This window comes from Dermacentor andersoni, chromosome 2 (genome assembly GCF_023375885.2).
Source record: "Dermacentor andersoni chromosome 2, qqDerAnde1_hic_scaffold, whole genome shotgun sequence".
In the NCBI taxonomy this organism is placed as follows: domain Eukaryota; kingdom Metazoa; phylum Arthropoda; class Arachnida; order Ixodida; family Ixodidae; genus Dermacentor; species Dermacentor andersoni.
In genome coordinates, this window is record NC_092815.1 from 157,630,090 (window position 1) to 157,774,268 (window position 144,179).

Sequence of the window (144,179 nt, forward strand, 5' to 3'; positions counted from 1 at the left end):
GGACTTCTGGATTGGCTGACAGGCGTCGAGACGTTAGTGCTCTACATTCGACTGCGTGGGATCTCGCCAACCAGCGAGTAAATCAATACGCTGCTTTACATATTTCACCTGGACGAAATCGGCGATCAACTCGTGGGAACCTACAGGTTGGCATCGCTACGCGCTTCAATCAGCCTAGGTATTCGATCCGTCCACTAGCTTCTCGCGATGGTTTATCGACAACAGGCAACATATAGGGAACAGCAACGCATACAATTACGCAAGACTGCTTTCTTGCATTGTTCGGTTTCTTCCATTCAATACCGAACATTTATTTGCGAGGAATTGGACTTGCGGGACGGCAATGTAACTGTCCTAAATTTACGTTGGAAATAAAGCCCACCAAAGATAAAATTGGCGGAAGCACCAGCTACAATAAAGATGGCGCGACTTGCAGTCAACTAGCTGCACACGTCCCAACACGAACGATAAACCTTGAACCTAGAAAACAGCGCATGTCCTGTTATCCTCCTTCTCGTGTTACCATCATAGTTCCGCACTCATATCAAGTATGCCACAAGACGCCGACATGCAGTGGACGAATTCGCTAAACTTGTTGCTCATAAGCTTGCTACTGGTCAGCCGCTTTCGCTAATAATGTTTCAGGATTGGCTGGAATGCTCCCTTAGAAACAATTCTAGCCTGAAATCTTTTTTTTTGTATGTGAATATATACGCGCCCAACACCGCTCCTCAACTTGACTCTCCAATATTAGGCTTAGGTGGCCCCCGCTGAGCGCTGAAAAGCTCGGAAACCTCGTGTTGTGGTTTTAGCACAGAAAACCTAATGGCGGCATCGCGTCCCGTTCGTGAATTACTAGGTGTAGGTGTCATCTTCTGAGGTACTACATAAAGGCTGTAAATAATAAATTACACAACTGGCAAACCTGAACCTTTGCCGCGATTGCTTCCATTCATATGCAGGGTCCTCCACGTAAAGCTTCCACCCTGTAACAACCCGGAAGGGCCAACCAGTATTTGAAAATGAATGAATAAATAAATAAATAAATTATTTATTAATAAAATTAATGAAAGCACTATGCTAACTACGCAAATACTGCATTGACAAATACCTTGACAGAGGAGGCCACCCACTTTTGGGCCCAAGAAGCGTGGCCTAAAAATAAAGTTTATTTCTTTCTCTCTCTCTCTACCATGTTACATTCCGCCATTGTTGTATGTGTATATAGTATATATTACCTAATATGTTTATGGTTAATTTATAGATAGTTAATATACTTGTAGTATATACTAAATTGAAGACACTGGAATTATAGGGAAACTTTATATTATATTACTTCTAGAGCGTTTCCCTTCCGAGAAATTCATGAGCAATTATGGCGTTGAATGCGCGCTGATTTCACATACAAAAGCCAGAGTCCCGACATAAAGATAAACATCGCCAAAAATGTCAGAATGAAGCTTGGAACTAATAATACACCGCAAATTGTCATAATGGTAAGTACAAAGTCGTAATAATTAAGGCGTAATTAGCGAATAAATTCCGGAACGAAACACTGACGCGCTTTCTAAAGGGTGGCGTTACTAAATAATAACTGTGGGCCGATGCTAGTGTTATAAAAATGAAGAAAGTAATGTAAACGTTTAGTAAAGGCCTTTACGTAAGAGTAATATGGTAATAAATCTCGTTAAGGTGACAGAAGTGACGTCAACGTGCCTCAACAGCGGTTGACATCACAGAAAAAAGAAATATTCCGGGGTAGCCTCTCTTCCCTTTCGTATAGCCAACATGGAAAAACATGGGACAACAAAGCACATGGTCCACTAATGCGGCTCATAGATCCTTGTCTTATTTCGATGTCAACCGCGGTTGACTCGTCTGTGTTTCTTACGTTATAACGGCACCGCTGTTGAGGTCCTGCCCACTGGTCAATCGTGCAGGGCCTGCTAGAGTTTCGAATGTCTCGCGTGCAAATGCTGCGTAGCTAAATGTTCGCGAACATGGCTCGGGTGAAGAAGCGCTTCAAGCTGCACGACTTCTTCATCACGGACACGTCGCTGGAGCAGTATGATCTTCCTCAGCGTGACGCGGAAAGAGGCCAGCGAGGCAGCAGCTAAGGCGGTCAAGGGAAAGGCGCACCACAAGTCGAAGATCGCCTCTACGCTTGGAATTTGACTTCACATCTGTGTAGTAAACCGCGTACGAGTTCAATATGTGTCACCATCATTTCAGTACTAACGCCGGTGTGCTTGTTCATCAGTGTTCTTTACTGAGTTCTCCGACTCTTGCGAATTCTGCGGGACCCTTTTGATCGCTCAGCTGTATACAGTTCTCTGGCAGCAGCGTGAAGCGCGCCGGTGTCGCCACTGTTGATAAGCTGAGTTGAATTCTGGAGTTTCGCGTGCAAAAGATTACGAGGCGCGCCGTAGTGGGGGGCTCCGGGTTAATTTTGACCGCCAGGGGGTTATTAACGTGCCCCCAATGCACGGGACGTGGGCGTTATCTGCGGCCCCCATCGAAATGCGGTCGCCGAAGCCGGGATTTCATCCCGCGAACCCGTGCTTAGCAGCGCAAAACCACAGCCGCTAAGCCACCGCGACGGGTGTTGATAAAGCGACGTGAAGAAGCCACGTCAGCTTCAGCAGCTTCGGGCCCAAGCAACTTACGCAGGCGCATCGCCGCTGTGTAAGCGGCGTTGAAAAGACAGGAGCGGCAGTATTTATTTTCCATTTGCTGATGGCGCATACCCACAATGCGGGATCCACCAAGATTCGGGTGATACTAGAAAAAAATGCACTTAGTTTTGACAAAGAAAGAGCAGGAAAAATTTGCTAATGAAAGCGGCAAATCAAATGACTCGAAAGTAACAATGTAATAACAGTTCAACAAAACTGCCTTCAAATACTGAAATCCTTAGAACTGCTGAGCCCTCATCCATGCGACAGCTTGTCATTGTTTCCCAAAAGTTGCAAAGGTAGGTTGTGAGAGGGAATAGATGCTGTCCAAAGATTTAGCAAAAAAGACCTGCCCGTGTGTGTTTAGATATCACCCTCAGGCTGAAACACTCACATTGACAAAAACACGGAAAACAAAATCAAGGATAGCGACGTCTATGGCCGCCCGATACTTAGATAAACCATTTGAGACACAGAAAGGAGTGTTGCTTCATTCGACATTACAGAAGAGCACCACCTAATATAAAGCTCCTAACAACATGTAAGGACATGCGCCACGGCGACCTAAGTGCTAGCACTCGCAGCCAGCTCGGCCAAGATGAGTTTAGAACCGCATATCTGCAAACAAAAAACAAAGGACTAAGGAACACACACAAGGACGTCGCTGTTGAGAGTCCTTGTCTGTCTTCCTTAGTCCTTTGTTTTTTGAACTTCAGACGTTCAAAAGAGCTATCTACAAACCAGATTAGTGAAATGCCATTCCAGCATGGTTTCTTCGCTGCCGCACCATCACAACAGTGCCATTGCAGCCGAACACATCCAAGTGTAGCGGACTCGCCCAGTCATGAAAAAGGGCGACTTCTTTTCCACTTGCAACATGATTGGTGCACTGGAAATGGCGATGACTAGTTTCCTACTGTTAACGTACTTGGTGCAGCAAGAGTAAAAAATAAACGCACTTCCAATGCTCATGCTGGAATCAATGATAAGGGAAGCTTGTGTAAAGCACAGTTTAGTGATGACAGGCGGGTGCACAAAAAAGTACGACACGTAGCAAGCAACGTTTTAACGGTTTCTGTTTTACCTCTTGTGCCGGAGTGCCCAATGACCACATAAAAGAAAGTGAATTGACGAATTCTTGAAATATAATTAGCCATTCTCTAACCAGATCCGTGTGTTTTAGATATGCCCGTAAGCCAATATTACATGGCCAGGCTTTATGTGGGGAGCTTTTATTTTATCACGCAGAACAGAACTGGACACACACGTTAAGCATTCATTGTTTGGCATGTACAACTCTCTCTCTCTCTCTCGCTATATATATATATATATATATATATATATATATTGGCCGAGACTCCTGGCCGCTGCGACCTCTTTTCGATGTGAATGATATGCAAAAAAAAAAAAAAAAACGCTCGTGTATCGTGCATTGCACGTTATGAAGTGTTACGTCTCATCATGGCCATGGGTGTTAATTCAACGCTTACCACGAAGCAAACCCACGCATTCATCAGCGCCTATCGAGAAATCCCCGTAGCGTTGTTGACGCCGCCTGTTGACAGGTCAACAAACGATCCCTCCATCTGAACCTGACAAGCTGAACTAATTGGTGAAAAGGACCAACATCGAATGCTACCGTGGGAACAGCTTTGCCCTCGGATTCCGATGTTGCTAAATAAGCGGGGGCGAAGGTACAACATCGGAGGCGGAGCTCGGCGGAATGGTGCGATATCATGGGCGGGATATTGCTACCAATTCGACGATTGTGGTTGGCCGCGACGCAGTCATCAGATTCCCTAGTCCAGTCACCTAAGAAAGACGAAGGTATTAAAACGGAGACCTTTGGTACAGTGAGAGGTGCTGACGTGTTCTGGTGTTAACTCGGACATTTTATATGCTCCCGCATGGAGTGGGCTCCCGTATATGGAGCCAGCGTAAATGTTGTAAAATAAACCCTTTTTCCTTCATGCCTGCTGATTGACGTATTCGTCGGTGGGCTTGGTGTATTCCTCGTCCAAACGCTACCTCAAACCGCAACAATAACCCGAGGTGGCCAAAAATATGGTGGCACGTAACACCCAAGAATTTTATTTTTTTAATACTTCCGGACTGCAGCAGCAGCAGCACCTATAACGGCCAAGAAATCCTGAGAGGGCTTGAAAAGAAAGGTGCGCTTTAAGAAGAATTTATGGGTAATCACGCTTACTATTGCAAGACAGTCATGTATATTTTACGTCTTATAAATACCTCAAATATTTTTGAGTAAGGTTGCGCATACTCTTCCAATCGACAACACCGTTCAGGAGTGCACGTACACAGGTGTCACAAAGTCGTACCATACGAAGTGTCTTGTTCAGTTTGCCAATGTACTCCTTTCTCCTATTAGAGACCGACTGACAGCACGGCGCGAAATCCTGTCGCTTCACTTACGTGGACATTTAGGCCTAAAAAAAATAATAAAATTATTGGAGAAAAACGTTTCTGGCAGTATCAATGGAATCGCGTCGTCGCGAACGCGAGGCAGGCCGAGGTACAACGTAGAAAACTGGAGCGGGCTGGGACATTCAAACAGACACTGCAAGTGACCCAGCCGTCTCTACAAGTTCAAACAGTTGCGGCAACGTAACAAGACAAAGTTCTACAAAGCTAATATACAAGAAATACTCTAACTGAACGTCTAATAACGCGAACGTGTGAGAAACTGTGGCAAAATTCTGAACTCCTAGATGCCACAGAAACGATGCCGTGGTGTACAAGTGATATGTATCTCATGTGCACGCAGAAAGTTCTAGTATGTCTTTTCGGGAGTTGTTCCTATTGGTAAGTCGCTTGATGTTGCTCTGTCCTTCGTGATGGGGGTGCCCCGGTGCTTCACGGGCTCCCTTGGCATACGCACCAGTGTCTCTTGCATGGCGCGCTTCCTATCCTCGCTTGTCCCGAGTCCGGAGCTCTTGCTGGGCACTAATTGGTATTGCTGCCTAACGTCAATGTGACAGGGCACAAGTTCGGCGCCCACCACGAAAAGTGACATGAAGGCGGCAGCAATGGCAAGCTGCAACGTAGTGCGGCGGCCACCAAGCAGCGATGGACTCATCTGGGCTAAGATATCACCCAAGCGGCTGAAGGCGAGACCCACGGAGATACTAAGGCAGCGGGTCATGACCGGGTACGCGACGACGTATATGATGAGATAGAACGTAAGGCAGGCGGTTCCAGTTGCGCGCATTATAATTACGAGCAAATCACGCATCGCAGTCTGCTCCCGTAAGTCAGTGGCCAGGATGGTCAGTGTTACGGCAAAGACAAGTGCGGAGATGCTCACGGTGTTCCTGAAGCCGAAGGTAGCAATGAACGGAGCCAAGACCACGGGCACAATGAAGGACACGATTAAACTCAGCGCGGTTGTGATTTCCCCGACTGGAACACCGTCATTAACGACGAAGGCGTCGAAGGCGTAGCTTATTGCAGTCCACATAAAACACATGGTAATTGTGCAAGCTCTGAACCGTGGGCTGCAGATACCGCTGCTATTTCCAGCCTCTCGACTACGAGCCTTAATCACCGCAGCCTGAGCTGCCATGAGATCTCGGCAGTGCTCTGGGGAGACCTTGTTTATACTTGCCGCACGCAAAGCGATGCGCTCGGCTTCTTTGACGTTGCCGGTCTCCAAAAGCCAGCTGGGTGACTCATCGACGGTGTAATAAAGTAGCAGGAGAAGGCACGTTGGAACCATCAGTATCAGCTGCAGCGTCGCCCATCCTGCCTTCACGAGTTGAGCGCTAAACAGCGTGATCGGTGATAGCAACAACGCAGATGTCGCGATCAGGATTATGTAATCAGAATATTTTTCAATCGGTAACAATTCGTAAATCAGCGCGTACATAGGTGGTATCAGGGCACTCGTGGAGGCTGATAAGATGGCGCGCGCAGTCACGAAGAACTGCAAGTCATTCGGCACGGCACTAGCGGTGCCCGATATGAGGACTACGGGTACGGTTAAGTAGAGTACCGCCTTGCGACCGATGCTGTCCGCGAGCGCTCCGACAGCGGGCAGCGGAGCCATGCTTGCAGCCGCGTACACGAGCCTCGCGACGTCGATGAGCCAGCGCCTGTCGCACACTAGGTTCCAGTGGCTGACGATGTTGTTCCCGTACTGGCCGAGGTCGAACTCCCACGATGCGCAAGGCACGATGCGAGCCGCATGGCCACCGTCCGGGGGGTCGCGCATTGTACAGTGGCTGTGCTGCCCTTTCTCGTCCACCGGTATGGCCAGCTGTTTCCACTCGTCCACGCTGAGGTTCTTCATGGAATCGGGCCGCCTGCACCAGTGATCCATTACGCCAGCTGTTAGTCCGAAGCTGTCGTTGTGCAGCCCGTAGCTGTAGAATGCGATGAGTGCGCCGAATGCGTGTAGCATTTGGTAGGCGCCGTACCCATACGGCATCTGCTTCCCTAAACGCTTCGGCGGTGGCTTCGCCAGGGCTGATTCGCCGGGCAGAGATAGTGGAGTCGTGGCCCGTTGGTCGTGGTGTGCGGCCATCCTTGAAGCTTGCTTCTTCTTCGATTGTGACCGCGTGCGCGTAAGCTAATATGCACGAACAAGGGCATGTGGCACGTGGCATAGATCAGCCGAAATGAACGAGGTACCTGCAAGTTAAAAAATGATATAGCTACCGTGGGGTAAGTTGCCGCTCTTACTCCAAAAGAATTGTATATACACTGTGAAAAAGAATTACATCGCTAGGGCTTCACGGCATTTCACTCGATAATATTCTTCATCAAGTGCAAGCTTCCTTTATTTAACCTATCGGCGCGCTACTTTTCTATCAAGAACGCTATGTCGCGATAACGTGCGTGTTGCATTCTTCATCAAAAAGTACTAGGCACAATGCGTTGGCGGGCTAGTTGGTGCGAATTCATGAATAATTTGTTTAGCGCAAAACGACAGAGACAAGAAAGACGACAGGACAAGGCGCTACTCTCAACTGACATCATTTTATTGCGTCACTCCTTTATAGACCGCTCAAACCAGAGGAACATGCGCAGTGAGACCTATGCGGTGGAGCCACCAACATCCGATTCCAAGAGCGCACTCATGCGACAGAATCCAAAAAACCAAATTCAGCGCTGTACAAGGTTAAGGAATGCACTGTGACCCCAATGACTGAATGAAAAAAGCTTCCGATAACTCTCGGGCGGTGGTGTCACGGCTCTTTTTCAAAATCGTGGTATCACGAAACATGGGTTTGCACTTGCATGTTTTACAATGCTGAGCCAAATGGGAACCGGTGCCTGTTGGTATGGATCGCTCATGTTCTCTAAGGCGCTCGTTAACACAGCGGCCTGACTGCCCTACATACACTTTGCCACATGACAAGGGAATCTTATAAACCACACCGACTCTGCAATCTACAAACTTCACGTGGTTCTTTTCACAATCAGGTTTTTTACTTGTTTTAGAAATACGGCTGCACAACATTGACAGTTTCTGAGGAGCGGAAAACACTACCGGAATTTGATATCTAGTGGCGACATTCTTTAGATTGTGAGCCACTCTGTGGCAATACGGCACAACTTCAGGCCTCTTCTTTTGTATGATGCGGTTACTTTTGTGCCGCTTCCCTTTCAGTTTCTGAAGCAATACCTCCGAGACTGACGTCACCACCACACTTGGGTAACTAGGCACGCAGCGTTGAAGAAAGTAAATGCACTCACGAGATACTGCTGCTCTTAAGTGAAAAGTCTTGAAAGGTGCAAAATTTTTTGCCTCCAAAGCAGAAAGTTTCACACTCTTCAGAGCTTACCTTGTGTTTCAGTGGCAATGAACTTTACACCCTACGGGGCTTACACAATTTATGGTAAATAATACAATCTTAGACTTCATTCTTCTAGGACTGTTTTGTATTGATAGAGCAAAACATAACAGTGTTTCGAGGTACTTAATCTATCACACGCACAAAATACTTCTTGTCGGGAGCCATAACTCCATAACCGTCTAGGAGTAAATTTTCCTTTGTGCAGCAGTGAAGCCACCGAAAAAGGTTTAGCCCTCTTGGCATTGGCATGGCGGTGATGGGATAGCACGGACCAGGTAATGTCCAATACGTTTTTAATGCGCAGCCAGGTGCCAGGCAAACAAAGATATAAATGGTAGGTCCCTTTCTCGCCTTGTTTAGGGCGTCTGCAAAAGGAGAAAAAAATTTTCCGGACGGAATCGAACTGACGTTTCACAGCCGTACAGCCCGACACTCTAACAATAAGCGCAGACGATTTTTCCTTCATCTTTCCTTTACAGTATTCCTTTCCAATCTTCCTTGCAGGACTCAAATGACTCTTGCAGGCGAATATGACAAGCATATAAAAAAAGTTAGTATAAACAACCTGTACAGCAGAGCCATGTACAGAGAGCCCCAAAAGTTTGCATTCATCCTTGATACATTTTTCTCAGCCTGACGTCAAGGTTAACAAGAACATTAAGATAGCTAAAGGGACGCTGAAATGATTTTGATTATGTTATACAGACGTACATGGTCATTTGGGTACGGGTTTCTTATCATTAAGTGACACATTTAAGCACTCCGCGTAAAGCGTGTAATTTATTACAAGGTTTTGAACATATGCACCGCTGGCGATCGCAGCGGCGCCGCTCCCCTGAGTTTTCAGCCGTCCCACCCCAATCCACGCGTTCGGTCCAACTGACGTCAATTGGTCGAGCTTTCCGATTGGCTCGCCAGGTCGCGTTATCGATAATTTTTCCAACTCCATGGTGAACACGTGTTGTTCGCAATAGTTGGAATGCTGGCTAATTTGTTTCTATAAAGAAAGTAACAGAAAGAGAGTACACAACGACAATTTATCACTACGCTCAAGCACTGCCGGCACACAGCAAGTGGCGTCTGCTCGTGTTACAACGTGTGGCCTGTTGACGCGAGCTGTGCGATCAGTGTTGGTCTCGAGCTTTCTTTTCTCGAGCACCATGGTACGCCCCCCTTGCGTTGGGGGCTGCGAACGTAGCGGACGGCGATATATAAAGCTGCCACATCGTGTCCCTCTGCAAGGCTGCAGACGAGCGGAGTCGCTGCAGCACCTCGCTCTGTCGGTATGCGTTCGGCGCCATCATCTACGCGTTCGCGACCACCACTTCACGCCCGAGGATTACTACCCCAATAGAGAGTTTTAGCGTGTCCGGTATTCGGGTAAATGTTAGCTCAAGCGGACTGGGCTCTTTACCGGGTATGGTATGGTATGGTATGGTATGGTTTGGTATGGTATGGTATGGTATGGTATGGTATGAAGAACTTTATTTAGGTATTGAGGGATCAGTCTGGGACTGATGCGGGCCGTTCCCACGTCGGTACAGAGAGGCCGAGCCCCTCTGCCGTCACACGGGCCCTCTGGACAGCCCTGAGTTTGTCCGCCAGCACTTCACTGTGCAGCATGCGCTGCCACCACTGTTCACCTCGATAACCATCACCGGCCAACGCCAAGCAGCGCCAAAGCATGTGTTCTAAATCGAGCAAACCCCCACACTTACTACAATAGACTGAAACCCCGCAGTCCGGATTAATTTTATTCATGATGACCCGGTGAGCTGAGGCGCAAACGTGAACGGCCTCCTTTGTGTAGCCACCTGGTGGCACATAGCTCAACCAGACAAACACACAGCTAATATAACAGTAACCAAGTGAACGGTCCGACAGAATGTCACAACGAACACTGCTTGGATAGGTGTGGCGGGGGATCGACGGCCAGCTAGGCGGCTAGTGGAGAGGTTGACAGGCTTCGCGCGTTGGCTCCAAGACGACCGGAAGCAGCCGACACGACGTCACGTCATGACGGAGAACCAGTGAAGGCGGAGCTTAGCCCCGATCACTCGAAGAACGAGTTGAGGAGAGAAAGCATGGCTAGGAAGGAGGGTAACATGTAATCGTACGTAGCTGTTTTATTATAAGTTGTTTCGCCTAAATTGTGGCTTCAAAGTTTTACTGTAGCTGTACCCTACGCGTCCACAAAATTTGTCCATACCGTTTCAGGGACCCCTTAAGGGTAACCACCTTACTGATGTAAAATATAACTCTAATTGACCGATTCATGGGTGTTAACGTCCCAGGTCTGGGAGAGACGTGGTAGTGGAGGCCTCCTGGATAATTTTGACCGCCTGGGGGTCTTTAACTTGAACCTAAGTATAAGTACACGATCGCTTTCGCATTTCGCCTCCAGCAAATTGCGTCCATCGTGAAATCAAGCCCGCGACCTCGTGCATAGTATGAAAAAATAGCCACTGAGCGACCAAAGTAGGGAAATACTAGTTTTAGTTCGCTTCAGCAACGTGTCGGGACAGAACATGGTTATTATGCACTCAGCAATCGGAGTCACAACTTATTCTATATGTCTACGCAAACTTGTGTTTTAGTTGGTGCCTTGGTGTTTTTCACTTTCTTCGTCTGTTGTGATCATTCGACGGAGCGCTGGTCCAAAATGTTCCATAGCTGCTGGTTGAAAGCGTACTTGCGACGGTGTTCCTGTCACCTCATGCCAACGTCTTAGCTACATTCTTGATGTATAACCCCCAGGCTGAAATGCTATCTTCCCAACTCAATAAAAAAGCACGCCTTTTCTTCAAACACCGCATATACAATAAATGCGAAAATTCTCGTCCTTATTCTATAGCTTCTCTACAACAAAGATCAACCAGGAATACCGAAATATTTTGATGCGTTAGCATTCTTATAGGGGGCTTCGCGCACTTTCGGGAGGCCAACTATCGACATCTATGTAGATACGTATCTAATTCGTTTTCCTGCCTACGTGGTCCCCATGGTGGAATCTGTAGCGCATATGGTTGCTGTGTTGAGCGAACAAAGTTCAAGACCGTCTATCGGGCCAAAATGGGTCACTGAGTATGAGGCAATGTGTACAGATTTGCACTACGAACCTCTCGCCGACGTGGGTCGCTCAATGTGTGTCACTGAGTGTGCGGGAAGCGAAGGAACAATCCTCAGTGTTCGCAGTCACCGGCGCGCCATGCTTCTCGTCTCGGAGGCCACACACGGACTTCTCGGCAGCGCCACTAGATAGCGCAGTGTGCTCAGAAAGAAGCGTGAGAGAGGAGTCCGATTGCCGCATGGCGCGTTTCTCGGCGTTCGCGCCCACCTGCAGGCGATTTGTTTCAGAGACCACGCTCGGGCATGAAAAATACATGAAAAATGAAAAAAAATAAATAAATGAGAAATATATGTCTGCGATCTCAAAGAGAAAGACAAATTATTTCATCTTTGCACTGGGCGTAGCTCCGTATTCTGCGTATTACCTCTGAAGTGGCAGTGGCATGCGGCGTAGCGTAGTCTACCGCGGTCGCCACGAGCCCTCTCGCCGCTTCGACACTCAGCTTCTGGCCGGGGCTTGGCCCTCTTAGCTTTACCGCTGTGTAGCTTCCAGCGCGTTAGCGGAGGCGAAACGAGAGACAAAGCCGGGTGTATGTGCGATAACTCCACTTATAGATGAAGGATTTGAAAGTTTCCTGCAGCATAATGTCCGTGCGACAAGTAGTTTTATAGTGACGCCATTCTATGATTAGTTGGAGAAGCGCTTCAGGGCCTCTTTAAGGTGCGATCCTTTTTGCCAGGTGACATAGTAAACGGCGCTGCAGGCGGATATATGTATGCCAGAAAACTGTGTCACAGTGTCGTTGTTGTTCTTGTTGCCTCAAAACATTGCTTGTATCCGCGAGTGTGCATTGCTAATTCAACCACTTGTTTCATCTCTCCCTCTCTCTCTATTTCTAACAATTTCTTCTGAATTTCCAGCACTTGCACAGACGTTTACTGGATTTGTTTTCCACATGAAAGTTGCCCGTGCTTCGCGCAAGGAGCTTTTCGCAAGTGCAGCTTGCATCCAAGAAGATGTACGATTGTTTAAAAATCACAATGCTTATTTACCTTAGCATCATCTGCCTATATTCTGGGTCTGATTTCTAATTAGTGATATATAAAGTCCATCTGAGCATTTCCTACGTGAAAGAGATGTAGCTGTAGATCCTAAGCGAAAAGAAAAGGAAGACGAAAAACACTGTCGCCTGCGAGTCATTGAATCGTTCACAAGTCCGTTCACGATGTCCTTTGAGGTCGAATCCCCTCGACGAACAGGCGACGCAGGTGCCGCGGCTTCCATCGGCAGCACTGCGCCACCTGCTGCCGCACCGCCAGAGCGCCGCCAGAAGACCCAAGGTCCTCCGGTGACAGTGCAGCCAGTGCTGTACAGCAGCGCGTTGGCCGTAAGTTTTCGATGCTGTTCTCGAGCACGACACTGCATGGTGTAAGGGCGGAATGTAATGATACATTCGACTGTTCGTTTTCGAGCGCTGTAGGACGCTCTCGTGCTGCGGTTTGCATTCCACTTGTCGAAATCGAACGATCGGAAGCAATTATCGTAATTCATTCAGAGCGCCGCGTTTTACCCTGGAGCACTCGGACGCGTTTTCACCTTCTAGCTGGAAGCTGTACCGAGACCCGATAGAATTCAGACTACGCGGCCCCTTCAATTGTTCTGGGAGCAGGTGATCATTCGGCTAGGGCATGCATGCTTTCAATAGAACTCCAATGTTGAGAGGCCTCGGTATCGCCTACTTTTGCTCCGTTTGGCCGCCTTCTTCATTTCCTCCTAAGAATGCTAGTTAGCTATAAGTGTCATGATACGCCACACGTAACTCTGTGGCGTATTTATCCCACAGAAGTGATAAGATTGGGGGCGCTTAAACTACGCCTTTAAGAGCGGAACGCGATAGCATTCCAAGATCCCTGACTGTTTCTCATGCTTCCCGGCAACGCTAGCGTGCGTAACCATAATGTTTACCAGGAAACGCTGGCCGCGAATGCTGTGCATGAAGGCGGGCTTTCTGCTAGAAACGCGTGCTCTTGCGTGGGCCGCTATGCGGCGGAGGTGAGCGCCATCTTGTGGTATAGCAAGGAACCGGGCGCGTCGCTCCGTGGCCTCCAAAGTACTCACGCGCCGCTGCGCGCGAATGACGGACGCCGTGGCCGGTCTATGTGTGGCAGAAATGCTGGAAAATGGGTTTATTTGACGTTTCGCGTAACAGAATTATGTTTTCTCGTATAGCCAAATTACAATCCGACGCTATCATATCTGTAGGTTGTGCGTAAGTCGTACTTTTCGATTTTTCTGGGTATTTTAGCTTGAGAAATTCAATTAGTTTAGTAGCTTCCTTGCGCCACATGGCCTGGGTATGAGTGATTCGAAAATCATTTTGTCGAAATGACATCCGACGCTGGACGCCGCACGCCGGGTGTTCTGTGACATAGGGCATTTCACGCTATCACGTTAAAATCAAGCACTCGGGTGGAGCAATTACCGGCATTTCTTTGCAAGGTTGGATCACCCGGTAGTTAGCAGCCTTCCTTCTATCCCGCTCCTCAGGCTGTGTCCTCACTTAGCCTGAAAATGCTTTTGAGAATGTAAGGAGCACTCGGCACCTGCTTGCATGGCACGTTCACCTTTCATAAATTACGGAGCTGTGCTGGTGTTGTCTACAAACATCATGCAGGCTAATATTGTTTGGCTAGGTTTTTATTTATATGTGCATGATTGCGTGAATGAGTTCATGAAAAGTGTATGAACTACCTAAACAATCTCTGAAAAAGAAGGAAGAGATCCTGTACACGAAAAACGGTAATACTTTTTGACTGGACCAAAAAAAAATGCATCAAAGTGGCACGTCACAAAATTTGAGGCTATGCGCCCACTCCGTGAATACGCGTATAAATGAGCTATGTTCCTGCTTCACTTGTCTTTAGAACATGCGAATCGGCAAATCGATATCCTATAAAGCGAAACAAACGTTACGCCATTGCAGGACAGTCATTTCGAATTTTTTCAGGCCTTGGCGGCATCGTCGCCACCATCGGTAGAGTACGCAACGCCCGGCCGCGCACCCGCATCGTCCGGCGACGGCGGCCGCAATGGCGGCCGCAGGAGGCGGAGGACCAACAGCGACCGCCAGCGCATGCGCGCAGAGATTCTGGCGCTCGCACGATCCCCGGGCTGCTGGCGCCCCCTGCTGGTCTTCGTCTTCAGCCTGGTGATCGGGCTCACGCTAGCGGTGGCCGCCTACGGAATCAGGGGTACCCGCCTGGACGGTGGAGCGATGCCTCCGCGCGGGAACAGCACCTACTAGGATGCAGCAGGCGACCGCTGTAGCGGCGGCTGCTGGCGCGCCGCAACCGCTCATGGTCAAGATGGTTAAAAATGATTTGCTTGCACGAGTTTGCGTTCCATCAGCGGTCAGGTGTCTCGGATTCTTTCTTTTTCTTCGAAATAATTTGTTTGCCAAATAATAGTAAAGTTGATGAAATCTGCAATTCTGCTCGAGTGCTTTCATTTGCTACAGGCTTCTTGCTCGCGGTGACGACCACACGAAATTTGGCAGTCATTAAAATGGCTACCGCGTCAGTCAGTCAGGGGACATCGTCGATCAGCGCCAAAAAACCAATCTCCTCCTTTTTATGCACGTTAAAACCATGTGTAAAGTTCACGCGTCTTTTGTTTAAGCACGTGAGGGTTGCGTCGTCCCAATTGACATCATGAATTTGCGAGAGTATTTATGACTAATGTGAAAATTTTTGTGCGCTGACTCGTTACAAACTAACTAAATGGATAGAAGCTGCGCAGTGAGTTACGAGGCAGCTGTAGCGGGAGGCTCCGCAGTATTTCTCACCCTCTTGATTTCTTTATTGTGCGCCCAATTAATGCAGGGTACAGGACCTCCTTTTGGATTCCACCTCCATTTCAATGCATCAGCCGTAGCCGTGATCGAAGCCGGGACCGCGTGCTCAGAAACATTACACTAGTCACTGATCGAGCTACCATGGCAAACAGGTTCGACACGGCTTGCCAAAATGGGAACAGGAGGGGCAAGGGGATTGCAATTTGAAGAACAAAAGTCAATTGAATTTGTCATTACAGGTTCCTCTGTGCCATGATATTTAAGTTTTTGCAGAACAGTCTTTGTTGATAGGATTTTGAATAAGCCTTTTTGTTACTGTTTGTAGCGGTCCGCGTGGAAGTCGTAAGTGATTCTATGACCGAGGTACTAGCGCTGATTCCGGCACGTCCAGCATCGCCGCTAAACCTGTGTGAATAATCAAACCGGTGTTTCAAACGGCTCTGTGAATTGCGAAAAAAGAAAAAGAGAGAGAGAGAGATGACGTATCCTAATGTGGAGACAAAATGCCTGCTTCTGTGTGTGTGTGTAGTGACTTTTGAAGCAGAGGAAGAGAGAAGTGCAGTGCCGTAACTGTCTCTCAGAGAAGGACACCTCAACAGCACTGCACAGGGAAAGGGGAGTGGGGAGAAAAAGATCAGGGAGAGAAGGAAAAGAAGGCGGAAAAAAAATAAGAAGGGTGAAGAAGCAATGCGGGGCTTACAGCCGCGCTCTCAGCTGCGTGTCACAGCAAAAGTCAAGTAGGGCAGGAAGCACTTTCTTGACAATGGAAGGGTGGGCTGCCGGAAAGAGAAGTGCTCCCTCCGAGTCACAGGACAGTCCCACACGACGGTATGATGCAAATAGCGCAGTGCTCTCAACATCGAAGGCCGGGCAGTGGAGCAAAAGGTGCTCAAGCGTCTCCTCGCCGCAATCCAAGCACGCGGAGCTGCCTCTTCCGTTCAGTCTGTGCATTCTGGCGGCCGTGTTGTAGCAGCCGACGCGCAGCCGAAGGAGAAATGAGCGGTCCCAGCGGGAGAGACCCGCGCGGGGGAGGAGGCGAGGGGCGTACCTGCAGCAACGCGCGGATCCGGTTGCTGCGCGCGGAGGATGCGCAGTATCGCCGTCTTGGCCACGTCGAAACGGGTGACGGAGCTGGCGAGGGGGAAGCGAGTCGAGAGAGCTTGCTTCGCGAGGGCGTCGGCCGCTTCATTCCCGGGCAGGCCGATGTGCGCGGGGACCCACTGCAGTGCCAAATCGCAGCCCTGATTTACGAGATGGCGCAGTTTTGATCCGACGCGCTGCACAAGCGGAAGACCGGCATAGTCCTTCCTCAGCATGCACAGAGCCGCACGCGAGTCCAACAGTATCGCGGCAGACGAGACACCGCACTGCTGAAGAAGTAGGTCAGCCGCGAGGTCAATCGCCGCGAGCTCGGCGACTGTCGACGAGGCAGGAAAACGAAGGCGGCACTGTCGAGACGCAGAAATGTCCGGTGCCATGCACGCGGCAGCGGCGGAACCGTCACTGGACACGGATCCGTCAGTGTACACCAGGAGTCGGTCGCGTAGATGTTCGAAGATCAATGCAGCCGTCTCCTGTTGCATGGCACACAGTGCTGTTTGTCGCTTGCTCTTGGCGCCCGGGACGGTGATGTTTACGTCGAGGAGCGCGGAGGCGTGCGGCGAAGGCGGCAGGGGCAAGAGTTGAGGCAAAGAGGCGATGCGAGTGCTGAACTCGGTGGCACGCTGGCCCATGCCCGAGCCCTCGAGGGTGTGGAGGCGGCACACGAGACACTGACCCTGTGGCGACCGTTGCAGACGCTCGATGTGGTGAAGCGCTTGTTTCCGCGCGCGAAGTGAGGGCGGCCAATTTCCCGCTTCGGCGAGAGTTGCTCCCACTTGCGAGAAGCGGGGAAGCGCGTACATTTGGCGAACTGCGGTGCGGTGCTCGAAGTCGGCGGCCTTCCAGTTGGCTGCACTGGCGTTGGTGAGTGGGAGCGCGTAGAGCGCTCGCAACGTTGCGATCGAGTTGTAAACTCGGAGCGCAAGATGCGGTGTGCAGCCGCGGTCTCGGGCGAGCAGGGAGCGTGCGGCGCCTGCGACTTTCCTGGAGTCCCTGCAGAGTTGTGTGGTGGCCGCGTTAAAGTTGAGGCGGCAGTCGATGTGGAGGCCGAGGTATCGGACTTTTCTCTGCCACGGGAGGGGGCTTCCGCGCAGCGAGAGAGTTGGCACTTCGAAGCGTGCACGGCTCGCACGGGGGTGAATTAGTAGCGCCTCGGTTTTCGACGCCGAGAGCTGAAGCCCTATGCTGCCGAGATATTCGTCCACGGCGTCCATCGCCGACTGAAGTGATTGACGCACTTGGTAGCCATGGTCCGTGGGCCCGCAAGATGAGAGAAAGAAAAAAAATGGAATTTGTATTTCCAACGGACATCCCACGAATATTATTTTAAGGGGCCGTGAGAAGAAAGCACCGCCATCGGTGAAAAATCTGGAGAGAAAAAGAGGACGAATCTCCCCATAGTGGGTGCGGGCCAGTAGTAAAGCGAAACCGAACCAAACGAGGCAACAACTGTCATGCCATGTTTTTCAGAAATCAACATCCGTCCGTGTCATCTTCTTTTTTTTTTGCGCTGCTGCCTTTTCAAATATGTACCAACACGCCCAATTCGCCACGTTAATTAACATCGAAGTTTGGAGAACGGCTCTCGAGGTTCGAAGTGGCGCAGACCAATAAAGTAGCGGACTGTCAAGCTGCGCTTCTTCAGGGTTACGCTAACCAAAAGCTGTCGTTGGCTGGCACTTCGGTGCAAATCACTCACCTTAGCTCCTGGGGCCACTGAGCAGCCTCTAAATCTACTAGATACTAACCGTGTTTTTACAATTTTCTCCATGTTCAACATTTCCAGCCAGTCATTCAGGACGTGGCCGGTATCGGAGTCAACGAGGAGGAATAGATGGCGAAAACCAGGGTATTCAGATACCAAGATTAAGTGGCACGCTTTTCAGTCTTTTTCTTTTAAACTCTCCCCTTGCTCTTTTACGTCACTGTGGTTTTATCTACGATCGTAAGCACGAATTCCTTTCGTTAGTCCATTCAACCGGAACCCCAGCCGGTAAAACCTGCAAGAACCGAATCATCTGTCGCACAAGAGAACGTGCTATCGCAGAAGACGAAGAACTGCACGAACGGTCGCGTGCCTCCTCGTGCCGATTTTTCTGGAACCCTTCCTCAGACGTGCGAAGCCCAGACCTCGGAAATGCAAGCCGCTCAGCCTCAGCAAGGTGAGTTGAAGGCTGCTCCAAACTTCTTGCTGCGTGTTGTTATTCTGCAAGAATGTCCCCTGTAGCCCTGGTGACGATGGGACTGGGCGAGCACACGCAAGTGAGCTGAATTTGAGGGCTGAGCAGCTCTGCCATTGATAGTTGATAAAATCGTAGCCCTTGCATCATGCCTAGACTGTTTGCTGGTGTTCTGGGATTACACATGATGTGGATAACGAATGCGGTATAGATTGCAGTTTAATTAAATTATGGGCTTTGACATGCCAATGAAACCACGATCTGATTATGAGGCACGCTGTAGTGGAGGACTCCGGAAATTTTTTTTCATTAACGTGCACCTAAATCTAAGTACACGGGGGTTTTTGCATTTCGGCCCCATCGAAATACGGCCGCCGTGGCCGGGATGGGATCCCGCGACCTCGTGCTTATTATAGCAGCGCAACACCAAAACACTAAACAATCACGGCGGGTAGATTTCATTTCACTGATTTCGTTAGGGCTGCAAGTTCTCATTACATGCCAATCAATACGATTTAGAACCGACTTCACAGGCAATAAAAGGATGCAGTTTGCCGGAAACTCCATCGTATGTCATCTCATCTGGATGTGTTTCTGTTAGAGCGTGCTAAATTGCAGAAGTGTCGCCATTTGTCAGCTAGTAGAAAAGGCAAAAAAAAAAAAAAAATATTGCGACAGATCCAACGCACCTTGTTGAAATCTATGTACAGTTGTGTTTTGTTCAAATGTATAAACAGTTGAGAAACCTGTGTTACTTTCTGTGTTACTGCAATGCGAGTGCAAGGTCATACCGAGGGCCTTCGCCCAGGAACCACGTCATCCACGTTACAAGCCATCCAAACGTGGCCCTTTCGCACACGCTAGGGTGCGTGCGCATATTCTCCCGCACACCCGTGCTACGTAATGTGACATGCGGGGTGATCATCTGAAAGATGTAGTGGTGTTGGCACGGAAACAGCGTATGTACGATGGTGTCCTAATGGAAGGAGCGTCTGGTTAATGCGTTGCGGGACCAAATCTCGGTCCAGCCTTCGGGCGCGTATTTCTTTTCGTTTTGTTTAAATGTGAGCTATTCATAAAGACAGCAAGAGCACCCAGCAGCTGTCAGGAACTTCCGGTAGAGTTCGCAAGGAAAGCTTCGCTTCAAATATAGCTCTGAAGGTTAAATAAAAGTCGATTATCGAACTACGGTAGGCTATCTGGTACCAAAACATGTTCACGCACGTTTGTGCATGTCTGCGAAATGACAGGGTCGCGAGCACAGCGTTCTAGAGTGCACTGCTGCAGCAATTCTAGAAAGTAGTTTCATGTGTGAAGGTTAATTTTTAGCCGCTCCTCGTAAGAGCCAGTTCTTTTAGCGTAACCTGACAGTTCCATAGGCATAACAAAATCCCAATATTTTTTTTTTTTCGTATAGCGCCATGACTGCAAAATATATGTCGCCCCACAGGATTCACCGATCCTTCTCTCTGCTCTGTACTACACTGTTCATAGCCTGTCATTTTAGTTGGCATAGTTGTGAAAAACCTTGTATGCTAAGGCGAGAGTACTAGTGGAATTTCATAGCACGACGTCATAGATACAATGAACCACCGTGTGGGCTCACTAGAAGCGTACGCTATACAGTACGAAATATCAATATGGCAAATTATTACGGGCCCACTGTGGTTGTGTAGCGGCTTTGGCGTTGCGCTGCTTAACCCGAGGGTGCGGGATCAAATCTTCGCCGTGGTGGCCGCATTTGGATGCGGCCAAAATGCAAAAAAAAAGAAGGAAAGAAAGAAACCTTGCACCGTGCGTCGGGTCCACGTTCAAATAACCCAGGTAGTCAAAATTATTCCGCAGTCCCCCACTACGGCGTGCCTCATACTGATATCGTGTTTTTCGCACGTAAAGCCCCACAACTTAAATTCATTATTGCATAAAAGTAATGCCCAAGACACGTGCCCTCTTATAATTACGCGCGCTGGTTCGTGCGCTCCCCAAGGTGTCAACGGCGCATGGGAGAAAAGACGCCGCAGAGATGCAGGAAAACACGTGCCTCTGTGCTGGGCGAACGCATGTACGATCGGTGTCGGGCCGTAGGTGACCTTAGTCGGAGAACAGTGGACTCTCGATTTCCGAGGTAAAATGATTACCTGTCGGACACAAGTTCGTCCAAAATGAGGTATTTCTTCTGAAGTAAACCACCTGAACTATTTACTACAATTTTTGTAAATATCACACATCTTTCATTAGAATTTCGCTCAAGTACGCAAGACTTTAGCCAACAAGTATTAAGATAGCATATATCATACCCAGATACCCACACAGTTCATACGCACAGAGTTTGCGCGATGTAACTGGAATATATTTGCAAAACTTTTCCGCTTAATTGAAGTGGAACCTTTGTGAAACGAATGTCCTTGAGCGTCGACTCTTCCTTTGGTTGATGTGCTTGCCACTATTACTGTAGGTCACTCTTAATGTGATTACAAATAAGTCTCACAATGGAAGTGGCACATCTTAATCTCCTTACACAAGTTCCTGCATCCTAGCAAGTGAAACGTATAAGAAAAAAAAATGCTCCACTTACTCGGAAGAATGTATAGGCGACGACAAAAGTGGTATACTCCACGCAGCGGGAGCCGGAGCAACGGCAAACTGCATCGCAACGCCATCTACAGGCAGCATCTGGGATCGAGACAGCCAAAGGATAGACAGTTGGACGAGTTGGTACTGTAACATATTTTGGCTTCTAGCGCGAAGTGAAACACGGACACAGAAAGGAGCAGACAGGACGAGCGCTCGTCCTGTCTGCTCCTTTCTGTGTCCGTGTTTCACTTCGCGCTAGAAGCCAAAATATGTTATCGAGACAGCCAATGGGTGCCCTTTATTATCTGCAAGCATGTCGCTTGACTCGTGTCAATGTTTCGTGCTTCAGCTCGCCAAAATGCCGAGCGACGCCGCTGCAGTAGCAATCTGCGTGGAGTATACCACTTCTGTCGGCGCCTGTACATGTGTCTTCGATGCTGTCAGTCATGCTTCACAAGGGCAAGTGCCTATCCGAATGACTCCCCTCCCTGAGAGGAGAATGTGCGTCCGCGCCCAGAAATAATTTGTCGATCCGCAGGCCCCTCTCCAGCCGCAGCGATGGACCCTCTTGGGGTTGACCATTCAGCCCGCCCCGCGCCGTCCCCTTGGCGGCAAGTGCTAATGTTGGTGTGGAAGAACGTCTACGTGAAGCGGCTGTGTCGCCGCTACATCACCACGCTGCTCGAGATTGTGCTGATGGTGGTGCTCCTGTTGGGGATCCAGGAGAGCTCCGTGGTGCGCGAGCCACTGATTCGCAAGGGGGACACCATCTTTTCGCCCATCAGCCCAACCACCTTCTGGGACACGGAGCACGACATGGTGCAAATCAAACAGGTTCGCCACTTGTTTTGAGACAATATAGATAGATGTCCTACAGGGTTCAGCAAGCACTGTGCCGAACCGTCTTCCACTACGTTGCATCCGGGAATTCGCTTCATAAGTGGGTAGGGCGATCTCTCGATCAATACGCGCCTAAAAATGTCAATAGGACGTGCAAAAATGTGGGTCGTCACCGAAAATGAAGATGCTTCCATAGATTCTAAATGGCATGCGTCACACGAGGTATGCATTTCTTTCTCGTTTTCTTTTTAAATGCAAGCATATGAGCGAATGAATAGTAATACAGCAAATTTGAGAGAGAATTCATTGTCACACGATTCGCTCGCAGCAGCCTAACCTCGAATACCATTCGCAGGTTGTTCTGGCACTCGTTAAAGAGCACGCAAATCGACAAATTTGTGGCGCCGACCAACAAAGGGCCTGATAAATAAACGAGACTGTGCAAGTTTCCAACCACGGAGATCAGGTCGAATTATATCAGCTGTCAGAACGAAATGGGGGGTAAAAATAGAAATAAAAAATTATTACACACGAAAGATTGAGGAATCAGTAAATAATAGGAAACCATGAAATTAGCAAGAGGAAGGCTTTTCGCTGGCAGGAATAAGATATGCAAGAAGAACAGGGCAGCGGTCGTCAGCAATCTTGATGGTATAAGGTCAGCAAAGGAATTCTACACTGTACTGCATAGTGCGCAAAAGAGTCACGTAGCTACGATTAGAAGTAGCTGCAAATCAAATGGAAGTTCCGTGTGCAACCATGGGGTGTGCTTATAATGGCTTTCCGAGCACACTTCTCGACGTTACAGGAAAAAAGTAACCGATTACAATGACAATTACCTCCTTCAGTGATATAACTGATTACAGTTACTAATTACTACCCCACAAAACTAACGGAGCACTTACTAAAAGGTAACCAGTTACTTTAACGTTACCTTGCTCCCTACATTTATTAACACATAAGCCTCTTAGTCAAACGGACTGACCTTAACCTCTACATCTTACCTCGCTAAAGAATAGGAGAATATTCGATTCGATATTTGAAGGTAGTTTTTCTGCTTAACATTAGCAATGAATTCGATTAAAAAATATAGCTATTCAAGCCCCCCCCCCCCCCCCCCCGCCCCTCCTCCTCAATCTCTGGAAACTAAACACGCACCCTGACCATCTTCAGATAGCAGCGCTGACACGGGCTGACATAGCGGTGAGCGTGGCCTACGTCTCTAACTGCGGTGTCCAACATCAGGTCCTCATGGTCTGGCAGTGTAGACGCTGCAAACCAAAAACAGTTATTGCCAACGTCTATAGCCCACCTAGAGACAGGAAGGCAAAGTTCGACGTGCTAGTGACGGCCGCATTGCGCAAAGTGAAAAGCCACGACCGGGCAATTATCCTGAAGGACTTTAATGGTGCGCATTCTGATTGGGCCTATGATCGATGAACACCTAAGGGCCAAAGACTAGCCGGCCTCGCGGAGGACCATGAGCTGGTCCTGCTGACGCGACCGGATGAACCAACCAAAACGGAAAACAGTTTAGTAAAGGACACCACACAGGACCTAACTTTCAGCAACAATGACAGAGGCGTTACCTGGACCAACCTATGGGAAGACTTCAGACATCAGTAGTGTCTCAGTTTACACGACGCAGGTTCACCATAGATTAGGAAAAACAACGATAACCGTTGAACAGCTTATAAAGAGAAACAAAGGCAGACCACATCACCTGATAGAGCTGCAGAATGGATGGAATTCGTCAGGAGTGTACACAGAAGGCACAACACCGGAAATCATGACAACAATCGAAACGCCGGCAGTAGACAGGCACCTCTACACCAGTGGGAAGCACTCAAGATCAGGATAGCCAGGCTTGCGCAGGAAGCCAATGATAACGCGCAGCAGCTGCAAGATACCAATTGCCTTCAGTTTTGTGATGCACTCAAAGAAACGCTTAGCACAAAAGGAACATGGGCTATTCTGCGCAGTATGATAGATGTGACAGGAACACTGAAATTATATGAATACGATGGCGCGACCGACGCCTCCTCGCTCGGCCTCCTCCTTAAGAGGAAACTTTAGCTCGGGTGCTGCTATTTAAATGCATGTAGAAGGAGAATTTGTTTTTCCCCGCAACAACTGCGCCAAATTTGACGATGTTTGTTGCATTTAAAAGAAAAACCTAAATTCTAGTGACTGTTGGTTTCGAATTTTTCATTTAGGCGGTCAATTCTTTATTAAAAATTGGCCAAAATCGCAAATTTTCAGGAAACGGAACTATCAAGTTTAAAACTCAGTAACTCAACAATGAAAAATGATATAACAATTCTGTGAATTGCATCTCATAGTACGTCTACAGCGGACAAAATAGATATGTTACACACGAATCTAACGAAAATTGTATTATGGAAATACGGCTTTTGCAGAACCCTTGTACACAACGCCACCAATTCACGTAAGATACACATTGACATACCAAAGTTGACCGCTTTGACTGTTCTAATAGTTCCCGTTTACAGAACCGCGATATCTGTTCTTGGTGCATCGCTATTAGTTTGTAAACGTCGTGCGTCTATTTTTTCGAACTTTCGAATTTTTCAAAAATAATTTAAGCAAAATTCAGGCCCTAAATCGAAATTCCCTTTCGAACAGACACTAGAATTTACCTTCTCTCTCAAATGCAACAAATTTAATTAAAATCGATTAGCAGGATTATGTCAGAAAAGCGATTCTCCGCTTTACATGTATGTGAATAAGCCAAGTCGGATTGGGCCCGAGATAAAGCTTCCTCTTAAACAATTTGTCATAGTATCAAATACATGAATAATAACTGCATTGCCAAAGATGCTGCAAACGAATTCTTGAACGCTACGCACTGTCAAAACAAGTAAAATATGTATTTTTTCATAAAATATTCTGGTATGTGCCCAAAATTGTGCCCAAGGTAACTGATATCAATGCTTCCATGTGTTTTGTATATTTAATAAGGAAAATATCATACGAACTTTAAAACTATATCACTTCGAAACCAGGAAAGCAGTGCATACCGCTGATATGATAAATGAAAAGGCCATGAAATGAACAAGTTGAGGACAAATATGTTAATTAAATTTTGTGATTCAAGAACTGTGTTTACATTCTTGTATATATGCAATGGCCAGTGAAAAATCTCAATGACGCTGTCATTTGTTCCAATGTATTACGCAGAGACGCTTTTTTGCCCTTTATCAAGCTGTATCTTCGCATTTGTATATCTCATTGTATCTTCGCATTTCTGATGTACGAGTGCAAGTCAAATAATAGCTATGCATCAAGAACTGATATCGCGGTTCTGTAAGCGCGAACTATTAGAACAGTCAAAGCGGACAACTTTGCTATGTCACCGGTCGTGTATCGTTAGTAATTGCACCGAAATTATAGTCGCAACAGAGAGGACGTATAAAAAGCAGGAGTTCTGCAAGATATGCGAGGGCGAGTCAAATGAATGTGAGCCAATGCGAATATATGACAGACGGGGTACTTTATTTAAAGGTAGTCTTCATGAGAATTTAGACATCTGTCCCATTGACTAACAAGTCGCGCGATTCCCGTCTCATAAAACTCCTTGGGTCGCTGCTTCAAAAAGTCTGCAACTGAGTCTTTCGTGTCATCGTCCGACACGAATCTGGTTCCCTTGAGCTGTTTGTTCGGTTGCCCCAAAATGTGCAAGTCGTAAGAAAACAGGTCTGAGCTGTATGGCGGATGTTGCAGCGTTTCCCGCTTAAACTTTGCCAGTTTTGTATTAACCACATCAGCGACATGGGGACGGGCATTGTCGTGGAACCAGGTGAGCCTATTCGTCAATTTTCCACGCAGTTTGTTCTTGATTGCGACACGCAGCCGTTCCGGCGTTTCATAATATCGTAAACAATTGATAGTCTCTCAAGATTGAGCAAATTCTATCAGTAATGGCCCCTGACGATCGAAAAAAAAGTCAACAACACCTTTCCGGTGAAAATGACGGCCTTTGCGTTCTTTGGGCGTGGTAAATTCTAATGTTTCCACTGTAATCTCTGCCGTCGTGTTTCAGGCTCGTAGTAGTGGCACCATGGTTCGTCCCCGATCACAATAGCAAACAAGAAGCCGTCATCCTCATTGCGATACCGGATCAGATGAGTCAAGGCAGCGCCAAACTTCTCCATCTTCTGTCGGTGGATCAAAATATTGGGCATCCATTGCTCACACAAGAGCCGATAACCGAGGTGCTCATGAATTATGGCGTGAACCGAACTCTGACTGATTTTCACACGGTCTGCCAGTTCATCGATTGCTTATCCTCCATTCTTGTCTCATCTGCTCGTCAACCTCTGAAATTGTGTGGGAGGTGATTGCAAGATGGCTTTAGCCCGGTCTTGGAGTGTGTTTGCAACTTTCCCATCCTTCTTTGAACCGTTTGCTCCAATGCTTCACAGTGGCCAATGAAATACAATGTTCAACGTACACGGCAGCCATACGGCGACTAATTTCTTTTTTGGAAAACACCTTCAGCTGTCAAAAACTTCGCGACACCACGCTGTTCAGCTTTTGGAGTGTCCAGTATGTCACGCAACCATGTTAAACCCAGTGTATGAGAGCATTAAAGAACATTTATCCTCACACATGCGTGCCACTTTTGTAAATGAGAGATGCCGCTGTGCTACGCTCATGCCTCGCAGATAATGAACCGAACCATTACTGCACGGGGTGGGTAGGCTTACTTTCATTTGACTTGCACTCGTACATCAGAAACGCGAAGATACAATGGGATATACAAATGCGAAGATACAGCTTGATAAAGGGCAAAAAAGCGTCAGTGCAAAGTTCACTGCACGTATATTCGAAACCTCGAAACAAGATATTTAAGTATACGTATAAGTATCCAATAAATCTACGTATCTAAGAAAAAGTCACTGTATATAATGCGTCAAATAAGGCAAATAACCATGTTGCGCAATCACAGATTCACAGAATCCTAGATTCCGCCCCAATTCCTTCCACTCCTCCCGATCTGTCGAGCGCGACGGAAGGTGGCGCACTTCCTCCCCGCTTTTCTCCTTTGCGCACACAAGACTGAGCCACCATCGTCGGCTCACCCATTTCACCCCCCCCCCCCCCCTAACGCTTTTCACTCGCACATGCAGCATGCGGCGCGCGGTCACGATGTTATCACCCTTGGACTTTATACGAAACATGAGGGCGACGGCGACGAGCAGGAATGCGCCTGGAGTGTCCATATAATTGCTATCGCAATAATATAATAAGAGTATCCGGCAACTGAAGCGTCCCGTGGCCCATACTTTCCACAAAAGAAGAAGTAACAAAATCGAACTTTCACGATGCGACAATTCGCTGTGCCGCAACAATGTATTTTTTTTTCCTTCTGTGGGGCGAGAGCACCGAAATTAACAAAACACATAGGAAGATATGTTGGCCACAATCGAATGCCTACTTTGGGCACCTAATGTGGCTACGGAAGGAATCTCGAAGAAAACATGAGACGCTTGGCCCACTGAGAACCATACGCATACTGCTCGGTATCCTACGCCGGCGAGAGAAGACTTTCCGGAGAGGTTCAGCTCAAGCGAACGCGGTGCAATCCTTCGAGTCCCCACAGTGATGGCGGCGGGCGATCATTGTTTCTTTTTCTTGTCTGATAGGCAGAAAACGTCCAAAACTCTGCCAGGCGAAAGTCCACTCGGCCAGAGCAAACCGAACGCGCACCGAAGTGCGCCGCGCGGTGGTCGGGGCCACGCGAGAAAAACGTATGCGCTCTGGCTGGCTCTGGTATCCATCCGGTAGGGCAGCGAGAACAAAAAAATTGAAGAAGCTCAATGTGTACTCGCGAATAAAGGTCAAAGTAGAAAAAATGAATAAGAACGTAGTTACCTTGGCTGTCCTTAGTGTCTTGACATGGATGTTTCGGCGTAGGTTAAAAGAAATGTTGATATCCTTATTATGTGACATGGCGGCACAAATGAGCCACCACAACGCTTCGTCTCATTGAACCTCGCTGCGTGCTTTGTCAACTTGTCTGCTAGTGTGTTGATTTGGCTTGTCTCGTTGTGTGTTCCGATGTAAGACTTTAGAAAAGTCAATGAACCTTTGGCGTCAAATGCTTATAACAACATTAAACCCACAAAGCTCCACAATTGAAAATCTAAAGCAAAACTAAAGCAAAACTCAATGCACCTTTCACATCAGGAGTTTATGAGATTTATACCCACAAAGTTTCGGAACTGACATCCATGCGCTCTATAGATTCCGCGGCCTCAGCGAGATGCCGCGGCGAGCCCGCTCACCATCAAAACGCCCTTGAAACTTTGTGGTTGAATGGGGCTGCTTGGCGTTATGTGACTCCCGGTGCAACGGCGTTGCCGCGAAATCCAGCCCGATTTCGCTATCTTTGCGGTTAAATGTCTTTTCGAGCGTCAAAAAGACATTCTAGATAAAATCGAGAAGGTTTTGCGGCGCCGGGAGTTGCTTTCGTCGGCGGTGCATGGACAGCACGAAAAAATTTCGGGGGGGGGGGAGGGGAGGCAGAAGACCCATAAGCCCCCGCCCCCCCCTGACTACGCCCCTGGGCACGGATGATATGGCGAGTGGGACGCAGCCGCAACGGGCTCGCGGAAGAAGAAACTATTAGGCTGGTGCAAGCATTTTCGATTAGCCGCATCACTTACGGCCTCCGTTCCAAGAACTTAACGAAACTGAAATGAAAAAGGTAGACACCCTTACCAGAACGGCATACAAATCTGCTCTGGGACTTTCGAACACAGTCAGCACGGAGCGCCTGGAGCGGTTGGGTATTTACAACAAATATGAAGAACATGCCGCTGCAATTATGATATCGCAGAGAGAAAGGCTGAGCTCTACGCCCCAGGGCCGCTCTCTCCGAACACTGGGATACAACCCTCGACCCCTGTTCTGCAGACACGAAACAGACTTGCTGTCTCGAGATTTGAGGGAGCTCGTCCATGTCTCACCCATACCAAGAAATATGAGTGTCAGGTACCACGCAGGCCGCAGACAGGCCAGGACGAGTACTCTGCAGAAGCGATTCAGCAAGAATCCGGCCGTCTACTACACGGACGTGAGTGCAACACTCACAGGGACGTCTACGCGATCGCCGCAACCAACAGAGTCACCACGATGACCGCTGTGGTTAACACTACCGCCGTATGCACAGCCGAGGCAGCAGCAATAGCGCTTGCGATACGAGGCGCCGACTTCAAGGGTCAGTCGGCTCATGTGCTTAGACTCGCAGGCAGCGTGTCGACTCTTCATGCGGGGAATGCTACCGCGCAGCGCCCAAAGAATAGTCGGCTCACGACTGGACCTGGACCACGGCATTACGTGGTGCCCCGTGCACAACGGAATGAGCGGGAACGAAAGGGCAGACAGCAAGCTCGAGGAAGCAACGATTGAGCGGCGGCCAGAACCCTAGAGGAACCTCCGTCCACAGAGCGCGACATATTAGAGAATCAAAGGAGGTAGAGGGCCAAAGGAGGTAGAGGGATTGCGGAGGGCTATAGGTCCTATAGCCCTCCGCAATCCAAACTAAACAGAAGTACTAGACTGGCGTCGCATACAAACCAATTCATACCCACACCTAGACCTCTTACACAAAAAAGCACCAGACATATTACACAGACACCTGACCGTAGTGCGGCGCAAAACCCGCGCCGTCCCACAGAACGTGGAATGTACGGTTAGGCCAAGCAACGTCAACTCACCTTTTCTAAAGGTCACGGACTTCGTACGGCAGCGGGAGGCACTTCTCACAAGCGAGTACAGGGGGAGCCAATTGGCCCTAATGGGCGAAGCTCAGCGAGCCGCAAGAGGCTGTGGAGCCCTGCACTGAAGGCCCCGCCCACATCTGCCATAACTGCAATTCATCATCATCATCATCATCAGCCTGGTTACGCCCACTGCAGGGCAAAGGCCTCTCCCATACTTCTCCAACAACCCCGGTCAAGTACTAATTGTGGCCATGTCGTCCCTGCAAACTTCTCAATCTCATCCGCCCACCGAACTTTCTGCCGCCCCATGCTACGCTTCCCTTCCCTTGGAATCCAGTCCGTAACCCTTAATGACCATCCGTTATCTTCCCTCCTCATTACATGTCCTGCCCATGCCCATTTCTTTTTCTTGGTTTCAACTAAGATGTCCTTAACTCGCGTTTGTTCCCTCACCCAATCTGCTCTTTTCTTATCCCTTAACGTTACACCCGTCATTCTTCTTTCCATAGCCATAACTGCAATTAACTGCTCAGTAAAGCTTTTCCTCCTCGCCGAACGAAAGAACGGACGCTCGCCGCGCACTTGTGCGCATTCTCTGCGGCAACAGCTGATGGCCGCGCTGCCACGAGCCACGTCCAACGCGCCGAACAATACAGCGGGCAAAATTTTCGACAATCATGGCGTCGCTGGCATGGCGCATCCCACTTCGCCTCCGTCGGCGGTCTATGAATGGCAGAAACGCTGGAAAAGGATGTGAGTTTCCGCCTAACAGAATTTTGTTTTCTCGTATATTCAAATTACAATCCGACGCTGTCATGTCCGTCGGTTGGGTGTAAGTCGTATTCTATTATTTTTCTGACGTATTTTACTTTGAGAAATTCAATTAGCTCAGTAACGACATGTGTGCACAGCGCGAAAGACGAGGACTGAAGGAAGAAAACAACACAAGCGCCTGTGTTGTGTTCTCCCTTCAGTCCTCGTCTTTTGCGCTGAGCAGACATGTCGATATTGAATCACCAACTCGCCTAAGCTTCCACCTTATCTAGCTCAGTAACTTCTTTACGCTACACGGAGGGTCTACGTGGTTGGGTATGCGTGGTTTAGTTTGCATGGTTCGGAATGATTTTTGCCGAAATGACGGTTGACAGTTTCTTTCTCTGTGGGTCGACGCTGGACCCCGGATTTTCTGCGACAGGGGGCCCTTAACGCTTTTACGTTAATACAGCCCTTCTCTCCAGCGCACACATAGGGCGAGTTTTCTTTGTCGCTGCAGACTTCTTCACGACGAAACGGAGGAAGATAACGGAAGAAAACTGAAGAGCCATTCTTAGGCAAGATGAACATCGTGTGAAGCGCTGCAGAGGATCCATTGAAAGAGCCAGGCCCGTTCGTTCTAGTTACTGTATTTGTGCAATTAAGAAAAGTAGTGAGGAAAGTAACGGTAACAATCGTTTACTTCTTAGTTATTGCTCAAGTACTTTCGTTAGGGCAGTAATTTGTAACTGTACTCAATTATATTTGTAAGGAGGTAATTGTAATCGGTTACGTTTTTTCTGTGAGGTGTACAAGTCTGCTCAGATGTAACCGTTGCGTGGACGTGGATTTGGGCACGAACTATCGTTGTCTCGAAATTGTAGCTTCAGCTTAGTGCACCTGCCTCAAATGGACACTAGAGGAATATATTAAGAACAGCTACATTGTAATGAAAAATAATTAGTCAATTAAATTTGTTATTTTCAAGAAGAAGAGAAAGCTTCTTAATAACGAATTTGTCATTCGTAACAAATATGAGCTTGTGCAAATGGCAAACTGACAAAAATAAAAAATAAATGGTAGCGCCTATCTCTTGTAGATTATGGTACCTCTCATGTGACGGCAGCACTGGCTGATTCATAGAAAGGGGCTGCAAATTCCATTATTGCGAGACGCATTGGTTCCTCTGTTCACAGCCGCCAAAGCCATTACCACCATTACCATTACCATTACAGCCACTGAGACTTAAGTGTCCGCATCCGACGACCTGAACCCAAGCAGAGTCGCAGAGCCTGGATAGCTGCCGCAAAGCAGAGTGCTCCGTATATAAATAGCCCCGCCATAGCGGGAGGTCATGCGGGCATTGTGTTAACTCGTTCGTTTTGACGCGGGCGGTGGAAATTGAGAAGCAGCAGCGGGACCTTCGGCGACAATTTTCTACACGAGAAAGTGGCATATCGGCGCACGGAAAACGATTATGGACTTCTAGATGAATACTCTATCGATCTAGTTCGACTCTTTCTCTATTGTGCCTTTAAATGTTTGTCGCTTCCTCCTGCAGGTGTTGTATGCGCCTGCTGACAACAGGTACTTGTCCCGGCTGACGCGTGAAGCAATGAAGACGCTGCACGTGCCCGGCGTGATGGGAATGCACTCGGAAAAAGAACTCGTAGCTGCCATGATGCTGCAGAACCAGACGCCAGTGCACACCGTGGGGCTGCTCTACGGCAACGTGAGGCCCGGCGACAAGTTCAGCATGCCGGTTGACCTGCGGATCACCTTCTTCGGCGGCAGACTGCCTATGGACGTGCTCGTAAGTTAAACTGGCTTTGACCTCCTATCTTTCTTATTTCGTAGAGATTGACGATGGCAATATGGAACAGATCTATCTGCAAAGTTAACGTACTTGTAGAATGCAAGGGGAATCTGAGCTATCGACCAGAACTTGGAGCGCTCGCAGGAGGAGATATCGTTTGCAGGGGTGACGTACACTAAGGGAAAGAATGAAACGACCGGGATAACGCTCAGCCTATGAATCTCGCCCTTTCGCAAACATCGTAACGTCACGGGCCACTTATAAAGTGTGCAAAGAGATCGCAAAGCAAAGCATTTACCTCGCGCCAAGGCCAGCAAGGCATCGGCTGCTTTGCAATGTGTCCGACTACTTGAGTTCGACGCCGGAAGCTGTACACCACGCTCCAGATATGCGTCGAGAAGCACTTCGCCTGCGGCGAGCAGTACTTTAATCATTTCCTCATAGATGGTTGAAAAAATGGTTCGAAGTTTTGACCGAACGTGCGACTCGGTAACGTAGATGTTTACCTCGTGCACCCGCCTGGACCATTCATTACGGGAGCAATGAAATCGTACCACTCGCTTAAGGCGTACGGCTTCACCATGGAGGGACATACGTGGACGTTTGGTTGAGCTCACCGAACATTGAGGCTGCAGGCGATTGACATCTACGATCGCGATCAAGAAGCTAAATCACGATAGAATGGATCCGTATTCAACAGCATCGCGATCGCAAATGAGGCAGGAGGTTTGAATCCTCGTCCGCTACAGTATCAAACAATTGTTCACATAGTTCGCACTAATCTAATGCAATATGCTAAGTAAAGTGCTAGCTACGCGGCATGTGTTGTTTTCATTACGTCAACGCGAACGTGGCCATATTTGTCCCGTCGCTTGTGAAGTGGGGAAATAGCGTGGCAAGACGAAGACTGGCAGAAAGACAACACAGGCGCTGTCCTCTTTGTGGCAGTTTTGGTCTTGTTGCACTGTTCCCATTTCGCAAAGCATGCAACACCGACTAGCTCAGCGTCACTCACTGCTGCAGTTAATTTGTCCAGTCAGTTGCCATCTGTGTTCTCGCTATAGAACATCATCATCCAGCAATAAAGAAGCAGTACAGTCACCCGGTTCCTTAACAGCACCGCGCCAGCGCCGGCCAGCACCTCGTAATGACGCGAAGTGACGAGATCGACAAGAATAGAGAGTAGCGCATGCGCACAAAGTTAACTCGAAGCGCAAGTTTCGTCTGCTAGGCTGCTAGGCTCTTCCTACCAGCCCGACGCAGCACCTGCCACGACTAATTCGGCGCAAACCCCCCCCCCCTCCTTATTAAGGATAGCATAAGCGTGTACCCCTGGCTTGCGTCCTTCCCACTCTATCTTTTTTGTGCTGCTCTAGCACACATGCACAGGAAATAATGAAAAAAAAAAATAACGTGCGAAGCTGCAATGCAACTGTATGATACCTATTTAGCGTGCTTTCTTCTTGCTCTCAATGCTCTCAAAACAGCCACTTAGTTAGAATGTTGGAGAAAAGCGCAAGTGAACTTCACAGATAGTGTTGGCGTCTGACGGGTGCCGTTTGTCACGACGCATTGCCTGCACCCACGTTTGTCGCCGTTTCTAATCTCTCGAAAGGAAAAAAGAAAAACCAAGCCTTCCCGTACCGGAAAAGGGGGGTAAGCGAAGCTTGTCCTTCGTGCACCTGACCTTCGTCGCAGTTAAGCAACCCACAGGCAACGGTGCCGGATTGCTTCAGCCTCCCGCTGCCTCATCTCGGGATTTTTCGGATTGCCTTAGCTCGGGCGGCTCTAAAGGCGCGTTCACAGTCCGACGTTATCGGCACGTGGGCGAGCGTCGCTCGACGCCGGGCGCATCGGAGTGCGTTGGCCGCGTCCGGTTACGTTGATTGCGCCATTGCATCGAACCATCGGCCGAACTTTAGACGCCGTTGTTCTCGTCAACGTGACGTAACGTGTGCGCGCGCTCACGCTACGTTGGACTATATTTAGCCCTTAACGGTTGGATCGGAGTGCCGATGGCGAGCCCTTCCACGGGCGAGTTCACGCTGCTGCTCGTAGTACGCTGCCCGTTCCTCGGGGGAACGCCCAACGCATGGCCGACCCATCCGTTTTTCGAGCCTGAACAGAAACGAAGCCGGCGCAGCGCGCGCGATACCTTTCCTTCCCTTTCCCTCCCCGATGGAAGCGAAACGGCTCTGATTCGTTGCGCACGTGGCGTGAGCGCGCGCCTATGCGGCTGGAATCTTTGCTAATGACTCGCGATGCGGCGCTGCCACAGTTTTCAACTAATCAAACCTCCCTTTCCCGCAGCTGCTCTGCACTGGGAGCAATTGGGTTTTTGTGTAACCAGACCGCTGCCGAAACTTGTGAGCCAATAGAAGCTTCGCTTGAAAAGTCGCAGTTTCGTCCGAAAGGCGGAGCATAGATTGCGATATGTGGACAGCTATACGAAGTGAGGATAGTAGTTTTATCCGCTGCTTAACTTGTAAACATAGGCACACTAACTAAATTAACAAGCATGGTGACACGCGCGCACAAGCAAACATGAACACATCGTACTCGATGACCGCGGAAGCTCGCTGTCAAAACGCTGGCGTGAGGAAACGCGGCAACAGCTGCGAGCGAAGTGACATTCGTTTTGTCTATCGCTTGAACGAAACGTAAACGCCGAGAACAATGTATATAGAATAGAATTAATTGACAGGAAAGACGGAGAGGTCGACCTGAGCTGGTGCGCTCTAGTCTGCTGCTCTGCACTGGGGTAGAGGGAAAGGGAGTGAAAGCACTTAGATGTGTGGTGATAAGTGGTGAGTGCTTTGTATATGAGACAGTTGCCTTGCTAGAGCCGCTCATCGAGCTTGGTGTCCCCTAGAAACTTCAACAACATCTTAGTTGCACGCATTGAAGTTGCAGTGTCACGCCATGGGCCGAGGATAGCTTCCTCCGACAGAGGTTGCCTGCCAACGGTGGCTAGGAAACTTTCCAACGTCCTTCGCTCCGGCATATATGCTGGGCAGTCGCACAATATCTGATTCCAGTGTTTCAGGCATCTGGCAGTGTTCACAATCAGGGCTGTTCGACTGGCCGAGAACGAACAGCACGCACAAAGTTACGAGCCACCGACGCACCTAGACTCTGCCCCCAACGCAGATCGCTCTCGAGATACGGCCGCGTGACCGCGCGCAGCCGACACATGCGCAGCTGCAGGCGGAGTTGTACGCTGCACCTCTTTCCCCTCCCCCCCTAGTGCCTCGCATCGTTGGGTGCCTCGCGCACGACGGAAGATGGTGCGCTTCCTCCCCGATTTCGTCTCGTGCCGGCGAGATTGAGCCGCGCTCCTCGGCTTCTCTGGCAAGCCTTCACTCGTACACCCGGCCACAAAATATTACAGACCATGAAATTTGAGAAAAAGGTGAATATCTCTGCAACCTCACAACGCAGCCTGGTATTTGCATTTCGGGACTCAACTAGGATATGCTGACACCCATAGAGTTTCTCACTACATTACCTAGAGGGAAATCTGGCGCTGCTGCGTTGTGGTATGCATGGGAGTGCCGGTATATTGTGGCATCGTTCTCGTAGAGACAGGACACCTTGAAGACGCGCTTGGCAAGTACCGTTCCGTCTGTCACAATGATTCATTTTCTACTAGAACAGCACGTGAAAAGCTGTTTTAGCTTTATTATTACGCGAAAACATGTTTTGTTTAACTATGAGAACTTGTTATTGTGTGTACGACTACATGTTACGTAAAAAGTATCAGCGGGCCGCTAAAGTTGGAGGACAGACGACAAGGTTCGCGCTCGCTCTGAAACAGTTGGTCGTCTGTTCTTGATTTTCTTCGCTTGGTCATGCATTGTGGGTGAGTAAAGATGTAATATGCGTGAATGGAAACATTCTATGAAGATTTTACTTTGAAAACGCGTTATTTGCGTAGCCATATCCACGTTTTAGACGAAGCCTCTTACAACACCAGCCAACACGAGCCTCGCAGACACATATACCGTCATTCCCATGACGGCACGGTGCCCCCTTAAGAAACTCCCATAGACGGTGGCGCCAGATTACCCTCTAGGTGTTATAGTGAGAAACTCTCTGCTGACACCATTGTCGTATACAGCTTTACTGGCTACATCTGCAGGCTGCTCGGGAATTGAAGACTTTCTGAGATCCCATGGTCCGTAAACATTTATGGCCGGGTGTACATACAGCGTAGGCGCGCGGCGGCGGCGGTTATCGCCATTGTACTCCATGCGGAACCTCACGGCGACAGCGATGCCGACGCTGGAAATGCGCTTGGAGTGTCCATATTGCTACGGAATAGTATTACCGATGACGAAGAGGCGAGCATTAAGAAGACGACGACGACGATTGGAGGCTAGCGAGGGCTGTTGCCTCTTGGCCAAGTGCGGCGTATTACGTTGTAAATATACTTGTATATAGCTTTTCAGCTGCGTCTTCTTACGTAACATATCTGGTGGAGGTGGACGTTCCTTGTACCTCGTCACGGAGTTTCGCAGTGGACGGTACGTCGAGCCTAGCTTCATGGCTCCCGGCGATGACAACACGACACAGCCGCCTCCGACACCTGCTGCCACTTCGACGACCTACATCACTCTCCCTGCTCCTCGTGATCCTGGCGTATTCTCGGGCAAAGATGGGGAAGACGTCGACGACTGGATCAGCCTGTACGAACACGTCAGCCGCAATAACCGGTGGGACCCTACTATCATGCTCGCTAACGTAGTCTTTTACCTCGATGGCACACCTCGAGTTTGGTTTCGGACGCACGAAGAAGCAAAAGCTCCGAGACTTGTTCGGCAACCCCTACGGTCACAAACTTGCCGCGCAGAAGGCGCTTTCCGGCCGTGTGCAGACGTCAAGAGAGCCCTATGTCACGTACATTCAGGACGTCTTGGCTCTGTGCCGCAAAGTTGATGCACACATGACTTAGTCAGACAAGGTATCCCACATCCTCAAAGGCATTGCCGATGACGCCTTCAACTTGCTCGTATTCAACAACGTCGCGACGGTGGATGCTGTTATAAAAGAGTGCCGCCGCCTGGAACTCGCTAAAAGCCGACGTATCGATCAGCAGTTTGCCCGTTTGCCCAACACCCCAGCGACATCTTCCTGTGCCGACACTCCTCGTCCCAACAACACTGGCGATATTACCAAGACCATCCGGCGTGATATTGAGGCCGCCTATCCGGCTGCCTTCGACTCCAGCCCCACCAACGCACCTGCTCCCTGATACAGGCAGTTGTCCGCCAGGAGTTCGAAAACATGGGCCTTCACACCATCTGCTCGGCCCATCGCCCTGATACCCATCCGGCTTCTTCGATTCCGCCCCGTCCCGCACCTTCTTACCCACCACGTTTCCGCAACCCAGCTGAATGGCGCACTGCTGACGACAAGCCCATTTGTTTTCACTGCCGTCGCTTCGGGCACATTTCTCGGCACTGTCGAAGTCGCTGGACTTCCCCGACCCGGTCTGCTTATACTGCCTACTCTCGCCCCTCAGGTGGCCCTTCTCGTCCCTATGCCGCACGCTCGGATAATGCCACCACTGATTCTCCTGCGCCGAACCGCCCCTATTCTCGTTCACCTTCGCCCCAACGACGACAATCTCGCTCTCCCCAACCCCGTCGCTCCTTTTCGCCGACTCCCTTCGGACGCCGCTCCCAGCCGGAAAACTAGATGATGTAGCGCCTCGAGGTGACGCTGCATTGCTCCCTACGCCGCCAAATCCTCCACTGACGTTGCCCACTCATCTGAACCTTCTTGACGTGCAAGTCGACAGTGTTCCTGTATCTGCTCTTATAGACAAGGGGCGCATTTGTCGGTAATGAGCGCGGACTTTCGTACCCGCCTGAAAAAAATAATCACGCCCGCCACAACGCATGTTGTCCGTGTCGCCGATGGCGGAACAGCCCCCGTAATTGGTATGTGTGCCGCCCGTGTCTCCTTCGCCGACCGCTCCACAATTGTGCTATTCAGTCATCGCCCACTGTCCCCACGACATCATCCTCGGCTTAGACTTCCTCTCCGCACATTCTGCTCTCATTGATTGCTCCGCCAGTACTCTCCGCCTTGACCTGCCTGTTCTGGACCCCGCTGAACCACACCCCAGTCGCCTCAGTTCCGTCGACTTCGTTCGCTTGCCACCTACGGCACTGACTTACGTTGACCTAGTGTCATCCCCACCAGTGCCCGACGGTCACTATATCGCGGCTCCTATACAAGACGTCCTCCTTACACACGGGATCACGGTACCTCATACAGTTTTATCTATTACGGCTAATTGCGTCTGCCTGCCAGTGGTCAATTTTGGCTTGACGACACAAGTGCTGCCACGCGGGATGTCTCTGGCCCAGCTTTGCTCATTCAAGGATCACTCAATAGCATCTATAGAGGTAGACGGCAATTCAGCCGATCCTCCTCTACCATCTCAGTCGACAACTTGTACCATCGCCGACTTACAGAAAATGATTGCGCCCGACATGTCGTCCGAGCACGCTCGTGAGCTCTACCGCGTTCTGTTTTCCTACAACGATATTTTTTACTTTAACGATCGTCCTTTGGCCAAAACTACAACTGTTAAACATCGCATTAATACCGGCGATGCCCCTCCTATTCATCGCCGCCCATATCGAGTGTCACCGGCTGAGCGGCAAGTTATTCACGCAGAAGTTCGCAAAATGCTTGCCAAGAACATTATAGAACCGTCATGTAGTCCATGGGCGTCACCTGTTGTACTGGTAAGAAAAAGGATGGCTCATGGAGCTTTTGCGTGGATTATCGGCCCCTTAACAGGCTTACCAAAAAGGACGTGTATCCCCTACCTCGGATCGATGACGCCCTTGACTGCCTCCATGGTGCTCGCTACTTCTCTTCTATTGACCTCCGCTCCGGCTACTGGAAGATTGCCGCGGACGATCTCGACCGCGAGAAGACTGCTTGCTTTTGTAACTCCGAACGGTCTTTATCAATTCAAAGTGATGCCGTTCGGTCAATGTAACGCTCCTGCCACTTTTGAACGCATGATGGACTCCCTTCTTCACGGTTTCAAATGGTCCACATGCCTGTGCTACTTGGACGACGTCATAGTATTCGCCCCAACGTTCGCTACGCACCTCGAGCGCCTCTCGGCAGTCCTGGACGTTTTTCGTCGCGCCGGTCTGCAATTGAACGCATCGAAATGCCAATTCAGCCGTCGCCAGATTACCGTCCTTGGGCATCTCGTTGACGCGAACGGAGTGCAACCGGACCCAGGCAAGATCCATGCTGTTACGCACTTCGCTGTTCCGATGTGTGTCAAGGATGTGCGCAGCTTCATCGGCCTTTGTTCCTACTTCCGCCGTTTCGTGAAAAATTTCGCGGCCATAGCACGACCACTAACCGAGCTTTTGAAAAAAGACGCCCCTTTCCAGTGGGGCGATAACGAGGCCTCTGCATTCTCGCATCTAATCGGCGTTCTCACAACACCTCCCGTTCTGGCCCATTTCGATCCTTCTGCGCCTACCGAAGTCCGTACTGATGCCAGCGGTCACGGAATTGGCGCAGTACTGGCACAACGCCAGCGCGGCAACGACCATGTTATCGCTTACGCCAGCAGGCTCCTCTCACCCGCGGAGCCCGACTATTCCATCACTGAGCGTGAGTGTCTGGCCCTAGTTTGGGCGGTTGCGAAGTTCCGCCCATACTTATATGGCCGACCCTTTTCCGTTGTCACAGACCACCACGCGCTTTGCTGGTTATGCTCACTGAAAGATCCTACAGGAAGACTTGGTCGCTGGGCATTACGCCTCCAAGAATATTCACATACTGTCACTTACAAATCTGGCCGACTACACAAGGACGCTGACTGCCTGTCTCGTTACCCGGTAGACGAGCCTGACGACGCCGACAGTAGCACCGCCAACGGCATTTTCTCTGTGTCTGCCTTCGCTAACATCGCCGATGAGCAGTACCGAGACCTACCGCTGCGAGCACTCATCGAGCGTCTGCGCTCTACACCTACCGACGCGTCCGTTCGCCGCTATGTTCTCCAGGGCGGCATTCTGTACCGAAGGAACTTCCTCCCTGACGGATCTGATCTTCTTCTTGTCGTGCCAAAACATCTATGACAGACTGTGCTCTTTGAGATGCATGACGCACCTACTGCAGGACATCTTGGCGTAACCCGCACGTACGACCGCCTCCGCCGCCGCTTCTATTGGCCTGGTCTCGCTCGCTCCGTCCGACGCTATGTTGCCGCCTGTGATACCTGCCAGCGTCGGAAAACACCTCAGGTGCTACCTGCCGGTCATCTCCAGCCGATCACTGTCCCTGTGGAACCGTTCTTTCGTGTTGGATTAGACCTCCTCGGTCCCTTTCCCACGTCATCCTCTGGGAACAAATGGGTAGCCGTCGCAACTGATTACGCCACCCGATACGCTATCACGCGGGCTCTCCCTACCAGTTGCGCCACTGACGTCGCGGACTTTCTCTTGCGTGACATTATCTTACTTCATGGCGCCCCGCGACAGCTGCTCACTGACCGTGGTCGTAACTTCCTCTCGAAAGTTATCGCCGACATTGTACGTTCCTGCTCCACTCAACACAAGCTGACTACCTCAAACCAATGGCCTGACAGAGCGGTTAAACCGTACTCTTACCGATATGCTGTCCAAGTACGTTTCCAAGGACCACCACGACTGGGACATTGCCCTTCCTTACGTCACATTTGCTTATAATTCTGCCCGGCACGACACCGCCGGATTTTCTCCCTTTTATCTACTCTACGTTCGCGAACCGACCTTGCCCCTTGACACGGCACTTCCTCCTGCTTCGATCTCAACAAGCGAGTATGCGCGCGACGCCATCGCCCTCGCCGACCATGCACGCCAGATTGCCCGTGCTCGACTGACGGACTCGCAAACCACACAGCAGCATCAGTACAACGCCCGCCACCGTGACGTACAGTTTTCGCCTGGTGCGCTCGTGCTCTTGTGGTCGCCCTCTCGTCACGTCGGACTTTCACAAAAGCTCCTTTCGCGATACACAGGGCCCTACCGCGTGCTGCGCCAGGTGACTCCTGTGACGTACGAAATTGCCCCTGTGAGCTCAACCTCGTCATCTACTGTGGCATCTAGTGATGTCGTGCACGTCAGTAGGCTAAAGGCCTACTAAACTGCTTCCGAGTCCGGCCCTTAGTCGCTCCGGGACGGCGCTTTTGCCGCCGAGGGTAGTGCTACGGAATAGTATTACCGATGACGAAGAGGCGAGCATTAAGAAGACGACGACGACGATTGGAGGCTAGCGCGGGCTGTTGCCTCTTGGCCAAGTGCGGCGTATTACGTTGTAAATATACTTGTATATAGCTTTTCATCTGCGTCTTCTTACGTAACAATATAATTGCTATAGCAGTAAAAAGCCCATCGCACTACCTTGTTCGTGCGACTTGCGCACCCCACGGCGCAACAACTCGCCCGGGTCCGCGAACGCAAACATGACACAACAACAACAAAAAATTCCCTCCGTATACACGAAGCGCTGAGTATATGCCAAAGCGCGTGATTTTGGCCACCAAACTCTTCCGCGTATATCGGATCACGTCACCGACTCGCCGTAGCGTAGGCCGGAAGTGGTATATTATCGCATGCTTGCGTTCTTGCCGCCAATTTTCCCTCACCATAGATTTGTCGATAGCTGTCCCGTCATCAGATTAGCAGCCCAGCACGCGCCGCCCCGACAGCTGACGAATTGGTTCGAGATTAAGTGCGCTTGCTCTAAACGGGCGTGCGAGGGTATATAGGCTCTGGTGCCGAATTCACAAAGTTCTTCGTTCATAAGTGTTCTTTGTCATTGGCCGTCAGCTTTAGGTAAATATATTCCTAGCATCAGGATTCGCTGAAATTTTTCCTAATGAACAAATCTATCGTAAATATTTTTGTGAGGACCAGCCCTAAGGTGATATGCGGTATGCCTCGAGTTTCGCGCTCCCCTGAGTTTGCTCGATGGACGTCATTCAACAAAGATGGCGCGGAGCGCCTGGAAGAAGAAGGCAGTAGCGGTGTACGGGCCAGCGGGCGAGCGTAGACGGCAGCGCAGTCTCGCACGAAAGGAAGAGTGTTAGCTCAGCGATGTCTCGCTCAGTTGAGCGTACAGGGTGGTTTACGGTCGAGCGTACAGGGTGAGGCTTCTCCGTACAGGGTGGTGACACGTCCGCTTGTGCCGCCATATTGTGTCGGAACACGTATATGCGCGCTATGAGGGACAGCTGGAATTTTTGTTGTTCGCTCGCTGATAGAGCAAAAATCTGTAATTTTCGCAGTTTGAACGCTTAAGAACATTACAATACTCGTACTTACATGTCACCTTAAATACAGATGGAGCCACTTAGACTAAACCATCACAAGAAGTTTCGAGCCCAGCAGATGACTAGTCGTTTCTGTCGCACTTTCGCTTACGCTCACAAGCCTGTTTCGAAAGCATCGTTAACGCATATGATGTATACTTAAAGGTTATCCTTCAGAATGCCTGATGCAACTTCGCCTAAACTATAGCTGAGTAATGCCATGAAAACGTGTAGGACTAAACGAGGGGAATAAATACGGCAGCGTTGCCAATAACTCAAGGTACTGTAGTTATCGAGATACAAATCGTGCTCGTGAAAGGTAATAATGGTAAAGAACACATAACCGAAAACATAACATTAGCGACGTGCAAGAAAACAAGCTTGGTGGCGGTTTCGATCACGGCCGCAGCTGCCGAAATTCAATCAGGGCAAAATACAAAAACGCTTGTGTACGCAGATTTAGGTGCACGTTAAAGAGCCCCAGCTGTTCAATATGATTTAGAAGTCCCCCACAGTGCTCAATAATCATATCGTAGTTCTGGCACGTAAAACCCCAGAATTTATAATTTTTCTAAGTGAAAAGCTAGGCACGCGATCTCAATCGCGCGGTATTTATAAACACTGATAAATGGACGCCGTCGCTGCAGACATCTAGCTTAAAGTATAAGTCCATGCGTTCGGCTTGTGAATACTTCCGTGCCTGTGGTATAGTATAATATTTCCTGCTTGTACAAGTATAATGCCTAAACGTTCTGCTGACAAACACGATTGTTCTTACGTTATGTTATGCAACAACCCATAGATGAGTAGAACAAAATGTGAGAAAGAGCAGCAAATAGCGATACATCTCACCAAACGAAAAGGAAACTGTACTGACAAAATATATAGCTGTCACTTGAGTGAAACTAGAGAAAGACCAAGTCGAAATAACTGAGACGTGTTTCAAGGCAAGTCACCATGCACCTTCACTTTCTTGAATGCACAGGAGGCCAAGCACATAAACGTGAGAGCATTGAAAAAACAAAGCTCATGTAGCATGCTTCCTACAAACATGAAAACCGATGGGTCAAAGATTACACTTGTGGCCGTTTTACTTCCATATTCCATCCCCCTCGTTACATCTGAATGGGAGAATGAGCACAAGTGCAAATGGTGAGCCGTAGCACGACAGAACTCCATGAGAACATTTTCTTAACATTTCGATGCTCAGTGCATGCGGTTGTCCGAAACTGAACATAGGGTTCGAGCACGCTTGACATCGACTTGATTAAATGAATGCGACGGCAAACGCCTTGTGCTTCGGAAAATTTCCTGAAGAGAATTGCACACGAAGACACGCATTTAAGCATGAGGGCTTAGTAGAACAAAGTGCCTTCAAACTTTTTCCTGAGTTCTCGGTCGCGGGAAAATCAAGTCATAGGTGTCTTTCTTTCGTTTAGCTGAGGCACAAATGTGTATAGCAAATGGGAGTGACGGAGCGTTTTTAACTACAAAACTGTCACGCACTTTTCATCTTATGTCGGGAGCCCGAAAAGTCAACTTGGCGAAGACGTCCGCAGCACCGTGGAAATTACAAATACCATGCAAAACTAAAGCGCCGCACTGAATTATGCACGCACACGTACGACCGCTTCAACAGCTCCGACAGCGGCGCGGGCCTGCTCGAAGGGTGTGACCTGTGTGACCACCCTGTAGGGCGGGAGGCGGCGCTGACATCGAGGCACCCTAGAGCGGAGTAGAGCGGAGCGTTTTGTTGCACCACCTGTCGAACAAGGTTGGAGCTACTGTGAAAAGATCAGTATGCTCGCTTCAGGTCTTCGATCGCAGTCATCCACTTCAAATCGTCGCCAAACGGCTTCGTTGCCGAAACCTCTCTCAGGATACAGATGTCCTCTGCAGTGGTGAAACACCTCTGAAGCTTTTCCATCTGCAAGCGCGCCAGATTCAAGACGAGGCCGACGATCTGCCGCTGTTCTTGCAGGTGCTCGCCATGTTTGTTTCGCAAGGACGTTGGTCCGCTGCGCGCTCTCCCCTGGGGAGAGGATACCAGCCAGCGAGCGGCCCACTTCGTAACAACCCTGGCAGCCCCAGCGTACCGCACATGCGCAGTGGCGTCTCCACTCGCCCGCTCGGCCCGCTGGCCCGTAAACCACGTAAACCCGCTGAGCTATATCTCTCTAATAAACTGCCGAGATAAATCCACGTGCGTCAACAAGAGCGCGCCTTGTCATGCCGCTTCCTCGTTTCAAACACAGAATACTGGGCAATGTTACGCGCCAGCGCCGCTTTTTGTTATCGACGCGATATCGCAATATCGCAATTCCCATGAATCTCCCGCTATCTATATACACACTCGGCGCAAACCGCTTGCCATGCTTTTCTAGTGTGCGTCATGGGCGGGTCTCCTCTTTCGGACGTTATCCGTCCATTTGCAGTCGGATGCGAACAGTGCAGACGTGGCGCGTGCCAACCCTCCTTTTTCTTCCGAATACCAATGAAGGATGACAATATTTCTGTAACTTGCGCATGTAATGCACTGGGTGGAGCAATAACCAAATGAGAGAAGGCACCGACGGTTTGACCACGTGACTCCTTTTTCTGCTGCCCGTGAGGTAACGCCCAATCGTGAATGTAGATAGGCCAGTGAAACTGGAAGCGTGCCGAACGTTGAATTTTATGTCTTGATACGATTAGCTCAAAGGCCGATGGAACTAAAATGTTCGGCGTAACCTTAAGAGAGTGGTGTGGAACAGAGAGCAAACGGGGATAGACAATATTCTAATTGACATTAAGGCAACCGGATGACGCGGATCGCACCTTACACCGTGTCATGGTCTTTACAGGTCCACTACCCCCAGCGGATCCTGTCTCAGCCGGAGGGACCATCAGCCGAGGAGCGCTTCCCAGAGATGAACACCTTGCTCCCTATCATTGGGACGCTACAGCAGATGCATCTGGAAATGCTGGTGTCTCCGCACAACCATTCCGTGCACTTGCTGCAGCCCGTGGTTCTGCAGCGCTTCCCTTACCCGAGTTACATCGAGTACAAGGACACGCAGAACTACGCGCTGGTGCTGACCCGGTTCTGTGTCGGCATGCTGATCCCTTTCGCTTTCTTCGTTGCCATGCTCAGCGAAGAGAAGGTCACAGGTATAACCGAGTTTACTGAATACCTGAGCGAGTTTTCTGCGGTGGCGTGCTCCCGTTGTTTGACGCGCAACACTAGGCAAAAGCAGAAGCCGATACAAAACGCATAGCGAAAGACTATGTGCTGAACGTGGCGGACTCGTGCTGCTTAAAGTTTCGCTACGACGCACTCTGAATCATCGTCATCATCATCATCATCATCATCATCAGCCTGGTTACGCCCACTGCAGCGCAAAGGCCTCTTTCATACTTCTGCAACTACCCCAGTCACGTACTAGTTGTGGCTATGCTGTCCCTGCAAACTTATTACTCTGATCCGCCCACCTAACTTTCGTCGTCTGATGTTCAGAAGGGGAAAGGGAGCGGGGGCAGTATTGGAGAGAATCGATAGTCGAGGTACGTGGTAGATAATTTAGAGTTGTGATAGAGAAGTCATTGGAGAGACGTGATTTCCTCATTATCATCATCCTCATCGACGTAATCGCCATCTCGCAGGCATGAAAGAGATGCTCCGGCTGGTAGGCATAGGTGACTGGGTGTACTGGTCCGGCCACTACCTGAGCGCGGCCTTCTTGCACGTCATCATAGCGACTCTCATGATGCTGTTCGTGTGCGTCAAGAGGAACGAGGAAGGGCGCTCCTTCATCCAGTACAGCGACCCTATGATCGTGTTTTTCATCCTGCTGTGCTTCGGGAGCTCATGCACTATGCACGCCACGCTACTGTCCATGTTCTTCAAAAGTCGTGAGTTAACGCAGTATATGTCTGCAGCTGCAGCTATATAGGGTGTTCAAAGTTAGACTTTCGGGCTTTGAACAAAATGCGAACAGGAGTACACAGAAGCCATTTTCTACCTACGTTATCGGCCAGGCGGTCGCAAACTGTGAGGGTAATTGTCGTCGTAATGTCATCATTTAATTAAATTCAATAATTACCTTTTTCTTTACTGCAGTTAGCATGTATGTTTCTGTTGAAAACTCAGAGGCGGTGCCATTTGGTGACTATTCCATTTTGTACAATTTTAGTAATGCGCCTGTGTCCTGAGATATGCACGTCTGAAATTTCAGCCCAAGCCGTCTAATTACGCATGTGAGGCCCCTCCCTAGTGTGACGCAGCTGTTGCGTATGGCGCTTTGTCTGACAAGAATGTGGGGTGATGGGCGAAGGTGATTACTTTTCGCTCTCGGCCAGCGTCGCCATTCTTGGCCAGCGAAACCGAAGAATGACTGTGCGGGTGACGTGAGACGAGCGCTGTTTCTTGCTAGTAGAGTGGGTGACAAGACGCCGTGTCGCTTAAGACTTCTCATCCTCTCAGGTGCAGCAATACTGTCCTGCTTTTTTTTATAATAATGGAAGGTTTGTTTGCAGAATGATAGAAATTAATGCCATCTCGCAACATAAAGCGACAGCGTCAGCTGCCACACAGCAAATTATTAATCGCTTCAGTTTCCAGGGTGCCTTGCACATGTGTAAAAAGAATTTACCACCCTGGATTGTCAGCGTTTAGTAAACGCGTGGTAAGGGCCCGTATTCTGTCACCTTTTTAAAATTAGAACGCATCTACCAGTCCTCATGCCAGAGCATGAAATTGTGCCAACGCAGTTATTTAGTTACACACAGCTCGGATTCCGGCATTACTTCGGAAGAAGTGGGACTAAAAGAATAACAACTACAAGAAAAAAACACAAGTACAGTGTAAATTTATGTCCCACATACAAACAAAACGTACAAACATTTTAGAGATTTGCTTCAAATATACCATTGTTTACACAATATTAGTTTCGAGTGATACGAAATCTTATTCAACATAGAATTATGAGAATCGCCAAGAAACCAACGGTATAAAAATGTTCGAAATGCTTGCCTTCCGCCGCAACACACCACGTGAACCGCTCTAGCGTCGAGTCCAGAACTCTGCGCATCAGTTCTGAGTCGAAGCTTCTACAGGCGGCAACTATTCTCATTTTCATGTCGTTGACATCGGTGGGCTCAATTGGGTAAACGCGATCTTTCACGTAGCCCCACAGAACGAAGTCCAGTGGAGAGAGATCAGGGGATCTCGGCGGCCAAGACATCCCTCCTTCGCGTCCAATCCACTGCCGTGGAAAGTTAGTTTAACGAGTTCTTTGCACTGGAGGAGAAATGTGGTGGCGCCCTGTCATACTAGAACCAAACTTGCCGCAGTTCGTTAAGAGGGAGACTCGAGGCAAATTTGTCGACGACACCAGCAAGAATTTCGTGCGCATAATTCTTTCCATCAAGGTTCCCTTCGAAGAAGTGAGGGCCAATGATTCCGTCCCCAAGTATGCCATTTCATACGTTTAGACCCCAGCGAATTTGGTGGTTGTGTTGCGGCAGTCAGTGAGGATTTCCTTGCAACCTGTAGTGAGCATTGTGAATGTTCACTGTGCCGTTCCTGCAAAATCGGGCCTCATCAGTCCAAATCACTCCTTGCACGAAATCCTTGTCTTGGTAAATTTTCATTAGGACCCAATTACAAAAGTCTGCCCGCTTCTCAAAATCTCCTTCACTTAGGTCCTGATGAAGACTCACATGGTATGCATGAAGTTCATGCTCTTTTGGAACGTTGTGCACTGTTCCCACACTTTTCCGCATTGTTTAGAAATCTCTCTGATACTTACATTTGGCATTGCATGCACTCAAGCAAGCGCGTCAATTTCAAAGTCCTCATCAATGATGCTCTTCTTGGGCTGTCTTTTTTGGTCTGAAACGTCTGAAACGTCTGAAAATGCTAACAAATGTTGCTTTGCTTGGTGCTCGCCAATCCGGATGGTGAGACGCGTACAGACACATTGCTAATGAGGCATTGCCGTTCATCTCCGCCATTTATAGCACTACATCAATTTTTTTTCTGCCATAGAATAGTAGCTCGAACCAGACGAAGCAGCCATATTTCAATACAGAAGGTCGCAACGCAGGTCTTGCTTCTTCCAACGGCCCAGCTTAGTAGAGGCAATCAGTGGCAAAGGCAAAGGCACATAATGGAAGCTCAGGGGTTCACTCGATGCGCTTGCAAGGCGATGCCTGATCTGTTCGGCACTTTGGCAAAACCGCGAAGAATAAAAAAATCGTCAGGCATACACCAGTGAAGTGCACTACTCCCACCAGCGGCTCTATAACGTTAAACTATTCCAATGTGTTTTTATTCCAATCTCCTGACGTCAAATTTGCGTAACCGCCGACACAAGCATCGGGCGGTGACCCGCAGAGTTGTCTGAAAAGACCTATCAAATACTCTCCTCGTTCATAGGAGGTCACTTTTGTTTGCTTGATAAACGAATAACATTGCATACACTGAGCGGCTCCTCTTATCTAATTGGCTGACAAGAGGCGGGGAGCACGCTCAAGTGGAAAGGGATTCGATGGGGCTGAGCCACTGCACTGAAAATCGATAACCGGTTGGAGAGGGTGGTGCCGGCGTCTTCGATTGGCCTGCTTTCCCTTACTTAGCTTGCGATGGCTGGTCGAAAATCGCGGCGGCATGCAACGGAAGCTTAAGAATGACGCTAAAATGGATGCTCAGAAAAGAAGAGTTGGCAGAACGAAGTCGTAAACGTGTCGAAAGTGCTCAAAAACGTTACACGGCCAAGCAAAAAGTTTTATTCTATGCTAATTAAACCATGCTATCCGGCAGGTGCGAGTAGCCAGTGCCTGATCGATCGGCGGCCGCCATCTTTCATTCCTTTCGGAACGGGCATGCCTGCGGCTATTCAAAAGAAAATTCAGTTTTGTTGGGCATATTAATGCATCTTTAACGCGTAAATGTCACTTAGATGCGGGGAGCTTTAGGGGTTTTGTGACGTCGCGTGACAGGCAGGTGAAGTTGGTGCAGCCCGAAAACTTTTGACCAATAGCAGGTGGCTAATGGCAAAAAGGCGTCGAATTAGAAATAGCTATTTTTCTTTTGTTCGATGAAATCATGCATAATCAGTGTGTACACGCCTTATCAACTGGGGAGCTATCGCGGTTTTCGTGACGTCGAGTGACAGAGAGGTGAAGTGGGGTGGTCCAAAAAAGTTTTTGACCGATCGCGGAGGGCTGATTGCAGAATAGGAATAGAAAAGTTTGGAAGAGCTTTACGTTATAGCACCCCAGTTCACAGTCGTCCTTCAATTTTACAGCAGTATTTCAGGCGTAGGCAATACAGGGCCCTCAAATCACACACTTCGGACAGGTACAGCGTCTCCGGAACACCACTGGCAACTAAGGTGCTGCCTGGTAGCTGTCACCTTTGTTTCATGCTTAGAGCTTGCATGGCTTTGAGCCTCCGAAATGCAAAAATAAATAAAACCAAAGCCAGTATCGTAATCCTGTACTTGATTGCTTCGACAGTACGTGTACGGTGGCACCGCGCTTTGTCGTCAACTCTGCAAGTCATTGCTTCAAAAGAGAGCTCGGCCAAGCTGCCGCGCAATGTCGTCCTTCGGTTTCGCTGGCCACGAACGAAGACGGTGGCCAAGAACGAAAAGTAATCACCGTCGCCTGTCACCCCGCATTCTTGTCAGACGGAGCGTCATACGCAACAGCTGTGTCACACTAGGGAGGGGCCTCATAGCGGGTGCCGCCGTCTGGCATGCGTAATTAGACGGCTTGGACTGAAATTTCAGACCTGCATATCTTGGGACACAGGCGCGTTACTAAAATTGTACAAAATGGAATGGTCACCAAATGGCACCGCCTCTGAGTTTTCAATATAGACATACATGCTAATTGCAGTAAATAAAAAGTTAATTATCGAATTTAATTAAATACTGACATTATGACGACAATTATCCTCACAGTTTGCGACTGCCTGGCTGCATAACCTAGGTAGAAAAATGGCTTTCATGTACTCCTCTTCACATTTTTTCAGCACCCGGAAAGTCTACCTTTGAACACCATGTATATGAGCACGCTTCCACGTATCAATGACCGTAGGCTGGTCCTTCTACAAAGTGCGCACTACGCATAATATAGATTTACGGTTCAGACTGAAGCTCTCAATAATTTGCTCAAGCTGACTGGCTCGTTGGAGCTGACTCGTTAGAGCAAAAGCGAGACCTCCTTCTCTGAGCGCAAGCCTCGGCTGTGATGAGTTGGACATCGGCAAGGTTTCCATGCAGCTACCAAGAACACGGCACTAAATCAAGAAAGGGATTTCTAGCTGCAAGCGAAATCACTATTGCGGCTCTTTGCTAAAAGGGCGAATGAGAAGGCAAGTCTATATAATTTGCGGATCACTTTAGCTTCTGTTGATGGGCGCTCCCACAGACAATTGGCCTTTCAGTTGGTTTAATCGAGTGGTTCGGTTACTACAACAGAGCCTTTAAAGGGGCCATCGCATGCCCAGCCATATAGTTTTTTTATTCCATCAAAAAATGCAGGTATCTTTCACATAAAGCACAATCTTCAGAGCTCTACGAACTATAATCATTCTAAAGTTACACGCTCGAAGCTCTCTCCATCGGCAGCGGCCGCCATGTTGATCTACATGGGATGTGGAGAGCCATGACCCTCTGAGGGTTGTTTGCAGTGCACAGACCATCCGGTTACTCTGTAATGCTGACACTACGGGTAGATATTCGCACACTTCAATAATAAAGAACAAAAAGAAGGTTCTGGGGTTTTACGTGCCAAAACCATCATCCGATTAGAGGCACGTGGTCGTGGGGCATTCCTGGAAAAATTTAACCATCTGCAATGTGAGCTGTCAGAATATTGTTTTGTAGTGTAACGTTTACGCAACTTTATGTTTGTATCATGTGGTAATCGAAGTTATCTTTATTTGTGGTGCTGACTAGAAAAAAAAAGGCAGAGACGAGTTAAATGCATTGTTTTTTTACTTCGAAAAACGTTGTCATCAACTCACGGCCGCGTCTCGAACTCCGAGAACCCTTGACAACAAGGTAACCTAACTATATATAACAAGATACACGGGAGCTATCTCCACCCATTATGGTTGTCGATATATATTGGATCAGTTTACTTTTGCATAGACCTGCTACTGTCCCTGTATTCTAAACGAACATTCCGACCAAAACGAGTACAAATCCCGCCTTGGCTGTATATGTTCCGCGACCAACGTCTTACAAAGCGTTTAGATGGACTCGAGCAACTTTTCTCGATTCTAATACGTCAGCCAGAAATATTTAAAGACAAGGGACACCGTTTATGAGCAATGAACAATCGAAATAACGTTCCCGCCGCGCGCTCTCGCCACGGCGAAGCGATGCTACGCGCTCCCACTTTCGACGCAAGAACGATCGCAGCGCTGGCGTCTCCGTTGGTGGTCCTCGTACCCCTTAAGCGGAGTTGGAGGCAGTTATCGCACTGATGCGTGGCTTTGTCTCCCATATCGTCCCACTCGCCCGCTGGAAAGCTACACAGGGGGGATAGCAAGGGAGTAAGGCCTCGACGGGATGTTGGGGTACTTTAGTTTTTTTTTAATTACGGTGCTACTTCCGATTCAGGCAGGCGCGTCACTCTCACTACGCGAGATTGGTATTCGGGATTCCTCGCGCCGGCAGACACCGCCCCTTGATCTAGGTCAAATTAGACACCAATCAGAGGACGCGGCTCTGAGACCGCCTCGCCAAGCAGAGGGCTCATCGTGGCATCCCGTGGCGGGTGCGGTACCTATACGCGATGCAGCACGCTGAGCCGATCCCTGCGGCCACGCGCAGCTGTTGTGTGCAGCCCGGAAGTGCACAGATGACTACTTGATTTTTTTTGTTTTTGTGATCGCAGAGTTTTATATGTGTCTTATAATACAAAATTTTAGTAATGGTATCACTGAAAACGTCTTCGCGATCATGAAATCTGCCAATACTTGTGGGGCCCGGATGCCTGCTCGCGAGATAAGTTGCTGACGACGTTACGAGGGAGATAGCTAGCGATTTTCTTTTACTCTTTTTGACACGAGTTTGGAAGTTCCATGCAGCCTGAAGTGCCGTAGTATTTGGCTCGCATGTTCAAAGGAGCCTCGTCTACAACGTTTTCTTACTGCGTTCAGAGGGTCTTTCAGGACCACAAACGTTTTGCAGGCAGATTGTTCTTGTAGTATCGCTATATTAAACTAGGCAATGAGAGGGATTCGGTCTTTTTCGTTGTGACATATTCCAAGTAAATAGCTCAAACGAAACACGCACTGGAGAAGGACATGACACATATATACGCACATGTGTCACTACACGTGGTCCAACCTATCGTTGCAGTCGCCTTGTGAAGCTCAAACCTTCCGTACGAACAGCCCATGAGTGCTAGCCAAAGCAATGAGTTAGGTGGTACAGTTGTAGAGTTCCGAATTCCGTTTTCTACGCATTTACACTTCTGGCCCTAAAGCATTTGCTTTATTATATTCTGTCGGCCAAGCCTGCATTTTCTTACGTGCAAGACTGTGCACAACTGTCATTTACACGATGAATGCTTCCAGAGAACAGTAATTAAAGCGAATATTTATTTGCCGAAATCTATCGCGCGGGGAGCGCGTATGGGTGACACGCGTTCGGAGTTGTAACAAGTGACACTCCAGCACTTTCAAGAAGAGAGAAAAGTTCGCAGTTAGATGGAGGTTTGAAGTGACTAGATGTGGTCGAACAAAAGGTTTTTCGCACAAAAAGTGTGGTCGAACAAAAGGTTGTTCGACGACACTTCCGAAAGAGTGTATATATTACGTCCCCGACACTGTGCAAATAAAGCTCTACCCTGCTTATAAAACCACGTCTTTCACAAACTCCATGTCATGGATCGTCAATATCAGGATGGCGCACTGACACCTGCAGCTCAGTATATTGGCAAAGGCACAATTGATTGATTGTAACATTTTTTATTATACTTCCCGTAAAGAGAAGACTAATTGTAGTGTCCTAACTCAACATACTGCGCAACATCATCCAGTAGCATAGCTTTCCTTTGAGCTACTTGCCCAGACAAACGGAGACGAAGAGACACACATGGCGCTCGTCCTGTTTATGTGTGGCTCTTTGTCTGTTTTTTTTTTTTTTCGCGCCTTAATACTGACAGCAATTATTCAGTGACGCGGAAGATTCAGCTTTTTTTACGCGTCTGCATACTTCGCTGACAGCATCTCTTTGCCTAGAAATTCCCTGTAAGTAATATGCTTTAACCGAAAATAGGCATAATTAATGTTGATTTTCGATTAGCGCATACTTTCACGGTCTGTTCGAACGATCCTGCCTGTATAGCGTAGGCGCTATGGGGAGCCGCTCCCGGGCATGCGGAAGCCACTTTCATCTAGCGCTGTTAGCGGGACGTATTGGCCATTAGCGCGGTCTACTGTATGTATAATCACATTGTTACGGGTGTAAATACAGATGAAAATGTATTTACAAGCTATTTACAGAGGACAGCAAAACAAGCAAGTTGGCGGATAATCCATACACTTAAAGCTTCCCGCTATCATCTTCCCCACGAGGAGCAACGTCGTCGTCCTCGTAATGCCCGCAGTATCGTGACATTGGCCTCCAGTCTCGAAAGTGTCGACCCGACGCTCGCTAGAAGCTGGTGGGTGAAAGGTGGGCGTAAGTAAGTAAAATTGGTCGCTCGTGGCAGGATGCGGTTAGGGTCGGAGTATCTCGACAGCAGCTTCTGCGAAAGGTCAACGAACCGAGACGAAGACCAGAGAAGGACGAGGTCATCCGCAATCATGCAGGCGTGCCAGTGGTTGCGGTCGTGCAAACACGTCTGACGTTTTCGCTGCGCAGAGAGACAAAGACGGGCAATCTGACGTGCCTTTCCTGCTGCAGCAATGGAGTCGCGAGCATACTCAGTTGACAACTGATTGCACTCAGCGGTCCACTTACGTACTCAGTTGAGTTGACAGCTAAGAGCACACAAACAGCTTACCAGTGGACGTGGCGAACAATGTTTATGCCGTCGCGCAGCACACAGTGCCGTGGCCGGAGCCATGGTGTACTGGACATTCAGCTGCGTCATGCCGTTCCTACTTCTGGAGAACGACGGAGGCCAGGGTTACCACTTCATCAGACGCTGGCACAAACTCGTCACCTGCGTCTTTCCCGGCATGAGCTTGCACTGGAGCTTCCGCGTGCTGGAACGCTTCGAGAAGTTTGGTGAGCGCTGCGTTTCCCCATTTCCTCGCTCCTTAAGACTCGAGGACAGACATTTCGCAGGTCAAGCTTGTGGTGCAGCTCAGTAATGCCAAATGTCATGTTTCTGAAGGCGTGCTTCGAACTGGCGGGAGCTGCAAAAGGAAGCGGATAAAGAGACCTTGCAGAGACGCCTAAAGCGATGTCGGAGTTTGATAAGTTCATTACCTGCGTTACAACATCGAACAGTATGGGTTAAAGCCCAACAAAACACTAATGATAACACCGCCAAACAAGTCACATCACTTATTGGGCGTCCGTTTCGCTTACGAATTTCGCAGTGGCTTTTGGAGCCAACTGGAGCAACTTCTACGACCGCAGCGCCACTCCAGACAACGTGACACTGGCAGAGATCGTGTTCATAGGCCTGATATGCGACTGTTTCATCGTGGCCGCAGTCTGGTACCTAGACAACGTGGTGCCCGTGGGTCCAGGAATCGCCAAGCCTTTCTACTACCCGTTTCAGGTGCTCGCAAATACCCGGCGCGGGTGGCGCAACCGTTTTAGCGTTCCGATTCACGGGACGAGGTCACAGACTGGTCTCCATGTTACTATGGCTACGTCTTGAAGACGTGCATTATAAAAAAATCTACATTCTTGTAGATAGTAGTCTGTCCCATGACTATAGCAGCCTTATCCTTAATTAAGGCTATAAGATAATTTACCTTAGACGACAGCCACTTTAACCTACACCTATGATTACAGCAACTTAGCAATAATTCTAATCACCTGGTGCGGATAAATATATCTGACACGAGGGTCAGACAGCGATTACAAGCAATGTTCTTTTTTCATGCACGTTTCGGGACGTCTGTCGCCCCTATCGTAATGTTATGATGACAGGGGCAACATCATATTATCGCCATGGTATCAAAGTAGGCAACAAAAAAAGAAAAGGAAAAACTTATTTTGCCTTCATCAAAGCAATTTTCCTTGACCCTAACAGTGAATGTGTAAGCCATTGGGCAAATCAAGCACTCTTTATACGCCCATTAGGATACTAAAGTAAGTAGTGTCTATTGCTGAAGTCGAACGTCTTTGCCTAAATGCCCTTGCATGCGTATTACTGTCTGTGGCCTAATTTATTCTGGAGGACACCTATATGTCTTCGTAGTTGTCCTAGTAACTCATATTCTTGGCAAATGATGAGCCATACCTCGCTAAATGTGCGTAGTGCTATTAGTAACTTTGGTCGTATTGACGATAGAAGAACCTGCATACTTGATCGCGATACGTTACGCTATCACTCGCGATGTGCATGTGAGCTGCAAGCAAGCAATGTGAGAACGTCTTTGTCTTTGTTAGCTGTTGCATTGACTCGTACCTCCCATTGATATAATCGATCAGATTACAGGGATTCACCTCGCGGGTACCTTTCCCCATTGCCTACCTTTCCGCCGTACCTTTTCCAGCCAACGAGGAAAGTAAGCAGCTGTATTGCAGCAGTCACGAAGCCTTTGCGTCAACTTGTTTTACGAAGGACATATTGTAGGTGATACTTTCGTAAGCACTGTTTTAACAACCGCGGCTTTAACAATATGTAAATATCGCACGAGAAACCCCACCGTTCAGGTTTCTACCTTGTGCCAAGAAGCATCTGGCAAAAAATGCACAATAGTTTTTAAACGAAAAGCTAAACTAACATTTTTGTTAAGCCGCATAAACATCGTCTTATTATTATCATTATCATCAGGAAATTTATTTTCACTGCAGGATGAATACCTTTCCCGTCGATCTTTATTTATCCCTGGTTTGCACAAGCCCCATGCGCGCAAATTTCCTAATTTCATCGCACCACACAGTTCTCTGCCGTCACCGATTGCGATTCCCTTCTCCTGGCACCCATTCTGTGGATCTTACTAGAACACCGGTTATCGGCTCTACGCATCAGACGGTCGGCCCAGCTTCATTTTTTCCTCATTATGTCAGCCATAATTTCGGCTACCTGTGTTTCCCCTCTAGTCCACACCACTATCTTTTAACGTTAGACCTTTTAGATTTCTCGTTCCGTCTCTCGTTGCGCGATCCTTAACTTTCACTCAAGCTTCTTTGTTAACGTCCAAGTTCCAGCTCGTATGTAAGCACTGGTAGAATGCAATGAGTGTAATACTTTTCTTTCCCCGGACAGCGGGAAAGCGGTTGGTCATGACTTAATAATGGCTCCCGTGTACGCTCCAATCCATCTTATCCTTCTGTAAATTTCCTTCTCGTGATCAGGGTCCCTGTGAGTATTTGGCCAAGATAAAGGCGCCCTTGCACAGATTCTGGAGGTCTACTACCAAACATAAATTCTTGTTCTCTTACCAGGCTATGGAACATTACCTTTGTCTTCTGCCATATTAATATTCAACCCTACTTTTACACATTGTCGGACACGATGCTCAATAATTTCTTTTAAGTCATCTCCAGAATCGTTGAAGACAATGTCATCAGCTAATTTTTGAGACATACTATGCCTTGGAAGTTAATTAATAGTAATATATTACACGGATTTATATATAAGCAATACATACGTAACTGCAGTAGAGAAACACAGAGAGACTAGAACGTAGCAAGACAACTAGGAAAGACAATAAGAGAAGTGACAATCTGTGTACGCATTGTAAATGTGCCATATAAAGAAATCGTATAACAGGGGCTGAACGAGGAAGGAAGCTTTCAGGGTTGTGTTGTGGTCACAGGGTGCGACAGGATTTGCATGGCGCCGGCTCCTGACCCAGTACGCTATTGACCACTAAAGAAAACCCGAGTGTCGGGCCGGGGGACGCCTGTGCCAATTTGGGTGGTAATTAATTTGGTGTTTTGTGGCGGAAGGGCCGCCAACTTAGATAAACGGCCAACTCCGGTTTTTCATTAAGAGGAAGCTTTAGCTCGGGTGCTCCTATCTAAATACATGTAAAAGCAGAATTCGTTTTTCTCGGCAACCACTGCACCAAATTTGACGAGGTTTGTTGCATTTAAAAGACAAACTTAAAATCTAGTGACTGCTGGTTTCGAATTTTTAAGTTAGGTCGTCAATTTTTTATTAAAAATTGGCGAAAATTGAAAATTTTCAAAAAACGAAACTATCAAGTTTACAACTTTGTAACTCAACCACTAAAAACGATAATACAATTCTGTGAATTGCATCTAGTAGTACATCTAAAGCGGACAAAATTGATATGTTACACATGAATACAAAAAAAAAATTAATCACAGGGAAATACAACTTTTGCAAAACCGTTGTAACCAACGTAACAAATTCACGTAGGATGTAAAATGCCATATTGAATTTGTCCGCTTTGAATGATCTAATGGATGCCGTTTACAGAACCGCGATATCAGTTCTTGATGCAGAGCTATGAATTTGTAACCTTCGTGCTTCTATCTTTTTTCAAACGGTGAAATATTTGAAAATCGTTTTAAGAAAATTCAAGCCCTAAATCGAAATTCCGCTTCCAACAGTCACTAGAATTTGACTTTCTCTTTCCAATGCAACAAATTTCATCAAAATCGGTCCAGGGGTTATCTCATAAAAACGTTTTTGCGTTTTACATGTATTTGAATAGGCCGCGTCGGAGTTGGGCCCGAGCTAAAGCTTCCTCTTAAGAGGAAGCTTTAGCTCGGGTGCTCCTATCTAAATACATGTAAACGGAGAATTCGTTTTTCTCGGCAACCACAGCACCAAATTTGACGGGGTTTGTTGCATTTAAAATAAAAACTTAAAATCTAGTGACTGTTGGTTTCGAATTTTCGATTTGGGTCGTCAATTTTTTATTAAAAATTGGCAAAAATCACAAATTTTCAGAAAACGAAACTATCAAGTTTACAACTCTGTAACTCAGCAAGAATAGGTGATATCGCAATTCTGTGAATTGTACCTAATAGCACATCTAAAGCGGACAAATTTGACATCTTATACATGAATCTCAAAAAATTTATTAATATGTAATTACAACTTTTGCAGAACCCTCGTAAACAACGTAACAAACTCACGTAAGATGTAAAATGACATATGAAATTTGTCCGCTTTGAATGATCTAATGGATGCCGTTTACAGAACCGCGATATCTGTTCTTGATGCAGAGCTATTAGTTTGTAAACATCGTGCTTCTATTTTTTTCAAACTTCTGAAATTTTGTAAATCTCTTTAACAAAATTCAAGCCCTAAATCAAAATTCCGCTTCCAACAGTCACTAGAATTTATCTTTCTCTCTCAAATGCAACAAATTTCATTAAGATCGGTCCAGGGGTTATCTCAGAAAAACGTTTTTGCGTTTTTACATGTATTTGAATAGGCCGCGTCGGAGTTGGGCCCGAGCTAAAGCTTCCTCTTAAGGTACATGTGAAACGGAGAATTGGTCTCACTAGAAAATCGCCAATATCATCACAATAAAATTTATTGCATTTAAGAGGCGCCCCTGAAGCCTATCAAAACTAGAAAGTAGAATTTTGATCAAAGGGCCTCCAGTCGTTTACAAAAATTTGCCTAAACTTGGCAACACAAAGACAAACTAAAGCGCCAGGTCTACAAATTTAAAAGTACAAATACGGAAAACAGACATTGCAGTTGTGTAAACGGCATCTGAAACGGACAGCTGTTATAAGAGACTTTGCATCTTGCGTGAAGCGTTTACAATGTTTCATAGGATTTTGCAAAAGTCCTACTAACGAATCGAGACTTCATTAGTACTCTAGGTGTCGGAATAAGTGCACTTCACAGCATAACTTTATTGTTTTTATTAGTGAGATACAGTGTTGCAAACGAAAGAAAGGTATATTTTCTTTTATTTTGCGATTCTCGATTATATTTTTTATTGCTAGCCTAAATTATAAATCTACTGTCGCCAGCCAGCAGATATTAACTTTTCTTTTAAATGCGTTGAAGGTAATCGAACTCTGCAGTGGACGTCGCACAACACAATCTCTATAGGACGATATTTCATATTTCTATAGGACGATCTGAGATAGGGCATCCTGTTAATATAAAACTGTATGCCTTTGTGAAGGTTACGACTCTACGAGTGATAAAAGCGTGCGCGGTGGGAACCCACCAGCCTTTATGTTTTGGGCAACACTGAAAGCTGGCCTGATGACAGAACGTGCGCAGCACGTGGCGGTCAGGTGCCGACGCTGCTATAGTTCTTTTTCATCCATGATGTGAGCAACTACTTAACCCGCGATGCAGACGAGCTACTGGGTTCCAGCTATGATATCCATTACGCCACCAGCCATGACCACGGCCGAGATGCTCAACTTTCAAGAGGATCCGAAGGGCCTGCCAGCCGCAATAGACATTGTGAAAGTCAGCAAAGTAAGCTGGTCACTTGACGCACACTCGATAACAATGCTAGTACTGCGAATGAGAGTCATCGCCGTCACCCTTGTTTTCACTGAATGTTATGTATGAACTGTCAGATTAAACTATCACTGGAAGCCTGAAGGAAGGCAGAAAACTAAGTGGAGTGTCGCCTGACCATCTTGAAGCCTAACGATAAAAAAGTATAAATGAAAGGATGATGGGAAGTACGCCCATGTGATGAAAAACTGTAATATTGAGTCAACGAGCATGCGGAACATGTGGGGGAGAGTAGAGCTGAGAGTGGATGGCGAAGGCAGATCAGGTGAGATATTCTGTGAGAGTCCACCTAGCGGACATGTCCATTTCATTTGCCGCTGAAGTGCTGATTGGCTGTAGCGCCTCTCTGCTGCGGACGCGCAGCCCAGCCCAGCCAATTAGAAGGTCAACAGCAGACGAAATGGACACAGCAGACAAAATGGACATGTCCACTAGGCGGACTCCTACAGAATAACTCCCCAGGATGGGGGCGTTAATAAAAGCTCTTACGAACCAAACAATTCCTTCAAAAGCCCGGCAACCAGAAGCGGGTCTATTTCCCCAAAGTCAACGTGCAGGTGGGCCCCCGACGGAAAGGAGAGGTGGCGTCAGAACAAGTATTTTATTTCATGACAAGAAATCAGACGTGAGGCGAATGCTGACTGCGTATTTGCTTGCAACGAATGATAGAGAAATTTAGTAACTTCATTTTCCTGATGGTTGCTCGAATGGACATGCTTTTGCATGGTGAATACAGCCTCATGTAAATTCGAGCACGTGTGCATGTCCTTGCTGCGTATTGCGAATATAGCAACGTAAAGAAGTTAAGTAGCGAGATCGGGACGTCGGCGCCATATTTGACGCGTAGAGATCAAGTGGTTCCAAATGTTATGGGGGACTCGCGAGCCACAGCGACTCCGCAGCTATGCTGTTCTGCTGCTTAAAATGACGTCTTGGATGTTGTCACCGTCCATGGTGGCCATATTTCGGTAGTGAGAGAATGTCAAAATGCTAAGTGTGCCGAAATTGAGGTGCAGGCTGGAGAATCCTACAGGCAGGTGAAGTCGGAGTGCCAACCACTACAGCACCTTAGACTCGGTGCATTGCTTTGGATAGTTAAAAAAAAAAAACTAATATATCAGCATACCTTGCACGCTTCACGCCCACACTCTTCTTTCGCATAATTCTGCCAGATATTCCTGAAGCAATATCTTGTCATGTCAAATCTTGCAGATGTCATGTCAAATCTTACAGCTTTGTTAACTTGTGTTAGGCGTCTGTTTAAGAGGCTGCTGTTCGCGCACCCCTAAGCCTACTGTTTCAATGGCGCCTATAGGATTACGATGAGCTCATCGCCATCCAAGACGTGACGCTGAAGATCTTCGAGAACCAGGTCACAGTGCTACTCGGACATAACGGCGCCGGGAAGACGACGCTATTGAACATGGTCACTGGTGAGACCCCTCGATGCGCGGTATAAGGCTTCCGTTGTAGACGCACGTGTACTCGGAACGCTGAGCATTAAACCACCGTTATCAGCCTGATATTACACACGTGACCTTTTCACTGTTCGGGACAGTATACTCGGCATGACGTTACGTCTTTAGCTTAATTTCTTGTTCCACACAAATGATCGACTTCTGGAGATATTGTTTCTGAAGCCCTTGTGTGGTCGTCTCTTTTGTCGAGGAGGATACGGGCGTGCAGTGTTCCCCATGGGAAGGTTATCTGGCAGTAAGCCTTAACAAAAAGGGTTCCCTACAAGAGTAATGGAGATCATTCTTGTGGCACAAGGATACGTTGCAAGGAAGGAGGAGTCCTGTGAACGAAATGCGATGTGATGTTAAGGTGGTTATAATGCACATGCAGTTTACAAAATGAGGTACCGCAAAGCTGGTACGTTGTATTGTGCAGTGCTAGGAGCACCTTGTGCTAAGGGCCCGAAAAATACATTTAGTTGCGGATGAGGGATTCAAGCAGAAACAGGAAAGTAGAGCCACGTTTACAAGGCTGCATATTGGCTGTGTAACGGAAATTTGCGCGTGGTATCCATGTGGAATTCTTCCCTTCTGCCTAATATTTTATTTTTATGATCGACCACTTGGTGGCGGCTATTACACTTTAGTACGGCTATTACACTTAAGTCTGCGTGAGGCGACTGAAAGCATGTCATATAAGACAACCAGCTGGCGCGACGGCGCACGCCGGATGTCCAACTTGCACAGGCGCCGCGAGCAGTCTCCAGCTGAGGCGTAAAGACTAGCCTTGAATGCGTTACGGGGTATTGACGCGACCAGCTTGTGCTAGCATGGCGCTGCTTAACGCTTCGTTGCGGCCATTCTTGTCGACCATGACGTGTTTGGGGAGGCAAGCGAACAAGTAAGTAGTTCACAGCAGACACGTGCCGAAATACATGGGCCGAGCTTGTACGTTGGCGAAAACCGCATGAAGTGTATCAGGACGAGTTGGAGCTGGGCGGGAAAACTGTATTGCATGATGAAATGTCACGACGAAATCCATGTAGTATCACACTGTTCCGTCGATCAATACGCCAAAGACAAGTAGTGGCCACTCATAGACGAGATAAGCTGAACAGCACATGATAGCAGCTTGCGTATGAATGGAGTGCCAAAGCTTAAAAGGCAATGTGCCAAGCCAGCATCTTCTCTCTTGAGCGCGACTTTCAGTAGGTAATGAAAGCATTCGAGGAACCCGTTGCTTACGGGGCAATATGTGGTCATCATTATTTATGCAACACCTAGAAGAGTTAGATGCGTGCGCAATGCTGATTCGCATTGGTGGCTGTGCACTGATGTGACGCTCGAAAGAACAACGAAGTGGGCAATCCCAATTCTCGAGAAATTTGCAGAAAATATCTTCAGCAGTAATACCCGTTAAAGGGTTAAGGCTTAAGCGGGTGCGCAATATGATCGATGCACGTATGTAACTGCTGACATGACGGCACGCTAGCAGAGATCCAACAATGTGGGCATCAACGCAGTGAAAGAGATTGGTCGGCATGGGAAATGGACCGCAGGCTGCTATATTGTGACGTTGCATATTGTTCCACTTGCACGTGGTGCAGAGACGTGTCCTATTGGGAAATTGCGAATGGCGTGGTTCAAGTTCATTAAACATAATATGCGACCACAAGCTTTCATAGAAAGAAACGCAGATTACACGCAATTTGTGAATTTCGTGTAACCAAATGTTTGGTGAGCCACTAAGACGAAGCGGCGCATCACGATAAGAGATACACAAGGTATTTTGATACACAGAAACGTAACACAGCGCCAATTCCAACCAGATCACCTAACCTTCAGGCGCCACAAAGAATGGCTTACTAACCATTGTACTGGTTACAACCGTTTTCAGTCCACTACCAGATAACGCTACCTAGGCAATGCAGAAGTCTCTCAAATCTACTACTGGTTGACGCCACATTTCCACGCATTAAGTTTTTCCTAACCCGACGAAGATGTCACTCTGTGCTAGGCGTGCAGTTCGTGCCTGTGGCTGTGGCCTAATCATTATTTACGTTTATAGAACATCGAGGTAGGATGCTGATGTACCTACGCCTGAATCCCGCCGCCGCGGGCATTTTTCTATAAAGCGACGCTTTCTTTGCTTGTCATCCTGTGTCTGGGCGTTCGTGAATCGGTCGTTGGTCGGGGGCTCTTGACCAGTAGACGCTCCATAAAAGAAGTAGGCGTTGATGGTGGGTTTCGAACGCGAGTAAAGAAATATAGTAGTCCAACATGATACGCATTAGGTCACAGTCACAAGAGAAAAATGCACTCGTTGCGCTCGTTGGCATGTTCACTACTTGGTGGTGGGTTTCGGAGGCTTCTGGGCATTTCCAGGGTAGCGTCACCAGGCGGCGGCCGAAAACGCAAATACGGAAGGCACACGTCGCACACGGTTTCATCATCGGTTGAGCAAGAACCCGAAGCGCACTGAATAGTGGCGTCATGCGGCGGCGGACACAAACCGCCGACAGGAAAGGTGCTCATTTCATACGGCGGCATTTTCGTCATCATTTTGTCGGTTCACGAAGAAGCCAACGAACACTGAAGGGCGACATAACCTAACCGTGTAGTATGGAGGCTTCTGATTGTCTGGCTGTCGTTACCTGGTGATGGACGGAAAAGAGCGGTGTCAATGATGCCTAAGGGGGACTTTGAAATGCCGGGATTAGTGAAACTTTCTTTGAAGCGTCTGAAGCTCACGAGCATTTGTCGCTCATAGCGCCGCTGCAGAGTCCGCCGTCAACTGAGAACTGTTCTGGGATGCTTCGTCAGTGAAATCCACTGTCGAATTGTTATAGTAATGCACTGTTTCGTCATACCGGCTGATCTGCGCTTCACTAACACCGATTCGCACAGTGCCTGGAATCTGTATCATTTTTCTTTATAGTGAAGAAGCGTCTACTTGGCTAGGGAAGAACTCGACCATCGACGGAACGACCAACCTAACTTAAACCACGGATGGTGGACAAATGAAGCTTCGCTTTAAAGTTAATGTAGGGTGCTCTGGCAAGTGCCGCGGCCGCTCGTCTATATACTTGCTTTAGAAAACCCTGTCTGTGCTAACATCAAATTCCTACTGTTTTTCTCGTGTATATGAGGCAATGAGGGTCCTGTATCTACTCTGGTACCAGCTTGTCTACCCGTACCATTCCATCCACTTTCCTCTTTCACTTATATTACGAACGTTGATGCACTTTGCGCGACTAGTGTCCCTGTATGTGCTCCCCAATTATACGTGACAACGATGGCACGCACTCGCGGTCGTGTTAATACAATTTTGCCCGGCTTTCGACCCTCTGTAATGCTTCTTGCTGGACTAGTAGGTTCATTCTGTATTCATTCTGTATTCATTCTGTATTCTGTATTCATTTTGGACTATGGTGAGCAAGAGCAAATCGGCATATAGATACGGGGAGGAAGGGACAAGATGAGTTCTTACAACTATCCTTCATAGCGCTCACCTTGTCCCATCGTCTCCTTATTTTTATGCCTATTTGCGCTAAGTGGCCATAGCTCTTGTGGTCTGTAATACTTCAGACTCTTGACTCTTAGTCGGCCTTCTCCTCTACATAAGCCACTCTCAACTGGACAGTCTTCCACCCGACAGTAGCACGAAGCTACAAAAGAAACTCCCAGGGGTTTCTCCGAAAGCGGCACATCTTGGTAGGTCCTTTGAAGCTTTGAAGTTCCTTTGTAGCTTCGTGCTACAGTCGGCTGGGCTACAGATTTTATTGTGTTGAACCTTAATTTGCCATAATTTGCTTTCTCTTTCTTACCTGTTACGATGGCAACTGTCATCATGCCTCACACGCAAACCGTTCTATTCGTGAACATGTTCTGCTCATCGGCTATGACAAAACTCATCGCTTCACTGAACGCGCTGGTGCGGAGCATATATGGTTAACAAAGCACTTTGCACGTTTTATCCGTCGGATCAGGCGTCAGACGTTTTGTTTGAAATGTAACAAACATCGTTTGGACGTTTCAACTACTCAAGTGTACCATAATATACGAACTCCTGAAACTGAAGCTTTTTGGCTTAGGCAACCGAGTAGATAACAAAGCGTTGTCGATGTTTTCGAGATTGGCACGCAGTGCTGAATGACATCGAACAGAAAAGCATGCTTAGTACTGCGTAAGAAATTGGCACACAGCCTTGCCCACAATGTTGCTCCTTTGCCTGTTTCTTGCACATTTTTATTTCTTGCTGGAAGCCGTCAATAAACCTAACATTTGTAGTTCACGTGCCATATAATTGTTGTGCTCATGCTTGTGTCAATTTAACGCACAATTTCAGAAATTCAATAAACTTTGGACATAAACGGCTTCAGCGAAGGCCTGTAGCCATTCTTTAGAACTGTGATGTGTGGATGGAGGGACTTTTTCTGCAATGCAGAAATGCTGAATTCGCTCCGGCAAACTAAAACGAAACTGTCTAATATTCTGTAATTAGGTAATAATGTCAATCTCCATTGTGGTGGCTTATGGAAACTAATATGCCGAAACTGACTGTAGCTACAGAAATCGCACCAAGTATATACATTCTTAAAGACTGGCACCGAAACCGTATACAGCGTGTACCTTCGTGTAATAAAATGCATTCATACATTATTTGCCTTAACATTTACGAATAAAGCTGACGCACGATGTGGACGCCCGCCACGAAAGAATGTTTTACTGAAAAAAATAGTCTGTTCATTTCTATTGCACTGTTTTCTGCAGGAATCTGTTAGTCTTCGATGAAACTCGCATCACATCAAACCACATCAAATATCATGTCGATAGTAAATGTCCTGATTCCAGTCAATTCGCTTATCTCCAGGATTCACAAAATGTAGCTCGGGCAACATCGTAGTTGGCGGCTTTGACATCACGACCTGCACAAGAGACGCCCGCGAGAGCTTTGGTTATTGCCCTCAAAATAACATACTCTTCAACGACCTCACGGTTGAGGAGCACCTGATCTTCTTCGCTACGGTAAGTCAGCTTTGTTGTCATCTTTGTTGTCGTATCGCCATGCATTGTAGCCCAACTCGCTTATTTTTTTATGCTCAACATACGCTTACTAACAATGGAACGCTGGAAACTTTCTTATGAAAGAGTAACTGCGTGTGTGCAAATATTGAGCGATGTAACTCGCAGAGTTGTAAACACATCCTTGGTTTTCAAAGTGTAGGGTCTTAGCGTAATCAGAAAGGGAATGATGAATAGGGTTCATAATAGAACAAAGCGGAGTAACTTTGTAGAGTGTAACACACTTTTATTGCTTTGTCAGAAGTTTAGCTACTACTGGTTGACTTTTCAGAGCAGTAGGTTAAGTTAAGAAGGGAACAGCAGTTTACGATAGGTAGCGAGGCACTGGAAGTGGTAAGGGAATACATCTACTTAGGACAGGTAGTGACTGCTGATCCGGATCATGAGAGTGAAATAATCAGAAGGATAAGAATGGGCTGGGGTGCGTTTGGCAGGCATTCTGAGATCATGAACAGCAGGTTGCCATTATCCCTCAAGAGAAAAGTTTATAACAGCTGTGTCTTACCAGTACTCACGTACGGGGCAGAAACCTGGAGGCTTACGAAAAGGGTTCTACTTAAATTGAGGACGACGCAACGAGCTATGGAAAGAAGAATGATAGGTGTAACATTAAGGGATAAGAAAAGAGCAGATTGGGTGAGGGAACAAACGCGCGTTAACGACATCTTAGTTGAAATCAAGAAAAAGAAATGGGCATGGGCAGGACATGTAATGAGGAGGGAAGATAACCGATGGTCATTAAGGGTTACGGACTGGATTCCGAGGGAAGGGAAGCGTTGCAGGGGGCGACAGAAAGTTAGGTGGGCAGATGAGATTAGGAAGTTTGGAGGGTCAACATGGCCACAATTTGTACATGACCGGGGCAGTTGGAGAAGTATGGGAGAGGCCTTTGCCCTGCAGTGGGCGTAAACAGGCTGCTGCTGATGATGATGATGATGAGGTTAAGTTCTTCGAGCCCCCTGTGAAGTAATGGTTCATTGAAAGCTTTTGCGAAAGCAACGGTCTGGCCTGTATTCAATTCCATTTACGAGAATTTTCCTGCATCTAAGATATCATCGGAGTTTGCGGACCGCGAGATCATAGAAAACGTTTACCTTCTGAGCAGTTTGCAACCGTAGCCAATGAGATTGTACAACTCTTTCAGATATACTGCGTTTGGCTGGAAATCTAAATATCAGGATGTGTGCTCAGGTTGCGGATATATTCGACTTTATCCCCCTAAATGTTGTGGTCCGTAGACTTTGACGCCTACTGTACCTCACTCTTATTGCACAAAGTGTAAGCGTGCTCCGTCAATGCGCGCGATAATCTCGAAGGGTGACAAACAGATTATTGAGTAAGGCAATCACTCAGGCACGAAAGAGTTGCCCGCACTTCACTGTTCGCTAGGTAAAAATGCTGTAGCGTAAGAATTGGTTGTGCCGCACTGCTACCTCTCTTGGAGCTGCGTGACATACTAGGCTACATGCCACTTGTCGTCATTTACGTGTGCGCACCACAGATGAAATTTATTTATTTATTTATTTATTTATTTATTTATTTATTTATTTATTTATTTATTTATTTAGTTCATCACAAGAATGAAGAGGTCGAGTATTTAAGCTACAAGAGCTTGACTAGCCCACGGCCCCCACATATACGTTACCAGGGCAAGTGCACATAATACAAATGGTGACAAAGCAGCTGCATGTAAAGAAAAAAGCTACAATTTCATTTTAAAGAACAGAAATACAAGCTGAAATACAGATCATGTAGGTCTATTTCAAGCCTACGATATACAGAAAATATTTGTAAGTCGAACAAAAATAAAACAACGAGTGCAAAACCATTAGATATGAAAACTATGTTAGCCAGTGCATCATTGATACAAATGCATACAGTAGTAAGTTCTGACAAAGGTTTTATGTGTGGGTCGATGTTACCTAACAGGTTGGGCAGTTGATACGAGAATAGCTACTTGCCATAGCTTGTGTGGTGGGTTTGAACTCGCCACGAGGAAGCGTGTAATGTATTATAAACAGCGTATTTCCTAGTTAATAAGTCAGGGTGGTGTAATGCTTTGTACTAAGTATATTGGGCCTTCGCTCTTTTTTGAAGTGAGGTATAGGATGACTATTGTACGCTGGTGAATACATTACCTATGTTGGCATTGTGAAAAACATGCTTTGAGCTTTGATTTGATTTAAGGTGAAACATGAATCTCACAGATTTCTTTACGGTGTATATATTCTCGAGGTTGCTTTTAGAAGTCCCACCCCAAACAAGATGACAATAGTTAACATGCGAGCAAAATAGGAAAATATATATTACATAGCTTACTTAAAGAGGAAGTGAGTTCTATAGTGATTTGATTGGTTAACAACTCGTGCTAATTTTGGTGAAATAGAGTTGACGTGACAATTTCATAGCATCATTTCGTGAAATATGACACCAATAGACCTAAATGAATCTACAATATTAATTTTATTAGCAGCCATTTTTTACAGTTTTCGTTACGAGTATTAATTTCCCCGTTGGATTGAAGGTAACTGCTTTACTTAGCGTTTACGCGAAGCCTGTTCAGCTGCATCCATGTATACAACATCTTTAGAGCTGTATTTACTTTTTTTTGTCAGCCTTTCGCAGTTAATCCCTCTGTAAGACATAGGGGTGTGGGCACCGTATGTGCAATACACATCATCGTTGCCTATATTTGCTATATCATGTCCACAATTTGAATAGTTGTAACGACCACTATTCAAATCCACTTGAATGCCATCTAATTCAAGTTTTGTTTTTATCAATGAGGCAATATATAAACAATCAAAAGCTTTGAAGTCTACAAGAACATTGAGTACTGTTTCTTTGTTTTCAAAGAGGCTAAGAATATTCGTTTTCGTGGAGAAGTGCCTTCAGTGGACTTCTTTCCGCAAAAACCAAATTGCCATTTAGTAATAAAACTGTGTCTCTCTATATAAGGCGATAATCGGGATAGGGCAACTTTTTCGAATGCTTTGACGAATACGGGAGGCAGAGATATAGGAGGGTAGCTTGCCAGACAGTATTTGTCGCCTTTCTTGAGAATTACCATAACTTTAGCGATTGACGTTTTAAGCTTCCTTTTAGAAAACATACTTGAAATGGGTACGTGAAAAAAACAGATAGAATCTTTATTACCAATTTAATCGATTTGATTTAAAGGCCACGTGTATGGTATCCTAAACTGTTCTTGGGGCTTAAAAACGCTTCCGCAACTTTAGTGTCACCAACCGGCTCCAAAAGCAAGCTGTCTCAATTGGAACTATCGTTTTACGGATATGTGCTGGCATCGCGTAGCGCCTCTATTAAGTCCACGTAGTCTTGGCATTGTTCGTTGCGCCGGAACTTCAAACGCATCCGTGCAGTGTGCGGTACAGTCACGACGGCGCAAACAGTTTGACGCTGGATGTCGTGCTGCCTTTTTGACACCGCAGTTTTGCGGGGACAAGGATACGTAATAATGTATCGCATGCAGCCAAGAAAGCTGTTGGAAAAGAGGGTTAGAATGGCAACGTGGCGGTGAAAGGCAATGTCTGGTAGCAAGGATTCTGCATTTGGAAATGTTTCTATCATAATACGAGTGAGAAGAGTGAATGCGACTGCTTGCAATATTTTAACTCCAATCTCTTGTGTGTACTTGATGACGATTTAAAATTAAAGAGGCAGCACCAGTTTTACTTGATTAACGACTCCTAGACAAATAGCAGGTCGGTCGCCATGAGAAAATCGACAAGACATCGAGCCTGTACCTCACATTTAAGTTCATGGTGCTGACGCCATCTTTCCGCACACGGAGTTTGTGTGCCTACTTTGTGAAATTGCTTGAAAACCATTATAGAAATCAACAGAGTATTTCTTGTCGCCAGCCACCGCTCTTATCATCGGCGTGTGGCGCAGGTCAAGGGCACTCCCTACGAGCACGTGCGGCTGGAAGTGGTCACCCTTCTGCACGACTTGGACCTCATGCCGTACCGTTCAGAACTGGCCGTCAACCTTTCCCTAGGCTTGCAGAGGCGCCTGTGTATAGCCGTGGCTATTGTGTCCAAGCCAAAGGTAGTGCATTGCTGCGCATTGTCATCTGAAGGCAACTGTACTTCCTAGTAGAGCACTGTACTTCCAACTTGCACTTTTCAACGTGCACTCACACCGTCAACTGGAGGAGCCATAAAAACGTAATAAGTGGACTCTTTTTAAACAGAACCTCCAGGGACCAGGGAAGTTGATTCTGTTTATCAGGAGTTCCGTTTGCTGATAGACAATGCAGAGAGCGTTGCATGAATACAAAACCAACCAACCAAGAGAATGGTGTTCATTTAAGTGGCAGTTGCATTTAAGCGAGTTCCGTTTATCAAGATTACGCGTATATACTCTATTAGTGAGCGCAACCTACATTCCATGAATGGCGAATCCCGCGCTTTGCTATGCATTACTGGCGAGAGTGGCCGTTTTGTAAGGAGTTGAAGCGAGGACACGTTGGTGTTGTTGATACGCCATTGGATGTGCATGGTGATAAAGCCTGCCCCCTTTCATCAATATAAGTTCGTCTATACGTCAAATCATTCAATACAAATTTGTTTCGTGCAGAGCACTCGGTGTCCCACAAAGTCGGCTTTGGCATCATTTCGCTGTCTTTGAATATACTGTACCAAGAAAAAGGAGAAGGAATGGAATGTAGGAATTCGGAGAATGTGGCGATGACCTTGCTAAACATATGTAATGTGTAGCCAAAGTGTATACCTTTAGTTGAAAAGCTACCGTAGGTACCCGCTAAGCAAACAGATTATCATGCCTCGTATTGTGTATTCTGCTCCTCGTCACCCTGGTGTCGTATTAGTGTCCCTTGTCCCTGCTGTAACATGACACGTGCCCTGTCATAGACTCGCGCTCGAGATCATGCTAGCATAAGCGAAATGAATGCGCGATATTACGTAATATTAATCATAATACTATTGTAGCATACGTGATCAACCGGCTTAAAGAGCAGCGAAAATTTAGCTGGAATATTAACGCGGTGGTTTCATTTTTATACGGGCTAGCCGCGGATTCCCACTTGAAAAGCTGAAAGCGTCGTGCCCATAAAGGGAAGTCGCTTCAGTTATATCCTACCGAAGGTGTTCTTTAAGGAAGGCCAAAATTGGCCTAAAAATTATATTTTCAGCTTTCTCAATTTAACGCTTCGAAAACCCTTAATTACCACAGGATTCATTCTGTAAAAACACCAAGTCCCTTCATTTTCATCAGTTTGGTCTCAATAAAGATGCTTTGGAATCTTTTCTCCTCATTGTTCAAAACAAGAATTTCTGTGTCCCTTGTGTTGTGGAGGAGCAATAGCTCTTGTTCTGATTAGGTTATCGCTTGATATATATTTCCCTTGAAAGATAGTGATGTTATGTGTCGTTCAAAACTTGTTTTCCATCATCGAGGGGGGCATTTTCTGTCAAGTCTGACAACCTAAAACTTGGCTTCAAAATGACCTAAAACGATGACTTATAGTTACGACACACTATTAATATCCAGTTTCGAGTCCGTGTGCTGTATTTTGCTGTTAATGAGCTAGTTAGGCCCTAAACATGGAGCATCCTGCTTTGGATATCATATCAAATATTTGTCCTAGAGAAACAATAATTCGGTTTGTGAAAGCAGTAAAAATACATTAAATGTGTCCATTTCTTTCAAATTGTTTCAAAAGATAATAAATTTATTTGAAGTGCCTCGTCCCCCCTTAAACGTCGTTGGTTTTGTTTATTTACAAGTTCCTCGCGGGCTTCTACCCGGAATGTCTTGTAAAGGGGACGGTACGCTGATAATGGTAAAATATAGAGCATGTGAAACGCAATAAAACAAAAAAGTTTTACACAACGGCCGTAACGGCTGAAGAATGCTAACATAATACTAATCCCAAAAAAGGGAGACGTTAAAGAATTGAAAAATTATAGGCCCGTTAGCTTACTCCCAATATTATATAAAATATTCAGCGAGATAATTAGCAATAGAATAAGAGCAACACTGGACTTTGGTCAACAAAAGGGAAAAGGCTGGCTTCAGGAAGGGATACTCTAGAATGGATCACATCCATGTCATTAATCAGGTTATCGAGAAATCCACAGAGTACAATCAATCTCTCTATATGGCTTTCATAGGTTACGAAAAGGCATTTGATTTGACTGCTGGTATCTACCAGCAGTCATAGAGGCATTACGTAATCAAGGAGTACAGGCCGCTTACGTAAATATCTTGGAAGATATCTGCAGAGATTCCACAACTACCTTAATTCTACACAAGAAAAGTAAACAGATACCTATAACAAAGGGATCAGGCAAGGAGACAATCTCTCCATTGCTGTTCACTGCGTGCTTGGAAGAAATAGTCAAGCTATTAAACTGGGAAAGCTTAGGAGTAAGAATTGACGGCGAATATCTCAGCAAACTTCGGTTTGCAGATGACATTGTTCTGTTCAGCAAAACTCCAGAGGAATTTGTTCAACAACAGTGCAGACAAATGATTGAGGACCTTAACAGAGAGAGTGTAAGAGTGGGGTTGAAGAATAATATGCACAAGACAAAGATAATCATGAATCGCCGGGCAAGGGAACAAGAATTCAGGATCGCCAGTCAGCCTCTAGAATCTGTGAAGGAGTACTTTTACCTAGGTCAACTAATCACAGGGAACCCTGATCATGAGAAGGAAATTCATAGAAGAATAAAAATTGGTTGGATCGCATACGGTAGACATTCTCAGCTCCTGACTGTAATCTTACCATTACCATTGAAAAGGAAGGTGTACAATCGGTGAATTTTACCAGTGCTTTCATATGGGACAAAGACTTGCAGGCTGACAAAGAAGCTTGAGAGCAAGTTAAGGACGGCGCAAAGAGCGATGGAACGAAGAATGCTAGGCATAACGTTAAGAGACAGAAAGAGAGCGGTTTGGATCAGAGCAAACGGGTATACCCTATATTCCAGTTGGCATTAACGAAGAAAATTTAGCTGGGCAGGTCGTGTAATGCGCAGGTTAGGTAACCGGTGGACCATTAGGGTTACAGAATGGATGCCAAGAGAAGGGAAGCGAAGTTGACGACGGCAGAAGACAAGGTGGAACGATGAAATTTGGAAATGCGCCGGCGCTAGTTGGAACCGGTTGGCGCAGCACAGCGGTAATTGGAGATCGCGGGAGAGGCCTTCGTCCTGCAGTGGACATAAAATAGGCAGATGATTAAGATAATGATGATGATGATGATGATGATGATGTTGATGATTATTATGATGAACGGCCGTAACAAAAAGATCTTTTGGTTATTATGAAGCGTCGTTTTGCAGGAAAAATTATTACAAAATGTTCTTTTTCCCACAAATTCTTCAGCTTTCTTACATATAACCAGTATTGTCAGGAACAAAGGCGCCAACGTACACCTGACTGAGGCCCTGACCTCTCTATAAGTTGCGCTCCAACGAAGCAGACATTAGGACAATGAATAAGGAGAAACGGCGGGGGATGGCGGGGATTTCGACAAGGGATTCATGAGGCAAAGTCGCGAAAAAAATGATACACTGCCATTTAGGAAGATCAAGCACAACGATGTAGAAACAGAAAAACATGGGCACATACTCTAGGAACACGGTTCGGGTCAATAAAAGAGTTAACGACAGTTCACTTCGTGAACGCGGGTGGCGCGCAAGCGTATGGGTGCTGTAGCGCACACGACGCTAGCGGCCTTCCGTGCGCCTTGACGATCCAACCAACTGTCCGCATAAAACAGACCGTATTCAAGAGAGGGCTCGCGCGGCCGCGCCATGAGCAGCAGCCGCCACAGAGTAGAACGCCCCGTTTTAAACATTGACCGCGAACATTCGCTGTCAAAACGCTGGCGTGAGGAATCGCGGCAGCAGCAGCGAGCGAATTGACCTTCGTACTTCTAACGCTTCAACGCAAACTCAGCGGTGAGACCACGGCGCACGCAACACTACGAGCCGTCGCCCCACCTAGACTGTGCCCTCAAGGCAGATCGCTTCCAAGATAAAGAGTGCTTGACCGCGCGCGGCCGAAGTAAACACCCCCGCTTCATCCCCACCCCCGGTGCCATGGTGCAATGCGCGCGACAGAATACGGCACGCTTTCTCCCCTTGCGCACGCGAGATGGAGCCGCCATCGTCCGCTGCACCGTCGCACGCTTTCAATCGCACACTCTGCGTACGGCGGGCGAGTACGACGTTATCGTGAGACGTCACCACGAGACGAACCCACTGCGTATGCACCGCAATGAAAACTGCCAAAGGAGGTCAACCCAGCGCGCATCCGCCTACCTTTCTCCTTCACTTCGCCCAATGTTGCGTACACATTCCTGTAGATGGCGGTACTTTGCCGCGCGCTGAGCGCGCTCCTTCGTACTATCCCCGGCGTGCGATTTCGTTCAGCTCCAGGTGCCTTCCTCGTTCGCTTGCTTCGCGGCCTCAGACAAACGCCGCCCGTTTGAAGAACTGGCCAGTTACAGTCGTGCGTAAAGCGAACCGTAATGAACCATCTCCGTAGTACTGCTATTTCAATTTTAACGCAACGTTTTACAGCAGTACGATTTAGGAAACAAGCGTAGGAGTCAGGAAACGAAAGCAGACATGGTTCCTCACTCAGTATAACATATAAAACACTCTACTGTATTCAATGTGTTCAAGCTGCCATGAATAAGCACTTCCAACATAAAGAAGTTGCAAATGGGATTTCGCGAAGTAACCTTGATTTTAGCAATTACTTCACAGTGTTATAGGTGGTTAATATTGTATGTCAGGGTAGATATGAGTAGCAAGAAGTTCGCCTCAAGGACTTCACTGCGCTTACATTTTTTCGTAGTTCACAGCAAGCTGGGAAGGATTGCAGTACAGCGCACTACTTCACTCAGTGTTGCTTGGCTGTACTGCGCTTTCTTTTGCTTTTGTTTTATTCACTGTCCGCCATCTCCCTTGAAACATGGGAACCCGATACCTCTTGCAAACTTCAGGGCGAGGGAAGAAGCGTAGCGTAGTTTTCGTTCTCCCTTTTTTATTTGCATTTTCTTCTCCCGCTTTAATCCATGAACGAAGTTATTTGTCATTCCATGACCAGCGAAGGAAGGACGTCAACAGCCTGAATTAACCATATCTCAAAATTTTATGAACTACTTAGATCACTTTGCTTCAACTTCGAATTACATCTGGAATCTCAATATGCGAGAAAACCCTATTGGTCGGCTGCGGTTTGGAATACGATTTACCCAGTATTGTGCCTTCCGGATTTGAAGGACCAATAGCGCGGTGGGTTATGAATGGTAAAATAATGTTCTTGAAGGCGGTTCTGACTTGGCTAGGTCGGTACGTCATTTTTTTTTTTTAAACGCATTCGTCAATTAGGCTGATCGGGGTATGCGGCGCTATCACTTTCAGATCCCTTTTGCAGCTCTATGGTGCACGCGCTGAAACGTTTAATTCTTTCAGGTGTCCTTACAATATGCCATCGCTGCAAGAAATCTTGATGTCTGTTAGATTTGTAAGCCAGCGCTCTGTATGGTGGGCCTTTACTGTTTTCTGTGTTTAGCACTACTACTTTATTTTTTCCAACGAAGGTTGAGCATATGTATTTGATTGTGCTCATTAGAGTGTTTAGAAGCGTGGCTGGTGGTTGTGCTAGTTTGTATCGATGACAGACAACTTTCGCAATTGGTCATATTGCAATGCCAAGCTGACCAGTCGTCTCACCTGAGGGCGACGATACTGTTAGCTTCCTAATGGCGACAGACTTGTGTACATACTTCTATATGCCTTAGCTGATTGTTGCTCATTACTAGTCCCAGTTTTCTCTTATAGTTGACCTCTATTTTACAACTATTACTCTTTCGCTATGGTGGCAATGTGCTAACATGTAATCTCTCACTGCTAAAGCAGATCATTTGGCGTATTAAAGGCAGCTCAAGACGCGCATGGGATGGTACATACTTTCACCACCGCAATGGTTTCTGAGATATTCCTAATTTCGGGAGCGAATTGAAAAGAAATAGTACTTTTGTGGAAACATGCAGGCGCAAACGTTATCAGGTCAACTTTACCGGATCTCTTTAACGCCGTGGGTCTCAGATACGGGATGTTAAACCCCATCAATAACTGAGCGCCCGTTTGAGACAAACCGCACCCGCAGGTGGTCATCCTAGACGAACCCACGGCCAACATGGATCCGGAAGGCCGTCGTGAGATGTGGGAGCTGCTCCTCAAGATACGCCGGAACTGTTCCGTCTTCCTCACGACGCAGCATCTCGACGAAGCTGACGTGCTGGGTGACCGGATCATCATCTTGGCCAGTGGTCATGTCCGGTGAGTGCAGTATTTCTTTCTGATGTGGCAACCACGTGGAGCGCACATCTGTTTTATTTTCAGCACGTCGTATTGTGCATCTGCTCATGGTTTGCACTTTTTAGACGGAGCATGATTAGGTTCTGTGGTGGTTATCACCCGAACTAATTGACTCCTTTAATAGGGCCACGGTGGTACAGCGGCTAGTGTGCGGCGTGAAACATTTCTGACAGCACTGGGTTAGCAGGGGTTGCCACTTTGCACCTGGTGCAAATCGCCGCCGATATTATCAGTCGACACCTGCAACTTAAGCTTCGCAGCTTGTGATTGACTGTAGCTAGCTATTTTCGTTACGGCAAGCAAAAAAATAAATGCCACCTGAGTTTTATGAATGAGCGTAACGTTTTTAAGGAGCTGGGGCCGTATTCAGTTTTTCGTTCGTGAGGACTGTTTCCTCTTACTGGTATCCTTGACGTATATAATATATCCGGCACAACAATTTACTGGCGTCGGTCCGCAAGAACAATTTTAGCGTGTTAAATTTGAGAATATGTCCACCTTTATTTTTTTAGTACAAAAAAGTTATCACGTCTGTGTCAGCTTGTGGGTGTATATATGGATGTTCAGAAGCAAGCTTGAGCTGCAAGCGCACGGATGTGTCGTCTCCTCGCTTCGTGTGCCTTCCCATCTGTGCGCTGTTCCCTCACCAGCGCATTTTAGATAACTTCTGATGGGGTGTGTTCTCTGTTCTTGTGCCCAAGGAAAGTGAACTTGATAAAGTTGCCAAAACTCTCTTGTATGGACACAAAGGCAACCGTTTGCGGAGGCAAAATCAAACTTAATGTAAGCACTCAAGAGCGATTGGCTCTAGTGCCAATAAGATAAAATAATGACTAGCTGGTTGAGTTTGCGTCCGAACAATTGATCGGCGCTTGGAATTTACGCTCGGCTGACCAAGTGAGACGGAGTGTCTGCCTGGTTGATCGATCGATGTGTCATTTGATTGTATAGCTGATTAGATACGCGCCTCGCTGTTTTCATTGACTACTTTGTTTATCTATCATATCCATAGGTGTGCTGGTTCCCCAGCATTTCTGAAACATCGCTTCGGCACGGGGTACCACATTATCATCAACAAGGGGCAGGAAGGATGCGATATCACATCCATTGAGACTCTTCTCCGCAAGTACGCGCCCAAAGCCAAGCTGGAGAGTAACTCGCCCAACGAGGCCGTCTTCATCTTGGGGCAGATTGTCTCCACACGTCTCACCGTCACCATGTTCAAGGTGACCCTTGCGTCGATAAATGACGGTGAAAGTTTACCGCTTTCTCATATAGCTATAGTATGAAATCGTTGAATGTCTGTGAAGGATAATCGTATAATACATCATTGACCGCCACCAGCTATTGGAGTAAGGCACTGCAGATTTTAAATTTCTAAACCGATGAATCAAGAAATGTGTATACTGCATTATTTCCCGAAGTTAGCTTGTAGCAGAAATGGCCAGTAATCAATGTCTAGATGGTTTGGAGTAAATGATGACGATTTTCGAAGTCCTCGCAGTGAGGAACCGGCGATAGGGATTAAACTATGAAAAGCTATGTAAGCTAGTTGCGCTCAGGACAGAAATTTGGTTACATTTACAGGTTGTTCTTAAGTCAAATTTAGCAGAAGGAAATACATCGGTATCTAGAAATGATTCTCGCAACGCGTATTATTTTATTAACATAATTTCATGATTGTCTACGGGCCATGATTTTACATGCGAAGTGTCTAAAAATACGGTGGAGGTACGCGCGAAACCACCAGGTCATGCGTTTAGGTACATTCATTGTACAGTTTTTTACGCTGCGTTTATACCGCAGTTTTACATGAGCTGTCTGGCGCATATCAAAGCAATGTATTAAGCTTGCCTATGCAATTGACCAGACGGTGCTATAGATGTGGCTGTCCGGCCGCACTGAGGTTCCACTGCTGGCTGTGACCTTGCCTTGTGAAATGTATATTGTTCACCACGTGATATAAACTGCCGCACACGTTCTTTTTTAAGGAGGAGACGTGGCATTGAAGCCAGGTAAACAGCGCAACAATGCGAATTTCTACCGCAACGCTAAAAAACAGACTGTCAGGATTGGGGGCTCAATCCCATCGCTCGAGATCCGTTGCCAAGATTGGAGTCCGGCATGAATTCGAAGGTAGCTGGCCCATGCCGTCGTCCAACTTAAACACGTTGATGAAGGGAAGAACTGCTTCTCATCGAGAACGAGGAAAATGGGTTTATTTACAGAATTTAAATCAGTCTAACAAGACTGCTTAAGAAAAAGAGTGTCAGTCCAACATGACTGCTCAAGAGAAAGTGTGTCAGTCCAACCTGACTGCACGAGAGAAGTGTGTCGAGCCTCCGCCCAACAGCCGTTTTTAAACACTCGGTCCTCCGGCGATACAAGGTTCGTTTCGTCATTGCAAAACTAGCCGCCTCCCGCGACAAGGTGACGCGAGCGTTCGTTTACTCATTGTAAATTCGCCGCCGCCCCGAAGAACAGTTTACGCACACAAAGGCACACACATTCCAAGGTCTGGAGCCGACGACAGAGGGGCGCCATTCCGCAGTATCGGTTACGCCCACACACACGCAAACACACAGGTGCGAAGGTCTGGAGCCGTCGTCGGAGTTGCGCCGACGACGGCACTCGTTGTCCTGCTCATCTTCGTCCGGTGAGAAGCGCGAAAAGACAGCTTTCCCGCGGCCGCTCGCTCACGCGTATCAAATCAGGTCCGCGCTGGGGACCTTGGGCACAATAGTTCGTCCGTCGAACCCGTTTCGTCACAACGGCGATGGGGCTGGTGGATGGAGGCGGTTTTCAGCACAAAGCCCGCTTCTTCGAACGCAGCCTAGCTGCAGCGACGGAGAGTGGGGGATGCGCGTCTTGTCCCCCAGTCGTAATTGGGTGCCAATTTCGCCTTGCAGCTCGCCATTCTTAACAAGACCAACTTGTTATGTATTCGATAATTGTAATATTAACCACTGACTGCAAACTGTTGAGTTTTCTGCCGCATGATCCTTGTGGATTTCGGTGTTTCTTAAGCCTGATTCTTGGGCACTTTACGTACGGTCTACTATAACATAAAAAGCGAGCCCTCAGTCACGATGGCAGTGATTGCCAAGGAAGCAAGCTACTGCAGATACATTCTCCCTCCCACTTGAGCAGAGCCCCACCTAGACAGTACTTTAGGTACACGTAGAAGTTTGAAACTAAGTGTGTACGCAAAATGGCCGAGTATGCTTTTAAACCTACGTAGACGAAGGACATCTCATACGAGACCGCAACACGCGCTACCGATTTACAAGTTTTTTATTAGTGGTCTAGCACAGTCTCCCGAATAAGCGTCAAGAAAGAACTGCTTCTAAGCCACATAGCAAACGGTGCGGCAGCAGCCACTCGCGCGTGTTTGCAAACGAAAGCTGAAGGTGACTTAAAGAGCGGTCAGCCCAGCTAACTAGTCAGTGAAGAGTTGGGCCTCCTTGCTTTAGTTAGTTAAGGTTTGTTTGCTTGTGGATTGCAGTGCTGACATCGACTGTTCGTAACTTTCAAATGCTCCAACTCAGACGCTTTTCCACCAAACAATCAAGCGGATGGGTAGTGGACAGTGGCGTAGCAACAGGGGGGGCCGGGGGGCCGTGGGCCACGGGTGCAAGGGCCAATGTGGGGGGGGGGGGGGGGTGTCACATACGTCTGAAGACACCCCTCTTTCCGCCGGCTACACCCGGGGCGGGGGGGGGGGGGGGGGAGGGCGTGACAGAAGACCTATGGGCCCCGGGTGCCAGACGACCTAGCTACGCCACTGGTAGTGGAGCGTAATTGCGTCGTTGATCCATTTGCGAGAAGCACGCATTGTCATAGCGTAGCATTCAGAGCCACCAAATGGAACGCGCTTCTATTTTCAGCCAAAACGCGCACTAAGTCTATGGAAGCAGACGCGCCAGTTCTTTCAGCAGTGATGGACCTCCCGATCTGCGAGAGCTGCGCTCGCTCAGGCGTTTTACTGCAACACAACCGGAATGACCATTATCGCGGAGAAGTGTCACGAGTGACAGGCGAACCACATGCGTTTGGTCTGAAGATGACGACGCCCGCTGGCAAAAAAGGAACAGAAACGGAAGAGTAGTGGTGCGCGACCGATGAGGGGAAGAAAATGGAACAGGGAAGCATCACGCGACTGCAAGTGGAAAGTGAAGAAAAGGCGCATGCGATGAGGTGGCGAGTCAGTGAGTGACGCGTCTCGGACGTGTCTCCAGCTGGCGCTCTGGAGACGGCCACGAGTGGCACACAACGTCTGACCCGGTGATGGGACCCACCGGCAACGCACCGCGTCGGATGCGCCGTCGCAGTACTGAGACGGTGCACCGCGGTACCCGGGTAGGTTCCCACTGCAGTTCCGGCCCCGTCCTGCGACACGGAGGTCAGCGCAGGTTCCAACACGTCGCCACTCACGAGCCCCATACTGAGCAACGGCGGCCTACTGCCGGCTTGACCAATCCTGTGCATGTGTTGCTCCGAGACACCAACGCAAGTGGGCGAGCACGTCCAAAAGGTCGGGACTTTCCGAGTAAAACTGTACACGGGGGTGGTCACCTTTAAGTGTCCCACAATTATTAAAAAATCGGCTGTGGTAGATGGTAAATGGAACGCCCACGGATTTCGTCCCAAGCTTTGAGAAATAGTACCTAAAAGCTGGTGTCACCCGAGGAACTTCATTTCGAGTGGGTACGTCTTGAAAACTCACGCTACGATTCGTAAATTTCATTATGTGCCTTAAAGTAATTAAATAACAATTTCATTAGTCCTATATTTAATTAGTCGAATATGTGTTTCATTTTCTCGTGCTAGTAATGTCCGCCTCTTTGAATATATAATCCAGCTTAAGGACAATAATTTTGCTATTCTTGTCCTTGAGCAGAATTATTCGAAGTGCCGTGCACATACCAACATGACATTTCGAAACACGTATTAGACTATTAACAAAAATATAACTAATTAACGTCTTATATATTTTACTTTATGGCACATGTTGCGATTTACGACATGTACCTAGTGAGTTTGCGAGACGCATCCACTTGAAAGGAATGTCCCGAATGACACCAGTTTCACGATATTATTTCTGAAAGTGCGGGACGAAACACATGCGCGTTCCGCTTACTTTTGTGTTTCAACGTATAAAAGAGCCTTTTGTTGAAAACATTAAGTGGAGTAACAGTGAATTTTTACAGCGAGTTTGGTGGCATGCATCTACAAACTGGGGCCATTCAAAAAATTCATTTCTATGGATACGCCATTCAATCTCACCAGTTCCAATTTGCAAATTGCTATATGTGCCGTAAAGTAATCAACTGAGAAGTTAATTAGTGTATTTTTAATTTGTGGAACACGTGTCTCGATTTCTCGTACAAGTAATGTCCGCCTGCATGAATAAACCAGCTCAAGTACTAGAACTGTTTTCTGGGACAGACGATTTTTTAAATTTCTGGCGAACTTAAAAATTGTCACTCCGTATATTGTATAGTTTAAGTGTTCTTAACGTGTGTGTGCAGTGTTATTTTGCTTATGCTTGTTTTGTATGATTGTTTAATTATAAGTGCTTGTTTCGTGTATGCAAGTAGTCCCTGAGGAATTTATGACAATTGTCACGAATTCCGGCAGACTAGAGACAGACGTGCACAAGTTGCACGCACGAAACGCACTTCTTTTTTAATTAAAGAAAGGACGTAATACAACAAAACTGCAAAGCAAACACTGCAACCGCTTAGGAACAAGAACATATACAATATATACACTCCTAGTGCAAAGTCCTGACCGTTCGGACGTCCTGGCTCACTTGTGTTGGTCTCAGAGCAACCACATTAGCACAGGACTGGTCAGGTCGTCAGGAGGCTGCTGCTGCATAGGACGGCCGGGATCTGATGAGTAGGATGTAGCTTATGAGTAGCGAGATGCTGAAACCTGGGCTTGCCTCCGTGGGCACAGGCCGGGGCCGGAACTGCAGCGAGAATCTGCCCGGGTTCTGCGATGCACCGTCGCAGCACTCTAAGGGGACCGCGAGCCGCACCGGCTCGCGGTCCCCGGTGTGTCCCCGCCGGTGTGTCCCCTTCCAGACCAGGCCTTGTGAGCCACTTGCGGCTGTTTTCAGAGCAGCAGGTGGAGACACGTCTGCGCTTGCCGAGGGCCACGTCACTCACTCACCTGCTGCCTCATCACATTATCTTTTTCGTCTTTGCTTTCTACTTGCAGTCGCGGGACACCTTCCTGTTCTTTTTTTTTATTGGTCACGCGCCACTTCTCTGATCTTTCTGCTCCCCCCCCCCCATTTATTTTTCCATACGGCATCATACCACTCGCACGTGGATCGCTGGTCACTCATGCGACAGGCATCATTTCCAAGGGTTTTCTAAAAAACTTCAGCGTTCACACTTTATATACCATATGTTCGCACACATATGATCTTGAAGTGCACAGGTGTCCATTGTTCTACACCAACACTTAAACATTTAACAATCAAATTCAATGTATTTCTGTGCACATAAGAGCTAGCTCACTAGAAAACACAAAGCAAAACAAAAGTATCGAAGCTGAGTGTTCCTCAAAGATGGTCTCAACGCTACCGATACAACACTGAACAAAATTAACGGACAGCCTTCACACTACTCTGCTTCGATCATCCATAGCTACATAACCTACCTCAAGCTCACTCCTTTCCATTATGTATGCCCCAACAAACTCAACAAACGGCAAAGTACTATGCTAATAGCATCGTTTGCTCTTTCACGCGCAATCGGGAAACACTGTTCATTTTTTGCTGTTTGATACTGCTAATCTTGTTTGGCCGTATTTTACAAACCCCGTTAGGTATACCCTGGTCGCATCTTCAACTTAGCGATGCCGTATGTAGAATAGAAGATGCTCCCGAATTTGTTCACTGCTACTTCACACAGTTGTCGTAACTACAGTAACATGCTTTATAGGTTCAAGCGGTAAACTACATAATGACAACTGCACCATAAAGAAGCTAATAAATTAGTAGAGCACGACGTAAATTAATTTTTCCTATCAATTATGCCAAAGCATTGAAGGACTCTGGTAATACCAAACGAAAGTAATGATCGCTGTTAATTTCTCGTTTTTTTACCTACACTTCATAACGTCATGTATAATTCTCTATTCTTACTAAATCGCTGCGTTTTTAGGTTCTCATTGTTAAAGTAACTACCTCGGTCGTACCACCTTCGAAATTTCCTTGATTTTCGGTTTCCTGCCTTGTTCCCTATTTGTTTCCTACATGCCCTTTCCTTCACCTTCCCGCGGCGAACAAGCGTGCAGGCTAATTAGGAGACAGACCGCCCTTCCCGTGCCCTTTTTCCAGCCCTCCGCGCAACTCGGTTGCGTGAGAGCTCACGCATGATATCTCCCCCCCCCCCTTCCCTCCCATCACCTCCATATCCCCTCCCCGCGCCTATATGCAACTCGGTTGCCTGAGAGCCCTCGCCTTTTCCGGCGGCGCGTTTTCTCGCCTTCCCTAGACAAAGTCCGACCACCGCCGTACCTCCGACCTACCACGAAAACGGACGATAGAGCCGCCAGTTCCGCCAGTGGGATTCGAACCCACACCCTCCGCATTGCGCTTCCGTTGCTTTACCCAATGAGTCAATGGTCAAAAAGACGTTTCACATCCGCCGCCATGGCCACGAGTGGCGCTGGCTAACGCTCCCAAGGTTAGATCTCGTACACATGCATAAATACCCAAGAATGTGGAAGTGGTAACAGCGACCGCCGTAGATCAATTGGCAAAGCAACGCACGCGTTATCCGGAGAGTGTGAAGTGCGGCTTCCGCTGGCGGCAAGATGTTTCTCGTCCACTTTCCTTTCTCTTTATCTCATAATTTCTACGCTTCAAATAAAGAACCTGATAATTTCCCCTACACTTTGTTCGGCTTTATTATCTGTTGGCTTTATATACTTATTTGAGGTAGACAACTTGTAAGTTCTCTGCTGTATCCGTTGGTCTTGCACTCCGCAACATTTATACCTGTCCCGAAATTTAATGTACACGAAATCGCTAAACTTTCGGTGTGTACCTTCAGAGGTATGTTAACAGGGGTTTTAAGAAAGAAAATAAACCTTCGTTCCAGGACTTGGAACAGCGCAGCAAGGAACTTGGCATCGACACTATCGGCGTCAGGGTGACTTCTCTCGAAGACGTGCTCGTCCAAGTCGGCGAAGAGCACCACGATGCGAGGCAATTTGAGATCGGAGAGCAGCATGCCTCCATGTTTGCTGTCAAGGGTAAGTTCTCACGTTCACTCTTCGCTAAAATAAGAACACGAGCAACTTAAGCACGCTCCGTGCACTATCCGTGCGACAGTAGTGACGTGGTACTACGCACCATGTGAGACGAGAAATTGGGCGAATCGACTGGAGTGGTGACTGATTGGAGCATACCATTTTGCAGCAGCGCAGTAACTATGCTAGACGGCCATAGCGAAATTTTTCCGTGGAATGTTAGCTCGTATTGGATACTTGAGCGGAAATCTAATTCCCGGTAGGCTGTCGCTTTTGCATTCCACTTGCCAGAACGCACTCACTGCGGCCGGGCGTCGAATGTATGACCTTGTGCTGGGAAGCAGAACTTCCTGACACGAAAGTCTCAGTTGAATCGCGAAGCTCTACGTGAGTGCGCCAAGTGAGTGTGTTCAGAGCGACGAGTATATCGTACGTTTAAATTGAGCCACCGGATCACGTTCGAGCACTCGAAGCTCAAAGCGACCTTTCGAACACAGCGAAGTTCGTCCTTTGTAAGTTGATTCCTCGCTCCACTATTCCAGGCCACCAGCCCTGTCCACGAGTTTCCACGAATTCTGCCGATAGCACTGCAGTTGTGTTTTTAGGGGTATCAAGAAGTGGTGTGGTCTCAGGATTGCACAGTTTAGAGAAGGCGGGGGGGGGGGGGGCTCATAGCTGCTGTTAATAGTTGTTGTGTTCAAGTACAAGTCATTAGAATCAGCAGAGTATTTACCTTCCACCCTTCGTGCTCTCAATAATCCTCCCCCACGATGTAATAAGCGGTCGGCATTGCCACGCTTGTCGGCATTGTGAGAATTTGCCGGCAATTATGGCAGACATTAGAACCAGCTTGCGAAGATTTAAATGCCAACGAAGCTGTGGCATACGGCCCTCAGAAGGAAGCGCGCAAGGGGGGTTTCAAACGAAACTGCACCTTTTTGCGCCGTGCAGTTTGTTTAAAGTATTTGCAGGAAAAAAGTGCGGTGCGCAGTAATCTGCGCACCGCACTTATTATTTTTTTTGCAATTTACAAATTTGGTGAGAGGCCTCTTCATGCCCGAAAGCATTTCCTAGCCGTTATCCACTATGTTTCGTTGTCCGCCATGGAATAAATATGTTTTCTAGTTATGGTGGAATACTAGACGGGGCAACAAATTTAAGCATCCACAGGAAAGGGGCCGTGTTTCATTGCTTTTGCAATAAATAACTTATGCAAGCGCTCCAAAGCGTTATACATGTGCTCAAAGAACCTCGTAAAGTGTTTGCATGCAATACTAGGCGAAAAAATATCTGACGCCCATTTATTTAGAAGAAACCAGGTTACGATACGGCTGATGTGTCCGCAAACCTTTAAGCGCCTGTGTTGCTCGCAGTGTTTGCAGTAAATCACTGCGTCGATACAAAGCGTTATAGAAGCGCTTTACACCTATATTTTTACAGCGTCGTGGTAGTATGTGATGCCACGCCGAGTTTAAATTTACAGGAATCGCGGGGACTGTGTTTTGGTGTACTATGCGGAAGTAAGTCTACGGACTTGTGTCTTTTTGTGGCGTCTATCCCATATCGCGCTACCACAATGAACTGGCCCATGGAAGAGAATGGTCGCTGCGGTGTTGCAGACGACCTAGTGAAGGTGATGGCCACCACAGTGTCCGAGAATCCGGGCCTGCTGACACAGATGTGGGCCGTGCTTGCCAAGCGCGCCACGTGCATCTGGCGCGAAAAGAAGCAGTCGCTCTTGAGCTGGCTGCTGCCTCCGCTGCTGCTGACGGTGCTCTTCCAGTTTGAGTACATGGCGCTGCGCCGCAGCAACTGGGACGTCGAGCGGGTATCCGACACGCTCGCCTTCACATTCCCCGACGTGGTGCACTTTGCACAGGTATGTTGCACCGCCTGTCCCCATGACTACCGCGCTCGGCTTCTAAAAGCCGTTTGCGCGCACAAGAACGATACATCTAATTAAACAGTGAAAGGTTGCAAGTAATAGAGCAAATTGTGCACGCGCTGTGCCACACATTTTAGTAGGGTCTATAGTCAACACGAGCGCGGAGCTTAAATTGTGCTAGCCCCGATGTAAATCGTTAATCAGTGCGCCGTATAGCCAAATATGCACTCGATGCTCTGCAGGAATACTCGTATTTGTTAGTGTCAACACTTGGTTCTTAAAGGATGCAGAATCTGGTCTTCATTAGCAGAACCTAGCAGTTCATATGTAAGTCATAGAAGCCTGGGTCACGTCACAAACCGCCCATACAATCCGAAGCCACGCGTTGCTAACTGTCGTAGATCAGCACGGTCATTCACTCAAACGATACAGGCCATGATTCAGTTCCGGCAGGTATGTGTGATATTCTCCGAATTTGATGAATTCATCTTTTTGACTCATTATATACCACTGAATTTCAAAATTTTACACTGTTAGCCAAATGAATGTGCGTCTCGCAAAGTATCATACACAAATGAGCGAAGGATTTACATGATGACAACGACGTTGATGAAAACTACCAGTAATAATACTCATTTATGTTACCCCTCTAGCGTACATGTCTTCGACAATATCGGCATATCTGTCGAATATCTTGTCACATTATCAGTACACCTCACTGGAGCGTGCTCACTCCCTGTCTCACCCACACTGTGGCCTTCCGGACGGCTTGGTTGGAATGATTGCATTGACGAGCATTAGTCCAAGGCTCCTAGGGTAACGTGTACGCCATCAAGCCCAAATAATGCTATGGCAGGGCCGTCCTGAAGCAGTAAGGAACTGGTCTAATGGCTAGATACATTTTCTTCCCCATGCCGACACTGAAATGCCGAACATATAACGGCACCCGTGATATAGCAGGCATGCGCTCAGGCCATGCCGATGAAGGGCAAAACTCGAGCTGGTACCTGTGAATTAGACTAGCTATCAATATCTGTGGCAGTAAAACGTATTTGATTTCTATTCGGATGTCTTACAGGGATACGTGCAAATCAAGCACCCGAAGGATGAGAAGTTCTTCTACGACTACATACGGCCTCAGCTGAGCGCAAGCTCCCATTTCCTGCAAACCATCAGTCCAGACATGGACGTTACCGAAAAGGCTCTTAATATATCAAAATGGAACCTGCGTTACTATATATTTGGCGTGCACTACGGATTTCAGTTTCTAGACGAAAACAGGTAAAAAATATTTTTTTTTTAAACGTGCCGTTTTGAATCTTTTTCTGAGAAGAACGTTTTGCCAACTTTCAGGGTGTGAAGGCGAGAGCCGCTAAGTATGTTTTGTGGGTTTATTGCAGCCGTGGTGCTTTAAGAGTGATTGCCACGCTTCCTTTTAGTAATCAGATATGCACAGCTCTTGGAGGTCACCTCCCGTACATGCCAATGGTTCACGAAGCTGTTCACTATCTACAACTTAACGACATTTAGTCATAAGGGGCTAAGTAAAGGGAGATGAGCTGTTTTCCAACATGCGATTTAAGACTGAACACACCGCTCTGAATATACCCCAGTGCGTACACTTGAAATGCATCAGGTTCCTCCCCGTAGATGCTGCTGATAGGTAGCGTTTGGATTCAAGTAGTTTCAAGACATCAACTTGCAGGCGTCAGCCGACTGATTGCCCCCAACGAGCGGCAAAGCGAAACATCACTGCGGGAATGATGCTTCTCCACTGCCGAAAGGTGTTCCGATAGAAAAGCTTACTCCGAAGATAACATATTGCAACTTGCGTTTCCTGTTAGTGCGACAGCTTCATAAACAGCGAAATGAGGCGTATACGTACGTGTCCTGTACGCCTTTTCCTGGGAAGCGAGTTTCAAGAACATAAGCCACCGAAACTCCATGGCAGCGACTGCTTCGAGTCGCAGGGAAATTGCGGAGCTGCGCACAATTCGAAAAAGTCAAATGCTGGGATAAGGCAGTGGCGTGATGCGCTGTAGATAAAGAAAGGAAAGGAGGCGTGGCGCAAGGAAGGGGCACAGCTTATCAAGCGGCGGCAACTACAACATGTTTTCGTTATTTTGCAGGATGTCGCCATGCACGAGTAGATCGTTCGCGGAAGGGTCGCAGCAATTGTAAGAGGCTTTGCAGGTTTACCAACACTTGCACCTAACTGCATGTCAAGGAGGGAGCGGGTAATTTGCTATTTAATATCCTGTCGCAGTGCCCGGGTTGTGAAAGGGGTGAAAGGATTCGTAGCAATTGGAGGAATTGTCAGCCGTCTCAGTAATTTCAAGGACGGGAAGCAATCAGTACAGTTTGGTTTTCTGTTGCTTTTGCTGTGATAGGTGATCTGCGTGATCCATAGCCACATCTGTTCGCTGATTTATGGGACTTTTAAATCGCGGCGGGCTCGAGCCCTCTTAGCGACTCCACGTGCTTCTCAACGCAGACTGCTCAGTTTTTTTTAGGCTTGTAGCGCAGCTCAGAAAGAGCAAAAAGGAAAGTGGAAGGGGTAATGAAAGGGAACGGAGACACACACATACACACACACACACACACACACGCACACGCACACACAAACACACACACACACAAACACAAATGGACGGTACAAGCGCTCCTTAAGTTACAACGTAAAAAAAGTGCTTGAGCTAGTAATGTGCTGCACAAGAACACGGAACCGGGCTGATTACGTTCTTCATGCGTCAAACAATGGACACGGGCCGACAAGGGAGGACACAGCACTCCTTTTCGTGTTCGTGTTTGTTCTGTGCGCAGTTACATTATGAAACAAGCTTCGGATTCGCGTTTGTTGGTAAACGAAAGCTAAGAACAAAAATGCAGTTTTACGTATATGCATAACATGCCAAGCAATGACGGCCCGTAAGATCCCACCATATTGTCTTCCATCCGTTTATTTGTCGCACGTCGTCTGTATCAGTAGCGACTCGGGTAGGTTGCTGCATTACTGCAGAATCTTTTCATTCATGGCAAAAACTACTTGTTAGGCTTCAATGTTAGGGCTGTGTCTCTAGGCGTGCTGAGTTGCATCTTTGATGGCATTTCCTTTTTTTTTTTACTTTCTGTAACCGTGGTGTTATCGGGCTTTAGTATGAGACTAAGGTTACGTTTTCCATACACAGACAAGAAACTTCGCAAAAGCGACGTTTTTCCTATGTAAACGTGACAACACTGAGTAGGGAATCATGTTCAGTATGTGGCGCTCTCTCTATGAGAACGCATTTCTCTTAACGCGTGTCAGTGGACTAGGCAACCTCTCTTAACCGAAATTGGGCAATATGGGAAATCATTGGAAAGAAGAGATGTTAGTGCATATCGCAAACTACGTACTACCGTGCATCCACGGGAAGTAAATAGAGCAGTATGACGAGAACAAAAAAAAAAGCGACGCAAGTGTATTTTACGATTTCGCATACAAGAACACTTCATTTTTTATGAAAAGAACGGTTTCTCCTAAACCAAAGCTCTAGTACAAGACGAACATACGTCCCCCTCATACAACATGATCTTCCGGGGGTTTTGCTTTCCTTAACTCAATTTCCCCGAAAAGGTGCCTTTGCCCTTCTCTGCAGAACGCATTATATGGCATCCTGTGCTATAGTGGGCAAGCGGGAGTGAAAATTTCAATTTGGTGTGCAGAACACGATTCCCGAAGTGGTAGTTGAACGTTTTGGATAGTCATTATTTTATTGCAAACAGCATACCGTCGCGAGTTAATCAGCTTACCTGCCTTAACTAAATACATGCTTTCAGCACGTGTCACCGACACAGACACAAGGAAGATATTGTGGCTCACTGGGCGGCATGAGCTGAAGTTGAGGTTAGCGGCGAATATGAGTCCGGACGTGAGTTCGTTGAAAGGCCTAGTGAAGTCAAAGAGGCGGCGATTCCAAATGCTACATAGTTTTTTCTTTTTTTACACGAATTGCCAATACAAGAAATGGTTCTCTGCTAGTCAACCTACCATGATGGGTAGCAAACCTGGAGGAGTGACTTCAACACCTTAATGGTGTCGTTCACGTATTGCCAACACCGGAAACTGTGATTGGCTCATCGCAGTATCACGGCATTATTTAGCAGAAGGCATGGCTGTGAAGCCAAGCAACTGGTTGCTTTATTTTGTAGGATGATATAGGCCGCCAATGGAAACTGACCCAGGCAACGTATAACACCCGAACTCTCTCGAGTGAAGCTAGCTGAGCAGGACTCTTTGAGGAGCTATCAGGCATTGTTTGGGAAATCAGAAGAACTGCTGAGGCTTATACAGTGCTGACTAAGGGCCACGTCCTCTGCTCTAGAGGACTTCCAGATAAGAAGCATACGGGGCAGAGTTCCTAATCCGTAAGGACATAGCGGGCAACATTGACGAATCCTACAACATTAATGAAAGGGTAGCAGTAGTCGTAATAAAACTTAACAAGAGGTATAGATTAAAAGTAGTACGAGGCTACGCTCCAACCTCCAGTCATGATGGTGATGAAATAGATCAGTTTTACGAAGATGTTGAATTAGTGATGAGAAAAGTACAAACTCAGTATACTGTAGTAATGGGCGACTTCAATGCAAAGTGGGGGAAAAGCAGACTGGTGAACAAGCAATTGACAACTACGGCGTCAATTCCAGGAACGCTAGAGGAGAGATGCTGGTAGGATTCGCAGAAAGGAACAAGTTGCGAATAATGAACACCTTCTTCGGGAAGCGTAGCAGCAGAAAGTAGACCTGGAAAAGCCCTAATGGTGAAACAAGAAATCGATTTCATACTTTGCCGATCCCAGCATAGTGCACGATGTAGAAGTGTTAGGTAGGGTAAAGTGCAGTGATCATAGGTTAGTGAGGTCTAGGGTCGATTCATCTCAATTTGAAGAGAGAAAGAGAAAAATTGACTAAGAAGAAACAGGCCAACCTAGACGCAGTAAGGGTAAAAGCAGACCCATTCAGGTGGGTGCATGCAAACAAATATGCAGCCGTAGAAGAGAGATATGAAGATGACATAGAGGTAATGAATGGAGCAGTAACTAGGCTGGCTTCAGAAGCAGCAGTTGAAGTGGCAGGTAAGGCAGCAAGGCAACAAGTAGGTAAGGTGTTCCAAGTAACGAAGGACATAATAAAGAAAAGACAAAGTATGACAGTGTCCAACTCTAGAGATCAGATAGAGTACACGGAACTGTCAAAACTGATCAACAAGGATAAAATAAGGGATATTCAAAACTATAAGGTAAATACCAAGGAAGAAGTAAAAAAATGGACGCAGCAAGAAATCGGTGAGAAGAAAACGCGGCCTAGGACAAGGCACTATATATGCACTGAAATATAAGCAGGTTAATATCAGCAATCTTGAAAACATAGTAAAAGCAGCGGAAGAATTCTATCATGACCTGTACAATACCCAGAGCAACCACGATACCTCCATTCGGAGCAGTAATGAACAGGTTACAGAGGCTCATTCTATGTGAGGAAGTTATAAGGGTATTGCAAGACATGAAACGAGTATAAGCGGCTGAAGATGGAATAACAGTCGGTTTAATCAAAGATGGAGGAGACATCATGCTTGATAAGCTAGCTGCCCTCCATACGAACTCTCTCGTGACTTCGAGTTTCAGAGAACTGGAAGAATGCCGACATTATAATAATACACAAAAAGTAGGCGTTAAAGAATTGAGCAATTATAGGCTCATTAGCTCACTTCCAGTAGTGTGTAAAATATTTAGCAATATAATTTCCAATGGAATAAGGGCAACACTTCAGTCAGCCGAGAGAACAGGCAGGTTTCAGGAAGGGATACTCTACAATGGATCACATTCATGTCATCAATCAGGTAATCGAGAAATCCGCAGAGTACAATCAGCCTCTCTATACGGCTTTCATAGATTACGAAAATGCATTTGATTCAGTACAGATACCAGCAGCCATAGAGGCATTACGTAATCAAGTACAGGACGCTTGCGGAAAAATCTTGGAAAGTATCTACAGATATTGCACAGCTACCTTAACTCTCCACAAGCAAAGCAGAAATACACTTATACAGAGAGGGGCCAGACAAGGAGACACAATCTCTCCAATGGTATTCACTGCGTGCTTGGAAGAAATATTGAAGCTATTTAACTGGGAAGGCTTAGGAGTAAGGATCAGCGGCGAATATATCTCAGCAACCTTCGGTTTGCAGATGACATTGTCATTTTCTGCAACACTGGGGACGAGTAACCCTAACAGTGAGTATAAGAGGCGTTGAATATTAATATGTAGAAGACAAAGATAATGATCAATAGCCTGGCAGGGAAGCAAGAGTTCAGGATCGCCAGTGAGCCTCTAGAGTCTGTGAAGGAGTTCATTTCGCCATAGGTCAATTACTCACAGGGAACCCTGATCATGAAAAGGAAATTTGCAGAAGAATAAAAATGGCTTGGAGCGCATACAGCAGACATTGTCAGATCTTGACTGGAAGCTTACCATTATCATTAAAAAGAAAGCTGTACAATCAATGCATTCTACAGGTGCTAACATATGGGGCAGAAACTTTGGAAACTGACAAAGGAGCTCAAGAACAAGTTAAAGACCGCGCAAAGAGCGATGGAAGGAAGACTGTTAGGCGCAACGTTAGGAGACATGAAGAGAGCGGTGTAGATCAGAGAGAAAAAGGAGATAGCCGATATTGTATTTGACATTAAGAGAAAAAAAATCGAGCTGGACAGGTTATGTAATGTGTAGGTTAGATAACCGGTGGACCATTGGGGTTACAGAATGGGTGCCAAGAGAAGGGAAGCGCAGTCTAGAACGGCAGAAGAATAGGTGGGGCGGTGAAATTAGCAAATTCGCAGGCGCTAGTTGGAATCGGTCGGCGCAGTACAGGGATAATTGGAAACCGCAGGGAGAGGCCTTCCTTTTTCAGTGGACATAAAATAGGCTGATGATGATTATGATTCCTTCAGCACAAGTGCCAAATATTGCAAACTGCGTGTAGTATTTGTCTGATGCTCTGACACTTAGATCGAGTGCTGATGGCTCCCCTTCCACCGCAGTCTAGTTCAAGTGTCTGGCTTGAACAATACAGTTATCTGTACCTGCAACATTTGATCGCCCTCCCTTACATATAACAAGGTTTAATTTTGTTTTTCTGTTTGTTTCGTTGTCTGTGGGAGTAGCCGAACGGAAAGAATTGGCACAAGATTCTTCCCATGCCGCCACGAATGCACTCGTTTCCTCGCACGCGTGTGTAAACCTGAACGTCGCCTTGTCAATATCGGGTACTCTGGGTGCATGCCGGCATGCTTGCACGGCGAGTCTGACAGTCAAATTCAAAATGGAATCTAGTCTGATCGAAAACAATCATGAAAAAAGAAATTGTCACCCACCAAGAGGAACAATCATAAAACTCAAGTTTCCGTCACGGCACAAAATTGTTGTTCCCAATGAACGGTCCCTAATTCTTCACAATGATTCCGTGAGGGGGCAAACCATCAAGTGTTTAATAGTCCCTTCACCTTGTCAGAAGTCAGTTATGTTTTTTTCAGACATGCTTGAACTTTCACTCGCTTGTCCTCGAGTTTGGTCACCGCTCATCTGTAGGAGCATCAGCAGTGGGTAAAGGCTCGGATAAGACTCGCTTAAGAGGGCTGTACAGCACCACGCTTGAGTGTAGCTCTCAATTGCAGCATGATCCTCCTTTAGATTGCTGAATACGCAGCTATGTCGCCTTGGAGTAGATAATAATGTGGTTGCAATATGTCGCGCTACATAGAGAACGTTCACAGACAAATGTTATTGAAACGGGCTCATCGGATAGTTGGTACTATCCCCATAAGTTAAAACGCGAACAATTCGGGCATTACTCCAGTGCGTTGTTCCGTTTCATGTTTACCAGGGCTTGTGTAACAGTGGCTTATTTCAGACTTCAAAGAGACCGATTTGGACTACTACGTGCTTAGAAACCGGCTACCGAGGGGGATTACACGTCCCATTTCCGTGTCATTACGTGTAACGTACAGGAGTTCTGGTACAGGTGTATATATAACGTACAGGAGTTCGCGCTTCGATTTACGTTGATGATACATGTTCATGCTTACGCAACCGAACAGACCATGAAATGAAACAAGTCTGGGAAGTGATTCGACGAAGTGAGGTGCTCGCTTGCAAACTAGTTGAGGGAGCACTTGACCAGTCGTCTCATTCTGCTCACTTGCCTAGCGTGGTTGCTTTGTCTCCTTATCGGTTGCTCCTTTTCGTAATCAGTTGCTTAGCTATGCCGAGATGTTGTTAGCTCGTGCGATGCCATTGTACACGATTGGCCTACCATGATATGTAGACCACGTTCGGCAAGTTGGTATTTGATGATCATCTGTGCACTATGATCAAAAAGACGTGAACGAAAAGAATGCCACAAGCACGCAGTGCTTGTGGCATTCTTTGCATATTCTTTGCATATCGTCCTTGCATGCGATGTACGTAGAGCATGGGTGTTTATGCATCAGTTAGATACCTAAATATTGCTCACAAGGCAAGGGCCGCTGTACCAGCCGCGCTCCTCAATGGCTGTGGCCAAAGAGCCCCAAACGCTGCTTTACTCTGCATTGCCGCGCAGTGTTGACCACGTCGTGTTTGTCTTCCTAGTACCATGCTGTGGTACAACGGCGATATCCCGCACTGCGCGCTGATCATCACAACAATGTACAACATGGCGCGCCTGCAATACCTCACCGGCATCCATGACGCCGTTATTCGCGTTCAAGTGAAGCAGCTGGACTACGGCTCCGATGTGGCGGAGGACGAGAACGTGAAGAGCCAGAACGCGTACCGTGACCTGCTACCCAAGGTGCTGCGGTCCATCTTCCTGCCGTTGGCATCTAGCCTCATGTGCAGCAACTTTGTGCTGCTGCCGATCGCCGAAAGGGTGCAAAAGGTGGGTCGCTTAACGCGTTCTGTTCAAATATAAGCCACTGCAACACGAAGGCGAATCTCAGACATAAGGCGTAGGCGAGAGCCCCGCCGCCACGTGGCGTGCTTCGACTTTCATTGCTAAACAACGAGCGGTCAAAGTGAGCAGAAAGAATGCAATATTGAAAACAAGGACGGAATGGATTCAGGCCAAAGCGACACATAGCGGATCGTACCGTTGTGCTAAGTGGTTAGTTCAGTGATTCATAGGGGAATATATAATGAATATCGTTTCTAGATATTAAGAGAGCCTATGACATCGTTGACAAAGGGTTCCCATAGAATATTTTTGAGGAGTACAGAGATTTTGATTTCACACAACTGTAGGGATAACCAGGTACAAATCATATGGGAATGTTGAAGAAGCGCAGTACTGGAAATTCGCCGAAGTACTGGAGTAAGGATACCCTCTATCCTGATCGCTGTCACGCTTTACATTAAGGATGCCTGAATAATAGTGAATTGGGCTGTCTTTACACACGTAAGGTGCATATGCTGCCACAAATGGTTTTTCGGCCCACGACATAGCGGTACTAGCGAAACTGCATATAATTTATAGAGGCTTACGGACAAGTGCGACGACACTACAAAATATCTTGACCTTCTTTTTAACGCAGAGGAATAGAGGATCGTATTCTGTAACGAGGAAAGAAATAATGAATTTGCACCAATTCAACAGGAATTCATACCCACAGTTGGACATATAGATACCTGTGTGTGCCCAAACGAAAGGAAATATCTACTGAAACACCCACCAAGGATGACGATGAAGAGAAAGCGGAACGCTGCTATGAAGAATGATAGAGGCTTTTGTGGCCCAATAAATTTGCGTTATTACACGCAATTTAGAAACATGTAACAGCATCAGTGCTAGCATTTTCAAGCGCCGTAATGTGACAAATTACGATAGGAAACCTTTTCGTGCTTCGAAGTTAACCAGATGGCGGTAGTCCGCTGATCATTGGGCGCCCATGATAAAACAACAAACGAGGCACTGCAATGTTACGTGGGCGTCAACTCTCTGGAATTCAGAGAAGAACACAGCAAAACTTGTTTTGAGGAGAGCCGTAGAAATAAGGTTATCAAATAAATGGGCACTGAGAGGTCAGAAATATCCGTGCTTCGAAAACGTGATCACGGAATAAAAAGAAGAGATCGAAAATGTCGGCGTTAATATGCAAGATAATAGAAAGCGCAAATAGGCAACCCGGAGTCACCGACGCGAAACAAGCCAAGATGGTAAAATGCATGCAAAGACTTCAGGATGACGTTAAATAAGAAATAAGAGGAAAATAGCCTGGCTAGCCAAAAGTCAAATACTTGCTTTTGGGGCATGAGCCATCTACCTAAGTGCAAGCTCATAAAGCCACTGACACTTACAACATGGTGAAATCTCTGAGGGCTTTAGAAAAAATTCTCAGACGATCCGGCTCATTGCGAAGATATTATTGCGATAGCAATTATATGGACATTCCAGGCGCATTTCTATCGTCGGTGTCTCCGTCTTCATGAGGCTCCGTGTAAAGTTCAAGGGCAATAAAATCGTCGCCGTGCGGCGTATGCTATGCGTGCAAGGAAAGCGTGCGAGGGTGAGCCTGCGAGCGAGGCTCAATCTCGCGTGTGCGAGTGAGGAAGGCGGGCCGGTAGCGCGGCCTCTTCCAACACCAACTAGAAGAACAAATAGGTGTATTGCTCCTCATATAGCGCAACCACAACAAGGAACTGGACTGTGTAAATAAATATGTTGCTCCTACAACTTCCTGGCGGTCAAATTTCCTTTAAAATACATGCATGCCCATTCTTAAGGAAAAAGAAGTTTCCGCACGGTGCATCTGCGAGACAACCTCTCTTGAACAGCGCTCCGTATTTTTACCAATCCACGCCCTCATATGACGTCACGGGGAGAGAGCTCGGGCCATAAGAGGAAGCTTTACCTCGGGCCCAACTCCGACGCGGCCTATTCAAATACATGTAAAACGCAAAAATTTTTTTTCTGAGGTAACCCGTGGGCAGACTTTAATGAAATTAATTGCATTTGAGAGAGAAAGTTAAATTCTTGTGACTGTTGGAAGCGGGATTTCAATTTAAGTCCTGTATTTTGTTAAAAAGATTTTCGAAAATTTGAAAGCTTGAAAAAAAATAGAAGCACGAAGTATACAAATTAATAGTTCTGTATCAAGAACAGGTATCGCGGTTCTGTAAACGGCATCCGTTAGATCATTGAAAGCGGACAAATTCGGTATGTGATCTTATATCTTACGTGAATTCGTTACGTTGTTTACAAGGGTTCTGCAAAAGCTGCATTTCCATATTACTAAATTTATTTACATCCATGTGTAACACGTGAATTTTGTCCGCTTTAGATGTACTATTAGATTTAATTCACATAATTGTATTATCATTTTTCATTGCACAGTTAGAGTTGTAAACTTTACAGTTTCGTTTCTGAAAATTTTCGATTTATGGCAATTGATGACCTACGTCAAAAATTCGAAAACACCAGTCACTAGATATTAAGGTTCCTTCTTTTTTAAATGCAAGAGACCTCGTCAAATTTGGTCCAGTGGTTGCAGAGAAAAACGAATTATTCTTTTACATGTATTTAGATAGCAGCACCGGAGTTAAAGCTTCCTCTTAAGCTTTGCTAGAGGGTGTTGCTTCGTCTCTCGCGCGCGAGGCATGAGGGTGCGGCGAAAGAAGGGAGGGGGCTCTTCTCCAGCGGCTGCTGCTTTCGCTGCGGTCGTGCGGGTGGTGGTGGTGGTGGTGAAAAACTTTTATTGATGAGAAGGCCAAAAGTAAAAACAAATTAAAAAATTAAAAAGCAGCGTTGTGGGCGGCCTTCAGGCTGCCGGTTGTGGCGTCCAGGCCATGCCTAGTCGCGACGTCCTCCGCCCAGTTCACCAGCCGGAGTTGGATATCCGGCTCGGTGCTGGACAAAGCAGCCTCCCACTGCTGCAGATTGCTTAGGCGCCAAGAGGCAGGGGGCAAGTGTGCCGGACAGGAGAATAGGACGTGAGCGTAATCGGCGCGGGAGCCGTCACATAAGCGGCAAGCCGGCGAGTGCGTCCCGGGGTGGAAGAGGGCAAGACGTGCGGGAGTAAGATAGGTATGGGCCTGAAGGTGGCGCCATAAGTGTTGGTGGGGCTGGGAAAGGGATTGGTGCGGAGGGGGGAAGGTGAGACGAGAGAGGCGATAGTGCTGCGTGATATCGCGGTACGTGAGGAGCGCGTCGCGCGTAGCCATTCCCGGCGGGGACGGGCTTGCTCGGTCAGTCGAATCTCGAGCGATGGAATTGGCCGCCTCGTTACCAGGATGGGCCGCGTGAGCGGGCACCCAGATGATTTGGATGGGGCGAGAGGGAACGTTATCGGAACGCAAGATTCCGATGGCCGGGTGTGCCACCCGTCCAACCGCGTAGTTGTGGACCGCAGGTTTGGAGTCGCTGAAGATGTACTTCGCGGAGGTTTGCGTGATGGCAAGGGCAATAGCTGCCTCCTCGGCCTCGACAGAGGTAGAAGTGTAGACTGAGGCAGTAAGAGTGGGTCGGAGAGAATTGTCAGTGACGGCAAGGGCATGTGCTGGGTAGCGGCGGTACGGGGTAGCATCTACGTAAGCCACGGCGGCCTGCCGTTCGTACTGACGCCAGAGCGCGGAGGCTCGCGCTGCTCTACGGGAGGGGTGGTGTTCGGGATGCATATTTTTAGGGAGGGGATTAACGGTTAGGAGGGGGAAGACATGGGAAGGGATGGGCAGTGATGTGGGAAGAGGAATAAGAGGGGAGAGATTAAGGGTGGAGAGAAGTGCGCGACCCGGGCGGGTGCGGGAGAGACGGAGGAGCTGGGCCGTGCGATGGGCCTCCGTCAGCTCCGTCAGGGAGTTGTGGACGCCCATCGACAGTAACCGAGCCGTCGACGTAGATGTGGGAAGGGACAGGGCTGACTTATATGCGTGGCGAATGAGGCTGTTGACTTTGTCTTCCACGGTACGAGAAAGGTAGAGATACGGAAGAGAATAAATGAAGCGGCTGAGAACAAAGGCCTGGACCAGGCGGCGGAGGTCGTGTTCGCGCATGCCGTGGTGGCGGTTTGCAATGCGGCGTATGAGGCGGACAGTGTGGTGTACAGTGTTTGTGAGTCGAGTGATGAGGGTGGTGTGCTTGCCATTGGACTGAAGAAAGAGTCCGAGGATGCGGAGGGTAGAGACGAGAGGAATGGGTGTGCCGTCAAGGTAGACGGTGAGTGGAGAAGGCGACAGGGGGGCCATCCTCCCAGGCCGAAGGAGCAAAAGCTCCGATTTGGTCGGGGAGCAGCTCAACCCGATGGCCCGGGCGTGAGCTGCTACCGCGTCCACACCTGCCTGTAGAGCGGTCTCCATGTCGCCAAGATTGCCGGTGGTCACCCAGAGGGTGATGTCATCGGCGTAGAAAGCATGAGACAGAGCTGGGATAGCTCGTAAAGCACGTGCCAGCGGGAAGAGGGTGATGTTGAACAGAAGAGGGGACAAGACAGAGCCTTGGGGGGTACCCTTGTTGCCAAGGGAGAAGGAAGGAGAAGAAAGTGGGCCGTATGAGATTTCGGCTGTGCGGTGGGCGAGGAACGCAGTGACGTAAGCATGGACACGGGGTCTGACATGGAGGGAGGAGAGAGCGTCCAGGATGGCGGTGTGGTGTACATTGTCGAATGCTTTAGTAATGTCCAGCGCCAGGATAGCTCGAGTGCGTTTGTGGTGGGAGGGGTGTAGGACATCCTCGGAAAGTTGGAGCATGACATCCTGGGTGGACAGCTGGGGACGAAAACCGAACATGGAGTCCGGATAAAAGTCATGATCATTCAGATAGGTCTGGAGGCGGGCCAGGATGACATGCTCGAACAGCTTGCCGAGACAGGAGGTGAGAGAGATGGGGCGGAGGTGTTCGAGGGCAATAGGTTTGCCGGGTTTGGGGATGAATGAGACACGTGCATGGGTCCAGGAGGATGGAAGAGTGCCAGCCTGCCAATGTGTATTGAGGAGATGAGTAAGGGCTTCGAGGGAGGGGGTGTCTAGGTTGCGGAGTACCTTGTTAGTGATGCGGTCCGCCCCCGGGGCCGAGGTGGTGCGGAGTGTGAGTAGCGCCGCACGAACCTCGCCCGCGGAGATGTCTGCCTCAAGGTCAGGGTTTGGGGAGCCGGAGTAGGTGGGAAGCGGAGTAGGTAGGTCGGTGCAGAGGTAGTGGTCCCGGAGGGCCGCCAGGAAGTCAGTATCGGTGAGTGGGGAGGAATGAAGGAGATGGGAGATATCCTTGCGCTGGGAAGCTTTAGTGTGTGTAGGGTCTAGCAGCACCCTGAGAAGCGACCACGTGTCGCGGAGGCCCAGGTTGCCTGCCATGCGGTCGCAGGTCTGGCCCCACTGTTGTCTAACGAGAGAGGCGCAGTGCTCCTCCATGTCCAACGCGAGTCGGGCCAAACGGAGGCGCAGGCGGCGATTGTATTTCTGAGCCTGCCACCGGCGGTGGACAGCGTGATAGGCCTCCCAAAGGTGCAGCAGACGGCTGTCTGCCGTAGTGGAGTGTGGTGCTGTAGGGAGTGTGGATGTGGCAGTGTGGACGTCCGCCAAAAGGGTCTCGGTCCAGGCAGAGAGATCGGTGATAGGAGCAGAGGAGGAAGTAGAGAGACGAGTGGAGCGAAAGCGGTCCCAGTCGACTATCTGGGTGAGACGAGTAGAGGCGCGAGCAAGGGAGGGGAGTGGGAAAGTTGTACAGAGGACGTAGTGATCGCTACCGAGGAAGACCCCTGTATTAGTCCAGGCCGGATTGGCGACATTTTTGACGAGGGTAAGGTCCGGATTGGTGTCTCGTTGAACACTAGATCCGATCCTGGTGGGGCAAGCGAAGTCATTAAGGACCGAAAGGCACTCGTTGTGGATGAAAGTCCAGAGTGAGTGGCCTTTGCGAGTGTTCTGGAGGTAGCCCCAGCTGGTATGTGGGGCATTGAAGTCGCCAAGAACGACCAGGGCATTGCGGCCAGCGCAGGAGAGCGCTCGGCGGAGGACGAGGAGGAGAGGAGCTGAAGGGGCTTTGGGAGGACTGTACACATTGAGAACAAAGAGGCTTGTCTCAGTGCGACGGCGAGGAAGGATTTCAAGGAGGAGATGGGCACAGTCCGAAACGTCCAACTGGTGCTGCACGGCAGCAAGGTTTCGCTGCACCAGTGTGGCAACGTTTGGGTGGGCTTCAGAAGAAGGATGGAAGGAGGTGTAGTCGCGCAGTTTCACGGGAGTTAGGGGTTCCTGGAGTGCTAGGACGGAGGGGAGAGTGTCGGGAGGGATGTTCTGGAGGTGGAGCTGTAGGGTGTTCCGCTTGCTGCGGAACCCCCGACAGTTCCACTGCCAGAAATTAAGGCGCGTGGGGTGTCTGGTCATGATGGATGGCGGAGTCCCCCGACAGAGTTGGGGTAGGTGCCGGGGTGAGTGGGGCAGGGAGCGATAGGTGTGCGACGGTGGCCTCAGTGGCGCTTTGGCGGGTCTCTAAGGCCGCGACCCTGGTGTCTATGGCGGTAAGGTGGGATTCGATGGCCGCCACACGGGTGTCGATACTGGCGACGCGCTCCTCAAGTCGCGCAAAGCGGGCCATGACGGGCTTCTCAAACGCCTCCAAGAAGGAGGTTGTTTGGCGAATCACGTCACGCTCGGGCGCGACGGGGTCGGAGGAAGGTGATCGGCGTTTGAGCGGGGGACTGCAGTTGGGAGAGGAGGCGCGCGATGATGCAGCCGAGGATGCCGTATTCATCGGCTCTACAGCTAGCGACGGCGGCTGTGGAGGTGCGGGAGCTGGGGAAGTAGGAGGGGGAGCGGGGGAGGACAGACGCACTAGCGCGGCCTGCAGCTGGCGCGACAGCTCCTGAATTTGGAGTTGCTGGGCAGCGATAGTGGCCTCGAGGGCCGCGGTTTGGGGGTCCGACGATGGAGGCTGCGGTTTCCAGCTTACCGGTGATGTGGTGGTGGTGGTGGCGGGGGCGGTGGACGCCTCGGACCTAGGCAGAGGCGGGAAGGAGACGGAGCGGTGGCGGCTGGCAGACTGGGCACCACGGGAGACAGAGTGGTGGCGGGGACGGGAAGGCCGGGGGGTCTTGAGGATGGGCACGGTGGGTGGCGCTGGTGGGGGAGGCTGGTGCTTGGAGGTGGCCGGGGGCGATGACGGGCCGTTCCGCTCGAACCGGAGCCCGCACGAGCGCGAGCCCGTGACGTGGGCTCCCTTGCACAGGATGCAGCAGGGGACGCAGGCCGGGGGCTCGACTGGCTTGTGGGCCTGGCCGCAGCGGTGACAGAGGGCGGACTTGGGCTTGGTGCAGACATCCGCTCGGTGGCCAGGAGCCCAGCAGTTCGTGCAGGCCTCGGCTCTCGGGCGGAACGGGTGGCAGCGGTAGACCCCGCAGTTGAAGACGATGGTGGAGGGAAGAGTAGAAGTGCCGACGAAAGTGATGAGGATGGATTGGGAGCGCCCCAGCTGGCGTGCGTCAGCGATGGCGTAGGGGGTGTTCACGTTCATTGACTGGAGGTCTTGGACGATCTCGTCCTGGGTTTGGGAGTCCACTGCGTTGTGTATGATACCGCGGAGGGCGTTGTCGGGTGCGGCCATGTAGGCACGCAGGGGGTAAGATATGGTACCCAGGTGGAGTTCCGAGACTCGGAGGTAGAGGCGAGCGCGCGGCTCAGATGGGGTGCTGACAGTAAGGGAATTGTTGTACGGATTTATCCGTACACGGTCGGCGGTGCGTGCGCTGGCGTAGTCGATGGTCGCACGAGTGCAAAGGATTTGGAGCAGGGCTCCGTTAGTGGTTGTGCGGAGGTCAAGCCCTCCTCCCGGTCTGTAGACGATCTTGAAGTCCTCCGCTGGGAGGCGAGGTAGGGGAGCGTGACGACGGAGAGTGGCAGTGCAGGCAGTCTTGGATGGTGGCGAGGCAGGCGGTGGCGAGACGACGGGCTGGTGGGCCGCGGCTGCACGGCGTGCTTTCACGGCACGGACCCAGCGTGAGTCAGCTTCAAGCTCGGCAGGGCTGATGGAGGTGCCTGCGACTTGGTATTCCATGTCGGCGTGTGAGCTGTATCGACGTAGGCGGCGAAATCGGGCGGCGTCGACAGCAGGCGTTGCGCGGAACGCAGCTCCCGCGTAGGCAGAGTCCGCTTCAAGAAGGTGGTCGGTGGGAAACGGCGAGAAGGCCGCTTCCCATATGACTCCCGACGATAGCGGCCCGGGCAAGGGCGGTCGGTGAAGGTCGCGTATTCTCGGTGGTTACGGAGCGCGCTCACGACACGTCCGTTCACCTCGGCTGACTCGGAAATTCGTCGTGCGGGTGCCGTACCTTGGAAGCGATCTGCGGCGTGGCCAAAGTACGCGCCCGCGCGGGCCTCATCTTCAACGCAATCAGCAATGTTTGCAGAGTGCGCGTAGTGTAGGTAGGTTGGTATGCGCTGTGCTTTGGAGGTTTCGTTCGCGATGAAGCGAGAGATGCACGAAGGCCCATCCGGGCATCGCTGCTGCTGCCGCGATTCCTCACTCCGGCATTTTGACAGCGAGTTTCAGCGTTCATTGAGCGGGATGTGTTCATGTTTACCTTGTGCGCGCCTGACACCGTGCTCGTTAATTTAGTTAGGACACGTTGACGGACTAGTTGGTTAGAATCCATGAGTGCTTTGGAGCACTCATGGATATGTAGGCGCGACTGAACAAGGACGTAGAAAGAAACCGACAAACAGAGACAGCGCTGTATCTGTGTGCCTGTTTCTTTCTACATCCTCGTTCAGTCGCGCTTACATACTATATATTTGTTAATTAAGTTAGTAAGCGAATGTTTACAAGTTTATACGGCCGATAAAATTATCTTTACTTTGTATAGCTATCTACTAATTTGCTATCGCAATCGGTGCTTCGCGTTTCAGGGGTAGCAGCGACTTTTTATTCATCCAGCCAGACGCCAAAAGGCGACTACTTGTCGGCAACCTGATTGAAAGAAAATATTAGCAATCGTCATCATGCCCATCATTATAAGTTTCCTGTACGGCCGAACAGAACGGGATATTGGGAGAACTGCGGAAGGGTTCTAGAGGTCATATCCACATAGTCGACAAAACGTGTAACCCCTCATAGTATAAAAATAGCAACGTATGAGAAAGGCTGAATTTGTTGTACGCCAACTTCTTACGAAATTACTTCAAAGCCTTTAGCAACACTTCATATAGTAACAAACTCTTTCGTTCTTTTCTTATTTTGCAGGTGAAGCACCTGCACAGCATCGCAGGCATTGGCTCGTTCCTCTACTGGACCTTAAGTTTTATTTCAGATTTTGTGTTTTACATGGGCACAGCCATCTTTGTATTACCGCCCATTATCTTTTACCAAGCGAAAATACTGAACTACAGCTTCATGCGTAAGTGGTCAACACGCGTGCCTAAGTTATATTTCTTTCGAAAAAAAAAATCGCTGATGATTACGATACTCCCAAATGCGAAATTTGAGCGCAGTTCTACACGTGGTTTTATTTCGCGATTTTTATTGGCTGGCGCGAACTACCTGTTTCGTGCGGCACGCTGCAATTGGAGCGAAGTGCGGCGCGACTGCCTTGCGAGCTGGCTCTCGCAAATCGGGATATCGCGAGAGCCAGCTCGTGGGTGACGCGTGAACGCGATTCACAGCAGCAGCCGCCGATAGACATTCCCGATGACGCGCGCTGCTCCGGAGCCATCTCGTAGTTTATCATCACCGCACTACGCTTTTCTTCTCACGCTTTCGCCACACCCTCCTAATCCGCTTTCTGCCTCATGGTCCCCTCGCACCCCCCTCTATCCGCTTTCCTCCTCGCGTCTTTCATTAACCGCTGCGCTCCGTCGCCGCTTTCATCTTTCGCTGTGCTCGTTCGCTCGCTTGCGCTGAAGTACGACGCCGAGGCACGCCGACGCCAGCCGCGGGAACGGGCGCCCAAGTGCTGCGCTCTAAAAAGATAGCTTCTGCGGTCTCGCCACTTGTTGAGCTGATATTCACGCTGAAAAAAAAAGGGGGGTGGGGGGACGCGAGCTCGGAACACAGGTACCAGCACTTCGTAAAAAAAAAAAGAAAAAAAACTTTGAAGGCGGCGCTTTCGCGGTAATACGCTATGACGCCTCCCTCTAGATGGACGACGTACGCTATATTTTCAGCAGCTATGGCCTGCATGATCTGGCGCCGCCTTATACCCTAGTTACACGGGTTAGCTTAACTACGGTTAAACTTAGCCGTGGTGAACTCGCTCAACCGTGGTTAACGCGAACCGTAGTCCCCCAGAGTCACACGGGCTATCACGATCACAGGCTTCATACTGAATAAATTGTCTCCCCTGCACGGCGTCTTTCACAATATTGACTTACCGATAACGTTTGTTCATCTTGTCGAGCTCCAGGCGCACTTGCTTCGTCGAGTATGGCCCTTCGGCGGCAGGTACACTGGCTTTGAGCGTAGCCGTCATCTCTGTGTTTGAGACGCGCGTTTCGACTACTTGAGCGCAGAGCCACCAGATTATCTTCCCAAATGCGTATCAGCGTCTCAGTTGTCGCGTCAGGCCAAATAATACGCGTTTTGAAAGATATCTGGGAAGCGCCAGAGCTGCACTCGCGTGAAGTACCGTCCGCCATTTTGCCCGTTTCTGAAACGTCGGCTACACTAAACCGAGGTTGCCAAGCTCGGTTAGTGGTCAACCGCGCTTAGCGGGCTAACCGCAGTTTCTCCTGCCGTGTAACCGCGCTAACTGCGTTTAGCTATAACCGTGGTTACATTAGCCGCGGTTAAGGTCGCCCGTGTAACAGGGGTATTATTAGTGTCACATCTAGGAGACCGTATTTTTGAGCAGTGGTTGCCAAGTTCCCTTCGACCATACAGTTTCCTACAGTATACTGGAAGAAACTCTGGTGCTGCAATCGTTGAGCCACCACGGGAATGATGGGAAGCACATGGATTTGTCTGATCTTCGTGGTTGTAGCATACAGTAGCTTATGAGTATGTTCATTGTACGGACTGTCTGCTGTTGTCGGGGGACGTTGAGACGAGTCCTAGACCTGAATTAAAAATACTTGTACAAGAGTTGTGTGAAGGCCAAAAGGCCATTCAGGCCAACCTAAGCGGCCTAAGCGAGAGTCTTAAGGCGCTGGAAGAGATTGTACAGCTTTTCAAGGACCAAGCGGCAAGTCTTGCTGAGCTAAAAGAGACAAACGATAGGCTGAATTCAGCTTTGGAAAAACAAGAAGAAAAACTTGCTGACTTAGAAGATAGAATGCGGCGAAACAATCTAATGGTGTTTGGGATATCGGAGAATGGCAATGAAAACTTCAGAACTTGAAAAAAAAAGTTGTTGTAAAATTATTCAAGAAAAAGCTCGGTCTTCACTTGAAAACTATACAGCGGATGCACAGAATCGGAAAGCCGCATAACAAATCCGCAGAATAAATCCTGAAGCCTCGTCCAGTAATACTGAAGCTTTATGATTATAGGGAAAAAAGAAAAGGTTTTTCAGAACTTCGCAAAATTGAAAGGAAGTGGTATTTCTGTTGGCGACGACTATTCAAAAGAAACACTGAATAAGCGCAGGCTACTCTGGAAGTCTGCCTTGAAAGAAAAAGAAGGTTCGCGCGTGCGCCTGAACCGCGACAGGCTTACTGTAGATAACAATGTCTACGTATGGGATTATTCCAAGAACAGCCGTGTCAAGATAAGGCAATTTCCGAAAAACCAAATTGACACACTCAAGACTACACCGACAGATAGTAACCATTGAACCGATACCGTCTTCCAGGAAACAGTCTTTCGACTTATAAACCTTAATGCTCGAAGCCTCACGAATAAAGTCGGCGATATAGAACATGTGCTAGCCAGTTATGACCCCCATCTAGTTGTTAGCGAAACATGGCTGCGACCAGAAAAACAAGATAGCGAGTTGTTACCTCCAGGTTTTAAGATAATACGTAATGATAGAGAAACTAGAGGAGGAGGAGTTGCAATACTAATACAGGAAAATATTGAATGTGTAAGGATGAACGGTATCCCAAATCACGAGAGCGCTTGGTGCCAAATCAAACTGGCAACTACTTCAGTCATAATAGGAGCAATCTATAGATCCCCTAACGCATCGATTGAATATTTAGATGCCATCCAACACTACTTAGAAAAACAGAAGGCGCGAAACCAAAGGATCATAATTGCCGGGGATTTTACATAATTGCCGGGGATTTTAACTTGCCAGGGGTTGACTGGAACTCGATTACTATACAGTCACGGGAACTAGCTGACTGCGAAGTGTTGCTCGATATTGCTTTCGCTAACGATTTAACACAGGTAGTACAGGAAAGCACTCGAAAAACGGGAACAGTACAGTCCATATTGGACTTAGTATTTCTTGATGGACGGTTTGAAAGTTATCAGGTAGCAGTTGAAGCTGGCATATCAGACCATCATCTTGTATTCGTACAAATCAAAACCAAGGTTCTGGCAACAAATCCTAAAGAATGCACTACGCACGTTCCCAATTTTGATAAAGCTGACGACACGGGCATCATCGATTATTTGTCGTTTCATCTAGGCAGTCTGAGCTCTGACAATGACGTCAATGTGTTGTGGGCAAGATTCAAAACCATTATCTTGCACTGCATAAACTCATTCGTACCAATAAGGAAAAAGAGAAGAAATAAAAGAAACCCCTGGATAACACGAGAGATCGTTCGCCTGAAGCGAAAAATAGGAAGACAAAGGAAAATAAAAAATCATGGAAAGACATCTAACCTATCAGCACAGCTTCGAATAAAGCTTAGGCAAGCAAAAAAGAAATACTGCGAGGAAACCCTTCCTAACTTCATGCCATCTTCTCGGCAAAAGTTTTGGCGTCACTTGTCGCAAACCACTCAAAGCCAATACAGCATTGTTGTTGACAACGAAATCATAACTGACTGTTCAATAATTGCCTCTTACCATAACCAGTACTTCCAGTCTGTCTTTTTAAATGTTTCTAATTCTACTGCTCCAACTACAGTAACATCATTTTCAGACGTGTCAGATATGACAGATGTACGAATTAGCTATGAAGGATTACTATCGCTGCTGCTAAATATCAGAGAACATAAATCTGTAGGTCCGGATGGAATTCCAAATGCCTTTTTGCGAAGATACGCTGAATGGGTTGTTAGATACCTAGAAGTTATCTTTAATGCATCCTTGCAACAAAAACAGGTCCCAGACGACTGGCTTGTTGCGAAAGTTATCCCGATACACAAAACCGGTGACAAGCAGAAAATTGAAAATTATCGACCAATTTCTTTAACCTGCGTCTGCTGCAAACTCCTCGAACATATAATATCGAAAGCAATATATAAGTACCTAGAAGATAAGAAAGCACTGCATTCGAACCAACATGGCTTCCGGCAAAAACTGTCAACTATCACACAGCTGGTTGAAACCATCCACGACTTTTCAAAAGCGATAGATAACGGAAAACAGGTTGGTGCAATATGCCTTGATTTCTCAAAAGCTTTTGATAGGGTCCCTCATAATGAATTAATTATCAAATTGAAACAGCTTGGAATAAATAACAATATAGTGGAATGGGTCAGGTCATATCTATCAGGTAGGACGCAGTATGTGGACGTAAACGGCTACCAGTCCGATCGTTTATTTGTCACTTCAGGCGTTCCTCAAGGGTCTGTCCTTGGACCGATATTATTTCTCGCTTCTATTAATGATATTTGTTCAGATATTAATGAAAACGTAACTGTGCGACTGTTCCCCGACGACTGTTTAATTTATCGAGAGTTATGTAACCACAAGGATCAAAAAATGCTCAGCGAGGCACTGGCGTCTGTTGAAGAATGGTGTGAAACATGGAAAATGCAAGTAAATGAAGAAAAAACTTGTTTTACGTGTTACAAACAAGGTTAAGCACGTCCTAAATTTTGATTATCAACCAAGTTCCACTGTGCTAACTACTTAGGAGTAACAATATCTGAAGACCTCAACTGGACTCAACATATCACTAATATTTGCTCTACCGCTGAAAAAAAAGTTATGGTTCTTACGTCGCAAATTAAAACTCGCTCCAGCCCCCGTAAAGCTAACAGCGTATTTAACAATAGTAAGGCCTACACTGGAATATGCAAGCATCATATGGGACCCCTACCAAAAAGGATTATTTCATAAAATTGAGCGAGTGCAAAGAAGGGCGGCGAGATTTATTCTTTCAAGGTACTCCCGTGCTGATTCTGTGACAGAGATGTTGCAAGAACTAAATTTACCCCCCCCCCCCCTCTTGGAACGCCGTCGCATAGCCAAATTCTTGTTTTTGCTTTCTCAAAATTTATTTAACTTTGATGCAGCGCAGTACCTAATTCCGCGACAAGTCCGGAGCCTACGAGGTGACCACCACAGCAACTTTCTAGTATGTCAATCTCGTGTGAATACATACACATACTCTTTCTTCCCTAGAACCCTAAGAGACTGGAATGATTTACCGAACGCCATATGTGATTCTCAAACTGTAGAACATCTTGAAACCGAACTTACAAAATATTTTCTAAACGGATCCTCATGATCTAACATTTCTCGTGTAAATTGTAGAATCTAGTATTGTTATATGTATAATGTTGCGATGTATGTGATGTAATATGTATCATGTAAGTTGTAGTATGTAGTACGGGATGCATTTTTGGCTACACATTGCTGCTTTGTTTCAGATAACGGTTGTTAAGTCAGATTTTGTATTATATTTATGTATAATGGCACGCTGTGATTAAGTATTAGCTATACAGTGCTGCTTTATGTAAGCCGTGATGCGTTTTGTGCCATATTTGTACCCCACCCCTGTAACGGCCCAATCGGCCAACAGTACCTGCAAATAATAAAAATTACTCTCTGTGTGCCTTCATTGTCGTAAATTTCAGAGCAATGTATACTTTTCTAAGTGCAGAAGACGCTGCGAACGTGCACAATTGCTACTAATTGCAGCGATTCAGCTTGTCGAGGTGGCCAAATCGAGACGGACCAAGAGTCCCAAGGCACTGGCTTGCCCGCGCTAAATTCATAAGGGCGTTATATTTCGCTTGTCGATGCATGCGTGCGTGGCGTAATGGTTTCATCATAGGGCGTCTGTGCTCGAGGTCCTGTGCTCGAATCCTGGCGTCGGGCAATTCTAATAATGTTTATGTAATTATTTATTACGCAGTACATTGTTGAATATGAGGCGTTTACAAAGTCGCGAAGCCGTTTCAATCCAGAAGGATGAAGGTTATGCGAATCCACGTACATCCCATAATTCCCATGCTGGCTCGACAGCCCCCACTGCTGCTCCCGTAGACAGTGGCGCCAAGGTTCTCTCTAGTAATTATTGTATGAAATTATATGCCTTCGACCAGATGGTTGCTGCGGAGTGCCTACGCCAAAAAGTGGCGGAGCTTGCGAGAGCCTCTATCCCGCGTTTGCCCGACCAAAATTTCCCAGAGACACATGTGGCGACTCTTTTTCTGGGGAATCTTAACACCTTTGTGGGAACTTCTTGCTGGGCAATCTTGCCTCTTTCGCGCCTCAATATGTGCCTTTGCGCAAGTACTGAGGAGGAGGACGTGTTCTGCTTTGTGGGCCGGTTAAACATACGCCAAACATGATCATAGTGGCCGATACAGAGTGTGTAATGACGAAGCGTCAGTATTTTGTCGTCATTGGTTGGTCCCCGTGTCACGAGGGCACAGGGTTTTCCGATTGGCAATGCGTCCTCGAGCTTAACCAGGCTCATTGCCATGGGCGACGTTAGGAGTACGTGCCACATGGACACGCTGTGCGTATGCGCGGCTCAGCCATGAACGACAAGTTCAATATAAGGCGCAGTTGAATATTTAACACTGAACGCATTCTCCGAAGTAACATTTCAGTATTCATTCGTCTGCGGCCTCTAAAGTGGCATCTACCATACAGCGCTTGTTAATTTAGTTAGAACACGCTGGCGGGCTAATTCGTTTGAATCGATTATATTATGTGCTAGTGCAACTGAATGAGGAGGTAGAACGAAACAGACACAGAGAGACAGCGCTGTCTGCATGTGTCTATTTCTTTGCACATCTCTGTGTGTCTGTTTCTATCTACTTGTCCAGCCGCGCTTATTCATTATATCATTGTTAATTTAGTTAGCAGATGTTTACAAGTTTATACGGCCGATAAAATTACTATCCTCACTTCGTATAGCTATCTACCAATTTGCTATCGCAATCGGTGCCTCACCTTTCAGGCGAAACACGCGGCTGTTTTTAAACAGCGTCCCCACACTGCAAAGGGTTGCATCTAACTTGACACACGTCCTGCCTCAACAGGGAGCGAAGTGCAACTTACGGTGGTCCAGAACACAGCGCACTATACATGTTGAGTCAGATCATAAGAAACCAACAATTGTTTATTCTAGCGGCCAGACAACCGTTGGTCTTAAAATCCTTTCTTCCACTGTATTTTTTTCAAGCTCTTCTTTTTTTTCTTTGTTGTTGTTAAACAGCTCGGCTAAAGTTAGCTGGGAAACCCTATAGAGCCAGATATTGCATGCTGGTTACGCAACTAGACTTTGCCTCCTTTTGGCTCCCGTGATGCATTACATCTTGTTTGCGTTTCGTGCGCCTAGAGTCGCGTAATTTTTCAATCGTGCTTACGAGACGCGCGCTTCTATCTCGCAGAATGGATCTTCTGTTTGAACATCCTGCATGGCTTTGCCGCTCTGCCGTTTATCTACCTATTCTCCTTGTTATTTTCCCATCCTGGCGTTGGATTCTCAAAGATGGCAATCTCGACGTTCATCATCTGTGAGTTTTACCATCTTTCCTATGGCTCCGCGATATCGCAACATAAAAAAGATTAAAACCTGAATTCGAGTGATTTGCAATGCCTGTAGCTGTGAGCTTTACATAATGTTATTCACCGTTGCTTGCAAGACCACTTGAGTGAAACTAAAGAAGAACGAGTTTGTTGAACCGTTAGAATTGTTGCTCAGGATTAGAGCTGCCGCTTTCGCCCGCAAAAAAAAAGAATATTGTCAATCGCAAGGCACAATTAGGTCTCGCACTAATGTTTCCCACTACCGCCTCCTGAAACTCCCTGCGTTCTGCCCCTGCGTTTTCTTTTTGCTGCGACAGCAATAACGTGGACACTCCGTGCGGATTCTTGTCACCATCGTAGCCGTCACCTTTTTGCAGTGAAATCAAACGAGCAGCGCAATCTGGGCACCGTAACGGGCAATTCGCATGGCTGAGTGGAACTAGCCTCCACTACTGTCTATTGAAAGCGTGTGTGGCCCAGGTTTGAACCGTTAGTAACCACATTGCTGAGCGCAGCGTATAAGAGAAGGATTAGCATTATTAGGGCATCTCGTGCGCATTCGCTAACCGTTTTCTCGCCAACTTAGGCTGGGTCGTCCACGGTTTCATCGTATGAGCACAGGGCTGCAGTGATGATGAAACGGTGTTAGTAAATAATAGTCGGGACAAGTTTGGTCACTAGTATGTGGCATTTCGAATGTACGACTCATCATTTAGACCATGAACGCCAACTTTCTTTACTGGGTATGTGACACTGCTCATGTGCCGAAAGAGGAGAGCGAAGTCTCAGTGTTCATTCAACGTTTAATAACGCTACACGCAAATTTACATTCTGCGAGTGAACGCCTGGCAGGTACATATTTTTATGATAAGCGTATGAAAACTTCCACAGCTGTCCAGTGAACAATCACCTTATCATACAGGAAACACGAGGAGATATCTAGAAACACAGCGAAAGAATGGGTGGTCTCATGCCACTCCTGTGTCTATAAAACATGGCAACTAAAACAAAAGGGCTTTATGGGGCCAAGTTTTATACGCAGGAGTTACACTCGCCGTGTAGCACTCGTTCCTGTTTAAGCGTTTGTCCAAACGTCCTTAATATCACCTCTACTTAGGGAAAAAAGAAATGTCGCTACCTAGATCATTCCAAGCCGCTCAAAGATCGCAGCTTGAAGCGATTGTTTAATGAGAAATCCATTTGTCGTTTGGGAATCAACACTTCCGAAAGTCTTCTGTGAGCGCCCTATTACTCATCAGCTATTTCGAAAGCTCTACACACCGATTCCTGCCGGCTGCGTTCCGGCAGGACGCTTCCTTCTGTGCGAAGACATGAGGGTTACTCCGTTTACCCTCACTTGTATCACTGCGTAGGTGAAACCCGGTATATGTCACAATTGAATGAACATCTTTGATGTGAATTTGGGCCACTGGATACGTGCCACTGTGTGAACAGTGAACGGTGAATTCACTTGATAAGGCCACGGTAGATTAGTTCATGCAACTTCGATTATGTTTACTGCAGTTCAGTGGCACTTCTGGTTCATGCAAAACAAGCCCGGCGGCACTTTTGAAACGATCCTTGCATTACCACTCCAGCGAGTGCAGAGAATGTTGGCAGTGTAATTGGCAGTGAATTCGTTCTGTGCGAAGCGTTCACAGGGTCTGTGAAACAAATGGCTACGTGCGGACGACGCCATGTTGCACGGGTGCAACGAGCAGTGAGGCGCAGCATTTCCTGAATACGTTCAAGTGCAGGCGCATGGGAATGAGCCTCAAAGTGACGTGGCTCAGCTACACCAGTAGGCTTTGTGATGCTCCGTCTGTTGTTGATTAAATGAGTCATTCGCTCTGTCATTCAAAACTGCTATAACACAACAAAGCCGCCTTGTCTGAATTTGACTGCAACGCAATTGCCGTGTACATTTCTCGTCGTGCTTCTATCTTCTTTTGCTGCGGCAACTACCTGTGTCGCCATTTTTTTTCTGTTTTTTTTTTCAGCTTTGCTGGGCTGCATGGCTTCGGTGTTTATGGAGCACTACGCGTCAACCCTGGACAGCTTCCCGCTGACGGTGGTCATCGAGGTAGCGCTACAAGTTCTGCGATTGCTGCCTTCCTTTTCGTACTCCAGGGGCATGACGAAGCTGTTGCAGCTTGCCAGTGAGAACTTCATCTGCCGCAACGGTGGACAAGTGCTCGAGGCCGCCTGCTTCGCCAAGACCGCCGAGTCAAAGCTCTCGTTGAAACAATGCTGTGCGCGTAAGGCTCTGCATCTATATTTTCTTTTCATAGCCGGCGCGATTATAGTTAGCATGGTAGCCAGAAATTAGCTAGCGGCCATGTTTGTGGCAGGACAAAATGTTGCTTGTAGCGTCATAACGAATTCTCAGCGCTGCCTTTTCACCTTTGCACAGATATGCACGAACGAGAAGTGCGGTTCGCGTGATACCTCTAGAACAGCCGCTGCCATTCTATACATTACAGCAGTGTCGCAGGACACATAGTACAATAATGCGTGCTCGATGCAAATAGATTGCATGGCTATTGACGCAATGACTGAGTATTCCGGGACGAGCCGCTACATTCTTTTCCTTAACATCATCCACAATTGTACAACGCTTCCGAAGCAACAGAACTCCATCTGCAAGTGTTTTATAGCGGATTCTCAACGCTACCTTCCGGCCTGTGCGCAGATTTGGACGACCCCAACCCGGAGCAGTACGCAATCGATCCACTGGATATGCACCCGTATTCTGTATTCTACGAGATACTAACGCTCGTTCTTGAAGGTCCTGTGCTTTTTATCTTTTTATTATTCCTTGACGGTTCCTGGCTCCCTCGTCTCGACCAACGACTGAGTGAAGCAGCGCCTGAACAGCGACTCCGACTCGAAGTCCAGCCTGGTTCTCCAGGCCTCGCCGCAAGCGTAGGCGGCAAAAAGGTACCTTCAGTTTTACCTCAAGTGGTTCAGAAGCGTCAAATAGGTGTCACGAACTATACGGGACATCACGGAAGGGAATTGCAAAAAGGGGGGGGGGGAAGGGCGAAATGCCGAAGGTGCTCAAATTCGTCCTCTTCTTTGATGTCAACGTCTTGGTGAGGGGCTTACCTGAAGTTTATTTTTAAGTTAGGAAAGGATTACGCAAAAAAATGGGTTGTTTCGATGTAAACGTGTGCTCATATATCCGGTTTCATTGGTAGTCCTTGGACTACGTTTGAAAGGTGCGTTTCCCTTTCTTTGTCTTTTTAATAGATGGATCTTCTATGAATTGAGAATATGTTCTTACTACAGACACTTTCTTTAAGAATATGCCACATGAAATGCTAATATGAATTGTCTTTCTTTAAACAAAAAAAAAAACACACATTGCCCAGTTCATCGCTTCATTTCGTAGGCTAGTTACTGTGTATTCGAGCGGTCTCTAGATTAACGGATCAGATAGGGTAGGATGTATGGTCAGATGAGGGTACGCACACAATAACATACATTACAGCGGTTATGGGCTAGTGGCTACTATGACAAATTGTCATACTACAAGTTATCGGAACTTCATGCTGCCATTAGGAAGCTAGCAGAAACTTATCCAGAGCTGGTGCTGCGTTAATTCTCAAAGACAGCAAACCGCCTTCATATTCGTTCAGGCATGGGCACGTTTGGTACTCCAAATTATGCATTATTTTTCGTGCACATGTTGAGAACACTGGAGCTGCCTGTGCCACATCTGTTTGTCGAACTTCGAGTACACGCACTGAATGCTATAGTGGATGCTTAAATAAAAAAAAATACCGGGCAGCTATATTTGCGAACTTGTGCCTTCGTTACCTACGTGAATGCACAATGTTCCGTTGAATTCGCGATATCGCATCGAACCAGTACCATTGAGAACGAAGAGGCGAGTTTATGTGTAAAATGATAACGGTCGGTTTTGAGATAGTGCAGGCTGGTACCTTTCAGAGAGTATTGCGTACCCGCTGGTACATATACTGGTATTGGCCTCGAGGACACACAGGGGTGCCATGTGCTGGAATCTTTCCCTGACGTAAAAAGCGGCATCACGTGATACCGGTTGCAAAGTGTTCGGCTTCTCCAGTGGTTCAGCCGCGGTTAATTGCGACCGTTTGCATGTTTGAATCCTTGTATGTATGGCAAGACCTTGGCAGCAAAACAACCTAGCGCGTACATTCGTCTGGTGTGTAGGGCAGCAAAAATTTTAGCGAGCGAGAAACCCGATACTTTAATATTGGTTATTCAATTCGCGCGATCTTTCATACAAGTAGCTAAGCACACTTTTGCCGCTAAACAGCACTAATCACGGCATTCGTAGCGGGAAGTACGGCTTGCCAATTTCACCACAATTATCGCGGGGCAATGATTTACCACCTGTCCATTATTATACGCGGAACTTCAACCACTTATATCTTTGTCTCCCCAATCCGCGCTTCTAGCGTTCGCGCGCATGCAGGTTGCATGCTTCTCTGAGCAAAGTGCTTTGACTGATGCCATATAAAACGAGCACGCTTCAAGTCCATTTTCAGCGAACGTATTAGCCAAGCATCTCGCTGCCGCTGCGTTTTGGGGTTGATGCATCTGGGTCGCAAGCCCCAAGGGTAGCGTTGGCCTGGTGGCCTGGGGCGCAACTGGAAGCATCCGAAGGTCCTTGCAAAGGATGAGTCGACTGTTAACAGAACAACTTGTTTATTATAGCATCGCAAAAGAGCGGCCGGTCAGGTCGACCGAAGTGGAGAGACGGGAGAGCACGTTACTCGACGGAAGAAATCGGAGCCTCTCTCGGCGTCCGTGGGCTGCTGCTTTTATACTCTCGGAGTCGAGGGCAAGAAGGAACGGCTCGGGCAATGCCTCCTTTACTAGATGCCTGCCGCATTGTCCGGTAGCTCGGTTCCGAGCCCTCTCCCTTTTCTCTCCTCCGCGAAAAGGCACCGAGCGCCTCTCATGGCGAACACCTGCAACTTGCAATCACGTGCTGCGGCCTCTGAGATTAACATGGCATCTGTCACCGTCTCGGAGGCCCGCGATAACGCCCGCTATATAACGGCCGCGCATATAACGCGCCGGCGGATGCATTCAGCCGCCGCTGCCACATCCGCCGGAAGTTGAAAAGGCATGAGCGCCTCCTCACGGAATTTATGCTGAACTAACTTCAACTAAGGGAACCGCCGCTACAATGGGAAAGCGAGCAACGCGGCGGGCATCTAGTAAAGGAGGCATTGGCTCGGGATGCGGAGCACGTGACGGCGCCGCACGGACACGTTGAGACGAGAAATGACGCATCCGCCGGGCCGGCGCCGGTCAGACCTCCTCGCTTCACAGTAGAGGAGCACCTCACCCCGGCTGCCGCGCTTTGACAAGCGTGGGTACGCACGCACGCACGCACGCACGCACGCACGCACACGAAGACACGTAGCATTGAAACATGCCTGGACGCGCTTGGGAGGAAGCGTTGTGGCAGCGCTGAACGGGCCAAAATGTCCGCCGCTTTGAACGAAGTCGCCCCGGCGTCCGTTGCATCCGCGCCGGCTATACCGCGCGTCGGAGGGGAAACGTAACAGGGTACGCGTGAAAATTCACACCGGGATCGGTTGGATACGTCCGGCAGTGCGGTATCAAGCAGTAAATCATGCTGTAAGGGTGGGCAAGTAAATAAAACACGTTATCTGCAGCCCTACAATCGAAGCTTCAATCGCCCAGCCAGCGAGCTGCGTTGGCTGCAGCAAAGGCGCGAACGCTAGGCACGTCATGTTACTTTGCATGCCATAGCGACAGTAGCGCCGGTATATCCAGTGGTGGCCATCGAAGCCAATATAGCCTGTATTGAGTGTGGTTCTTTGCACGTAACGTAGTGGTGGAGGTGCATGTTCCCCGTCCTCGTCACAAAGTTTCGAAGTGGGACGCTACTTCGAGACCCATGGCAAGAAACCTCGCCTAGTTCCAACCTCAAACAAATATAATGAGGTTTAACGTTCTTGTTTTCAATAGAACGAACTGCGCTGGAGGGACGCCAGCACTTGCATTTCATATACTAATATAACAATAATATACATTCGGATTAAATGATTATACTACGATTTGCAGACGAATACATCGCAGAAAATTTTTTTCGAATATCGTAAGAAATTGGATGGCAATCGACATGAGCGCGAGCTTTTATGTCTGTATGTGTATTTGTGTGATCCTCTCGTATTTGGTGAGCACCAGGTATCAGAATAATTTATACACGTAAGCCTTACAAATGTATTTTTTTCTATTTTGACTTTATCTCTCGACTGTTGAAACACTTCAACCTGCATCTTATTTTTTTTTTTTTTTTTGCGGATTCAGCGATTAGAGCGAAACTGTTAAGAGCTACTTTCCCCACTATCGCGTCCGCGTTGAGAAGATCCCGTGCAATGCCGGGCTGTCCAGCTGCGGAGGTGACGCAAGCGTTTAAGCACTCCCCTACATGGGCCGATCCCTAAGATTGTACTATACTGGACCGCCCCGCGGCAGAAGTGAAGCAGGCGTCAAACATTACCCATACGTGAGCCGATCCCAAAGACACTGCAATGCCGGGCCCACACGCGGTGGAGGTGAAGCAGGCATTAAGCACTCCACATACGTGGTCATTCCAGATAATTCCATAATGCATTCCAGAATACACTCCACGTAATCTTTTTTTTTGATGTCGTAAGTAACGCGATGGCAACTGACGTGAGCGCTAGTTTTTATGTCTGTATGTGTACTTGTATGACCCTCTCGTATTTGGTGAGCACCAGGTATTAGAATAGTTCATGCACGTAAGCCCTAAATATGTTTTTTTTTTTTTACTATTCTGATTTTATCTCTCGACTGTCGAAGTACTTCAGCCTTCGTTTTTTTTTTTCTTTTACGGATTCGCCAATGTTCTGTAAGACATTCTCTGCGATTCTGAATCTAATTATAGGCGTATACTTCCCAGAGAAAACGTCAGAACCGAAGATGATATCAACTTCTTCACAGGCTGCCAAGCGCGAGGACACGGACGTATACAAGGAGGACAAGCTGATCACTGGCATACTCTACCAGCGCCTGCCGCCGCCACAGGGAGTCAGCCCAGCAATGATTGTCTGCCGATTGGAGAAGGCGTACGGCTACGTCGACACCAACGTGGTGCTGAAGGCAAGTTTTATTCACCGCTACCACTTTCGACAAGCTGAAATGCTTAGCAGTAGATATGGTAATGTCATCCCCATGGAAAGATTCATTTGCCCCATAACTCCCATATCCAATAATTTGATTTGAACATACAAGATCCCCTGTAAAAACTCGGTTCTTCCATGTGTCATATGGTGTTATTGGATATAGGATTTATGGTGAATACGGGAATCTTTGAAAAGGGATAGCTGATATCTATTAGTGTAGAAACGATCCTATCGTTATCCGCGACGGTAGCTTAGCGGCTGTGGCGTTGCGCTGCTAAGCACGAGGTCGCGGGATCGAATCCCGGCCGCGGCGGCCGCATTTCGATTAATGCGAGGTGCAAGAACGCCTGTGTCCCGTGCATTGGGGGGCATGTGTAACTGCCCTGGTGGTCAAAATTTATCCGAAGTCCCTCCACTACAGCGTGTCTCATAATGAAATCATAGTTTTGGCACGTAAAACCCCAGAATTCATTCATTCATTCATCCGATCGTTCGTCCCGTTACCTCACTGCCAGAAATTCTTGATGTCAGTATCAGTGGCAAACGCGGTTGGAAGTAGTGAACAGGCACTCAAACTCCGTTCTTTAAACATAAAGTAAATTCTTAGATTTTACGTTCCAGAACCACGGCATGATTATGAAGCACGCCGTGGTGGAGGACTTCGGATTAGACCTGGGGTCATTTAACCGGCACCCAACAGGGGAGATTCTTTTTTTTGTATTTCGCTCCCATCTAAATGCGGCTGCCGCGACCGGGATTTGATCCCGCGCCCTCTGGTTTAGCATCGAAACGCCAAATTCACTACGCCACCATGGCGGGTTACACTGTTCTTTACAAGTAACCATAGAATTAAGTTCAGTGTTTGACGGAAGCCCGTAACCATAGAATAATTGACGAAATCAAATTTCTGCAACAATTTGACGTAAAGTCATGTCTTAGAAATTTCATCGGAACAGAGAATGGGAATAATGTTAAAATAATAATAAATTAAATATTATTAATATTACTAAATATTAAAAGCGTAGACGCACAAAAATAGGTTTGGCAGTTTCTCCCGAAGAGCGAAGCACTGACAACGATAGCAAGGTTTACCGTTCCTCTTGAACTTCTCAACGATACGCAAGTCCGACTAACATGGACGCGACATAATGCGGTTGCGCCGAAATTTCTGGCATCCTTAAAAGCTTTAACACCCCGTGTAGGGCTTGCAATGGCATCGCACAGGCGCCTCTACGCGGGCCGTCAAGAGCAGGGCCAGTCAATTGTGGCCTCACTTTCAGGTTTGAGCACTTGGTGTTGTTTTGCACGTTTAATTTCTAATGGCGTGATAAGATTTCTGATAAAAGGAATGCGCTGTGAACTTTCTGTGTCATGGTATTTGCTCTTGGCCTGTCAATCAAGAACGTAATACCTGGCATAAACAATTTTAGTGATTTAATAGCGTATCATATATATGACATGAATAAGCATATAGCGTACATGTACCTAAATATTGGCGCAGCCCCACGCCGACGCAAACAACGAATGCGATGGCGACAATTCGATTGGAGTGCCCGTATATTGCTATATACGCATTTCCGCATATCGCGCGGGATGGGCCCATCAAGAGCGTCCCGTAGAATTCACGGCTATGCTGGAACGCTCGCACACCGTAAAACGTTTACGAAGCCGCAGACAATAGGACATCGGAGAGGGATGCGTGATTGCAAAAAAAATATAATAAGTAGGAGGGGGTGATTATCCGAAGTTTTTAATACGAATCCAATATTAAGCACTCACTATTGATATTCCAAAATGAACTCTTCGGGTATTTCCGATAACCTAGACTAACCAGATAATTCGCAGCATTCGGCTGTTAATGTTCGGTTATGGTTATCCGCCTGCTAAATCAAACGTCGTAAGTTATCTGATGGACAACGACTAAAGCGTTCGAAGCAATGCAAATCAAAATTGGTAATGCAAGCTTCGTTTTCGGTTTCGTGGCGAAAGCATACATGATAACCTGTGACTTTTGCTTGCACTATTTAATTTACAGTGTTTCTTCAAGTCTGGTTATGTAGCATTTTATCCCTTACGCTGAAAGTGTAATGTTTTTTTTTGCAACGGGCCCTTTCACGTGCTTCTATGGCACACAAGTCCTTCAGCAACCTTTTCTTTTGCTGCGATAACGATTATATTGGCACTTCAAGCACATTTTCGTCGCCGTCGGCGTTGCCGTGACACTCTGCACATATATATATATATATATATATATATATATATATATATATATATATATATATATATATATATATATATATATGTGTAAGAACATGTATGCTATATGCCTATTCATGCCGTAAATGTGGGTTATATTGCTACACTGTTCTATCAATAAAGTTGCTCGTACCAGGCCTTACGTTCGATGAGTGAATTACTATTGTGAAGTTTGAGAATGACAGGTCCACAAACATATGTAGGGAAATAATATTCACAGCGCATGCCTTTTCCATTGAATCTTCTCAGTCTATTAAATAATTAAAGTGCAAATCATCACTTTTACAGTTAAAGTGGTGACAATTTACTAGCGCGGATTTTTACGGGCCGCGTAGTGGCGCCTGTGCAATGTCATTACAAGCCCGACGCGGCGTGTTGAAGCTCTCAAGGGTGAGAGAGAGAGAGAGCGAGAAAGAACAACTTTATTGAAAATGCCTGCAGAATCGGTTAGGCAGGGAGAACAAGGAGGGAGAACACGCAGGGAGAACAAGGTTTTACCGCGACGCGGTCACTACGTCAGTCTCGTGCGTTGTGCTCCTCGAGGTCTTGGTCCCTCGCTACTTCCGCGGGTCCGAGAGGGCCGCCGCCCCCTTCCTGGGGGTGCTGCCCCCCTTCTCGGTTTCGCGCGGTCGCTGCCTCTCTAGAGCTGCCGAGACCTGCTGGACGGCCTTGAATTGCGTCTCTTGATCATAGCTGCTTGTTGCAGCCTCTAGCTGCGGCGGGATCGTTGTCTTCTCGCATATGTCGCGTCTTCGTTAGTCGGACCCACGTATAGTTAGAACACCGTCCGAGAAGTCCAGGCGCAACGCTAAACATTGCTATCACAGTCAGTCCTGCGCCCTTTTAACGAAACTTCCAATTTTTATTTTTCCAGACCTACGAACGTTTTGTTTTCAGCAACCATTTATTTAGAGTTTTCAGGAGCTACAGTCATACAGCAGCCGTTCATCCTTGGGAAGTTTGTCTGCAACTAGGCTCTAAGGATGTGGAGAGGCTATTCCTGCAGTGCTTTTAATGACAATTAGAGAAAATTGATACAAATTCTCCGTGATAGTAGATTGTCTTTCCCTAGTCAGCGCAAGCGGGGTACCTAAGTATGCCGAAATAAGTATTACTGCTGTGAATATATGCGTCTACGTTTGATTATTCGACATTCGATACGATATTCGATGCTTAATAGCATGCATCACACGAATTACCTGCATGTCATGACGTGATTTTCATAAATAAGATAATGGCGTAAGGTGATGGCGTCGGGTCATTTAACTGGATATTTCTCAGGGTATGTATGGCGAGACATGGGCGCATGACAGAACACGAATGACATGGAATAACATGCTCATGCATATCTTGCCATTGATATCATGTCATACAATTCATGGCATTCACGTCATGGCACGCACGTAATTCATGTGACGACATTTATGTTACATCGTTCATGTCAGGTCACGCACGCATGTGATTCTATTCATATCCAGACATATATGAAGTTAAATTACTGCGACAGCATTAGGCCATGGATAACATTTATGTCTTGACATACATGCCATGACAAATATGTCATGTCATGTCATCCATGTCACGTCATGCAAGATTTCGTTCGTATATTGATATATGTTGAGTTAAAGAAACGACTACGCCGACATCATGTCATTCATACTATTTCTCATGACACACATGCATAACAAAGATGTCACGTCATTGATGCCATGAAATGTCCTCCATGTTATGCAGGCATGCATATCTTGCCACTCTATGCCTATTCTGATATATATCCACTTGAAGAAACAACCACGATGGCATCACGACGTAGGAGGCTGGATAGATAGATATGTGCACTCAAAACGGCCTCACTTTGGCAAAGAATGCTTCGCACTACAATACAAGGTAAAATTGAACACGAAACCAAATACGAGAAAAAGACGCAGTTTCGCCCGAAAGCCGAAGCATCGACTGCGATAGCAAATTAGTAGACATCTATACGAAGTAGCAATAGTAGTTTTATCGGCCGTACGAGCTTGGAAACATTCGCATGCTAACTGAATTAGCAAGCATGGTGTCAGCGCGCACAAGCAAACATGAACACCTCACGCTCGATGACTGCGAACACTTGCTGTCAAAATGCTGGTATGAGCAAGCGCGGTGGCAGCAGCGAGCCAAGGGACGTTCGTGCTTCAACGCTTCAACGTAAGGGCGTTGAAGTGCAAGAGCGGCGAGAACCCAGCGCACACGAAGGTGTGAGCCGTCTGCAGGTCCCTTTCAAGGTACGGCGCGCGCCACCGCGCGCGTCCGTGCAAAGTGCCCACTGGCTGGCGGAGTCGAAGCTGTCTTTCTCCGTCCCGCGCTGCTTCCCCGATTCCCTCTGGGCCGTCCAGCAGGTCTCGGCGGCTCTTGAAAGACAAAGGCCGAGCGCAACCGACGGAACGTTGCCCCTCAGGGCGACCGACCGCGAGAGTCACACTCGCTGGAGTTGAGTAGAGACCACCCGCTTCGAAGACGTCAGGGCCCGCGTCACGGCGTCTTTTATTCATGGTGTCGTACTGCAGGCGACTAAATGAAGTTGTTTCTCTCTCTCTCTCTCTCTCTCTCTCTATCGCGCGCGAGATTGAGCTGCGATCGTCAGATTCCCTTGCGCCCTGTTATGAAATACGCTGTTGCTGATACGTGCAGGATTAAGACCTTGATGCGGCAGAGTCGTTAATAAAATCAGATAAATCAGAGCTGGGTTGCTCGTGACTGAAAGAAGTGAGTTTGAATTTGCTTGTGTTTATAACCATCGGCGATTTGCTGAACTAAATGCGTCCAAGGTAAATGTAACGTTATAGGGTTATTTTTCTGTAACCAGCGCAATAATCGGCGAAGAGCCCGACATTTGAAGAAATGTTAGTGGACAGATCATTACTTTAGGATAAAAGAGCAAGGGACATAGAACACTGCCATGGGGGAACCCGCGAAGTTACATCAGCCAGAGTTAAGGCACAGTTAATAATAAATGTAAATTCTAGAAGAAACGATAAAAAATTTCGAATCCAAGGTAGAGTAGTAGTCTATAGTCCGAGAAAATTTTGTTTTGAAAACAAGTGACAATGAGCCTTGCTGACTGACCGAAAAACAATTATTAGATTCAACGTGGTTGTAGATGTCTGATGCGATCATACTCTCAAGCATAATTTCACACGAAGCAGCAATATTCGATAACGTATGTTGCACCTGGCACGACTTCCATGAATATTTGTCATTTGCTTTGCCTTCTTTCAAGTAGTTCGGCTGTAAGGTGCACGTTATCGGTGCGCAATTGCATGTTTCCCTAGCATGCACAGTGCTGAGACCAAACGATGTCTATATTGCATAAATCTGCACACGCCTGGAACTACTCTTGGGGCCGAGCAGTTTTGACGTGGCAGATCTAGTTTTGCGATAACGAGAGCATGAATTCACTGCTTTGTTTCCAGCACCGGTATGCTGAACGCAGTGTCACTGTGTCACCGCAAAATCATGTAAATTACAAGCTTGAAGTTCCTGGTGGTGGTAGTCAAGATTATGTGGGCAGCGTGATGGCGGAGAGGGTGAACGGCAAGCAATGTCTTACTGTGCATGGCAGCGAGAGCTCAGAACATTAACATTTGCTTGGCACATCTTTGCTCCCACATGTGCAGGGCCTGAGTTTCACCGTAAGACCCTCCGAGTGCTTCGGTCTCCTTGGCGTCAACGGTGCCGGTAAAACGACTACGTTCAAGATACTCACGGGCGAGGTACTTCCGCACAATGGCGACGCCTTCGTTAACGGATTCTCAGTCGTGAACGACGTGACCCAGGTGAGCACACATGCCTGAACAACAGTGCACCTTCTGAGCTACACCTGAGTAACTGTGTACGTGAGCCTTAACTCATAAGAATCGGCAGCTATCTGCAAGAAATTTCATGATTGCGGACAAACATGTCAAGATTTTCTTTCGGGGACGTGCTCCTGATCCAGTAGCCATAGGATGATACTTGAGCGGCCAGAGTGATTCACGGACGTGATACGCGGGTAATCTTTTATTGCGACACTTTTTTTTTTAATTTGGGTCTTGCGAACATCGATTGCAACTATGTCGTCGTGTGGCTAAATAGGCGAAGTGTGGCGAAAATGGCCGGCAGGCAGCATATACTCGCCGGTCTTGATGTTTGAAACTTGGTTTAGCGATGAAAAACATGCCGAGCTACCTCGTGCACCTTTGATTCGGTTTTCGTTTCCACACTCGCTCAAAAACCCTCCGCCTTTTCTTCACGCCAGCAGGTGAGGGAAACACGCCTTCACTGTCAAGCTGGGCTGATAATAATATGATATCTTCTTTTACCATTCGTATGTGCTTCCCAAAGCCGATTCTTAGGCAGATGAGCGTCACGGAAAGTCACCGTTGCCACCATGTACATTCTGTTATACCATTTTATGTATTTATATCTACATAGTGAGGCCCTGCGGCTGCCTATTAGGTCTCCGCATGGTGTCTGGTATAAGTTTAAATTGCGGCTAGAGATACTTTTGCCGCTGATGCTTGGTTGGTGCCATATTAAAATGCGGAGAAATAAGTAAGTGGCATCTTCAAAATCGTGTATATATAAGCACTCGATAAGATCACTCGAAATCCATAAGACTATACTACTGTAACATTCGTGGTGCTGGTCTCGTTCTACGTTGCGGCCTGCATATAATATTGCCCCGCTTGCCGTGATATCTTTTCCTTTGCCGCTCCCTGATTGGCTACTTACCGCACAAAAAGCGCGTCGCTGAAGGAATAAACGTGGTTGTCTTCCTGGCGTTGCAGGGGTCGTCTCTTGTTTAGGCTGGTCATCCTGACGCCCTCGGCGTCTAGACACCGAATACGTAACACTACCCACGAGGGACGCCAGAGACCAGGGGCCTTGTTGTCTTTTTTTTTTTTTTTTCGGACGGCGACACAACGCAGAGCGCGGCTCCTCAGTGGAGCCGCAGGCATCCTGTAAGCTGGCTTATTCAATGAATGCATACCGAAGGTCATATATTTGCGAAAGGGATCGACACATAATACGGTACCAAGCCTCGCGTACGCTATCAAGAACGCTAACGAACTATGAAACGGGTCTTTCTTAGTGGAGCCACATACACTGTAGAGGTTGCGTCAACCGCGGTTACGTACGTGTGGCATAGCGAAGATCCTCTTGATGCTCGGGCAATTGATGCCCGCGTGATCATATCAATTGCTCTGCTGTGAGGCGCTGTTTTTCTGCAAAGGAACGCAATGTTCAGACTGCGGCCGCAACGTTCGTAAAGCGCACATTTGTCATATTGACCGAAGCTGGCGTCAGTATCACAATTGCTGCTAGTCACCTTGGAAAGTGCATCATCATTATCAGCCAGTTTAACATCCACTGCCAGGGTGCGAAGGCCTCTCTCTCCCTGCGATCCCCAATTACCTATGTCTTGCGCTCGCTGATTCCAATTTGCACCTCAATATTTCCTAATTTCATTACCCGACCTAATTCTTCTGCTGTCCTCTATTGCACTTCCTTTCCCTTGACATCCATTCTGTAACTCTAATGGTCCACCCGTTATCTACCGTACGCGTTACATAGCGTGCCAAGCTCCAATATTTTTGCATACCTTATGTATAGCATGTCGGCCAATAAAAAAAAAAAAAGTTCGCCGACGATTGCGATGCACCCTAATGCGGAATTTGAGAGCAGCTCTTCATGTGTTTGGAATTCCGCAGGTTGTGTCGCTCATTGTTCATATAGAAAGCGCGAAACGGGAACACGTGTTCTCATGCCCATTCTTTAGTGGCGGCGGTGGCGGCGCGGGCGAAGTAGCGCATGCGATGCGGGTCCCGAAGCACAGGCCAGCGCTTTGTTTCCATATATGGCGTCGATGGACACGCTCGCCCAACGCTCGCCGCATGCCTTAGTGATGAAGTCATCGGCACACTACAGCACACGTTACTGTGGCGCCATCTCGTAGTCTTGTGCTGTGCTCTGCTTTCCTCTCACCATTTGGCCATGCTCTCACCCTCCGCTTTCTGCCTCATGCGTGCACCGTAGCCTCCTCCTCCGCTTTCTTCCTCGCGGTCTCTTCGCTGCCGCCATCTTTCATCGCCCGCTGCACTCCGCGTTCGCTCTTTCATCCTTCGCTGTGCTCGTTCGCTCGATTAAGCCGAGGGACGCCGACACCCAACGCATGAACGGGTGCCTAAAAGCTGCGCACAAATATGGCGAGGTCAACCGACGTCCGAAAAGTCTAGGAAGCGACACACACAAGTAAAATGAGCAGCGCATACAGCCCAGCGCATACGCGTAAAATTCAACGCAAGTCGCTGCTCTCAAAAGTCCGCGACGCTTTTGATGGTCTGTCGATGAGACATTGCTCTACATTCCGGAAGTAATGTGACCGGAAAGAAAATCAACAAAGAATGCTGCGCTGATTAACCGTATCGTGCTCGCTGTACCTGTAGCTAATATAGAACTAGTGGATTTCTCAACAGATACGCTCTCGTCCGCCGCGACAGATGCGCGTTTGACTACTGCAACCCGAACAAAATACTTACGTTCCTTGCGTTTGCACTTAGGTTTCTTGCAAAATATCTGCTGATAGTGTCTCCAATCCGAGCGGAGCTTAAGCGGCGTGACACGTTTATAAGCGGGATGGTCGCGTCTGAGGCACGTGACGTCTTCGTTGCCAAACGGCCGAGCTGCGGAAAAAACCTGTTCGCCTACTCTGCCAGGATGTACTCAGTGCGTGCGCTTTGTTGACAGACGTTTGGAATGTGGACATATCTGTATAAGCTGCAGTGTAACTAGGAAACTAAAATTACATATATTATATATTACATAAATTACATATCTAACAAATTATATATATATTCATACATATATATATATATATATATATATATATATATATATATATATATATATATATATATATATATATATATAGGGTGTTTTCTTTTACTACACCAAATTGTTAAATATTGTCTGCACCGTAACAAGTACTGTTTATTTTTACGCGCAGTACTACGTACAAGCTAACTACAGTATTAGGGCTGTCGTCCGAAAAAAATGACCCTGCCTCGTATTTGCACGTCGCGGAAGCTACTCGGGGAAAGAAGGAAAAAAGAAAAGAGTGAAATGTACTTTGTACTGAATCATCTGCTGAATTAAAAGCATATCAGCCTGCATAGCTGTCAGCTGCGACATACTGCTAATAGCGAGCTTTGTGTCGTAAAAGTGTATGGCATGAACACGAAAACATTTAATTATGTATTTGTAACTGTTGCTTGTAAATAGCACTCTACAATAACATAAACAACAATGCATGATCACATTGATATTACAGGGCGACGTAAATTTTACGGTATTTTGCTGTGAAAGGTTTGCAAATTATCACAGTTCAGGCCCTGTGAATTTCATAGTAATATTACTGTGAAATTTATCACAGGCTGTAAAAGGAAAAAAAGAAGGCCATGGTGTACTTTTTACAGGAAAAGCTAAGGCAGCCAAATATGACGGACCAATTCCTGTTAAAGTAACAGTCCTTTTCTTACAGTGTGTGGCAAAAAGTACAATTCTAACTCATGATCTAAATTACTCGATGACGCGGCCCTTGCTTCTAGGAGAAATCAAAATGCTTAATTGAATAATTACCATAGTTACACTATTTAAATTTTTAATTTGTTACTTTACGGCACATACTTCAATTTATGAATTAATTGTACGTAGCTAGGGAATACGCAAGGCATATCGACTTAGAATGAATTCTGAGGACGACACCGGTTTCGAAATGTGCGTCGTCAAAATTACAGTAAAAATGCACCGTTGTTCCACTTACATTTTTAGGCAAACGCTGTTTAAGCATTGGAACACAAAAGTGATAGGAACGCCTACGCATTTCGTCGGACACATTGAAAACTAATATCTCGGAAGTGGCGTGGTCCTTAACATTCGTTCCAAGTCGATGTCTACATACTCAGTAGCTACAATCCGTCGATTTAAATATACGTTTTCCAAATATGTGCTTTAATTAAAATATTAGTTTTTAATATAGTTTATGTAATGATCGCCTCATCGAGTAACTTAGATAAAAAATTATGATTGTGCTATATGCCACAGGCATTTTTTTAGTTGGCGTGGCAAAAAAAATACCCTGCACATTGACTATATATATGAGCGTTTTGAAAGAATGCTTAGACGCTATATGATAAATCCTACTGGGGAGCTTCTGCGGCTTTGTTTTTTCTTTCAGCACTTGACCATGTTGCAGCGATGTATACATACGGACGCAACGCATACTTTTCCCTCATCTATGTTTCAAGCAGCGTCGTGACAAAGTATGAAAGCTATGTCACACCTCGCAGTTCCGTCGCTACCTGGGCTACTGTCCCCAGCGCGATGGACTTTTAGACTCGCTGACTGGCGTGGAGACCCTGATCTTGTACACCCGACTGCGTGGCATCGCGCTCACCCAGGAGTACCTCAACACGCTGCTCTCTATTTTTCACCTGGAGGACATCGCTGACCAGCTTGTGTCGAGATACAGGTGCGCTTAACTAACAGCCTTCATTCATTTGTATATTTCGTGAATCTAGGTGACTACTGGGCAAAAAAGAAGGGAAGGCAGGAATAAAAAAAAGAGGTCGGGCAGGAATTCTGAGAATCATACACTAATGCGTGAGCATGCCGTGGTTCGGCTGTCACGTCGCTTTTGCTTACTTGCTTTTCCGAGCTTCTGCGTGTCTACACATCGCTTTTCTGGCACCAAAGAAATAGAATCCGTGTACTGAACAGTGCGGAGATGAGCTGCCAGAAAGCTGCATGGCTCCTTCGACGCGATCGTATCAACTTGGCGGGAACGCCTTCACAATCGGTTTCACGACAGGTGTTTCTTTTTACAGCGAAGCTGTATACCTCTACCGTCCAAGGAAATTTTCGTGTCGTAAGAAAAAAACTCCCCATGCGTGGGCCGATCCCGGATACAGTGCAATGCAGGGCCGACCCGTGGCGGAGGTGAAGGAGGCGTTTAAGCATTCCCCCTATGTGGGCCGATCCCGAAGATAGTGCAATACCTGCTCGCCCCTCGGCGGAGGTGAAGCAGGCATTAAACACTCCCCGTGCGTAGGCCGGTCCCGAAGATAGTGCAATGCCGGGCCGACCCGCGGCGGACGTGAAGCAGCCGTTAAACACTCCCCATGCATGGGCCGACCCCGAAAATAGTGCACTACCGGCTTGACCCGCGATGGAGGGGAAGCAGGCGTTAAGCACTCCCGATACGTGGGCCGATACCGAAGATAGTGCAATGCCGGGCCGACCCGCGACGGAGGTGAAGGAGGCGTTAAGCAATCCCCATACGTGGCCGATACCGAAGATAGTGCAATGCCGGGCCGACCTGCGGTGGAGGTGCAGTTCGCCATTAAGGGGCTCACATACTCAGCTTCGCTGGTCATCGTTCTTGACAGAGTGGAAGGGCACTGAGTTTTTTTCTTAATTGTATTTGATCTTTTTCCTTTTTATCAATTGGCGCTGTGACGAAGACGCTACCAATATTATTTTAACGTCACGAATAATTTATCAACATCATCATCATCATCATCATCATCTACCGATCAGTTATTCTTATACTCAGCAGCCCCACAGCAGGCTTCTCTGCAGACGTGTTGTAATACGGGAAAGTAAGCTTTCAAGGCGGCCTGACGAGAACGGTTTTCTCTCTGATCAATTTTTTTAGTTGCAATTGCTCCTTATCGCTCATAATGCTAATATTCATCTATTACACTATTATAATGACTAAGTGTCGTAACTTTGCATATTATGCATTTTTGTGCACATGCAGGGAATTATGCTTTTCACGTGTCAGACGGATGTTGCTGGGATACTCGCCAAAGAATGCTTATAGATTAAGAATAAGTTCTCACTGAGCCCACAATAGAATCACAAAATAGAAAGTTTGTCGTCCACCCGATAGTAGCCGAAACAAAACGGGACATACAGACGTGTTTTGTAGGGGGACAAACTAAAATCTTAGCAGCTAAAACATTTCGCCAATGATTACGATACTCCCTAATGCGAAATTTGAGCGCAGCTCTATACGTGTTTCCATATCGCGGTGTAATGGCTGGTATGGACAATGTCTCGTGCGGCACGTTGCAGACGGAGCGAAGAGTGGTACGACTGCCTCGCTAGTCTGGAAGTCGCGAGAGGCAGCGCGTGAGTGACGTGTGGGCGTGTTCATAGCAGCCGCCGCCGAAAGACCTCTCAGATGACGCGCACTCCTCTGGCGCCATCTCGTAGCCATCGCCGCCGCATTGCGATTTCATTCTCATCTTTTCGCCCTACCTTCCTCCTCCTCTTTCCACCTCGTGGTTCCGCTGCACCCTCCTCGTCGGCTTTCTTCATCACGTTTTTCGTACCGCGCTGCCCTCCGCGTTCGCTTTCATCTTTCGCTGTGCTCGTTCGCTCGGTTACGCCGACGCCGACGCTCGCCGGAGCAGCGGGTGCAACAAAAAAAGAAATTGCAACCTGCTCTGGGCATGGAAGCCGGGACCAATCTGTTCCAGTCAATCGCGCTTTCATCTGAGCTAACCAGGAGGCTAGCAGATCACAGAGCGAGGCTGAATTAATCGATAACTCGAAGCGCAGGAACTCAAAACGTAGCAAGTAAGTTAGTTCTGCGGAAGCCCAAGATAAGAAGGGAGAAAATTCGCTATAGCGCTATGACTAGTCTCAAAACGCAAAACACTAAGCGAAAATTATCCAGTCGCTGCTGCTCATGTTGGAATCTGGTTTCACTTTAAGAACACCCGTTTTGGCAGGGCGTGAAGAATTGGCATAGTGCAGCGCAAACTGAAGTCATTCAATGATGTAATCAAAATAAAAATGAGAATATAGCAACCTTTCACTCAAGGCAAAAAAAACATCATAGTAATGAAGCTATATGCTTTATAATTACGCATATAACCTCAGTCTCCCCGGTGCGATCTGAGTTTTAAACTCGCACCCGGTCCTGAAGAAACAAGACATGTTTAAATACAGGTGTTATTGCTACTTAACTTAGGTATCGGCGAAAAAGAAGAGAACCAGAGTTTGTTTAGAAGATATAATTAAATGCGTTCGTTTTTGCTGTTCCTTTATTTAAAGAGCAATTTAGAGAATAAATTGATCTTTCTGTTGCTCGGTTCTCGCCCAAGTTTCTGTACAAGATTGAATTTTGGCCTTGATTTTTTAATACTACCTTAGTTTCTTTGCTTAGTCTGTTCGAAAAAAAAAGTGCTATTGTTGTGCACTGACGTGCGCTTCACTCTGAAAACATTAAAAAAACGTTTGGCGCTTACAACTCCTTTGATGTGGTTCAAGTTTCCCAGCAAAACTATATTTCATAGTTCGAGTCGTTCAATATAACACTTAGTACTGTCACAAGCATTGTATATTTTAATGAAAAAGTGCAAAGGCGCCTTCATCTAGGCCTCTCGACTTAAGTGGTGCTCAAAACATGAGGGCTCTGATGTAACCTGTTAGCTTCCGTCGCCTTCTGTTCTGCAATCATCGCCTTCAAGATTATTTTCCCCTATTCACTGGGGGCGGTTTACTTCGGCAATAAACCTTTGGGCCAGATTTCCGTTCGAGGGTGAGCCGAGGATGGTGGCTCGAACTTGCACGCGCAAGGGACAAAAGCGGGGAGGAAGGGCGCCGTCTTCCATCGCGCGCAACATCACGGGGGAGGAAGGGGCGTTCTACTCCTGCGGCAGCTGTGCATGGCGCGGCTGGGTGTGGCCGCTCCAGCCCTATCTTGAAAGCGATCTGCGATGAGCACAGAATCTAGATGCGCCGGGGGATGATAGCTTCGTGTGCGCGGTGTTCTCGCTGCTTAGTTCGTGTTAAGGCGAGAGGCCGCACGAAGGTCAGTTCGCCTGCTGCTGCTGCTGCCGTTCTTCCTCACGCCAGCGTTTTGAGAGCGAGCGCCGGCAGTAATGTTTACGAATTTACATAGCCGATAAAACTACTATCCTTAGTTCGTATAGCTGTGTAATTAATTACTCTCGCAATCGATGTTTCACATTTAGGGCGAAAGGGCGACTTTTTATCTATTCGCATGAATACTGCAGGCCTGAAAATGGCCCGTGCAGGAGGGACAATCAAGTAGGATATATATCATTGTCATGAAAAAACAGTCCAAAATTGAATAGTTATGCAAAGATAGCAAAGCAAACAAACATGCTAAGAAAGCCGCAAACAAATGCTGAGTTTCTTCTAAAGCTTTCTGTACTAAGACGATAAATAATCATCCTATTGGTGGATACAAAAACATTTTAACCATTACAACCTGAGACTTAATATGTTCAATAGAGTCTGCCGTGTAGTGTCGTCAGATGTAAACTGCTCCATTCAGAGGTGGTGCAAGGGGGAATTATATAAAAGAATTGCTTTTGGTGCAGAATAATGATTCTGTAATCTGATCGTCGTCGTCATCTTTTCATACACAGGAGAGCTGCTTTTCGGTCAATGGGAATAACTGTTCTGAAGCGTTATTGAACAATCTAGGCCATAGAATTTGATGTTAATACAAAATACGTGCGAGAACAAAACAGCCGGTAAACGCACAACTTCATAAAGGAACACTGACGAATTGCGATTATATGCTGAAGTTTGTAAGGCACCGTCTAAATGAATTTGTCGACTTGATTCATAATGAAGCAGCTATAAGAAACTGAAATGTCAGGCTGCCATTCTTGACAGAAGGTGAGTTCTACTGCCAACGTAATCACTTTGTTTTTGTTTCGACTACTGTCCTCAAGCGACATTCTTTTCCTGCCCTCTTCAATATGCTGTAGTCATGGGACAATGTCATCTTTCCGTCACCAACTTCGCATTTTCTTTTCTTCGTGCTTCTGCTGCGCGTCGCACTACCAGCGGTGGCATTGCGCATTCTGCATTGGATGATTTACCGAAGCCGCGTGCCATAATTGCTGACGTTGCAGGTAGGCAGTGCGTCTGGCGTCGAGGCCTTTATGCTGCGTTTGTGTGACCTTGACTCTCTGGCTGGAAGCGGGACCGTCTGGAGTGGAAAGGCGCGCGGGCTTACGTTCGAAGTTTCAACTGTTTTCGCGCAGCCTTTTTGCAATGCCCTAATCTGGTAAGACGCAAAAGCTCAGATATCACATGTAATTTTTCTTTAATGTGGGGTTTTACGTGCCAAAACCACTTTCTGATTATGAGGCACGCCGTGGTGGAGGACTCCGGAAATTTTGACCACCTGGGGTTCTTTAACGTGCACCTAAATCTAAGTACACGGATGTTTTCGCATTTCGCCCCCATGGAAATGCGGCCGCCGCGGCCGGGATTCGATCCCGCGACCTCGTGCTCAGCAGCCCAACAGCATAGCCACTGAGCAACCACGGCGGGTCAATCACACACATGGAATTTCGCGCGCTCTTCTTCGCGGGGAAGCGCTTCTTTCGATCGGAGAATAAAGGTCACATGCATAAATGTCCCCACTTGAGAGGCATTTCTTGCCAACGTCATCAATAATATGGCACGTGTCTTCGGTAAATCACTAAATGCAAAACGCGAAAAAATTCCATTGGGAGTGTGCCATTCAGCAGAAAGAGAAAGAAAAAAAATGCGGGGCTTTGTGACGCAAACACCGAGCGGACATCCAGCTGGTATGGGAGAAAGCATGGTAGGTGTGCCGCTTGAGGACGTTAGTAGAGGAAAAGGGAGAGAGTGTATGATGGATTGGAATCCTGTCTCCTGACAGCATCGTGATGCGACATTGCAATTTCTCTTGCCTGCTCTAATAATAAACCAATTTTATATATTCCTGCAGCGAAATGCTCAGAACACAGTTATTTACGACCTAGAGGGTATTTATTATCAACATTTCTGGTATTACCTGGGGAGGGACGTCTTAAGAGTACAACATGTGTGTGTGTGTGTGTGTGTGTGTGTGTGTGTGTGTGTGTGTGTGTGTGTGTGTGTGTGTGTGTGTGTGTGTGTGTGTGTGCGTGTGTGCGTGTGTGCGTGTGTGCGTGCGTGCGTGCGTGCGTGCGTGTGTAAAGTGTTTTGTTTAAGAATGTGCAACAAGAAATGCAATCTTCATGCGAAATTTGAACAAGGAAAAGCAGCAGTAAGCTTAAAAATATTTTTCTTCTATAACTGTTCCAAAAAAATGCAGCGGTCTGTACATTGCTGTTTACGAAAATTGGTTTCACCGCGTATTCCAGCGTTTGTACTTCATTAATGGTTTCCGTGTTTTCACGCAGTACAAGATTATGACTGAGTGCGTTGACCGCGTTGAACATTTCCAAGGCAACTAGTTTCGGATCCGACGCCTTTACACTTTCGAGAGTTGTTGCACCTTTTTTCCCCTATCAAATGAACTTCTTTTAGTTTTCTTATTCGCGTGTTCGTGCTCTTTTATTGAAAGTTTTCCACCTTTCTGCCGTTAAAGAAGTTCCTCTCTTCCTTCACCAATAAATTTATTTTTTTACTGAAGCGCCCAATTTCCAAGGAAGCGAAGCATTGGCGACATTGTATAGCACTGGAATGTCGTTTATCTGTTGTCATTTATGCGACCGCTTCTTTACCCGCTACCTAAAAGTGGTTATGGTACTAGTTAAATAAAATGGGGTGCTTACTAAGAACGATGACAGAGGGAACTGCGAAATGGGAAGCAAGAGTCCCACTAAACGTCTCCATTTCCTGACCATTCGTCAGCGTGATAACATTCTCATGACGTGATGTTCGGTGCCAATGCAATGTAGCCGAATATAATTTGTTACAACACCGAGATCAAAATGGCTTAGTACACAGTCGATGGGCATTGTTCTTCTGACATGCACTCTAGCGCATAGCCATATAGCGTGCTGAACATCGTGCTATCGCCTGTATGCTGTACGAAAAAGAAAGAAAAAGACCCAGACTGGAAGAATAAGACCAGTTACTCTTCACGGCCCGCTATACTGCGTATAGAGCGCACCCTTTGTAGCCAAATCTAGTAAGTAAAACAGATTCCTTCATGAACTATACGTGCCTTCTTGTACAATTCCTGAAAGTGGTAGGACGCTATAGTGCGTAAGTTTAAGACAGAAATAAGCCAGTGCGTGAAATATATTAGGGCCTTCACATTTGCATGTTTTTGTGGTTGTTCATAGCTGCAACGAGGCAGCGTGTCGGTCGGATAACTTGTGTGGCTGCTTCTGTGTCTTGCCACATAATTCTCGCTTTTGATCTCATCTTGTTTCTCGCACAAGACACCGTAAGCTCAGTTTCAGCCACATGGCTTTTGCCCTATATAGTTCGCTCGCTGCATTTCCGAAAAACCCAATAGAGAGTGACACAGTTGATTTGGTTTATTTGACTGTGAATAATTTTCCGCCTAGCCATGCTACGTCTGTCTCCGCACAGCAATACAAGTGCCACTCGAAACTTCCCGAACGAGAGCGTTACCTGTACGCGCTGTGTGTGCGCATATTTTGCAGTGCCGGCAACCGGCGCAAGTTGTCCATGTGCATCTCGATGATCGGCATGCCTAATGTGCTGCTCCTGGACGAACCCTACGCTGGCGTTGGGACCACATCGCGGAAGCGCATCGTGAATTACCTCAGCGCACTCCAGCGTGTCGCCAAGATGTCCATCGTGCTGACCTCGCACAGGTAGGTGCCCTTTCTTCTTCAGTCCTTTTTTTTTTCACTTTCTGAGCGCATGTCCACTTGGCATAAGACAAGCGTGTGATGGATTTTTATTAACGTTTGTAACAACTTGACATAAACTGCGCTCAGCTAAGCACTATATAGAGAACACGAAACAGGCCAGCGGTGAAATTCCCGAATACAGCGATCAAACGCAAGCATCACGAAATATAGTGGGAACAATATCCTACTGTAAAATATTCAAGCTTCTAGTGGTTGTACAGAAAGATGCAAAGCAGTTAATCCTCAAGAGAATTTAGTGAACCATTAAACGATTACGGTGGCCTCACAGCAATAGGAACTAGAATTGTTGGACTCACACTTGAAGGGAAAAGGGAGCTGTTGAGAGAGTGCACGTGAGGAGAGATAACTATGATAGAGGCGACCATTGTCTGGGATCATCGAATAAAATGTCCTGCTAGAGTCTGTTCACATATAAGCATGTGTCATAGCCAGACTCCAGAACATTCCTAGTTGTTGACGTCGCTTCGAGAATCTATTATTGCGCTCGCTATTTGCGTACAATCAGAATACAATAAGCCTAACCTTGCTATTGAAGCAGCAATAGCAACAAATAAACACGTTTAGCCAGCCAGGGAGTATAGCACAACCAAGGGGAACCTCTTAATATTACTGTATTAGAGCTCCTTAATGTATTAATGTAATTACATAAGGTTAAGTAGACTGGAGGCGCGCACAAAGGGACAACGGAAAAAAATGCGGGAAATAACATTGATAACCGATTTTACTCCATCATTGTTATGAATTTCTCCTGTTGAATTTGTTCGTGAGATAATCGAAAAATGAGGAAACTAACTTATGTCTCTTTTCCTCGATGTGAATGCCCAGCCTTTCGGACGTGGAGTTTCTCTGCAACCGCGTCGCCATCCTGGGGAAGGGAAAGCTGCAATGCCTCGGCTCGGTGGCGCACCTCAAGGATAAGTTCGGCAAGGGCTACACCATCACGGTGAAGACGTACCCGGATAAGAAGGAAGACATTCTCTACCATCAAGACGTGGCACATGCCGTGCTCAAGAACTTCCGCGATGCGGAGCTCGTCCACAGCTTCGAGGTGAGGATATATATATATATATATCTGGGTTAACCTTCGTACGTTCATGTGTCTCTTCCCTTCCCCAAAGATATATGCACTTATCATAGAGGCTTCATCCAATTGCGAACGTTATTGGTGTGTCTAGGTTCGACGATGGCATTCCTTCGTACTGGGTCTCTAATAATTACTTCATTGATATGTTGGGGAGTCAGAACCATCATTTCAACAATGGCCCGCGGGTGTACCCATTTGGTCATTCAGGCGCTGCCGAAGATCAGGACCTCGGCCATCGCGCACTTTCTCAACAATCGTCGTTAAACATAGCACGTTGCATGGAACTACAAAATTCCCGAAACAAAAAAAAATATTAAATGACCAAACTGCCATAGGTGACCTTGCTACGCGCAATATATTGATTATATTTGACTTCCTTGCATCAGTCGGCAGGAGATGACAATAGCACTTTTGCTCGCGTACAGGGCTTGCTCGAGTTCCGGATGTCCCGAATCCAAATGCTGTGGAGTGAAATGTTCACGCGCATGTCTCGCATCAAGAAACGCTTCAAGTTGCAAGACTTCTTCATCACAGACACATCGTTGGAGCAGATATTCCTCAGCGTTACGCGGAAGGAGGCCAGTGAGGCAGCCGCCAAGGAAGCCGCCAAGGCGATCGAGCCCACGGCCAACGCACTTGCGACTACCATTGGGATTTTATGAGTTGCTCAGTAAAGTTCACGCTCCCTACCTGGGCCTTGTCATGAACAACATAGGTTTTGATATAGTCGCCTATAGCATGCGGATTGAACATGAGTGCGAAGCAGCGATAGGGTTTTGCACATAAAGAAAGCACAGACATAACGTTCTATATCGTTTGTATTCACTGTCCCGACGAGGTAGACCAATCGCCACTATGGCGTTTTAAGATAACGTTTTATTTACTGCAATGCTTAAATTTCTGCGTCATCTTGAGGAAAGCGGTGGTCGAGCATATAGTACTTCAATTAACGTATCTCGTCACTTGCGTCGAGGTTCTTGCGCAGCTCAAGGCTAGTATGGAGCTTACCACTACGGCATCCCTCATAGGACAAACGCATCTTCAAGTCGCTCGTCCATTGACTTTTGCCTCTTGCTTCATTCAAGATTGCCACTTTTAAGTGAAAGCTGTGCTGAAAGCGAACATATAGGCATCTGCAACAGGAGCTACGTAATAACTCTACCCTATGTCCTTTCATGTAGGTATGTCGGCTTTGCATGGGATTTCGTAGCGTGGACCCATATTTCCAGCCCCATTCCTGGACAATTTTTATAACCAATTTTTGGCTATATTTGCTGTCACGTAAAGATAAGTTCAATTTATTCTCCTAAATATTGGTAAGGCAGAATGTGCCGGAATGAAACGGCCGAATAATAATCGACCTTAGCATTGTCTTTAACATCGTACTCCTTTCTGCATACACCTTTCTTAACCATTCTTGTCCCGTCAACCTGCAAACATCGCCTTCGTCCTCGTGACATAATGCGCCGATGTTTCACAATGCGAATTGTGAAACATCGGTGTACTGCCGCTGTACTTAGGTATTCACCTGAGTACAGCGGCGGTTCACCTGTCGGCAAGCCGCTAACTCACATATGACGAAAGCAAATGTCACGGAGTCCAAGCCCAAGACTGCGCAAGTCAAACTGCGCTCGCACGAATATTGCGCACGTTTAAGCCCTTTTAACAAGAACAAAAACGCGCGCAGAACGTCTTGCAGCCGACACGACGGCAATGGCTAATCTATGTTCTAGAGTAGCTGTTTCAAAAAAGTAAAGACAAGGAACAATGTGACGTCACATCCTGCGAAAAAGAGTTAGTCTCTTTTCTCACCTTCTCTCAGCTGACACATGCGCCGCGACCACGCAGCCCTCGGGGGCGATGTTCAGGTGCGCGACCTCCACGCGCGTTCGTCAGGCCCCGCACACTCTCAAGTTCAAGAAATGGCCGCGAAGGGCGAAAAAAATCGACCTCGCGCCGCTGCTAACAAAACAAGCATATAAACACTCAAGGGATGCCCGAGTTAGTTTCATTATCTCCTGCTAGAGGCGCTGTAACAAGCACAATGTTTAAGCGCAAGTAAGAGGCGATTGAGCGCAAGTAAGAGGTGATCGGAGGATTGGTGGAAGAAAAGTAGGGAAACGACAAAAGACGGGGACGTACAAAAGCACAGATCGCTATAGGTGATCAAAAAATTTGGGCGTGGTAGGTCATAGTTTTTTTCTTTTTTCATTGTTTAACCTAGGTAGGGCATTAGGCAGTATAATAGCAACAGCTTGGTGGCGCCACCCACCGCCCCGTTCCAAAGGGGATGCTCATAACATCCATCCATCTATCCATGTTTTCTTACAAACTTTCTTCTAGAATTACCGAAGAATGTTTGTTACATAAAATAGGCCATAAGATTATCATTGCTATTAGATACTGTGCGAGCACGAACGGGCCGATATGGCCCATGTGCTTTGGGAATGCCAACGCCACGTGGAACAAGGACAACGAGGAAGGGGGAATAGAACAGCAGAACCCTCTGAAGCGGGGCGCCTCGCTGAGAGATGGCAAGCCGCCCTCCACAGCGAGGCACCCGAAGACCAGGAGTGGGCCGTCCAGCCGGCCAGGGCCGTTGCCGAGGATCTCGAAAGATCTTCCTCGGCCGATGGACCCCTGGCAGCCTAGCCCCGGGCACCAACATCAACAACCGTTGGACAAATAAAGTTTATTCCTATCCTATCCTATCCTTTTCATTAGTAAGTTTATTGTTTTTTGTTATTATAAACGCAAATAGCGTTCAGCATCATCGATCTTCCACGTAGCCTCTGGCTTGGATTTAAAGTTTTTACCGGTATTTTCGAGTGCATGGCGGAACGGATTCATTCGTTCGTACACATTTAGGCTGGTTGCTCTTTGTTACTAAATCTAACTTATTGCGCTTCGATGTCTCCTGTTACTTACCTTGTGGCGAAGTGACGGGTTTGCAAGCGGACATGTAAGCCCGTAAGCTACGTTTCGGTCGTGAGCCATGCATCTGGATCGAAATGGGAACCGCATTCTGCGACTGAGGACAGCAGTACCGGTGAGTCGTTTAATATCGCTACCTGAATCCTTATGTAATAATGCACTCGTTAACTTAAATTAAGCGCGGAGACAGGTTAACGAACTAGATGCTGCATTACATATGGGCAGTCAGGACCCTCTGTTGCTGTTTCCGAAATAAACTTTTAGTTGCCAATTCACGAAAGAAAAAGCGATATCGGAACGCGCGTCGCATTTTTTATCCCATTGTAGCCGTAGCCATGGGTGGCAGAGTAGCCTTATCAATGTATTTTTTTGGAGTCCGCATGTAAGTTCTTTCGTCCACAGAACCGAATCACCCTTTGATAAACTGAAGCTAAAGTACTGCATATAATGTATCAAAGAGTTGCACGCATAATAATTCACTCATATTTCGTACCTGTTAGTTCCAAATGTTCTTTCTGTTCAGCTTGGTTTGCCTGAAGACAATTATTTTTGTAGTAGTGAAGCAGTGCATCTCGCGCATGCAGAAAAAGAATGCATAATTTCTAATAGCTTCATGTTTTTCATGCATTTGCTTGTGAAACCAGAAGTGTGATCTCTTCTAGTGTAGCAATAAGCGCGCAAATGTTCTCATTTGTCATCTTAATAATACTTCAGCTTTTGACATGCATTGTAGTTAGGCAGACATCAATTTTACGGAGTACCACTATTTATTTACCATGCTGCTAAGCACCCTAGAACAGTGTACATTTGCATGTGTTCTGTAGTCACGAACCATTACACTGTATATGTCACACCTTTTCGCATTTCATACTGCAAAATTGTGCTTATTCAATTTGTGATGAAGTCAAAATTTATGTTCCAGACATACAGTAATGAGGACGGCACCAATATAAAGCAACACACTCCATGCACTAAACAGAAGCTGCTGCTTCCTACAACAAGGTCATTGTGGGGACTTTGGTTGCTACTACAAGGTAAACAACACCTGATTCAGAAATAAATATGCTTGATATATGCCGTATTGTCTTTCTAGTTTTGAGATACATGTCATTTGTTTGTAGCAGATGATATGAACGTTTGTTCATGTTTGCAGTTCAGCATAATCGGTTCGAACATAAAAGAAAACACAACATGAGTTTGGATAATCTCTTCTGTATCTCATGTGAGATTGTTCTGCCCCAATAGAGCCTGTGCCAGGTATCTACATCCTGGTCATCCCAAGAGCCCCCATCTACACCAACAGGAAGAGGCTGGAGCCGAATTCGCAGGGCTTTACACCACGAACAAAGAAGTCGTTCCAGATGTATTTGGATGAGATATGAAGTCTACGGACGACTGTGTCAAGAGGGAAAGAGCCTACGCCATCATTCCACCAGCACGGATATTGGCCGAGTCATCCAGGTACCTCAACAACAAAAGTTCGGTGTCTTCAGACGTACCTGCAACCTCTGAACAAGCACAGACGGCGCTGGCCAAAAGAGTTCCGTCAGCTTGCCCTTCCTTACTTAGCTTCCTGGCCTTGCCGAATTCCATTTGTGCCAAGTATAATTTTTTTTCAATGAATGCAAGCTTTTTCATTCCACATTCTTGTTAGAGATCATTCCTCTTCCTCTTCCGAACATTAAAGGTCAACCGATTCTTTGCTCATAC

General features: G+C 47.4%; 4 protein-coding genes across 4 annotated transcripts; 3 read left to right on the forward strand and 1 right to left on the reverse strand.

The window, feature by feature from the left end:
- Positions 1 to 5,466: 5,466 nt before the first annotated feature.
- LOC126540919 (solute carrier family 22 member 6-like) lies at positions 5,467 to 7,218 on the reverse strand. The gene has a single exon (XM_050187737.1). The coding sequence runs from the start codon at positions 7,216 to 7,218 to the stop codon at positions 5,467 to 5,469; it is 1,752 nt and encodes a 583-aa protein (XP_050043694.1).
- Positions 7,219 to 12,773: 5,555 nt separating this feature from the next.
- Positions 12,774 to 15,046, forward strand: LOC126540917 (uncharacterized). The gene is made up of 2 exons (XM_050187736.2): positions 12,774 to 12,951; positions 14,572 to 15,046. The coding sequence occupies exons 1-2, from the start codon at positions 12,790 to 12,792 to the stop codon at positions 14,866 to 14,868; spliced, it is 459 nt and encodes a 152-aa protein (XP_050043693.1). The 5' UTR covers positions 12,774 to 12,789; the 3' UTR covers positions 14,869 to 15,046.
- Positions 15,047 to 21,893: 6,847 nt separating this feature from the next.
- Positions 21,894 to 88,850, forward strand: LOC126540550 (phospholipid-transporting ATPase ABCA3-like). Its single transcript, XM_072286179.1, has 15 exons — positions 21,894 to 22,106; positions 32,178 to 32,429; positions 45,618 to 45,924; positions 46,417 to 46,665; positions 54,825 to 55,013; positions 55,331 to 55,515; positions 60,217 to 60,342; positions 61,703 to 61,820; positions 66,718 to 66,872; positions 70,845 to 71,000; positions 77,106 to 77,278; positions 78,330 to 78,543; positions 85,441 to 85,594; positions 87,211 to 87,470; positions 88,555 to 88,850. Exons 1-15 carry the CDS (start codon positions 21,894 to 21,896, stop codon positions 88,759 to 88,761), a joined length of 2,958 nt encoding a protein of 985 aa, XP_072142280.1. The 3' UTR covers positions 88,762 to 88,850.
- Positions 88,851 to 113,263: 24,413 nt separating this feature from the next.
- Positions 113,264 to 140,222, forward strand: LOC129387497 (phospholipid-transporting ATPase ABCA3-like). Its single transcript, XM_055076448.2, has 8 exons — positions 113,264 to 113,288; positions 115,302 to 115,559; positions 120,239 to 120,453; positions 126,389 to 126,547; positions 131,102 to 131,283; positions 138,218 to 138,391; positions 139,277 to 139,499; positions 139,961 to 140,222. The coding sequence occupies exons 1-8, from the start codon at positions 113,264 to 113,266 to the stop codon at positions 140,195 to 140,197; spliced, it is 1,473 nt and encodes a 490-aa protein (XP_054932423.1). The 3' UTR covers positions 140,198 to 140,222.
- Positions 140,223 to 144,179: the final 3,957 nt, after the last annotated feature.

What these genes read in the sequence shown, in the direction of transcription:
- LOC126540919 (XM_050187737.1), bottom strand. Translation starts at nt 7,218, where the DNA reads ATGGCCGCACACCACGACCAACGGGCCACGACTCCACTATCTCTGCCC.
- LOC126540917 (XM_050187736.2), top strand. Translation starts at nt 12,790, where the DNA reads ATGTCCTTTGAGGTCGAATCCCCTCGACGAACAGGCGACGCAGGTGCC. An exon ending in TGTACAGCAGCGCGTTGGCC is followed by an intron (nt 12,952 to 14,571) that starts GTAAGTTTTCGA and finishes GAATTTTTTCAG; the next exon opens with GCCTTGGCGGCATCGTCGCC.
- LOC126540550 (XM_072286179.1), top strand. Translation starts at nt 21,894, where the DNA reads ATGTTGGTGTGGAAGAACGTCTACGTGAAGCGGCTGTGTCGCCGCTAC. An exon ending in GACTGCCTATGGACGTGCTC is followed by an intron (nt 32,430 to 45,617) that starts GTAAGTTAAACT and finishes TGGTCTTTACAG; the next exon opens with GTCCACTACCCCCAGCGGAT. An exon ending in GCTATTGAACATGGTCACTG is followed by an intron (nt 61,821 to 66,717) that starts GTGAGACCCCTC and finishes GCTTATCTCCAG; the next exon opens with GATTCACAAAATGTAGCTCG.
- LOC129387497 (XM_055076448.2), top strand. Translation starts at nt 113,264, where the DNA reads ATGGCAATCTCGACGTTCATCATCT. An exon ending in GTTGAAACAATGCTGTGCGC is followed by an intron (nt 115,560 to 120,238) that starts GTAAGGCTCTGC and finishes ATCTAATTATAG; the next exon opens with GCGTATACTTCCCAGAGAAA. An exon ending in CAGCTTGTGTCGAGATACAG is followed by an intron (nt 131,284 to 138,217) that starts GTGCGCTTAACT and finishes CATATTTTGCAG; the next exon opens with TGCCGGCAACCGGCGCAAGT.